The sequence below is a fragment of the Rousettus aegyptiacus genome, unplaced genomic scaffold, assembly GCF_014176215.1.
Source record: "Rousettus aegyptiacus isolate mRouAeg1 unplaced genomic scaffold, mRouAeg1.p scaffold_m13_p_4, whole genome shotgun sequence".
NCBI classification, from domain to species: Eukaryota; Metazoa; Chordata; class Mammalia; order Chiroptera; family Pteropodidae; genus Rousettus; species Rousettus aegyptiacus.
Window position 1 is genome coordinate 143,350,946 of NW_023416307.1, and position 129,163 is coordinate 143,480,108.

General features: G+C 40.0%; 1 protein-coding gene and 1 pseudogene across 1 annotated transcript; one reads left to right on the forward strand and one right to left on the reverse strand.

Moving 5' to 3' along the window:
* The first annotated feature begins 39,984 nt into the window (after positions 1-39,984).
* On the forward strand, positions 39,985-121,120 carry TGFBR2 (transforming growth factor beta receptor 2). Its single transcript, XM_016140790.2, has 7 exons — positions 39,985-40,411; positions 73,422-73,590; positions 78,325-78,515; positions 102,751-103,550; positions 105,161-105,302; positions 117,546-117,673; positions 120,471-121,120. The coding sequence occupies exons 1-7, from the start codon at positions 40,318-40,320 to the stop codon at positions 120,648-120,650; spliced, it is 1,704 nt and encodes a 567-aa protein (XP_015996276.1). The 5' UTR covers positions 39,985-40,317; the 3' UTR covers positions 120,651-121,120.
* LOC118602475 lies at positions 97,119-97,241 on the reverse strand (annotated as a pseudogene).
* Positions 121,121-129,163: the final 8,043 nt, after the last annotated feature.

Consider the following 129,163-nt stretch of genomic DNA (forward strand, 5'->3'; position numbering starts at 1 on the left):
GCAAAACAAAAGAAAACTCATGGATCCTATGACATTTTCCATTTACTTTAAGCATGTGATTAAAAGATTTCAGTATTAAAACTAAAATGCCGTGATATGAAAATACACTGAATATTAACCCAAATGATGTTCAGAATTTTGTGGAAAGAAATTTCTTTTGGAAAATATGAGAGATATGCCTTTTTAATACATTTAATTAAATTGAATAGAAATCAGCTATAGAATGTACTTTGAGAATAGGTGGACCAAGTTGACACCTCATAAAGAAATACCAAAAAGTGACTCGTGAAGTAAAAGGTAATAATAGCACATCGGCACTGCAAGGAGGCTTCAGCTGAGCTCAGGTAGTGATGGAAAAGGAAATGACTAATCTGGGGAAATCTGAATGTGTTGTATTCAATCCTTAGCATCCCTGAAGGGGTAGAGTTAACATCTCGTAAAATCTCAGGCCGTGGCCGAGGTCAAATTGGAAACAGTCGTAAATTAATTTTGATGCCTCTTTTAGTACTTATTTATACCTATGTGGTAGCCTCCTACCTACGCGGTGGCTCCTGAGCACTTAAAATGCAACTGAAGAACTGATTGTTTTGTTTTTTCAGTTTAACCTAATTTAAATTTGTATTTAAATACCACATATGGCTAACAGTTACCACATTGGATATCACAGATTCTAAACCAAGTAGGTTTCAGATTACATTTAGAACAAAGGAAAATGCTGGGGATTTTTTCCATAAATGACACTGATTGATTATTGCTTGAAGATGTCTCCTAACTATAAAGAAGACTCAGTCGATTTGAACCACTGCCCTCTGTACCTCTCACTACTTCTCATCCTTCAAAATGTACTTATCCTGTCTCCCATTTCTGAAATACTTTTCTTCTAATCATTTATCTGACGAGTTAACTCAGTAAAAGGTAATCAATGAAAGAGCAGAAAGTGTCAAAAGACAGTGCTTTCTCCGCAAAGACAATTTGATCCTAAGACAAATATTACAAGTTTTTAAGAAAAAAATAAATCATTCAGGTTAGGATTTTTTAAAAATCACTTAGAAATTGTAAGGAATCCCTACAATATCATAGTTGTAAGAAAAAATATACTTAGCCTAAAATCCCAAATTTGTTTTTGTATGTGTATAATCCTTAGATGTTTAAATATTGTTATGATTTTATCAATGCAGGTGAAAGCTGCAAAACAAAACTGACTCTTTAATATAAGAAATTCCTAGAAAATCTGTAAACTAGAAAATTTGCATCATCTAGATATATTAACTTTTCTTGGAGACTGGCCCATCTGTAGTAATGCATTCAAAAATTGTGTCAATTTTATCTATGACTAAAGTAGTATATAGTCCACAAACCTGCCACCAAAACATCTTCTTTTCGAGGATATTAATTATTTATTATTTTCTTTTGTTCTGAGTTTCAGTATCATCTCTTCATAGTTTCAGTTTCTCCACCACAAGTGGAGATCGAGGGCCCGAGTGACCTCCCTATGACTTAGAACTCAGGACACACACTGCCCACTGTCAGTGGGCAATTCTGAGAGGAGAAGGCAGTGTATCTTTGAAAGAGTTTTAAAGAGCAGAATGCGCTGTCCTCTACATAGTGTTGATTTTTATCCAGTTATGTTTCCGTTTTAGAGAAAGTGCCGTATTTCAACAAGTAATTGGAAAGAATCGACCTGCAGTCCTCAACTCATTTCCAGCTCCATGACCATTTCCTCTCCGGGTAGATCGTACACAGAGCAGTATCCGTCTGATAGTGGAAACTAACTTCTCCAGCCACCAAGCCCAGCCTTAGGAGAGAGAAAGCTGCCTGCGTTTAAAAAAGAATGAGGCCAAGTCCTTTAGATCCCATCTGGCTTCCACCGGACATGGCTTAATCCTCAAAGCCAGTGTCATCTGAGTTATTTTGCTGCTTTTCATTGGCTCTCATGTTATACGTTCGGTTGCCTAGAATCTAAATTCTTTTCAAATGTATGTACTTAAAAAAAGTAGGTAAGTTCTAGTGTTAATGGAAAATTAAATCAATATTTAATGTGCACATATGAAAGGGATATTTAAAATATTTTGGGTATCCTAGGGATACTAATAGTGATAATTAAAATAAAGGTAAATTTGGATATGCTCAATATTAACAAAAAAAGAGTTTGATAAAAGCCACTGCCTTAATTAGGTTGAAGTGACATAATAAAAGATAGAAGTGCAATTAAATATTGTTTAAATTGCCATCAAAAGAAAGATGAAAAGCGAAAAAGTTACATAGGCAGGCGGAAGTAAAAATTAATTATGCCAAAATACATAATACTGCAAATTCTATGCCAATTTTTTCAGTTTTTAAAATTGAAATTGTCTGTTCTCACTGGCACTTGACCCTGACATCCACCTTTCGGCTCCCCACCCCTTTCTGAGGAAACCCGGAAAACCTCCATTTTAGAGCCTGCAGTTCAGGAGGAGAGAAACCTTTCACCTCGGAGTTCAAAAGACTTTCCTCTTGTGTGAAGTGGGCCTTCAGTAAAACAGATGAAATTTTAAACCAGAAAAACGTTTGTCAGATGATGAACCACAAAGGGATTTGCCGCTAGTAAGAAGTGAAAAAGGCATCGTAATGGGCTGAAGCGTGCTCGCAACATCCAGATGTTGGACCTCCAGTACCTCAGAACGCGACCGTGTTTGGAGAGAGAGCCTTTAAAAAGATTTTCAAACTTAAACGGGGCCATGAAGCTGAGTTCCAGTCCAATATGACTGGTGTCCTTATAAAAGGAGAATAGGACACACGCAGAGGGAAGACCACATGAGGACACCCTAAGATGACAGCCATCCTACAAGCCAAGAAGAGAGGCCTTAGAAGAAACCAAATCTACCAACAGCTTCATCTTGGACTTCTAGCCTCCGGCACCGAGAAAATACTTTTCTGCTGTTGAGCCTCCCCAGTCTGTGCTTCTTTGTTGCAGCAGTCCTGGCAAAATAATATAGGAACCTTCTCAAAACTTCTAAATCCAGTTGGTTCTTAGATCAAATCACACATAGAAAAGTGTTTAATATGTCTCATTATTACGAAAAGAAGAAACATCATCAATGTATGCTCTGACTTCTACAGGTTTACCGGTGCCGTTCACAAGACTATTATATTTAAATACAAGAGGTTTCCCAAGCCAGATCTGAGGTGCTTGCTCAATTTTCTTACTTTAAAAATGTCTAGCAAATAGAATTACTGAATGGTTAATCGCAGGTGGTGAATAGGAGAAGTAGGATGAAAGAAAAAGCTACCTCCTTGTGGCATAGTGGCCAAGATCCTTTCCCCAGCTGGGTCCGCAGCAGAGGAACTACTCAGAAAAGAAGAAACTGAGGAGAACTTTAAAATGTGAGTTTTGTGGAACAATCGAGGTCACTTTCCGGCAGCACTTGTGTCTTTGTCAAGCAACAGGAACACCAGAATCACCCTAATAGAAGGGAACAATGTCCTATTTATTCTGATATCCTGTCTCCTATTGAGACTTATGCCAGGTTCTTTTGAGGAAGGGCTAAACACCGCATAAGCACCCTATTGTGTACTATTTGATCTAGTATGGAGTGGGGGCACTTTGGAGACTATGGGAAGGGTGGTCTTCTTCCTGAAGCTGTGGGATGTGTAAACAATATCCAGTCATTTGTCCCCTAGTTTGGATTTGTAGGGACCTTGGTTAGCAGGGTTTCTGAAATTCAAAAAAAATGCTGGGAGTGGTAACAAATATGCATACTACTGTGTATTTTATTATTTTCAATCACTTTTTGGTTTCTCCCTGCCTTGCCTTCTTTGCTCTCTACAATGATCACACTACTACCTTTTCCAAGCTTTTTATTTTGACCTTGGGTAAATGTTATGTATTCAATTTTCCACTCCTGAACTTGAAATATTAATAATTTTTAGTATTCCATATTGATTAGATTCATTAAAAATGTATGATCCCTAACTTCACCTGAGGCATCAAGACAATTATTCTATTTATTTGATATTCACTTTTTTTACACTGCTTTTTTTTAAAAAAAACAATTCACTCTGGAATGCTTTGAAAACCCCCAAATGCATGTGCTCTTATATTTGCTACAACCTGCATTATTTCATTAAAATCTAGTGTTTACTCAGTGAATTTTTTATTACATATTTTATATTTATTCATGAGGTTTCCAAATAGCACCAACAATTTTAACTTCTTAACCGAGGAGCTGTATATTCTTATAAAACGTTTAAGTCTCACAACACACTGAGTCCCTGGTTCTGTCCACTGTTCGTAGCCCTAGCAATGCGATGCCCTCGAACTATTTAACTTGAAATCTTTTATTATAAGGTAAGAGCCGCAAGATGAGGGATAAAACCTCACATGAAACATTATTACGAAGCAATGTTCTCCAAAAGGGTTGTGCTCACTGAATAGACGATAGGATTCATATGGAGAAACACTCCATAAAAAGCCCTAAAAATTACGGTATATTCAAAATGTTACTTGGAGTGGCCCGCAGGACTGGATGAAACATTAGGAGAGAATGAAGGGCCAACAGCCATGCAAATTGCATCGAGTCTTTTTCTTATTCTGACCCATCTATTGCCTGGTTCAATAAATTCGTAAAAAATATATATCTTATTTTTATTTTATGAGAGTAATTTTATTAACCTCAATGCACACACTGATTCAAAATGTATGAAATACAAAGCAGTCTGCCCATATAACCTGAAGTTCATAATGACTCAAGCCACTTGCGGAAATAATCCAGAAAATTACATCATATGACATGAACAAAAAAAAGTGAAAGACCAACAGACGAATTCTATTTGACTGAACCCTCCATGCTACACTCAGTCCTGGCCCCAAGGTATTTGGCAGAAATGATGGAGTAGAGTTTCTATTTGGTGATTGTAAGGAATGAAAAATCTTTTTCCCCCTACCTTCCTAGGTTCAATGGCTGAGGCCCACAAATCAAACTGATAAAAGAGTTTAGCAAGTGGAAAAACAAAAACAAAACAAAACAAAAAACACAGTTTTAATTATATACGTGTGCACTAGACTTTACAAACAAAAACGTAGCTCCAGAAGGCAGCCAGATGATTGAGGTTTGTAGACCATTTTAGGGTAGACAAAGGAAAATTGGTTTGGGGCTTCTGGGCAGGGGATGCAGTTAAGGAGATAGGATGGAAAGAAGGGTCTGATAAATAAGGTCTGTCTTGTTATGTAGATTAGAGCTTCTTCAGCGATAAGAGTTATCTCTCTTCCTGGTACAGAAACATTTCTACAAATGGAAATTTCCTTTAGAAATGTAAATTTCCTTTATAAAAGGAGAAATTTATATTTTATTTTTAGACAGTTAGGATGAGGTAAAGAGCTTTTCCCTGTTTTTCTGGCTTTCAGTTGCCTTTAGCTCAAAATACTCCTTATGCTAAAGTGGCATATTTTGGGATGGCATATTCTGGTACCCGTCAGTGACATATTACCATAAATTAATGACTGTTAAATTCATCACTTCTCACTATTTTTGTTCATTGGGTAATTAATGGACTTCATTTCATCCCAGGAGAACTGCTAAATAATTTAAGACAATAATCTGCTACAAAGGCTTTTGTTTTATAACAGGAGTTGGAAACACTTTTTACAGAGCGGCAGAGAGTAAAGAAGTACAGGGTCAGGACTAGGGTAAGATAAGTAAGGTACCTACCACACAAACTTTTAGACGGCTCCCTCCCTCTCACAGGGTCATTCAGGTGTCCCTGGGAAGAAGTGCGTACTTACATTTTACACCCCAAGCCTTACTCATCTCACTTTAGTCTGACTGTGAGCAAATCAGTCAGGCCTGCAGGCCAGATGGTCTCCTGCAACTACCCAACTTCCTGCACCACAAGGCTATGGACACAGTACAGTAAGTAAATTGGTGTGGCTGCGTTAGGGGTCATCACTTGAAAAATTCTTAATCTTTTTAGTAAACCTAGTTAAATCTTTTCTTGCCTCCTCTCTTTGGAGAAAGACCCTCTGTCTCAAACTTAGATAATTACCTTGAAACTGAAGACTCAGGTCCTCTGGCTATTGATAAAGATTGGAACTCAGCATTCTCTAGGCCCATTATAAGGCAAGAGTAGCTTTAGGCCAAAACAGAGCCCTTCGTCCAAGAAGGGAGGGGACCTTTAACTCAAATTTTTTTCTTTCTTTTACAAAATGTATTAAGCATGATTTCCTTTACCCACTTGACAGGCAAATCAGTAATAGAAATGTACGTAGGTATATGATTCGAGTAACACATTTGTATCATTTTCCTTGTCTAGGGACAGAGGCAACACTTTGGAATTAAACCCAAGACCCCGTCCTGTCTAAGGCAGAGAGGGAAAGAGCTCCATGAAACCTCAATAGGCAGAGACTACGACCTCCTCAGCAGGAGACAGATACAGAAGAGACCTCCTGTCCCTTAACATCCACACTAATAAGAAGGGGCTCTTTGAAAAGGGTTAAGTAAAAAAGTTAAACGGGGGTTTCAGGTCTGCCTGCAAAGACGCTGAGGTCATCCTATTCTAGAAAGCTTCTCCCTAGTCCGCCTACAATTAAGCAAGCCAGAAGGCATTTTGGGGCTAAAAGTAACTCACACAAGGAAACTAGTAAGCAGGAAATTGGGTACTGGTTCCAGCCAGTCGGTTGCACCTGCTCATTATACCATCATTATAATATGATGCCTATGCTCGGAAGTTCATTAATATCATTACAACAGACTGAATTCTGAGAACGAACATGCACAGAAAGCAAAGGATGAGTCACTGAGTCCTGTCCATCTTAACTGTCAATCAAGAAAGCCCACCCCAAAGACTTTGTTCCTGTGCCCTTGAGCCTTTTGAGCCTTTTGAGCCTTTTGAGCCACTCTTCTGCTCCTGCGCTTCCCAGTCTGGAAGTGTACTGTTGCTTTATTTTCCCTTCTAATAAAGCTTTTCTTTTTTGCTGCATTTTGGTGTCTTGCTCAATTCTTTGTTCGAGACATCAAGAACCTGAACAATGCACCGACAACACTCTCCGGTAACAGATGTGTTCCAGTTACACTTTATTTATAAAAACAGGCACTGGGCCAGACGTGGTCCAGGGGTTATAGTTTGCCAAATCCAGTTTTATGGGAATATTTAAAAAGAATATAAATATTACATTATTTGATTTGTCCATTATGTTTCATCAGTATGCAGAAAGTATTCCATTCCAACAAATGACATCTATTTAAAAGCAAGTTTCTAGAACATTCCTTGGACTTATATAATACGGGAAAGAAAGTTCCAGAATTGGGATTCAAATGTCATTGATTTCTGCATTAAGACATGTATATATTTTCACACCTTTTAAAATTCCTTTTTTCTTTTATTTTGGCTTTCACCTACCCACCTCCTCTTCCACTTGTCAAAATGCTACTGACTCTTTAAAAGCTAAATTTAAAAATTGCTTCCTCTATAAAACTGTATCTCTACCCTCATTCCCCCAAAATAAAATTACTCACACTTCTGGAATGATGCAGACTTTGATTTGGAATTTTATACTAAAAGTCTTCAAACTGCCTTGGGAAATAATTAGTTATACATGTGTCTAAACTCTAAAGGCTGGGCCCATCTTGAACTCACCTATTTTCCTAAATATTAAAGCATATTATATCTTTGTGGCCTTTAAGTATCTATTGAAATAAAGCGAGTTGATATTTTGCATCGATTTGTTCTTATGGTTTTGTAATGTGCCTCTCAAAAATCTTTCCCCGACCACTGCACTCCAGAAAGAAGTTCCCTGAAGCCATGTGGGAAGCATGTGCGGCAGTCTCTTGGCTCCAGACCATGGTAACAGCCCACACTTTGTATTTTAACAAGCTGATATACCACCCACCAGTTAATTATTATACTCTCATTTTCTGATGCTATGCAACTCAGGATGAGAATGCTCCAAGAGTCCAAACATGCCCTCCTTTATTAGAAAAAGATTAATTGCAAACAGTTTTTCAGAGTTATTCAGCCAAATGCTATGACATCTGGGGTTTTCTTCATAATAATGTTGTGGGGCAGGGAAACAGAGGACATAAGTGAAACAAGAGTGGTCATGAGTTAATGAGTACTTGTACACTTCTCTTTGTGTATGCTTAAAATTTACCAATACAAAAATAATAGTAATTTAGCTAAAAAGCAAAGATATTTTAAAGTCTACCTCTGCCTTTGATATATATTTTTTTTCTTTAGATGCAGATAGATGATAGATAGATAGATAGATAGATAGATAGATAGATAGATAGATAGTTGAGAGAGAGAGAGATAGATGATTGATCGATGACAGATGATAATGGATGGATGGATGGATAGATAGATAGATAGATAGATAGATAGAGCATTTCTCACTGGACTCATTTTTCTGGCTTTCATTTGTCTTACCCTAATTTCTTCCAGACCTTCATGGCTCTGGTGGTTTTCTTATTGTCTTAGCCAAAAGCAGAGCAGTGTAGCATTAGGGAGGAGGGGTGGAAACTGTCCTACATTAATACTAGCTAACTACTGAGTGCATAATTTAGACAAAACACTGTTTGAAGTGCTATATATTAAACATTTGGTCCTCCTTGTATACCAATTAATGAGCTAAATCCTGTTTATTGACTTATTTTAAAGAAAATTTTAGTTACTTGACCAAGGACACACAATTTGCAAATGGAAGAGTTGGAATGAGAATGTGTATATCTGGCTTCAGAGCCACGACTTGTAACCATTATGTCATGTAATAGGAAACAATTGGCAGAATGTAGAGAATTTACCAAATGAAGCCCAAGTTCCCATTCTTTAGTGTTGGACTGTATTTCCCAGCTTTTAATGACAATTTCCTTCTTAGATTATGGCTTTTGTACATTTGCAACTACCTCTATGGACCACTTTTTAATGTCTTTTTGTCAAAGACTTGTAGGTTCCTCGTAGTCCTAGTCAGTTTTTCTGCAATAAAAAAAAACTCTAGAATCTTAGTGTGGCTTATAATAACAAAGGTTTATTCCTTGTTTATGTTATGATTCAGCTGTGGATTGACTGCAGCAGGCTGTGGGCCTGTCCCATGTGTTTTCTTATTCAGTGACCTAGAAGGGAAGAAAAGCCGCTACGTGTGCTATGCCTGTGCTCAGCACACAGGAGAAAAGCAAGAGTTCTGAAGGAAATTTGTGATGCCTTTGAAAGGTTCTGGGTGAGCATGAGACACATCACATCCTCTCCCATTTCACTGGCGGAAGCATGTCATACGGCCGAGCCCGAAGTCAGTGAAACAAGACATTTACTCTTCTCCCAGGAAGTACAGCAAAATGCATGGAAACAGGCGAGAGTAAGTGATGATGAAAGGTGATTTAATCTGTCTCTTTCTTTTCAATGTTTATCTATTTTTCACAATAACTGATTCAGCATGTGCCTAGAGTCCATCATTACCCATTCTCTGCTTTAAGGTTTTCTTTAATCATTCAAGCAAGAGCCTTCTGTGTAATTAAGTCCAACCCTCCCAGCTTAGAGAAAACAAAATTTCTTGTCCAAAAACATACCCATAACTCACAGATAACTTGTTATAAGAACACGGCACTTCTAAAATGTCATCCAGAGCACTTGTTATGGTTCTCCTAAGGATGATAAAATAAAAGCCCATTGGCACCTAGCTCTTTGGTGATCAAGGTTACATTTGGAACAAAGGAGAGAGTATTATTTAGGATTACTACCCAGTCTTAAACATCAAAGTGGGTTATTTTACTCACATGATACAAAACCTCAAAGGTAGGCTGTCCTGGGCTCATGTAGTTGAAAACACAAGCTCTTTATAATTATTAACTTAACCTACTTATGCAAGAAAGTACTTTGTACTTGCAGGAAACCAGCTGGCCCCATATTTATGTTCCATGCAATAAGAAGGGTAAAAGAACAAAAAGTGAAAACATATGTAGCAGTCTGCCCCCTTTAAGAATGATAAAATAGCCTACTCAGGATCACCACCTGTGCAATTCTGCTTATATCTCATTGGTCAAAATTAGGTCACAAGGTCATCCTTATTTGCAAAGAAGTTTGGGCAAATACCTTTATTTATTTATTTTTTAATTTTTATCTGGAAAAATAAAAGAATAACGAGAAGTTGCAAAAATCATACCAAGGTCCCAAGTAGCCATTATACTTCTTCTTCCAATGATAATATCTTTCATAACTATAGTACATTATCAAGATTCTAAAATTTACATCGACAGATTGCAATTAACTAGACCAGACTATCAACCTTGTTAAGATTTCACCATTTTCTTTTTCATGAACTCAGTTTTCGTTTTTTATGTATCTGTGATATTTTATCAACTATCTACATTCACATAACTATGGCCACAGTCAAGATACAGAGCAGTTCCACAACACAAAGGAACTCCAGGAGACAGGTCTTTTTAACTACATACATTGCAGCCCTGAACGAAATCAGGAATCCTGCTAGGAAGGAAGGAGAAAAATGGATTTGGGGTAGGCAAAAGCTATACCTGCCACAAAGGGGCAGCTATTTTAAGGAGAGGGAGTTTTCCGTGATCTTGGAGGTATGAATAGATTCCATCCACCCCCATCCTTCCTCCCAACACATACACTCCTTTTGTTCTTTAGAAATCTCTCAAACAAATGCCATACAATTTAATTTATCTCATGCTGCCGGGCTGGAATGACCCCATTGAGATGTGGAATTCATGGTTTGAAGAAACAGCAAATATATGTCTAAGTTCAATACCACTAAAACCACCCAAGAGACCTATGAAAGAACAAAGAGTTTTTGTTGTTATTGTTCTAGTGAGAATAATTCCTTGACACAGGACCAAAAGACAACTAGTGTAGAGAAATGAAAAACCCAGAGAGTCTCAGATTGCACTATGTTTGACAAGGGAATAGAGTAAAGGTGACTTCTTAACTAGAGAATCAACCATTACATGCAGTTTAATTCCAGAACTTTCTGAATGATTTTTGGCAATTTTCTTACTATGGGACCTGAAGAACAACAGTCCTTCTTCTTAACTAATATAAAAGTTCTTAAAGTACCAATAATGAGAAGAAATGAATTTGAAGAAACATGCAGAGAATAGAGAATATGTGTATTCAGAGAGGGAGAAATATATCTTTTAGAAAGTATAAATCCATCTAATAAAATAGGATCCTTTATTAAAGTGTATGTTGTTTGAATTTGCTTTGTCAAAACAAGGGCAAGCTTGATCTGATGATGCATTTGATTGGTGACTAATAAAGGCAATCTCATGATGTTCTAATGACTTATATAAGATTTGCTCTCTCTATGGCTATTAGCTATTGAGGAGTCCATTGCAGTCACTGTAGTTAATAACTCACTGCTCAGGCCATGGAGGAAATGACACCAGCCCAAGTAATGAACTAGTTACAGGGAAAGCAATTGATCCTTCTGTGAACATTATTAAAAATGGTGACTTTCCCATAATTTTTGAGATACTCTTTGGCATAATGGTGGTTAGGATGGATGATATAGGAAAACAGAGTAATCAGGTTGAAACTAAGAATCAATCTACTCAATACTGGATTCGAACCTTAGTGGTCAAACTACGAGAGAGCCAGAAAAATAATCAGAAGGTGTTGCCATTACTATGTACCAGCTCCCCCAAGACTGCTGCAAACATTATTCTACTCTCCTATTATTCCAGCTCCCCTCAGTCTCAGTTCTAGGACTTGTTCTCAATAGCTAAGAGTAGATGATGCTTTTTTTATGTATTCATTTTACTTCATGTTATAGGTTAACTTTTAAACCAAAAAGATGTTAAAGACCAGAGAAGGCCACAGGAGTAACGAGGCCTTCTCAAGTTTCAGGCGCCAAACAAGTACCATACATAAGTGAAGCAGATCGGTGTGTATTACGATAGGAGTTAGTGAGGACTGTGCCTCAGAGTAGCATGAATACCCTACCCAAATATATTCAAATACACAGTAACATACAACAAGAAAACAAAATTAACACAATGGTGTGCTCACTGATTAGTGCAAGGAACAAATTTAATCTGGAATCCTCCACTATCAGATTTTGACCAAGTAAAAGACAAATATGAGACTTGCCGTGTTCATTCAAAATTCCCCACTTTTCCTTTACTGCCCAGCTGAAATCCAATTTTCTGCCTTTCTCATGGTTTTTTCCATTCATAGGCATTTTTACAATGAATTCGAGCTTCATATTTTATTACCAGTCTCTAACACAGGTGGTTCACTTTTAAACTGATCTACAAGTCCTGGAAATTGGCACACCAATTAGTCTTGCAGTTTGGGAACATCAAGTAGCATCACGTAGGTAACAGATGTCCAAGAACTTAATTGCCAGGTCCTAAGAACCTGAATTCTCTTGTGGTCCAAGTCACAGAGGAAAAAGTATAGACAGTCAGATCTTAAAATCAAGACATTCTACATATCTTTTGCGGTATAAAATAAGTTTTATTGATACTAAGAAAAAATTAAACGTTTATTAGCTCCATGATTTCTCCGGTCAAAAGTCCCCCAAATATAAATGTTTCCTCAAAGTGTTTAAACTATATTTCATTCAAAAACACTTGTGATACTGAAGAAGGAATATGTTCACATGCTGTGATCTAGTGGTACATGTCTCAGCTTGGACCAAAGGGATGTATTCTTGATGTGATAGGTTAAAGGTGACGGCAAAGTTTTTACCCTTTTCCCATTGGAATATGGAGTCTCATCCCTGTTCCCTTGAATCTATATTGACCTCTATGTTTGGTTAAACAATAGAATGTAGCAGAAGTTATATTCTGGAATGTCTAGGACCAAGTCTTAAGATGCCCTGCAGCTTCTACCTGGGCCTCTTGGAATACCCACTCCGGGAAAGTTGAGCCACCATGAGGGCTCTGTTGCAGAGAGGCTGCCAGGTTGGATAAGCCATGAATAGGCACTTTGTGTGCCAGTACCAGATTTCCAGTCATCCCTCCAAAAGTGCCAAACATGTGAATAAAGCTATCTTGGGCCCTCCAGATCAGCCTAGTCCAGCCACTAGCTGAGTCCCACTGAGTGACCCCAGCCAATGACTTGAGCATCAGAAAAATTGTCTTTCATGAACCCTACCAAATTCCTAACCTATATAATTGCCTACTTTTTAGAGTGACCAAGTTTGGAGCTAATTTTTTTTTATGAGAAATAGATAACAAGAACCCTGAGAGATATAGAGCATGGTTCAATATTGTAGTTTAGAAGGAACATATATTTGGTCATTCAGATATTTGCCTTCATCCATAGTTCCTAGCATAGAGCTCCCCAAACCCTTGACATATCCAGAGCAATAAGAACAATGAGAGAATCTTTTGTCATAATATTTGGTCTCTTGTCCTCAGCTCCTGTAAACCTTGACAGCTATAAAGTTAAAATGGGTGTTTTATTATACATAACAAGCCCCTTCCCACTGCAATTGGGTTTATGTTAATGCAATGACTTTTGAAAAGCACCTAAGTATGGGGGCTGGTTGCTAGGGGAGGCATCCACAAATGGAAGGTTGGAATTTTCAGTTCCACCCCTTGATTTTGGAGAAGAAGAGAGAGGACTGGAGGTTAAATCAATTACCAATGGCCAGTGATTTAATCAGCCATGAGTGCATACTGAAGTGTCCATGAAAACCCACAAAACAGGGTTCAGAGAGTTTTCAGGTGGGTAAACACATGGAGATTCTGGGAGAGTGACAGACTGGGAGAGGGTAGAGAAGCCCCTGAGCTCCTTCCCCATACCTTGCCCTGTGCATCCCTTCCATCTGGCTGTTGCTGCTTCTTTCTTTATATAAGAAACTGGTGATCTAGTAAGTAAAATGTTTCTCTGAGTTTTGTGAGCTGCTTTAACAAAATAATTGAAACCAAGGAGGGGATCATGGGAACCTCTGTTCAGTCGGTCTATCAGAAGTACAGGTGACAATTGGAGTTGGCATCTGAAGCAGAAAGCAGTCTTACAGGACTGAGCCCTTAACCTGTGGGATCAAAACTATCTTTGGGTAGTTAGTGAGTTGAATTGTAAGATGCCCAGCTGATGTCCAAAAATTGCTTGGTGTGAGAAACCCACCCTCACCCACATTGCAAGTGGGTAGAGAATATTTTACATGGTTAGATTTGAAGCCCTAAATATCATAATAATAATTGTTTATATATTATTTACTATATACCTGGAATGGTAACACATGCACATCTCACAAAACTTTATTAACTAGTACATAAGATTTTTGTGACTTGTCCGCAGTCAGTCAGCTAATAAGCAGAGAGGCTAGGATTCCTGGCTTCAGAGTCTGCTCTTAACACTTATACAAAAACCACAACACTCTTTACAGGAAATTAGATCCCATCTACTTATACAAAGCAAGGGTTATCCTAATGTATTCTACAAATCCCTCTTAGGTGATCTGTTTAGGTAGACTATGCTCTGCTTTGTCTTGGGCTGTGTTGATGAGCTTTACAAAGGACCACACACTTTGTGATGTCCCAGTCAAATGGTGAGGGATGTCATACCACAGAGCCTGGTTACATGACACAATCAATATTCCACTTAGGAGGATCCTCACGAACAAAAAAAAATCCTGACATTGGGATCAGGAATATTTCCAATTGTTCTGAACAAATGGTTGGCTTTGAATAACTGCTACTCAGTTTAAAAACAAATCTGTAGATGGTCTTGCTACAGAACATCTTAGGTTATCCATTTTTCTATCTTCCTCTCTCCAGGTTCTATTTTATTTCCTACTCCTTACTCTCTTTTAGAGGCTGTTCTAATTTCTTTTATTTGCTGTATCTATAATTTACAAATATTTACAAGTTTATTTCTAAACATATTTTAGAGTCAGACAGGGTAGATATCTATCGATTAATAAAATGATGGTTAAGAAGATAGTATTAAGTACTTGTCCAAGGTACAGAATTTAACTTTGGATAATATGATCTTAAATTTGAAGTGCATATGTATACCAATTATATATAGGTTACCCAGTTAGAAATTCTAGAATATTACCAAAAAAAAAAAAAAAAAAAAGTTCATTGGAAAATATTCCACTAATAAAAGAAGATGGCTCAGAGAAGAAGTTTGTTGTAGATAGCATCGGTTAGAATGCTCTCAAATGAAAAACAAAAATCCTAAGCTCAAGAAGACCTGATATCGAGGACATTCATTTTTATTTAATTGAACAAGAAGTCTGGCAGTTGCCCCGTCCAGAGTTAGCTCTCAGCTCTGCCATGACAGTGTAGAAAACTGGTGTCTGACATTTTCCTGGCTTCCGCCTTGGGGTGGTAAGGTGGCTGCGGCCACTTCTTGCGTCACTTTCTCACGTGACCGCTTCCAAAGGCAGAAAGCTCTCCCTTCTGCTTTCATCACAGAGGAAAAATCCTTCTTAGAAGGACTCCAGAAGACTCCCTCTTACACCTCCTTGCTCAAAACTATGTGACGTGTCATTCTCGGTTGCAAGGGAAGCTGGGAAAGGCAACATTGACTTTTTCGTCCTTTATAGTGGAAAACAGAAAAGGAAAAATGAGGCTGGGAACGGTTGTTAAGCAGCCCAATATTACTGTCTGCCTCAAGAATTTAATAAAAAAAACTCTGGATATATAAAGTATTTAATAATGGAGATGGCTGGGCAATAACTAATCAGAACATAGGGTGGCCTCAAATAGCTGGTTAGACTGTAGTGAGGGGTTCCACTCACATTTTGGTCTCAATTAGACGCAAGTCCTTCAAAATATTAGCAAAACTCTCACAAGAATGTTCATGGTAACTTTGTAGTTCTTCCCAGGCAGGAGAAAGAAGAGCTTTTGTTTAACCAAGCACTATGGAGAGAGGTATATTGGCTGACAGCAGTCCATGGGGAATAATTCCTGGTTTTCCTCTTAAGGTTGAAGGGCAGGTCAAGGTTGCAGGTCCTAGAATGACCAGCTACCTGCCTTTGTGAGAGTAGCTCTGAATTTGTTCTCCTCTTTGACCGAGTTTAAAAAGCATTTAGCTGCTAGCAAAATATCTGGTAAACATGGTAATTTGTTGCAGCTGTAGTGTAGGGTTTCCTAAAATGTGATCTGCATCAGAATCCCCAAGCCTCGCTTGTCTAAAATTCAGTCCCTAGATCCTATTCCAGACCCATAAACTGAATATTCTGACTCATTGATTTGGGGTAGATCCCAAGTTTCTGTACTTTAAGCCAGATCTAAAGTGGGAAACCCACCAAGATTCCCTATAACCAATCCTGCCCTAAAAAGACAGCTATTTTAATAATTAGAGATGTGAGTAAAAGTTGTTACAAGGATGATTATTTTTAATGGCTCTCTTTAATGGCGGTATTTTTTTTTTCTTCCTTAAACTCTTGTTTTTGACATTCACCTTTGAAATTCTCATACAGATTCTGAAATTACAGTCCTGGTTTCTCTTGGCTTGTGTCTAGGTATGCAAAGCGAAAAGTGAAATATTCATTGAAAGTGTTATATATAAATCACTTATTGGCCTTGCCAGGAATTCTTTGTTCCTTTCATCAATGAGGCAATATTTTAGAATAATTGTTTTAAATGACTGAAGCAGGCCTCCCTCCTGCCCCCAGGAGTTAAATAAAAACAGGCAAGCATAGAGAAATGCAAGAAGTAGTACTTTGTAAATGGTTGAAATTCAGGTACTCTTTTGTTAGATCACAGCAATGTGAGACAGATTGAATTTTAAGCATAGAGACTTTCAGCATTGTTCTTGTGATTGCAAAGCATCCAAAGGCCTTCCTTTACACTAATAATTACCCTCTCAGTTAATGTAATTGTTTGTAAAAATTAAACAGAAAGGTTCTGAGAAAATTACAGTTTCTTTTTGTTTATCACAACACTAGAGGATAAGCTGTAGATTAATTAAATGCTCTTGCTTCAGTTTCTATGTGATATTGATTTCCAATTCAGAGTAAAAGCTTATGCTCTCACACTAAGAAGCCTGTTTATATGATCATTTTTAATCCTCTTCTGAAAAGGTTTCATTTATAATTGAGTATGCTCTCTCCTCTGCTTTAATTGTTCACAACAAACAATGCGAATGAAAATGTCCTTTATGGCATGGAAAATTAGGGATGAGAGAATTCTCACACACTGACTTTCAATATGTTCTTATAATTCTCCAGAAATGGCATCATATTTAAGTAAGTGCCCTCTCCCATTACAGTGGAAGCATGGAACAAAAGAATGCCAGAACAGACTTCTGTCCCTGAGGCAAGCCCACCAGGACCCAACACAATAATAAAGAGCAATAGTTTTGATTAATGACTTAAATGAATAATAATTCTGTTCAGGCTTTATTTCCCCTGCCTTTGCCTCCTCCTGGTCCCCTGCTTCCCTTTCTTTCTTTTTAATTTCAATGACTTCCTATCTCTTGTTAAGCTTTAAAAGTCCTGTGTAGAGTTTAAGATAATATTTTGTGTATTTTAGAAAAATACCAAGGCAATAAGAGAAGAGGAACTGAAATGAGCAGTGAGTTGCAGTAAATCACAAGTTAAAAAAAAAAAAGTGTCCCTCCTAATTTACTGCTCATACCAATTAAGCTGATAATGTTGGTGTGCACACACACAACAGTAAAGATAGTTCTTACTTAATTTATCCTTTCAGAAAGGGTATGACCTTGTCTTTCACCATAAAAATCAAGTAGCATATTACCACGAAAAGATTTCTGTGCCTTCATTTTGTCTGGCCAGTTTGGGAGTTTCCATTTCCTTAATTTTCATTTCTATTTGTATTTGTATGTTAACAGAAAAAGTCACCCCGATTCCAAATGGACCTCGAAGCTATGATGTAGCATGGTGCCCACTGATAAAAGGTAATCCCCTTTTCTTGAAGCCTGGTGGATGGATTAAACAGATTTGGACCAAACCAACAATGCAGTCATTGATTTACGAAACTCCCAGCTGTGAGCTTGGCATCAGACCAGAAACCATTTTTTGGATGTCCCATGCAGGAACGACAGCCAAGCCTCTGCTTTTCCAGCAAGGTAGATTCACCAAGGAAACCCAAGGATCAGAAAATTCACAAACTCTTAAGACCAGAAACCTGCTGGCCGTTATGTATTGTTTGGCCCATATGGGTTTCAAATATTTTTAATTCACAATTAACATTTAAAAATATGAGGTTTAACATAGAAAAGCAAGATAACTGATCTTTTGGGAAAAATGAAACTATCTGGCAACACTGAGCACTTGCAGTGACTGGCAAGAATGAAGTGGATCTTTCCTTGTAGGACAGAATGGGGGCACTCTGGCCTTCACAGCCTCCACGCCTCCTTTTTTGTCCAAGTTCTGCCCTCTCCACTCACAATTCCTGCCTGCCTGGCCTCTGAATCATCTGAGTATGTGTCTCCCGAGGTAGTCCAATGTCTGCACTTTTCCAGAAGAGGAGACACGGTTGTAAGAATGGAAGGCCCTTTGTATCTCACAATGTGCTCTCACCACACTTAGAAATCATCTATCACTGCGCAAAGTTATCACACTATTACTAACTTTATTCCTCTTCATCTTTTTCACAAGCATCCTTGTATCATTCTCCTCCTCAGCAACTGTCAGTGTATTTGTTGTTTCTATGAGTCAGTTTTTGTTTGGTTTTGTTTTTCATTGGTTTTTATTTACTTTTTTGATTCCATTATGTTGTACACCTGAAACTAATATAATGTTGTATACAAACTATGCTTTAATAAAAGATAAAAATAAAATAAAACACCTAGTCACTTCTGCACAAATAGGAATGGAGCTTTGTTCTTTCTTCAATATCAGTAATCAGTGAATAAAGCCACTTTAACTAAATATATATATATATTTTTATATACATGCAGAAAATTAGTACATTTTGTTATTTCTACATGAAACTCAGAAACCTCAGTTAGACAGCTTGACCCAGAACACCCAGATCCAGCTATATGAATTAACTTTGAGCATAAGTTTGTAACAGTTTGAAGTCCTTTGAGCAGGTTTCAGGCTGAATTCCTGTTTCTAACTCTGCCTTACGTATTTCAGTGTTTAAACAATAGCTTGGAAATAAACAATGATAGCACAGTGATTACAAAGACAAGAAACAGAACTTGAGTGACTAACTGTCATTATATGGTGCTTTAATTTGTGTTTACAATTCTTCATCTGCAGAGACATTTATTTAAAGCCCCCAGAATCAATCTCGCTATCTTGAAGAAACAAATAAATGGGTAGTTGCATTTGGGGAGATTTGTTATAAAATGGAATTTTTTATGCTCTCTGCCAAATTTATCCTTATGTCTAAGATTTTTCATAACTGTTTCCGTATACATTGTTCCATGACAAGAAACGTTTCGAAATTAAATTTTTAAAAGGGTTTTCTTTGATCAACTGTGAGTGAAACAGATTGGAAATTTTAGCTATACTCTTTTTTTTTCCAGAAATGTCTGGAGAAGATTAATTTTGATGATTTTGATGAAGTCATTGACAAATTGGCAGAAATTAGACCTCAAAAACAAACTGTCATGTTATTATTTATTACAATGAGGGAACAATATGATGGTATACATTTTCCCCTTTGTTCAAAAATACATTAATGAAATTACAAAGTACTAATCCATTATTCTGTGTTTCTTTTCCATTAATTATTATTATGAATCCTTTTACTTCAGGATTATTACTAAAAATAATTCTATGTAATGAAGAAGGTGATGTTAAAATAGGATGAGCTCTGGGTGACAATTATGATAGATCTTTCACATTGAAAGTGACACATTCCACCTTTACTCCCAAGAAGATTCTCAGGATTTAGCAGATGTAAGTAGTAGGTTTTCACCTGGCCTGCAATTTGGATGAAATTTAGTGCCAGCTTATTATCTACAATAGAGTTCTCTGCACTGGAATTTTCCCAGAGGTCCCACCTCTGAAGAATTTGAGGGTAATTCACTCCTCAGTTGACCCTATAGCACTTTGTCCAGAAATAAATATGTCATGAATAAACATTTACATGACTGTCTCCCCTAGTAGACATGAGCTTCTATAACATGAGCTTATAGTAGATATGAGCTTCTATAACATAGGGAATGTGCATTAATTATATCATTTCTACTACATTTCAGGTAGCTAATAAACTCCATTGAATGGATAGATGTATAAATAAATGGATGGATGAATGGATGGATAAATGGACGAATGGATGGTTGGTTGGTTGGATGGATGGATGGATGAATGGATGGATGGATAGATGGATAGTGTTCCCATTTGAGAACAACTTTTTGTGAATACATGAGATTTATATTCCTATTTAATTAAACAGATACCTTTGAAAGGAGCGACATATTTTAAAGAACATACTCTACCTCTAATATTCTTGATATCTCCTAAAAAACACATCTCACTCATGTTCAATATTAAAAAATCTAAGCAAATTCTTTGGAAATCCTTAAATGGCCAATAGTCAATCAATGATATCATGGTAGCCTAGCATAGTGCTGAGTTTTCCAAATTTCAGCTTCATTACATACCACTTCATATTTTTGCCTAAACTATTTTATATGATTATTATTTATGTGATTAGCATCTATTTTTTAACTCCACCCACTTTTAAAACTTAAATAGATATCTTAACCCTATTGTAAGAAATAATATTCATAAATATTTGAGTTTTATGTGCCTACACATTATTTTGCTAGTGCACACTAAAATAAGCACATACATATAAAATCACATCCATCCTATAACTATCTAAGTATATACCATGGGAATATACCTTGTATATACTATGGAAACATTGCACAGTAGGATGAACATAGGCTTTGGGATGAGATGAATGAGCGTTCAAGCCAGAGCTATGCCATTTCCAGGACGACTTAACCTCTTAAAAAGTTAATACTTCATATAAATACAGAGATAAGAAAACTGACCTCAGGGAATTGTGAAGATTGAATGAGATAACATATGCAAATCACCTAATAGGAGCCTTCCGTCAATTATTTAGATGCTCAATCAAAGCTGCTAAAGGGTATTGATGTTTTACATTTCAAACTTGTACTCTTTCTCCACTTCTCACTCTCTCTAAAAATCTATTGACCACTCTTATTCTAATGTAGCCTCAAAGAACCAAAGTGGTCCAGTTTTATGCAACACAAACATAAGTCAGAGCAATTGCATTGAATAAAAAATAAATATGAACAATATAAAATTAAGTATAGACAACTCTTAGGGAAAGAGTATTGAATCAAGAATTCTACCTCAGGCATAGCTTCCATTGGTATTCTGCCATCTCAGGAACATCACTTAGGGTTTCTGGGCCTGGATGTCTTAAACTAATAAAATTAAGGGAGTAAATTCCTTTTCCATCTATAATATTAGTTGATGAAATGTTTGCTCTTTAATACAGCATCTTTTTGCTTTCTTCTTTTGCTTAACATTCTTATTCTTATGAATACGAATATATGAATATATTACATGAGTATATTGGAGTAGAGTTCACTGTGAAAGTGAAAAGACTTTCTACTGGGGTTTTGAGAAAGGATCTTTCAAGTTCGAACAAGTTTGGACCTAAGGTCTCTTGACCCTTCTCTTATTGAACCATCAACTTGAGCCCTTATCAAGGTATTCTAATCTCTCCTCCCTCTTTCGCCCAGGTGGTACCAACTTGCTTTTATTTATTCTTATCTTGTTGGGGGACTTGCATTCTCAGAGAGAAAGTAGGTTAAATGCAAGAGCAGAAATCAATAGCTGGAATCTGAACAGCGGACAAGAATTTTAGTTTACTTTTTTTTTTTTCCCAGAGAGAGAAAAGTGCTTAGAGTTTTGATTGTATGCTATAGGCCTCCAAAGCATTTAATTAAGATGTCTGAGGCAGATAATAACAAATGTGAGGGATTCAGCTCCTCAAGTGATCATCCTCCAGACAGCCTGGAAGAAAACAAACGCAGAAGGAAGATTATAGTCTCTCCTCCTGCCCCTTCTTCCTGTGGACTCAGCAGGCTGGCTACACATGTGCCCTCAGAGGTCAGCCTGATGTGGTTAGAAGAACTCAGCAGACCTGAATTCACAGGCTAGATCTACCATTTTCCATGGTATGACTAAAAGTTACTTAAGTTCTCTGACTCTCAGTTTCCAACTATAAAAATTGGGATTATGTTGGGTTTTGTGGAAACCATTTGAGAAACTGTTTCCATTTTTATTATTGCATAATACACGACTCCAGAATTTAATGGTATATCATAGACTATGTTATTTTGCTTATGAATTTTGTAGATCAAGAATTTGAAACAGGTATATAATCAGCGTGATTTGTCTTTGCTATACTGTCTGGAACCTCAGCTGGGAAGACCCAATAGCTGGGGTTGTCTTGTGTGGATAGGGGCTGAAATTATCTTCAGTTACATGTCTGGCGCCTGAGCCTAGATGACTCAAGTGGCTGAGGCTCATTGTCATCTCTCTCAATGTAGTCTCAGGGCCTTTCCATGTGATTTCTCCTCAAGGTCATACCATCATGGTGACCTCAAGGTGGTCAGATTTCTCATATGGTGGCTCAGAATTCCAACAGCAAGTAGGCCCAGAAATAAGGCAGAAGCTAAATGGACTTCGATGAGTTAGCCTTGGAAATTACTTAGCCTCATTTTCACTGTGATCTGTAGGTCAGGGCATGTTCCAGCTCTCTCGGATTCAAGGGGAGGCACATAGGTACTTAAAAGATGGTATATTTAAGAGCATCAAGCCCAACATGTGGAGTATTATTAGAGTTCCAGAAATATTATAGGTCAGAATACCCCAAATCAATTCTCTGTTGTAATAATACTATAATAAATAAATCACATAATATTCGTGAACATACCTTCATAAAGCACTTTTATATCCATTAATTCATTATGTTACATTATCTCTATCTAAGCCAAAGGTATATTTTTCCTTGTATTGGAAATAAAGAGTGAAATTCAGAGAAGTTGAAACAGTTGCCCAAGATTACACAGCTCGTAAATAGTGTAGCTGGGCATAAAACCCGAGATATCTAATTCATTATGCAATCTATTTCAATTTGTAGAGTGACTGAGAATAAATATACTTGGATATAGAAATATACAGTTTCTTATAATAAAGAGATCTTGTAATTGTTGGCAATTTCAGCTTATCAATTATAAAATTTGTTTATATGACATTAATTATATTATATGTTTTTCTTTTTATCTATGTTTCTTTTACTAGCTGTTAAAAAATAACGGTTTCTACTTGTATTATGTAACAATATGTTCTGTGAAAATATGTTCTGTGAATCCTCCCCTTTGTATGTCATATGAGAGAAAAGTCCCTGACAGAATACCTTCTTAGAACCTGTTAACAATTACTTTTTGACAGAAATTTGTTGCTCAGGTGAGTGGTGTACCTGGATGTTGGTGTCTCATTGTCTATTCTACTTCTCCTTCAGTGAGAAGAAAGTACTTAATATGTAGCTAGTTCAAATTGACATATATGGTCGATGTAAACTATGCAGTGAAAATCAAAGACAGTATAAAAAGTAAGAGAAAGTACCTCAATAATTTTTATATTAATGTGTTGAAATTATAATATTTTGTATCTAAAGAGTTAAAAATATATATTATTAAAATTAATCTTACCTGTTTCTTTTTACATTTTTTAATATGCTTATTAAAAATGTAAAAATACAAATGTGACGTACATCAAATGTCTTTTAGACAGGACTTATCCGAACAGTTTAAGGCATAGGGCTATGTCATTCTAGTAATACAAGGTCTAATCTTGGAGCAACACACCAAAAATTTCTAAAGAGAAGCAGCTTGAATTTATAGCTAATAGCAGTATAAAGACATGACTAACCAGACAACTAAAAACTAAACATTCGTGATATTCAGAGAAGTTTATGTCACAATATGCTCAATCCAGTATTTTACCAAATACCACTCAACAATTATAAATGTTTTATGTCATTCTTTCATAATAAAAAAGGCTTAAATAACATTAAGGTGCAATTGGCAACAAACTGAAAAGCTTTTGCCAGCAAACTTACAGGAAATGCATGGCAAACATTGATGAAGATGTGAAAGACACAAATATTAGAACAAATGATACAATGTGGGAAGGTGCTGTGTAGTTGAATAAGACAGATATTTTTATCTATCTCAGCTTATGTTGTTTACTAAATTTTGTGATACACAGATATGTAAAGGAATACATTTGGGGAAACTATTTTTAAAAGATATACAAGAGATGATATATTCTTTAAAATGTTTAAAGGAAGATCTATGGCTATTTTGCCTAGGGAAAAAAAAAAGGAAAATTTCAGGAATGGCATTTTTTTGTTCTATAATATTTGTTGGATGTGGTAGTGTACCCAGCTAAAGCACTGTATTCTCCAGCCTCCTTTACAGCTTTGTGTGGTCAAGTTGTTGGGTAGAACTTCTGGGAAGTCTCTTTAAAAGATAGAACAGAGAGCTAGAATACAACTTTTTGATCCTGTTCTTCCTTCTATTCCTTCTTGGGCCAACATATGATGGCTGGAGCCCCAGCAGCCATTTTGTCAGTTTGAGGATAGAAGCCACAGGAAGGATATGGAAGCAGAAAGACAGAAAGAGCTAATGATACTGTGGAGCTGACATACTAGCGCTAAAAGGTCAGTCTCAGGGTTTATTCTTTATGAGAGAATAATTAGTTTATTTTCACATTTTTCTTAAACATAAAGGTATGCATATAGGTATGCAAACTCAAAATTTTGGAGATTCCCTGGCCTATGAGAGAAGCCGGAGCATTCAGGATTGGTGGTGGAGAATGAGTGAAAAAAGGAAGATTTATAGAGAAAGAGGACTCTCTTTTAGAACTGCACCAACCTCGAATCTGACCATGGAAGGGCTCTTTTTGTTTAAGCTCCTTGGGGGCACCCTTGAGCTATCTTGATAAAGTTAAAATAAAAAATGCTATCAGATCTTCTTTTTCTTCAGTTCTTGCAGCTTTCTTCTTCCATGTTTGTTTATTTGTTTTTATCCTTAGACTAATTTCCCTCATGGTAGGAAGGTGGTTGCAGTAGTTTCCAGAGTTTCATACTTCCTTCTTCATTTCCATGTGGGGAGTATTACTTTTCCTCCCATCATCAATTAAAATGCCAAGCTTCACATCGATTGTACCGTCCATCAACATATTATCTCTAAACTATAAATGTCATATGATGGTTAGAATTATCTTGTTTGAATTGGACCAAGTGTGACCTCTAGAGCTGGGAGTGTGGTCAATCTCACATAAACCTCATGTACAGTATTCATCAGGGAAGGGGCGAAACATATCCCTGAGAGGTCACTAGGACATCCACTACCAAAGAAGATAAAGAAGTATTTCTAAAGTATACTACTTACTTTCCTAATACCACAATCAGTCATATAAAACCATGACAATATATAGTCCCACTTAAAGAACCCACAGATTAGATTGTATAAAACTTACCATAAGGAAAGTATAGTTTAGGGGAGGATATGGTTAAGTGACCAATAAATGCTCGATTATGTTATAAGTACTGTGACCAATAGAACTATGTAATTACTTGGGGTTCAGTTCCAAGTTCTGCTGCACTAGTTGTGGAGGCCCTTGACGCACTTCCTTAACAATAAATTGGGGATGATAACACTTTATCCTTCATGATAGCTTCTTAACAATAAGAACAATTATTTCACATTAGAGAGGACCAGATCTGATTAATTTAGTCACTGATGACATTATCAAAGACCAAACTTCCTTGCATTATATTGATGTTTTTGTTTAGTAATACCTCTTTATATTTGCTAGATGGCTATAGGGCTCTAACCATCTCCTCATATAGCTAGGTCCATAGGACCAGAAGTGGAAGTCATACATCTCTCTTTAAGAGCAACAAAACTGTTTTCTTGAAAGTCATTCCTCTCCCATCTACTCACCCGATCACCGGCAAACTTCTTGTTGGCTGAAATTGTATTACATGCCTATGTCTTAACCTCTGTTTAGTAAAGCTAGTGGAACCACATGATTAGACTAATCAAGATTTATCCTCTTGAAATGTGCAGGGAAAGGACTTTATTCCAGAATACGTGGATAGACAAAACAGAACCTTTCAAAAAAAAAGTCTGGAAGGAAGTCCAGGAAACAAAAATATGTGAAGTTGGGCCTAGAGATAGGCATAGGTCACTAAGTCAGCCTTACTAAATCAGTTTTCATGAAAAGAGCTTAACGGTATGCAGCATATACAAGAGCTAAATAAATGGTTATCCATGTGGTTGTTATCTAAAAAAGACTAGTGCAATCTGGAAAGCTTCCCACAGGATGCGTCATTCTGAGTTGTGAAGACAGAGGCAATTTGAAATTGTCTACATGAGAAATGACAAGGGAAGGAAAGAAGCCAGAGCTTCTGAGGGTGGATATGGTAGATGATTAAGGAAATGCTAAGGACATAGTTTCCAGTTGTATTGGGTATAAAAGAGGAGTCTAGAAAGACATTGAGCTTTCCGGCATAATGCGACTGATATCTGTGGCTAGTGGTGTCGTTTGCTAGGATAAGAATGCTAGAGAAGTGTCTTGTTTAATCGTGGGGACAAGTTCAGGAATAGAAATGATGAGCTTAAGGTGTCTGCAGAATATTCCAGTGCAGATTTAGTTGTGGTACAAACTGATACAACTTATTTAGTAGTGTGTCATTCATGCATTCAACAAATATTTTTGTGTACCTACTGCGTGCTTGTAAATAAGCTAAACCCTTTATAAGTATTCTTTTATGCAATCTTCCAAACCCTCTTACAAGATAGTTGCCCAATGATCCTCAATCATTGCTTTAGAAGCCAATTTTGGAATCCATTCATTGGTACATCATTGATAGTTAATGACATCTCGTCAGCAGCATCCTCAAACACAAAAGCCACATTGTGTATCTTAACTCAGGAGTTAGGATATGTATCTCTCATTATCATTAGATCAGATCTGCCAATCTTTAACTATTTCTCATTCCATATACACTCAAGAACCTGAAAGTTAAATGTTTGGAAATGTATTGAGTACAATAGACTGATGAAATACCAGATTGAAATATCTATAAAGAAAATCTTAACATTGGTGTTATTTTGATAACAAATTATATATATATATATATATATATATATATATATATATATATATATACCTAATACTTGTTAATACTGTATAAGTTACAGTTTTCATAGACAGTAAACATTTTAATCTCAAGGAAATATATAGACAGTTAGACATGATTTTTAAACTTTTAAGATAATCATCGATTCACATATAGATATAAAAAATAAGACAGAGAGATTCCATGTGCTCCAAAATCCCATTTTCTGTCAATGGTACTATCGCAAAGTTTATGGTGCAATATTTCAACCACGATATTGACATCGATATGGTCAAGATACAGACTATTTCTATCACCAGAAAGTTCTCTCATGTTGCCTCTTCATTAGCCACACCCACTCCCTATTGCCTTACAATCTCTTTAACACCTGGCAACCCCTAATCTGTTTGCCATTTTTACATTTTTATTATTTCAGGAATACTATATAAAAAGAAAAATATAACTTTTTGCAATCAGATTTACTCACTTAATATAATTCTCTGGATCTCCATTCTGGTTGTTGCATGTATCAATAGTTCATTCCTTTTTATTGGTGAATACTATTCTATGGTGTAGATGTATCACAATTTGTTTAAACATTCTCCTGTTAAATGACATCTGTGTTATTTGGGGCTATTAGAATAAATCTATTACAAACATTCTTGTCCATTTTTCAGTGTGAACATATAATTTTATTTTGGGGGGATAAATCCTCATGAGTGAAATGGCTTGATTATATCATAAATTCATGTTTAGTTATTGGAGAAACTGCCAAACTATTTTCAAAAGTGGTCATGCTATTTTACATTCCTACCAGTACTGCATGAGTGATCCAATTTTTCTACATCCTCAGCAGAATTTGGTATTGCCGTTATTTTTATTTTAGCCATATTCAGGGGTATATAGTAATATCTTATTGTAGATTTACTCTGCAATTTTCAAATGGCTGTTAAAGCTGAACAATTTTTATGTGTCTTCGTTGGTGAAAGGTTTTCTCATGTTGTTAGCCCATGTTCTAATTGCTTTGTACTGTTGAATTTTGAGGAGTCTTTATACATTTTAGATAGTAATTCTTTATTAGGTATATGGATTACATATATTGCGCTTCCCTGTAGCTTGTCTTTTCATCTTTTTAAACTGTCTTTCATATGCAAACGTTTTAATTTTGATGAAGTCTAATTTATCATTTTTTTCTTCTATGGGTGTGCTTTTTTTCTCAAGACTAAGAATTCTGGCCTAGAGCTAGATCCCAAAGTTTTCTCCTCCTATGTTTACTTTTCTGAAATTCTCATAGTTTTAATATCTGCATTAAAGTCTGTGACCCATTTCGAGTTAATTTTTGTATAGAATGTGAGACATTGAAAGTTTGTTTTGGTTTGGTTTGGTTTTTTGCATATGGAAGTCCAAATGCTCTAACACCATTTCTTGAAAGGCTATCTTCTCACCATTGAATTTCCCTTTTTTCTTTGTAAAACATCTCTTGGGCATGTTTTGTTTCACTGGTTTACATGTCTATTCCTCTGCCTCTACCATGCATGCAGCCTTGATTACTGTAGCTTGAAATCAAATTGACCAATTCCTCCCACTTTGTTATTCTTTTTCAAAATTATTTTTAAGTTCCTTTGCCTTTCCATGTAAATTTTAGAACACTTTTTTCTATTAATTTTTTTCTTCATTAACAAGAAATCTTGCTAATATTTTGATAGGAATTGCATTCAACTTGTATAAATTTAGAGAAGATTAACATCTTCACTATTTTGAATATTACAATCAGTAGACTTGATATTGCTCCATTTATTTAGGCCTTCCTTGATTTCTTTTATGTGTTGTATGGTTTTCAGTATACAAGTTATTTACATATTTTGTTAAATTTACACCTGTTTTATTTTTGAGCTATGTAGATAGTATTATACTTTTAATTTCAGTACCTACATGTTCTTTGCTAGTATGTAGAAATACAATTGATAATTATGTGTTTATTTTATATCTTGTGACCATGTTGAACTCATTTATTATTTCTAGGTCATTTTATAGATTTGTTGCGATTTTCCATGTGAAAAATCTTGTCATCTGAAAATAGGGACAGTAATTTCTATTGTCGTATCTTCTAATTCACTGATGCTTTCCTCTGTCTTCTCTTAATGTGCTGTCGAGCCCATCTAGCGAGGTTTTTTTTTCCCCCCAGTTATTATATTTTTAGTTCTATATTTTTATTTACTTCTTTTTTATGTTTTCTTATTCTTTGCTGAGGTTTTCTATTTCTTCTTTTATTCGAAGTATATATTTAATTGCTTGTTAAAGCATTTTTACCATGGCTGCTTTAAAATCTTTGGTAGATAATTTTAACATTTCTGTTACCTTGGTGCTGGCTTTTATTGATTAACTTTTTCATTCAGATTTAGTTCTTCCTGGTTCTTGATGTGATGACTCAAATCTTGAAACCCAGAAATTTTTGTATTATGTTCTAAGACTCTAGATCTTATATAACTCTTCTGTTTAAAGGTTTTTGTTTTGTTTTGTTTTGTTTTGTTTGTTTGTTTGTTTTGACACTGTTCCCAGTGGTTCAAGGGGCACCACCTTGCAACTGACAAGTGAAAGTCAAAGTTCAGGCTCCATACTTGACTTCCATTGACACCTGAGTTTAGGGTAGGGGGACTCTCATTATTTCTGGGTGCAGATGGAAGTTCTGAATCCCTGTGTGGTATCCACTGACACTGTAGTGGAGGTCACCTTATTACTCCTGGGCAGTAGTGAAAAATCTCAAATTTCTAATAGCTGTCTTCTGATAACACTCTAGTGGAGAGCAGTAGGGACACTTGGTACTGCAAGATGGGGACAGAAGTCCAGTCTCTCTGTATGGTCTCCACTGACATCACAGAAGCAGGAGGGAGTGCAATGGGTCTCTTATTACTGGTCAGTGGGAATGAAGATTCTGTCTCTCTACTCGACCCTCTTTACTCCACCATGGTGGGGTGTTGGGGTTCCTCATTATAACCTCGTGAGAGTGGAAGTCTATGCTGCCTAGCTGGTCTTCGCTAGAACGCATGGATGTGGAACCATGTGGTGTTCTGCTAGAGTACAGTAGTTATTGTCTAAAAATGTTTGGCTTGCTGGGTTCCCTCTTTCCTGTTCTTTTAGCTAAGAGAGGAGGCTTTGATTAGAGTTGTTTTCGTTTGTTGGTTTGTCCTACCTGTTGATATTTCCAAGTTCCAAGCTGCTGGTGTCTTCAGCTCCAAGTGTAGACAGTATTGGGGATGAGGAAATTGGGAACTCACCACCATGACATGCCTTGGGTCCAAAGTCCCTAGCTAATTTTCCTTCTTCTCTACACCTTTTCACAGTCCTCTTATAACTTCCTCTATTTTTAGTTGTATTTATCAGGAAGGATAGAAAGAAGTAGATCTATGTCATCTTCTAGGAAGTGAAGGCCTGACACAACACTATTATCATCTTGATTTCAAACTTAAATCAGGCTCACAAATGTTGTATAAATTGTTCAGGGTCACTTAGAAGGTGGAAGGTGAGAAAAAAAGGGTTAAAAATAAGGACTCTAGAGTAAGATGGACTGGATTTGATTCCCAGATCTATCACATACTCTAACTAAATAGTAAACGTTTCTTTAAATATGAGATCACTTTGAGAATCCGATGAAACTTATGATCCCCTCCTTTGAAAAACACACAACGTTTTGCACATGATGGTAAATTCCATGAGTTCCAAATTATGACCTCCTGTTTTTGAGAAGAGTATGTTGTAGGCTTGAACATAGGGCAGAGAGAGGCCATATTCATGAAGAAGAAGCAAAAATCCCATTCTAAAAGGTCATTTACTATTTTAAAAGTCAATCTTAGGATCAGGAGGCTCTGAAGCCACACGAGGAGGAGAGGGCTACTAGGGGGCATCATGGTAGTGCTAAGAGCTGTGCTTAAACTAGAAGGTATCACTCCTCTCCCCAGGACTTTATTGTCCTCTAGCCATCTCCTACAGGGATGACTATCCTGGACATATAGCTCCAAAGTGCTCCTCTATGTGTCGAAATACTATCTACTGTCAGTGCCCATGCTGCATCCACTGTAACAATACTTCCAACCCATTCTGGCTCCAGAACCAGGGGCTGTATGTGGACTTTAGAAATTACCTTAAGCATACCAGTATGCCCTGAGCTGAGTGCAGAAGTGATAGTCCAGTTTAGAGACATGTAAGCCCACAGAAAAGAGAAGTTAAGAAGGTCATGGAGAATATAAAGAAAGAAAAATAAAAAAAACAGGTAACTGACCTGTGTTCCAGCTTTTACTAGCAGTGCAGCCTCAGGCAAGTTACAAAAGTCTTGGAATCTAAATTTCATCATCTGTGAAATAGAGTTCACAATTCTTGTTCTGTTCACGTGGTTTTCATGAGAAACAAATAAGATTATGTACGTGAAGATTCTTTGAGAATTTGAAAATGCTACACCAATATTATTTTTAGATCTGACTAGAGATGGTATACTTTACCTAAAAGTAGAATTTTATGTACAGAATTGTTATTTTTCTGTTAAAGATATTTAGATAAGAGGCCGAATTTGAAAACGCATAAAAGTTCTACAGTAAAATCATGATCTAGGTTTTTCTACTTAGAGAAAAATGTCCTAGGTAACGTGGATGTTCCCCCATAAAAGAAGTAAATATGTTTTATTGGAGCAGATGGCTGAGCTGAAAAAAAGTAGAGCATAATAAAAGGTGTCTATAAAACCAGTCAAATAAAACATTAAGTGTTGTGAAAATCACCCAATGTTTTAATTGCCTTTCAGGAGTTTGTTTTGTGTGTGGAAGCAAAATGGTAACGGTAAATTTCAAAAACAGCCTCCCTTAACTACTTCCTCTGGAATTCTGAAAAACTGATAGCATTCTGATGGCCTTTAGGTGAAGAATGACTACACAGAGCAGATGGTTTAATGTTATTGCGACTTGGAGATAAGCATTTACCATGGCAGTTCTAAACAAGAACCAATGAGTCTATTGTCAAGTTCAGGAAAGAGACAACCCTTTGAAATGCCTGGAGGCACAAGTGGCACATGCTTTTCCAATGATTCAGTGGGTTAATAATTAATAACTTCTTGAGACTTTCATAAAGATTAAGCAAGAGCACACATTGCACTGTGAAATTCTTCACCCCTGACACATAAAGCATAAGTATTTTGTTACCAAATAGTCTTTGTAATTGTTCTTAGCAGTTGATCTAATCTTTCTTAGATTATAGAGCTGCTGCGAACTCACCATTTATTTTGCATTAACAAATATTTGGTTACGTTTGGTAGACGGGAGATTTTAGAAATGGGTGAGAACTCAAGGTCTCCCCGCGTCCTTGCTACCAGATAATATTTAAGAAGTAAATCACAGATTGAATTCTGCTATACATAGAAATATTAGCAAACCAACATTGACCTTCCCTGTAGGAAGGTGAAGAATTTGCTCTAGGTCCTTTCACATATTCTGAAAGTATTTTGCCGGAAATGCAGGAAAATGACAATTTCTAGCAGTAGGATTGAATTAATTTGACATCAAAATGGCTAAATACAGGATACTGGGTTAGGTCTAAGGCTATACTCTTATAAGCCAATAAACATATCTTGAGCACCAATCATTTCACTAATGAAAATTCATTTTTGACTTCTGTCAGTTAAACCTGGAATTGATATAAGATAAAGATTGCAGAAGTTGCCTAGGGATACATAAGAAGTTTCTAAACACTACTATTACTTTAGAAAATTTATCTTTGACTAGAGTACAAAACTTTTACTTGAAAATCTTACAATTTACTGAATCTATTTGCACACATCCATATTTGTCTAAGTTGTGTATTACCATGGATTTGAAGTACAAGTTAAGTGCAGCTCTTAAAATAGTTACTATCATTGTTTTCTTAAATCAACTTAATAAATCCACCTTAAGTTATATTTTTAAGTCAATAAACTTACACTGTTATGTAATTTTGTGCTTGTGAAATGGACAGTTTGTTACAATTAAAGCAATAACTTACATTTGATTAAGTTTCTAACTTTCAACTCTTGTGATATAATTTGGTTAATAACTACTCGTTAACCTAAATGATTCTGGAGCTTGAAAAATAATTTCGAAAATAAGAGTGAAGTTGTCTAGAATTTCTAAGGGAAGCAAGGATTAAATTAGACAGAAAGAAAGAAAGAAAGAAAGAAAGAAAGAAAGAAAGAAAGAAAGAAAGAAAGAAAGAGAGAAAGAGAGAAAGAGAGAGCGAGAGAGAAAGAAGAAAGAAATAAAAAGAAAGAAAGAAAGAAAGAAAGAGAAAGAAGAAAGAAAGAAGAAAAGAGAGAGAGAAAGAGAGAGAGAGAGAGAGAGAGAGAGAGAGAGAGGGAGAGGGAGAGAGAGAGAGAGAGATAAACGTCTTTCATCATCTTGAGTATGAAATATGAACTCTTCCTTCTGGCATGAAAACAGGGCCTTTCAGAGCTGGAGTTACCCTGGGCCACTCTTGGATTTTAAGAGTTTTTATTAATGTGTAAAAATGGATAACTGCTAAAAAAAAAATTATAAAATTTTGGTATATTTACATGATTGCAACATATAATCAAACATATAAAATACAAATGTATATGAATATGTATTTATTTGTGAATACAAGTACATAAAAATATATTCATGTGTTTTACAAGATAATTGGAGAAACCATACAGTTCTTAATTCAGAGTTGATATGGTTTTGTATTGGGTACACAGATTGACAGCCATATGGTGACTGGAACATATTCCCTCTTTCCATTTCTTCAGTGGACTTCTCTGTATTAGGACTGATTTTGACTGGAACTAATAATTTATATAATATCAGTTTACTATGTCTTATGATTCTGCGGTCTGAATTGGAATTTGCTAGGTATTTGCTAGGGCTAGAAAATCCAAGATGGTTTCCTCACTCATATGGGGGGCCTCTGCTAGGAGGTTTGGAACAGCTGGCAGCTGGCTGGGTATCTCTTTTTCCATGTAGTCTCTCATGTGGCTAGCTTGGGTTTCCTCACAGCACAATGGTCTAAGAGTATTCAAACTTCTTTCTTGGTAACTGGTTTCTAAGAGAGGAAGTCTGTCTTTGGACTAGTCTTAGAACTGGCACTGTGTTATCACTTCCATCATATTCTATTGGGAAAAACTAGCCCAAACTCAAGGAGTGGGAACACAGAAAATAGATTCCATCCCACCTCTTGATGCGAGGAGCAACACGTGAGCACAGTGAGTGAGGAAAGGAAGGAATCATTGCCATCTTTGCAGACTAATCACCACACTCAGATCACATCCGCAATACCATTTTTACTGGTATTGGTTCAGTGGATCTACTCTGCAATATTTCTGTCCTTCTTCTTATTGTCGAAAGGTGATTCTGTCACCTCTAACAGTTTTATCTCTCCACAACCCCCAAATCATGTTTAAAAGTACAAAACAGGAGGAGGGGCAGAGAGCCTCTCCTTGGGCACTTCTTTCTAGCCAGGTAGAAAAACATCTTTCTCAGAAGTCTGCATCAGATTTCTTCTTATGTTTCCTTGCCCAGAACTGGATTACATATCTATCCTTAAATAAGATGTAATTATATCCATGTTCTAAATGAAACTGACTTCAGACAGCAAAGTAGAAAGAGGAGAATAGATTTTGTTCAAGCAAGCAGTGATGTTGGCCATATTCTGTGACTTCACATAAAATAAAATTTGTAGATGACACCAAAAATTTAAAGTATAGTCCTACTGCCCTCCTCATCCCTAGTCCCTGTAACACACCTCATGAGAGTTTCTGCCCGTAAGAACCCTTTGCCTCAAGGAACTACACAGTCAAAAGGTAAAAGGCATGAATTCAGGGTGGAGTGCATTACTGGGGCCAAAAGTTAAATCTAAAAACACTTCAAATCTATATAGTAGGTATTCTGAAATATTTGTATTTCCTTACTCTAAGTTCACATATCTCCTTGTCTTTACACTGCTGATCTGTGTATCTGTAACATCCTTCCCATGGCTTTACCTGACTATTCTTAAGAATTCAGTTCAGAAGGCATATCTTCCCTCAGGCCTTCTCTTACTCTCAGATTGGATTAGTGAGTGGCCTCTAGTGCCTGCTCCTGTGGTACCCTGAGCTTATCACCATTGTGACAATCATACCATCATAGTTACTAATATTATTTGTTTACTTATCTATGTAACCCTAGCCTTTAATTGAGGCTAGGATTACAGCTTTTGAGTCCTATGTCTTCATCACTTAACACGGTAATTTGGTCATGCTGGTTGAATGAATAAATGGATGGTCAGTTGCAATTTGATCCTGAAGGCAATGGAAGCCATTGGATAATTTTGAACATGATAATTCTCATACTTTTGGAGGGGAACATTTTGGTAACAGTGGAGGATATAGTAGAATAGGATAGAGTAGAGAGACAAAAAGATATGGAAATTGAAATAATTTCACATGAAATAAGAAATAGAATTAAAATAATGTCAGTGATGAAATGAGGACAGAACTGATTCAGGAGATCTTTAGGAAGTATATAGATAGAACTCAATTACATTCTGGGGAGTAAAATAGAGGCAAACTTTTACCTGATTTTTACGTTTGTGGTTTAGGTCACCCATTGGATATAGAGCCTTTACTTGACATACGAACTGTGCGAAGGGGACATACATTTTAGAGTCCCATTTTGGAGTAATGAGTGTGTGATGCCAATGGGATAACTACAAAGAGAGTAGCATAGGCAATTAGAATAATTGTCACTTAGGTGAGAAATTAGAGCTTGACAGTTAGATTTGGAAATCATCACGTATCAGAGAAGCCATAGAAATAGCTGTGCTCCCCAGGAGGAGTGAGAGAAGAGCAGAGGATAGAATTTAAATAATGAAGGGAAGAAAACAAACCTGTAAAGACATTGAAAAGAAACAGCTGAACAAGCAGGCAGGGTATGGGGTGTATTAGTTTGCTAGAGCTGCCACAACAACTCTGGCACTAGACAGGCCTTAGTTCACACCTGAGTTCTGTCCCTTACTAGGTATGTGACCTCTACCGAATGCTTAAATATGTAATCTCTCTCTAATCTTCAATTTCTTCAGCTGTAAAGATTAGACTAGGACTGCAAGGACATGCTCCAAGATGTTGACAATGATTATCTTTGGGGATAAGGTTAGGGATTCTTATGCTTATCTGTATTTCAGATTTTTTTTTTCTACCTATAAGATTATATACATATAAATACACACATACACTTACATATATACATATATATGTGTATCTTTTGTAATTTAAAAGGAAGCTATCTTTTCCCCCCCCAAAAAAACCTATTCATCCTTTCTATAAACACGTAGCATAATTGCAGTTTCTATTAATATCTGTGAAGAATTGCAAACAAGGGAATGAATTAGGAAAATAAATATTCTCATTCTCTCCTTCTATTGAAGACAAGAAACATACATTGAGTATTTTAGGGTGCAGAGTAAGATCTGAAGTTGAAAAAGAAATAATCTGTTTTCAGGGACTTTTCAACTGGTGTGGTAAACAAAAATGCATAATGATAATGCACTTTATGTCAGCACGAGACTAAATAGATAAATAAAAGGTTAAATAAACTTAATGTTCCTTGGGTTCTCCCTGGGAGAGGAGATATCGTATTAGGCTGGAGGAATCAAAGGTTTTCCTGGAGACCTAGCATCATGGATGACCTTAAAAGGGTGGGTGACCCTCACAAATTCACATTGTCTCAGTGCTTATTGGTCTGCTTCACAATAGAAGGAAAATTGGGCAAGAGATAAGAGTTGAGGATATAGAATGACTGATTTACACGGAGAGGAATCTCCCCGTCAACTGCATTAGTCTCCAGTAACCTCAGCAGCTACATGTCAAAAAGTTCAGGGGAGCACAAAGTTCTTGCATCATCACAAGTGGGAAACACAGGGCTGAAATTAACCACGTTGTGATTCAGTCCAATTGTCTTTTGTGTGTTCAGAGTTGGTAAAACTGAAATAAAAGGGAAAATATTCAAGCTGTTTAACTTGGTTCGAGGTGCTTTTTATTGTTGCCTTGGTAAGGGCTTAAACATTACCTTCCCTGTTTTTTAAGTGCTGAGTTGAGTTTTTATTTTTTGTTTCTATTTGCAAATGGCCCAATTTTTGCATATGCATATTAACTGCCTATGTGAATACACAGAAAATTATATTTTATCAATATACAACTATGTGTGAAAACAATGTCTAAATTGAAGGTATCAAAGTTCTCTTTCAACAAGAATCCCGAAAGGAAGGAGTTATTGATCAATTTTTAAGATTGTCAAGTTACAATATATGTGAGTTTACATGTGATTTCGTTGTGATGGTTTCTAAAAGAAGAGTTTGCACTTGGCAATGATGAATTCAGCCTCATTTTCGCAGGAGATTGAGGATTAAATCAGAAATGTTGGAGGCAAACGAAATTTAAATCCACACTAGCGATACATGAGGACAAAAGTCATCAGTTAAATATTCCACCATGGACTCAAATACCTCAGACCTGGCCTCTAACAATGAAAAAACATCTGTCTTTGCAATAAATATGAAAGAGAAAGTCTTTAAAATCAATTGGGCATTTATTTGCCTCAATGTGTTTTGGGGAGAAAGGAAACATATGTATGCTGTCCAGAGGAACTTGGGCAAATTAAAAAAAAAAAAAAGGAAACACACACTTCTCCATTTTAAGAAAAGGAAGTAGTAATGACATCACCCTCACCTAAAATCTAGCTTGTTTATCTCAATTTATTAGGTAATACAGTGCCTTCTTCATGGTTATGAAGTAACTAGAATGATTAAGTACAATTTCCTTGTGAATATTACCTCATTCGCTCATTCATCCAAAAAATATTTATTAAACACCTATTATGTTGTAGGTGCTGGGGATACAATAGTGAGTAAAGGGGAAAATGTGATCCTTGTCTCCAAAGAATTTGGACTTGAGTGAGGGAGAGGAATAGAAGCTAAAGGATGATAAAAACTATAGCCGTAGTAAGTGTTAAAAAAGAAAAGCGTACGGTGCCAAGAGAATGTATAATAAAAGATCTTCTCAGGGAGGTTAGGGAAAGCTTGTCCATCATGGAAGTTCAGAGTCACCTAAAGATTAGGAGATGCCTGGGTGGAGAGAAAAAGAGGGTCAGAAGAAGGGACGAGTGCATTGGGGAGGACTCTGTGTGGGAAGAACACAGGGGAATGTTCTAGGAATTTAGAGCAGGACTTCAGGAGGAGAGGAGGGGGAGCTCAGTGGAAAGTGGGGGGGGGGTGCTTTGAAGGCAGGCTAAAAGTTCTGCTTTCTATCCTCTTTCTTAAGAGGAGTGAGAAGCCATTCAATAATTTTAATCAGGTGGTTGGTATCATCATGTTTGCATTTTGAAAAACTGACTTCAGCTCTGGTTTGAGAAACAGAGTAAAAGGGCTCACAAGGGCCCTGACTGAAGGTGGGTGGCTGGGAGACTCCTTCTCACTGCTGCCTGCTGAGGAAATGGGGAGGAGCAAATTGTGAACTCAATTTTTCTCCATCTTAAAGGGGCTGTAGCTTTGCCTAAGCTGTTGGTGGGCAAGAAGATGCCCGGCCCTCCTAATTTCACTGCCTTTCTTGGGTCCTAAACGTAAGAGCTGGGAAGTGGCATTTTTCTAAAAGACACATTCGGAGTCAGCGTCAGTGATGCCTGGAAAAACAGTAACAAGACTTACGGTGCCAGGATCAAGCAAACGGAATTCTAGATTGATAGTGAAGATTTCAGGAGCTGGGATTTATGGAAGGGCTATTTGCCTTCACGTATTTCCAGTAAGCCTGGCCACCTGCCTCCCTGCAAACAATCTTTGTCTCAGATAAAGGAGTTCCTTATTTAACCTGCCCGAAGATCCCCTGACCAGGGGGCTATACAGAATCTAAGTCTCAGAGCTGGAGGTAGGGTGAGCACATCATTATCCAAGCAAGACACATGGAAAAGAGAATGTGTCTTGGTTGGGTAATGATTAACATCAAAACAGATGTACATCAGGATCGTGTGGGGCAAATCTGGTCACTTTGGTAAGAAGGGAAAGTTGAGAGTTTATCCTGTCCAGCTCCCAATTTTCCCTTTTGCAAAACAGAGGTTATTCCTTCTTTCTCCTCACTGGCACTATTGGAATGCAAACCCTGGCATCCAGCTAACTTTCAGGCCACTTTTATTTTTACATTTTCTGCAATACATGATCCATTCTGAAGAGATCATTTCCCATCATCATCATTCTGTGATGGCTGATCATTTACAGTCCCTCACTGAATCAGCCCCCAGGAAGAGGCAGTTCAAAACAGGAGCCACAACTCAAGAGCTCAAGAGAAATGCCACATTCTCGAGGGACTGAATCAGAATCTGTATATTTTAGGAAGATTCTCAGGTGATCAATATGCACATTATGCGAGGAAAAAACTTCTGGACTTCCATCTATTGTAAGAAAAACATTTTACAATGTAACGGTGTATGTATACATAAGTGAAACAAAGTTTAATGAGGCAATAGTTACTTGCTTTTTTATTAGAAAAAAAGAAAAAAGAAAAAAGACATGCTCACAGCTCATTCGATTTTAGCATCCACTCCCTGGATTGAGAGTTGGAGTTTGAAAACACAGCTTTAAAGCACCTAGAACAAGCCAAAGAAGGTTGGGGGAAGGGGAAAGGTGCTTCGTCGAGGTGCTTTGGAAAGTATATACGCTTTCTCTGTTCAGTTACTTTATGAAACGTGTGCACTTACTCTGGAGTAAATACTGGGAGCAAGGAACGGAGGGCGGAGAGGGGCAGCTGAAAGTTTGCCAAAGTCCTCGGAGGGGCTGGTCTAGGAGACATGATTGGCAGCTACGCGAGAGAGCGAGGGCTGGAAGCGAGGAGAGGGAGAAGGCTCTCAGGCGGTGAGAGGTCCTGCCCAGCTGTTGGCGAGGAGTTTCCTGTTTCCCCCCGCAGCGCCGGGTGAAGTTGAGTGAGTCACTCGCGCGCCCGGACCGACGACAACCCCGCGCGCGCACACGCCCGGGGCAGGAGCCGGCCTCCTGCGCAGCTCCCCTCGGCCGCCGGGGGCCTCCCCGCGCCTCGCTGGCCTCCAGGCCCCCTCTTTGCTGCCGAGCCGGCGCCACATCTGGCCCGCACATCTGCCTGGCCGGCCGGGCACGGGGTCCCGAGAGGGCGCGGCGTGGAGGCGCAGCCAAGGGTCCGGGAAGGCGCCGGCTGCTGCGCTCTGGGCTCGGTCTATGACGAGCATCGGGGTCTGCCATGGGTCGGGGGCTGCTCAGGGGCCTGTGGCCGCTGCACATCGTCCTCTGGACGCGCATCGCCAGCACGATCCCGCCACACGTTCAGAAGTCGGGTGAGTGGCCCCCCAGCCGGGCTTGGCGAGGCGCCTGGGGTCCCCGGGGCTCCCCGCCCCTTCGCTGCGCTTGACAGGCGGCCCCAGGAACGCAGCGCCCCGGCGGAAACGGGAAAGTTTCCCCTCGGGCACCCACGCAGCGCTTCTCCCTTAGCCACGGGGATGTGCGAGTTTTTCTTCCAAAAGAGAAGGAAAGTTAAAGTGGCAAGGGGCGCAGGGCGCGTTTGGCCCGCTTTGTGCGGGCAGGAAAGGCGTTGTGTGTTGGCCGCGTTCGAGGCGCGCCCCCACCCCCGGAAAGGGAAGTTTGAGAAGTTGGTTATCTGAAGGAGGCAGGAGAACAGCGGCCCGGAGCGGCAGCCGCCGAGGCCGCCAAAGCAGCGGGCACACCTGGGGCCACCGCGGCCGGTGGCGATGCTGCGTGCTCATCCGGGACTTGCGGAGCCACCCGCTTAAGTGGCCAGTTACTCCAACCTTAGCACCTGATAAGGGTTACGCTTTCCCCCAGGCCGGTTCTTGACCCAGAGTTACTGTATAAAACTTTAAAGAAAAGAAGTGATTTCCAAAGGAAAGTTATCTGCCTGCACTGAAGTCTTGGGCTGGATGGACTAGGGAGCGGGGATTGTCAGGTGGTACGGAGTGCGGATTGTCAGGTGGAGGCGGAGGATTGTTTACTAAGTGTCTGCTGGGGCCTGGGGGCTGGTCTTGTTTCCTGGAGCAAGACAACCCTGCCTTTTGGGAGTTGATGGTCCTCTGCAGTGATCGTTTAGTGGAAATGGAAGGGTTAAAATCATAAATCTGCTGCCCACCTGATCTCTCTATCTCTAGAGGTGTTTGTGGGGGCGGGGGAAGGGGAATGCACGAATTGAGTTCTTAAAGATATGTTAATGGAAAGTACCAAACCCCTGAGACTTTAAAAGTTAGAATTTTTGCAGCTATGATCCGCTGAGTATCCGCAGCTGTACCGTGGGTAAGCGAGTATTTGGAGCTTTCTGAGACCTCGGTTTCCTCATCTGTAAAATGACATGGTTACATTTTGAATGAGTTTACATGCCCTTCATCTTTAATATGTTATGCGCCTTTGGTGACTTGGAGATGCCCTGTGTGTAGAGATCTGAGATGAAACGCATCACTGACGCGTTTGATTTACCAAGGGCCTCAGGCAGACTTACCCTTAAGTATGTCTAGAAGAAATATGCTCCAGGTTCTAAATTGGTACATTCCAGAGTATTTGAAGTGGTTGAGAACTTCTTAAAATTATGTTTCATATTGAAGGTCACATGGAGATGGAAGTTTTAAATGGAATGACGAGGAAGCACTATTGTAAAAAATAATAAAAAAAAAATCCTAACACAAATTTGAGTTCTATGGTTTAATAAAATCCCAGTGTTTTATTCTTGAATGTTTTGCTACATTGCAGTACCAGAATGTCCAACTGTCTCTGATTATACCCCAGACTCTTAAAAACTCAGTTATATTTTGCTAATAAATATTTTAAATGTACCCTTAATTTTCTGTGTACATTAAAAATCATTAAAACTTTTGTTTCACATTACGAAAGAAGGAAATTTGTGGGCTCTGATTTGTTAGGTTTTGTTTACAAGGATAAGATTTATGATTTGCAAATTCCAGACTCAATAGTTCATGAGTACATTTCATTTCATCTACATACACACTTTTACACAATTAAAAGCCTAGTGGGTTTTTATTTGGGCTTTTAAAGTTTTACAAAACCCACAGATTACATACTTTAATGGAATGAAAGTTTCAAAATGGTTGAAATAAGGAATCATTTTGAACATGTATGTATTCGAAATAAATTTTCAAAGATAGCTGAAGGTCGAAAGTAGCTTTAATGAAATGAAAACAAGAAGCCTAATTCCATGATTGTATTTTAATTTTCTATGTGATTAAATGGTTTCAGGATTTTTCTCACGTAATTGGTAGGCTGTCAAAACATATTTCAAAATATTTTAATGCAGGATAAGATATGAGGATATTATTCACAGCCTTCTGTTAGGTCACCAAAAACAAAACAAAACAAAACAAAAAAAACCCAAAATCTTCTGTTTAGTAGATTGACAAATGGGCAAAATATTTCAGCATAAGAACTTCACTAAGAAATATACTTTAAAAACTTTTCGTTTCTGAATTAGAATCATTGTTCCTAAATGCTGAGAATTAAGCAATTACTCTTAGGGGGAAAACTTTAAATGTCTGAAAACTCTTCAGAGCTGAAACATGTGATTTAACTTTTTGAATACCTAATAAGACATTCTTGTTGATGACTAAATGTTGGTAAAAGTGTTATAAGCTTCTTTCCTAAAATCACGTTAAGGATATGCTTACTTTGTCAGAGTCAGAGACTAGAAATCAGTAGGCCCAGAATTTGATCTTTGGTCTATTCGCTTTTGTTCCAAGAAAGCACATTTTCACCTCCAGGCCACTTCCTTTAATAAAATATTTTTGATGAGTTATGGTTTACACAAAACTCATCACATTTTGGATTCACCTTTTTTTCGAGATAGGGCCCCATGGTGATGAGTCCTCATTATCGTCTGTGTGGCTGACATAGTGCTACATGTTTTTCACCTCAGTTTACCAATCCTCAGTTATCAACACAGCTTTCAAATTTTTTCTTTATTTTTTAACCCGATTTTTCCAATTAGGAATGACACGTCCTTGGTGCCGTTATAAAAAGTGGCCATTACCCATTCTTCCTTCTCAACAGTATTTAGAGTGTCTCCTTGCTCCAGGCAGGAGGCTCAGACTAGAGACACCATCCCAGATGAATAAGACGATGTGGTCTTTGCCCTCACCGAGTTTAACATTTGGGAGTATATCAAAGGCAAGGAGAACATTCATATTTTAACCCACTGTACGTGGGAGCATCACCGTACATAATAGTTTATTTTCTAGACCCCTTTGTCAAAAGTCCATTTTACTGTTGAATGCACTCGGAGGGCGTGGGAGTAGAACGTTTCCTCTCAGTCCCTCTGAACGCGTGCTTTTCATTGACCTATTCTTTTCTATACCTGCCTTGTTACAGACCTGCAGTTGGGCCACCTCCATTCTCCATTCTGTAGCCAGTATCATGGACACAATGTATTCATCCAGTCTTTCTTTTGAGGATAGGCTTGGTGATAGAAGAGTACAGAGTATGAGTTTTGGAATCAGGCCATGCTGGGTGTCAGACCCACCTCCCATTTACTGGTCTTGTTGCCTCTTCCAGTGATTTTCCTTCTGTAGCCCTCAGTACCCTCATTTGTAATAATGTTCTGGTGAAGATTAAATAAAAAATGCTCTAAAGTGCTTAACGTAGTACCTGCCACATAGTAAATGCTCAGTAAATATCGGCTTCCATTTTTATTATTGCCTAAATCTGGCCTAACAAGGTCCTCAGTGATCTGGCTCCCATCTGATTCTGCACCTCCACATCCCTCCAAGAGTTACGGTTTCCCAGTCCACGCTCATCACCTTGTATACACGTGCTGTGAGCGGTTTAGGTACCTGTGCCTTTGTTCGCGGTGCTGTCTGGAACATCTGCTACCTGGATAATTTTCACTCATCTTTTAAGACTTAACTCAAGTGTTATCTTCTTAAGGAAACCTGCTCTGAATGCCTCAGATGGAGCTAATGTCCTCTTCTGAAGATAGGCCTCTCTTTTTACCTGTAATACTGGTTAACAATAGGAAACTCAACTTATATCTTTATGTGACCTCCTTGCGCATTAGGCCTTCAGTGCTCTCAAAGGCAAGTGGTGTGCCTTATTCATTTCTCTTATCTCCAGGTCTCCTGCAGTGCCTGGCACATCATTTAATATTCAGGAAATACTGAGCTCAGCCTCTAGTCTATCCTCCTGAAGATTGTACAACTGAGTCTAGCATTTTAACAACCAGGCAGGCACTATTTATTGGGAGTTTGGTCTGAATGGTAAAATCTTACTTTCAGTGAGGAGAGTTTCAGCTCTCAACTAAGTAGGCAGTTTGGCTGTTTTTATATTATGTAACTGGCACTTTTATTCTGATGAACTGGAGGAAAAGATGCTATGATTTCTGACAAAAATGATGGAAAGCTGCTAGAAGTTTCCATCCAACTCTTTTAGCTTTAGTGTAGGGTATTCAAAGCTATTGCAAACTTTTAAAACGTTTCACCACAGAAATTTTGCAGTAAATACTGAATTCTCAATTTCTCTCTCCCCCTGGCCCACCATCCCTTCAACCTAGAAGGTTGTCGAACGGAGACTTTCATTAACAACAAAGTGCTGAAATCTTAATTTAGTTTTTAAGTTTCTTTTCTCATCAGGGGTTTATGTTTTGGTTTACAAGCAGTGAAGCAGAGTTGGTCTAAGGGAAGCATGCTCCTGTAGCAGTTACTGTCTGCTCTAGAGCAGTGTGGGCATTATTTAGGTCTGATGCAAATCACCACAATGGTTTAAAATAAGGTGCACAGGAAACGTACTTCCTGGCTGCAGCACAGCATTATAGAGCCAGTTTCCACATGAAAGCATAACTGTATCGCCTTCTTAGCTTCAGCCCTCCAAGGGTTAATCCAGCAATTTTAACTCATGATTTTCAGTAGAAATGACTTAGCAGATATGTATTAGCAGCAAGAATACTCACCACTCATTTGGTAGTTCCCGTTTTTCTGTAATATTTTGCTCCCAGATACTTGTTGCTTCTGACCGAGGCAACATAATGATGATTGCCTTTTTTTGGCATGTTAGAAGGGTTTGTAATACTGAGCAGGCAAATTGGCTCATCTCAGGGAGAACTATCTTTTGAGCATCTGCTCTGACCTAGCCCCTCAACATTGCTTATCTAATTTAATCTTCAAAGGAAGCCTGTAAGATGTTTTATTATCTTTATTTTATAAATGGGGAAGATAGAGTCCACTCAAGGTCATGTGAGGTGTGCCTGGGCCTGTGTGCGTGTTCTAGGCTTGCCCTGCTTGCACTCTGCAAGCTCTTTTTCATGGAGTATCTCTGTGTATGTGTGTGTTGGAGTGAAAGTTAGGGAGGGGGTAAAAGAACATCACATTTAAGAAAAGGGAAACTTACTACCTAATATCATCAATTCAGTGATGATCTGCATTGCTTGCATCATCTGTCTCCTTCCTGATTGTCTTTGTTCTACAGAAAATCAAGATAAGATAAGAGTCTCTTTGCACAAGGAAATTCTACTGTTCCTAGTCTGATAACGGCATCTTGGTGATGGGACCCACCGTGGGCGACCTGGGTTGGACTATTTAGGGTAGTTGGACATGCACCATTTTCAAAGATGTGTAATGTGAAGCCCCCATTCCAGACACATAGGACCAACATCTGTGCAGAGGCCTCGAACGACTGCTGGTGAGGGCAGAAGGAGCAGAATTTATTCAATATAACAAAGGCCCAACTAATATGAAAATTTGCGGATTAAGATCTGGCCTTTTACTTGTCATGATCAGCATTTTAGGTGTTGGCACTCAATGTGGAGCAACTGCCTCCTGGGATGTAGTCTACTTAGAATCTCTTGCTTAGGCTCTTAAGGGTTCCCTAGCATCTGTGTTTTGTTTACAAGGCGGAGCTATAGGTCATTAGAATGGATTTAGCTTCAGGGCAAGTGCCTATGACTGGTGAGATTTTATTTGGGAAAGGCCTCTGCTTTTAAGACATGTGTTTCTTTTTCCTCCTTTTTTTTTTGTTTCTTTTTTTCTGATGAGATATATCTCTCAAATTTTTTCAGCTCATTTGAAATATATGGGCAAAAGGACCTCTGCCCTTGGCTTTAGAAGGTACTGCTTTTATTCTTCTCTGATCAGGCCCCTGTCCATGGGGGCAGTTGATTCTCTGCCTCTGAGTCCATACTTCCGCCTGCCTTTGAAGATCATGTTTCAAGTACTTGGGAACCCAATATTCAGTGTCTAGATGACCCTGGACCAGCTTTTACAGCCTACACGGACCCTTGGATCTGTCTTTTTGAGGACCTTCACAGCCACTAGTCTGTGCTCCTGAGGGGTGGTTAAGGGACAGCTATGTGTGTGTCGGGGGTGTGGGGGTGGTGTATAGTGTGTGTTAAACTTGGGTGTCCATACACATCTCACAGAATCCCTCTCGATGAGTGTCAGAATGGGCAATAGGAAGAGGAAGGCAGAAACTGGGACATTTCCCCACAGCACCCAGGCCCAGGAAGGGACTTTGAGTAGCTCAGGAGTTTTAAAGTTATACTGTCCTCCAAGACATTAGGAAGACATACTTTTCAGTTAAAATGGAAGGATAAAATTTGTTTTATTGAACAGTTTGTAGCTTGATTTTTAACTTTTAGTGTTTGGACCTGTGGTGTTTTATTCCCATATATCCTCTTGCCCTGGGCCTTCCGATGCCAGTGGTGGCTCTGGCATCAAAAATATTCCCTTACTGGGATGTTGGGGACAAACTTAGTTTTTATTGATTGTATCACGTTTTCCATGGAGTAGAGATTACTTATTAATGAAAAAGCTGAGTTTGTTATCACAGTGCTGTATTTCCTTTAGGAAATTCAGTTTTTTTGTAGTGTATATTTTCCTGAAAAAACAAAAACAAAAAAAACTTTAGCTCAATTCATTTGACTTGTTCTATTTCTATTTCGCATCTTTGTTTGTTTGTTTGTTTGTTTGTTTGTTTTTAAAGATTTCTTAGCCTTTGTTGCATTTCTTTTTTGTATTGGGAACACCAGGGCAAGGTGAAGCTTATCTGGATGTTTTCTTCTATTATTATAAACATTTTATTTGAGTATTCTATGTCCTTTTTTCCAAGCTTCTTTAAGGAAAATAAGAATATTAGGAAAGTGTAAAGAAGTAAAAAGCACTCTAAAAGTGTGCTTATAAGATTGTCCAAACTATGCATTTTAGAGAACCAGGTGTTTGGCAGAGCAAACAAGAGAGTCTTCGAAAAAATATGGGGCCAGGTGCCTATTTTCATCATACGTCAGAGAGAATTTTTATTAGTTTAAGTAGCTTTGGAGAGTCCATTGACTTTGGAGGAAACTCTCTCTGCTACTTTGTGGATGACTACAGGTCATCCTAAAACTCTGTAAAAACCCTTCTCCACAGGGAGATGGAATTGGCCTTATGCTCCCTGTGAGCGGTGTTCTATCTTTACTCATGAGCCTTCGTGGATGATTTCCCAATGATGTATGTAGCTACCACGTACTCAGATCTTACTGCTGCCCAGATCATGCCGAGAACTTCATCTGTAGTAGTTAACCTTCAAAACAACTCTGAAATAGATTTTATAATGCTCATTATACATTCTCTAGAGATTAGGAAACTTAATGAAGGCCACAAAATTAGCAAATGATTTTGCTGGGGCTGGAACCAAGATGGTCTGATTTGGGGACCTAGACCCTAATTGTTATGCTATACTGAGACTAGACCACCTCAAGTGACATAAACAACCTCTCCTTTATAGCATGGGTGATGGATGGGAGACTCTAGGGATTAAGAGAAATAATAATGTCCAATATTTTTCTAGTACTAATTTAGCATTTATCATACATTACACCATTCGATTCCTTTAGCTAAATAAAATACAATTTGGTTCATATACAAAGTAGCCAAATATGATGGTCTTTTGACCTCCTCGATGAAAAAATGAAATGTATATATCTGGTGATGTATAATCTTGGCTGAATCACGAAATAGTTATACCGTCAAGGAGTTTAGGTATTCTGAAAGAAACATGCGTTTTATTGGAACTAGGAGAATTCAAGGATGCATAAATATGTAGGGGATATATATGGAATGCCAAGGTGAATTTACCGTGAAGTGAATAGAACTTAACTCAAGCCTTCTCCCTGGTACAGGATTATCTCTTGGCTCTGGGAGGGGCCCTGGCAATGTGGTTAATGAGTGTCATCAAGTTAAAGAAATTGCTAGTTAAGAAATCTAGCAATGCCCTGAATCTTACAGTTCACATATAAAAAAAACTTGCTAGAGGTTTTCCCAAATTTAGAGGCAACCCAAAACATTTATATGATATTATTTATACTGAGTGATGAAACTGAAACTTTTCTAAGTTATTCAAGAATAAATTACAAATTCTGATCACTTCTAGAGGAAAGATTGAATTATTTTCTTTCTGTAGTGAATATTGCAAAATATCATTTGAAGAACTGATGAAAAGTATGCAACCAAAAAAGGTAGCACAAATATTTCAGAAGTACATCAGGTAGTTAATTAACACAAATATTTGTTTTCTTTTAAATTTATATTTGTGTTATTTACAACTTTTAAAAAATTTTATAATTTGCAAGGTACCATTTTAAATTCTGAATAATCACTTTCATATCTAAATTTCTATTCTTAATTTTTGTATTTTATTTCTTAAAGAGTGTCCCTGGAATATATAAACTTCAGCTTCCATAACACTTGACTCTAGGCCCAATGGTAGGATTTGTTTGCTGGCTTAGAAAATAAATAAAAAATACCTCTTCTCCTTTTCCCCAAATATGTTATTATCACAAACTTTGATCTTGAGTGAAAGGTAACACAGATCTAACCCTTAGTTTGAGATTAAAACTCTGCCTATGAGACAGCTGGTGAAGACCAAAGCATGTTATCCTGGCATTCGAGGGGCCTGGGTAACCTGGTTAAGTCCTTTGTTCCTCCTAATTCTCATTTTTCTTCTATGTACAGCGATAAGAATTGGACTAGGTGAGACTTTCAGCTTTTTCTGTTAAGATGTTTCATTTTGTATGTTAGTAGAGGAAACCATTGTTGACTTAGATAACATAATCATTAACTAATCAAAATAGAAAGCCAGCAAAAGTCAAAACAGGTCAGAACCAACAAATACCACAAACGTCCACTTGGACTTTGTTGAGGATGATGGCTGTTAAAAAAAGAAAAAGAAACCATAGTTATTTTGAAAGTTGCCTGCTACAGGTGCTTGAGCGTACGTGCTCACTAAATAGCATGTTTACTTCAGCTAACATTCACTCCTTGCTGAAGAAAAGGCTTCCTTGGTTTTGGTGGTTATCCCATTTCTCGCTGGTTAATTATGGTGTTTTCATTCTCCCCTTCCTCTGAGTTGGTTAAAGTGTCTGTGAAGGTTTTTCCTAAGGCAGAGAATTGTGAAATGCTTTGCTATGTCTAGGAAAAGAAAGCCCTAAAGGAGCTTCTATGTTTTTTGGGAAAGGAAAAGAAACTTGTCTGAATATAATTAGGCTTCTGTTGCCTTTCAAAGATTTCTTCGCCACTCTTCTTAAAATATTCTCAGAAAAGACAGAATTTGCCACAGATTGGCAGTTTGCAGACTGCTTTTTTAGGCAGAGGAATAGCTGTGAGTCCCATAATTTCATCTGTATGAAGTATTCTGTAGATACCAGTTAGCAGAGAGGAGGAATCTTCTAACTACTGCTTTGAATGAGTGTCTTTTGTTGCTACATATCATGTTTGTGTTTTATTCTCTAAAACTCATAGTATTGGGCAAAAAAAAAAATACGATAAATTTTTCTTCAAATATATGAAAAGGAAAAAAAACGGAAGTAACCTATTTTGCATTCACTATTCTGGAATCCCTTAGATTACATTGTTATAAAATAATTCCTAACAATCTAACCCCCTGGGACTCTTACTTTAATTCTTATAATTTCTGTTATAATCAATCACATAATTTTTCTTGACTCTCTTATTGCCTGTTTATTTATTCTAACGCTCAATGGGCCAGACAATCTCTTCCTTTGTTGCTCTCTTCTGTTCTCCGTCACCTCCAGTTTACAGACCTGTTTCTTCCTTCTCACTCCTTCAGGAGCCTCTTTCCTCTTTTAGCATTACCTTTCACGAGTTATAATATGCATCGAGGCCCAAATCTTGAGCTCAAGCATTTTGACTCCCCAAAACGATACCTTTGTTTCCTCCCTTGACGATAGCAACTAAGGATGTTCTCATTAATACCTTGCTACTCAGAGGGTGGTCCAGGGACCAGCATCATCCACATCACATCACTGAAACTTTGTTGGAAATCAGACTGTTGGGCCCTACCCTAGACCTACTGCATGGGAATCTGCATTTCAACAAGATCCTCACGTGATCCACGTGGGCATTGAATTTTGAGGAGCATTGCTCTAATAACATGGACGCACTTTTTCCTTTATTTTTTTTAGTCATGAAATGTATTTCCTTTTTTTTATTAATTTAAAATTTTCAATTATAATTGACATTTAATATTATTTTATATTAGTTTCAGGTGTACAGCATAGTGCTTAGACATTTATATAACTTATAAAGTGATCTACCAGCTTAGTCTAGTACCCACCTGGCACTATACGTAGTTATTACAATATTATTGACTGATATTTCCTATGCTATAATTAACGTCTCTTGGAAACACTCTTCACGGAGGAGTCAGATGATCTGCAGTGACTTCAGTGGATCAGATCAGGCTCTTTTGTGTCACTGAGGAAGGTGTCAAGGAAGAGTAGCTCCTGGTTTTATGAGGGTGTCTTGACTCCTCTGAAGCTACAAGGTTCGTTTTAAAGTGGTTGTGATTAATGCGCTGAGGCTAGCAGAAGAGGGAATGCACCAATGGAAGGTCAGTAAGTCACTTTTAACCAGTCTGTTTCCCCAGAGCCTCCTTCATGGCTCTTTTCTCCACTGAATGTCCCTTGACCGCCACCAACTGTGGGTCCCAGGGATCCGTGTCTCTGCTGAACTTGCAGTGTTCATCTTGTTTACTCATTAGGCATTTAATCACAGCTCTCCTTGACATTCGTAGGCCTTTAATTCAGAGCTGTTGTACCGTGGCGTGTCTTAAAATATGTAGCACTCTGCTGTGTACCAAGTATGTACCCAGTAAATTCATGAATTAATGTCAGGTTTTCCAGGCAGTAGTTCTACCTTTTAACATTAAACAACAAACAAAAACAACAACAACAACAAAATCTCTTCTTTTGTCTCAAGAAACTGATTTGGTTGTTGCTCAGTGCAGACTCATTAAATTTTTTTAAATCTCTCAACCTTTATTTTAGACTGTTCTGAGAACATTATTATTGGCTTTTCTGTTGATTGGCTTCTGTATTTTACTCACCATAAGGCAATTTTTTGCACCTCGATTACTTTTTTCTTTAAGAATTATAGGTCCTTGTCAGTTATAATAACCAGTTCTCACAACTGCTTTCTCATTTTTCCAAATAATTTTTTCTGACTTTTTTTTTTCATCTGAACTATTCTCGACAACAAACAAAAACAAAAAATTTCCATGACAACATATATCTCATATTGCTCCCTGTTGCATCAAATCTCAACTTATTCATCAGAATAGGTTTAAAATCTCGATACCTAGAACCTCTTAATCAAACATTTATTTACAACAGGAACTAGTTACACGAAACGCATAACCATTTAGTTTCATTTTTGCTCTTACATTATGCTACCACAATGCAACTCTGAACTCTTATTTTCTGTCATCTCTAAGAATCTCATTAGTATCTGCCTGCGGACTCCCCTGGTCCCTTATCTCTTTGACACACATGCATTGCCACCTGATGCACATCATTTTGAATAGGCGATCTCGGCTAGAAAAACTTCCGCGGGTCCTCTCCATGGACCCAGGCGATTGCATGGCCCCCACTTCCTCTTTGAGGTCAGGGCTTGCATCAGTATCCCTGGCTCCTAAGATATACAGATGGAACACAGGATGGTTTGATGACTACATGCATGAATGAGGCCCACCCTCCCCCCGACCTCTCATTCTACCGTGTGTGAGCCTCAGGCGCTGGTTCCACTCTAACCAGGCTCCCTCACGTCTTTTAGTTTTCAGATGTTCTAACTTGTGACTCTTCTGCTCCCTCAGATTTCCAGTTCTCTACTTGTACTCCACAACGCCACCACCTTCTGCAATAATGCCTGGCCAAATGTTGCTTCTTCTATTGGGTCTTCTATTATTACCTGGGTCAGATTTTCCTTCTCTTCACAGCCTCTGTAACTGCCTTGCTCCTCACTCATGTGAACTTGGCTGCTGAGATACCAGTGGCTGTCTGTGTATGTGTCCCAACTGTCTTACTAGAATGAAAACTCTTTGAGATAGGACTTCTGCTTCTCCGGCACTCAGCACATATTCATTAAAATGTTGTTGCTGTTTGAATCCATCATTTTTAAAGGCCAGGGGCAAACTGCTTATAAATCCAAGATGGGGTGATAGGACGTGCGTGCGCGCGCGTGCACACACACACACACACACACACACACACACACACACTTGCCCTACACTACTTACCTTTTCATTGCCAAGTGTCTCTTAATGGCTGTGCTATTTATAGCCACCTACAGTATTGTTGGAGAGAACATGGGCTTGTGGGAAGTTTCAAGTGATCTGGTGTGTGTAAGTTGCTCTTTACAGTGGAGGTTTCCTGGGGGAGCTGCAGTCTGTGGGTGTTAAGGGCTGTTGTTTTTCCATCCATCACAGGCTGCCTTTGATTCATTTATCTTCTTGTGCGTGAATCTTTTATAGAGGGATCAACGTGTTATGACTGGAGAGGCGAGAAAAAGTCATAAAGTAAATCATACCGTCTGACTCAGGACAGTTTTTTGCCACTCCTGCCTTTCATTTTTATGAATCATAGGTTATCTCCTGTTGTTGGAATGGTTGTGAAGGGGCAGTTGAATGAAGGGGTCTTGGAGCATAGAGAATGCCTGAAGACACCCTTCTATCTGCCTGAGGGCAAACATCCCATACTGCAAAGATTATTCCTGGTTGTACTTTTTGGAAAGTCCTGCTAAAAAGGCACATGCTAAGGAGCCTTAAATACAAAGGCTTTCTTAGATGGGTGCTTAGTAGGAATGGGTCTCCAAGGAAGATCTCAAAGGTCTTCAGCCCCTGCTTCCATCTCGACTCCATGAGCTCCCTCTAAAACCACCCTAAATGAACATGCAGGCTAGAAAACAGAGGTAGTGTGGTTCCTATGCCAGCACAGCTTCCAGACTAGCTTCTCTTCCAGCTGGATCATCACCCACAGAGCCTCCCTTCTATGGAAGTTCTGGAGCTACCATTGACTTCACAACATTACTTAGATGTGGACTATCAATGCCTTGCCTGCTCTATCTAGGGGAGAAAAGATGAAATAAGAATTTTATGTCTTAATATTTCCTGGGGCACTTATTGGATCGTTGAGATAGAATACTTTTAATTTGATGTACTACTGGTAAGCTTTCAATTGCTGAAAACAATTCTCTTCCAAGATTTTGATGATGATGTTGATGAGGATGTTTGTGGCAATTATATAACCACTTGTATTTCTTCAGCACTGTGCAAAACATTTTGTCAAACACAGAGTGTTTCCTGTTATCAGTTTATTAATGAGATGCTTATGATGTCTTCAGGGCACAGGAGGGAATCTGGTTTCTTAACAGTTCGATGTTTACTTCTTGAATAACTGTTGGAACTACAATAAATCCTACTCCAAGCTTATTGGCTTTGCTACTCCTCAAGGTATAACTTCTTTTATATAGAAGCAATTGACTAGATGGTAGACATTTTATTACTTATGTTCTGCCAGACAAGACAGTTTTGTTCTTCTGTATATCTATCTTTATGCAGGCATTCATCTTTAAGTTCTGGGAAAGGAAGCCCCAAACAATTCTGAACCTTTGATGCAATGTACTATTCTGATTATGATCCATACTTTAATAAAATTAATGTTAAAGAGAATCTTTAGAGTGAGCCCCTGAAAACCTTGGGAAAGTCTGACTGAATCAATGTCGGTCCTCTTGAATCATCATCCCGTGATACACGAGACAGTGATGGAGGCAGATCTGGCTCTTGTTCTCTAAACCGAGTGTCTCGAATTTATATGAAAAAGAAGGGACCAGACAGGGTAGTTGTCGACCGTGTTGGTTGATAGCAGCCCCTCGTGTGCCCTTTGTCAGCAGTGACCCAGGCTCTAGTAGTAGGTCTTGATTTTAATGAACAATTCTGCTCACAGCCCCTTTTGGTGCATTTCTCTTGGAGACATATAAAAATATCTTTTGTTGTTAAAATAGATGTCGAATGAAGAGTAAAAGCACAACAAACATTGTAAAAAATAGCCATTTGCCTACTTGTCCAAGCAGATAAAAACTAGTGCCAGGAAAACAGAAAAGAGAAGTGATTTGAATAACTTTACTATTCTTATTGAGGCTTATGGGGAAAGAGAACCATTGTGACAAAAGTCTAGTCAGGCGACTTTGAAGAAAACATATTGACCATGTCTGCTTATCACAATTTTTAATAATCCTGTATGTTAATAGAATACTTTATTATCCATAAAACGGTTTTGTTACATGTCATGTTTAATTTTAAAAACAACCCTCTGAAATGGATATAATTATCTTGTTTTATAGATAATATGGAAATGGAGACCCAGAAAGATGAAACCATCTGAGGCATTATAAAATACCACAAATTTGTTTTTTCATATTTTATCATTTTTAATTATTGTATTCCCTTGCTGCTTACTTTCTAAGTAAGCCTAAGATAAAAACTATGGTCGCATTGTATTTCTGAATTTTTGTAGCTAAGAGGGGAGGGAAGGGGCTGACATCGAAAGCCTTATCCTTTGTCTTAAAAATTAGTCACATTTAGGATGGGAGGATTTCATCTTTCAAGACACACTTCTTTAAGGGTTTTGTCCTTCAGTCTTACTGGAGTTCAAGCTATGTAATAAGTCATTTTTCTTTCTCTTTTTTCTTGTGGGGACAGTTTCTCTTTTTAAGCGCCATGCGGTCTGTCTTCTTGAGGGTTAAGTCACCGTTGTCAGTGCACAGATGTCACCCTTGATAAGAGACTATTGCAGTTGCTACAGTCCCGTCCATTTTGCTCTTCCTCAGAATTTCAACGTGCTTAACATAATCATATTAGCCTAGAGGTCAAGTAATACCTCCAGTTTCCTTTTGCAGAACTTCTTAAACACAAATGTCTGAATAATGATCTAGAGAAGAACAAAATTGTTTTGACCGACATGACGCAAGTAACAGATATCTATCTAATATTTAGTCAAACTGCTTATATATAAAAAGTTTTACCTTGAGGAGTAGCAAAGCCTACTTGTATGACTGTGACATTTTCAAAGGATCTGGTAAAGAATGATCTCGGTTAGTAAAAGTTGTATTCAGGTTGCCAGCTAGTGCACAAAGCTAATTTATACTCTTGCTTTCCTGTAACTTGCTTTGCATAAATGTTATTTGCCCACAATATGAAAAGAGAAATTGAGTCATGATGTTGTTTCAATTAATTTTGGTTAAGGAAGCACATCAAATCAGCTCACACACTGTAATATGGTCTTCTTTTTCTTCTTTTCCACCAGTTTTCATCAGAATGATTTTCCAGTGGACTTGGGACTGATGATCATTCTGATCCTTCCCTTTTCAATAAAAATTTCCTAGAAAAGATGAGCTTTATTAAATAATAACTGGGTTCGCGAATTTATACTTGGAGAGATTTTCTTGAAACTGTAATAGGTTTTACTGTTACCTTTTTATGTTCTTTCTTTTTAAGAGGATTCCACAGTAAATCTTCTGGAATAATACCTTTTATATATAATCCTTTAAAAATTATAATTTTTGCATACTGAATCCTGTTAAGGCAAATGTCATTGTACCAAGAAAAACAGTCAAATTTTGTGCATTTTAGATCTGGTATATAGGTGGTGCTCAATAGATATTTGTTTAATGGAATGAGGAAGAAAAATACCACAGAAACTAAGCAGAGAAATTAAATTATAGGAATATATTGACTTAGATGTTACCTTGTTTGTGTTATATCTATTTAGCTTTGTGATTTTCTGAAGGACAAGCTTATCCACCACTGTTAACTCTGATTTAAAGAACTGTTTATCTTTTTAACTTCTTTGCTAGATTATCTAAAGGGAAATACACTTTCTTATGTAGCTTCTTGAATTCACGATTCATTTTTCTTCATGGGGTCAAAACACTTTAGAATTCAGTTTTCTCAGGAAACCTGCTCCTCAAATCTTTCAAAAAGATCTTCCTTTAAGCTTATTGTCCCTATGATGGTTGGAAAAGGATTTCCACCCTCTAAAAAGATAGGAACTTGTAAAATCCGTACTTAAAAATTAATCTAAAAAATGATCTTGCAGGAAGAATTTGTTTAATAGCAACCAAATGCCTAAGGGCCAATTTTGTTTATGATCCCTGCCTCATCCTAAAACATTATTAGAGTTTGAGTCACATAACAAAATTATTTGGGTTGGGCTTGACTCTACCTGTACACAGGTGTTATGAGGTTCTGTTACAGTGCGATTTGTGATTTTCCTTAGCAGCTAGGCAAATTGAGACACATTGCTTTTGGGCCTGTCCAATTGTATTCAGTGCTGTGGTGCCTCCTACCTCTAACCCCCAAATTTGTTCCTGTTGGGTTCCTTACTCTATATAGAACATATCTTCTACTGGACTATTTTTTTCAACTCTAACTGCTCATTAGAATCCCCTAGAGAGCTTGTATAATAATTCTAATGCTTGAGCCTAACCCCTAAAAGTTCTGATTTATTAGCCCTTGGGTCAGGGGCTGGTATCAATATTGTTTCAAAAGACCCTCTGATAATTTTGATGTGGAACCCAGGTTGAGAAACACTGATCTAGCTTAATCCTAATAGGTTACAAATATGGAATTTGATCCGAAAGGTTAAAGTACTTCCTTGATATCCCCCAGAAAATAAGTATCATTTACTGAGTTCAAAATTTTTCATCTTCCCACTATTTTACTAAATCCAGTATAATAAATATGAAGCAGGTTTTGGAGTGAAGGCGTGGAAGAATCAAAATCCCTTTACTTCTGGAAATTTACCTCAGAGTGGGGTAAGCAGAGGCCCACCTAAAAGGCTACCTCACAAAGAAGGGGGTTAAAAATCAAGGCCAAAGTAGATAGAGCCTCGTGGGTTGGATTGGCGGTGAGTGGTAAGGATGATTTTCCAAAGGAGAAAACAGCTGACCTGGGTCTGAAACGCTGAGTATAACTCAATGGCAAAATTGTGTACTCGTTAGCCCCAGAGTCATGCTTCTCTACTTGCTTCAAGGAAACAGAGGGGAAGCTAGGAAGACGCTTGCCTGGAGTCATATCCACCGACCACACAGAGGATTTCTCCAGCTCTTCCTAGCCACATCCAAGGTGGTCGGTTGGCTTGCTAACTTACTTGGATCTCCCCTCATGGGCAGTGTTGGACACCAGGTATCCCTAGAGAAGCCATTCTGAGTCCCTTTTCTCAATCACAGCAAACCTCCCAGCTGCTAGCAGAGGAACTGACCTCTTTCTGGGGCTTAGGTCGGCCATCTTGGGGATCATCCCTTGGCCATGCACTGGTGGAAACGCTGGGTATGGAAAGGGCAGAAGGCGTTAATTGATCAAAGGGTTTTTGATAAGCCTGTTGTTCAGAAGAAAGCTAATCAGATTATGGAGGCCTTAAACGTCAGGCCATGTAGTTTAGGCTTAGGTCTCTGAGTCACTGCCAAATTGTAAGGAAAAGAATGACATAATTAAACCAGTGCAAGACCAAGGGTTTGTGAGGCTGTGAAGGTAGCAAATCCCTGTTTTCCTTTCCCATAGTGCCTCTGCAGTTAGCAGAAGGCAGGGGAGCTTCTTAAAACCTCAGTTCAGCAGGTGGCGCCTCCTGTTTCTGATCCCACCTTGGGGCCAAGATTCCATTGTCAGTACTTTGTACAATCCTTATTTGCACTTGAAAAGATATATGGGGAAGCTCTCAACAGCCCAAGAACTTTCAGTATTCCTACCTTATCCTGAGGTTCTCTCCAGACCTCACTCTACACAATGTAGCCTACTGAATCCTCTGGACTAAGGTGTTAAAAAAAAAAAAAATCGTGACTTCCTGAGAGTGGCTTATTTTGCCTGGGCCTCTCTCATAGACATTTTCCTGATATGCTTGCACCTTAAGTACCTTAAACATATGCTTCATATTTTTGAAATTCTGAAGAATTTAGAGTTTCAGTTGCTAGAGCCTTGATGGAATACTTTTATTTTATCTAATGCTATTTTAATGGGCTTGAGACTGGGAGATTGGGTTGATTAGATAACGTAGGAATTCACCAAAGTACAGAAAGTTGCCAGTAGCCCAGACACTTGATATTTAAGTTGTTTTTTTTTTACTTCGTAATCTCCATGATGATATTGGGACAAATTATGTAGCCATTTTAGAGAGCAGCACTGTTTGTCGAACTTTTCTGCAGTAGTGACAGTATCTTATATCTGCTGTGCAACATGGTAACCATTAGCCACATGTGGCTTGAAATGTGGCAGGTGCAACTAAGGAACTATATTTTAAATGTTTTATTTTAATTAACTCAAATGTCAATAGCCATATGTGGCCATTGGCTATCATAATGAACAGAACAGTTATAGATTAAATTCCCATTTTCTTCAAATCCTCTAAAGAGGCACATTCAGGTCATTTCTGAGCACTTATAATCATAGTGGGACAGATTAAATTATTGGTACCTTTTCATTCCCGTACTTTGGAATTACAGCCTGCTTCTGTCCTGGATACAAAATATTTTAATGTTTATGGAAGTACTCTTTAGTAACACACTCTAATTATAATACTTTGTTGTAGGAGGATCTAGCCAGGCCCTTTTTTTTTTTTTTTTAATCATTTGTGTTTTTAGTTTTAATCGTAAAGGGCTGTAAAAATAGTATTGTCTTGTGGGAGAAAAATCTGCTTAAAGACAATGCACATAGATTGCCAGGGATTATAAACCATTCAGACTCCTGGAAATACTAGGTAAAGAGAAGTTTAAGAAGCAGGTAAGTCTTCAAGGAGAAGTCACCCTAGAGGAATGCTTTTAATTAAATATAGCTTCCTGCACCGGACTCCGGTGGAAGTGGCTTCCCTGAGGCCATTGGGATTTTCCCTTGTGAATAAATGTTACCCCCGATTATCACTTGTGTGCTAGGCTCTTCTAGAAACTCCGCCTTATTTGGCATGCTCTGACTTAAACTCTACAAAAAACCTTGACAAAAAAAAGTCCAGCATTTTTTTATAAAATGTTAATTTCTTGCTGTAAGCTTATGTAGGCTTTGACTAGAAACGGAATCTCTGCTTCAGCTCTGTGTTATGTTTCAGTCATTGAAATGGGGCTTAATAAGAATTACTTAATACCTTAGGAGTCAGATGAGCCCTACTTTAAAAAAAAAAAACAAAACTGTCTTTTATCTCTGGCACAGGGATTTGCATTCTGAGAGGTCCTGCCAGCTGACTGGAGACCTCACAGGTTTCAGCTTGTTGCAAACAAGTCAGGTCCATTTTTCTCACTTCTGGAAACTCCTGCTTCTGCCATTCATGGCTTATAGGTTTACCATGGAACGCTAGCCCTTGTCCCTAATTGCCCCTACATAGCAGAATGACTACAGACAGCCAGTCATTTAATATAAAACATATTCCTTAAGAAATCAGGATGGAACTTTACTTACAAATGGCATCCAAGCCAGTAGGCAGGTCTCTTCCCGGTGGGACTCCTTTTCTAGCTCTGCCTTCCTTCTCCTTCCCTGTCCTTGTAGCCTTCAATTTTAGTCTCCCTGAAAGCTGAGAACACTGGTCTTTTCAGATTTCTTTCAGTGCTATCCAGTAGAACTGTCTGTGGTGATAAAAATCTATATCTATCCTAGTTACATGTGTCTGCTAAGCACTTGAAAATGGTGAGTGCAACTTGAAACTGAAACAGGATTTTATTAAACTAAAGTTATGTGTAAAAATCCATGTGTGCCCATGGCCACCATTTTGCACACCGACTATATATATCCTCCATGTTTGGGTTTAACGTTACTTTTTTTTCCCTAATGTTTTATTCCCTCTGTGAGCATATGTTTATTCCTTGTCTAGAAACTGCAAATATACATTATATATATGAGGAATTTATCATAAGGGTAGAAGAATTCTCTTGGAACTTAAGGGTGGGATATGAAACTTGGCTTTGGAGAATTTAGGGAAATGGAAAACTGAAACAAGTATTTACTGAGTATGAACTTCCAGGTGCCAGCAATGTCCAGGTTCTGGAGTACAGCAGTGAAGTCAACAAAGTCTGTATAAACGAGTGAGCAAACAAGATTCTACTAATATGTCAGGGATGATAAATGCAGGGCGAGGGGCAGAGAGTGAGGGTGAATGTTTGTTATTTCAGAAAGGGTTGACACATCCCTATCTGAAGAAGGCAGATATCTGGCATAAGAACATTCTAGTTGGAGGAAACAGCAAGTTCAAATGCCCTGAGAACAGAGTGTGCTCGTCATCTCTTCCTCTCTTCAGCACTCCTCCATGGTCTTTCATTTTTGCTTCTCTCTTTTTGCATTTATAGACAGACGTTTTTACGTTGGACTCCGCTAGAAATGGAGCCAGTCTGCAAGTGTTAGATTAAGATAGATGAGAGACTGAAATGTAGTCAGAATTACTTTCTCAGTCACCTCTAGGGCCATGAAGCATCTAACACATCTTATCTCTCACGCCTAGGTATGTTTAACAAATAAGATTGCATGAGGGACAAACTGAAGGGGCAAAAGTTAGCTGCATATCTGAGCTTGCATGAAAAAGCTTCTTGAGAGCTAGAAAGTATTATCCTTTGACTTCATAGTCAGAGGTAAATCCCTAGGAGTAAATGTTATTTCAGTCTGCAAATGTGGCCATTTTTCATAGATGTTAGGAGCCCATCGTATTCCAATACTATGTGAGAAGAATGCACTTCAAAGACTTTGAGTGTGGTTCTCATTTTCCATATTAAATTGGCTGCTGGAATCTATTGTAACTACCCAGCAGTCTGTTGACAATCAATGTTATCATGTAAATGCTGTCCTCTCTTCTCACCAACTCGACTAGGACTATTAGGGCTTGGAAGGAAAATGATTCTTCACTCATTGATCAGTAGTAACATCACACAATGGCAGCTGCTTACCTCATGAGAGACCTTTATGCTGTTTACCGCAAATAACATTAAGGTCGTGACAGCAATGAATAATGCCCAGGAAAGGCAAAAAGCAGCCTCACACTCTCTCACCCAACTGCACTGTGAGAAAACAAGCCAAATTGCCCAGTTTAGAGACAGATTCTCAGATTTTGTTTCACATTTCCTGCCCTTTGTTGTCCTTTCTTGAAGCCTTAACAATGCTCGAAACTTGTTTCTTTTTATTTTACTTCCTCTGCTTGAAAAACATGAAGAGTGTATGTGTGTGGGGGTGGGAAAGTGGTTCAAAGTGTTCGGTGTTATCTCGGAAACCAAAGTGAAGCTAGTCCTCTTATGCTAAGTAGCCAAGGGTAGTTTGGCTGCTCCTAGTCAAATAAAAGCCTCCCCAATTTCTTCTAGAAGTGGATCACTATTTTTATATATCAGTGAATTTACTGGTTTCCACATTCATTTCCTGAAAGTTGACTATATTCGTTTTCTTCAATTTGCATTTTGGGGAAAATCAGCCTTGACTAGATGGTACAGTAGAATGAGATTCATTTTGAATTGTGGCTTTTAGTTCAACCATGTGGCAGACTCCGGACTGAGATGATCATCCTGGAGCAAACCAAATGACAGTCGTTGCCCTCAGAAAGCTTACAGCCTGCTATCTGCCAGCCTGGCAAATTACTTAAATACTTTCCCCTTCTGTGAAATGGGAGCAATAATACTAATCTTCCATAACCATTTGTCAGACATAATCAAGGCTTCGATCAAGCAATAGGATGTTTTTACACAATCGTACCTATCATCATCATTATTATTATTATTATTATTATTATTCATTCATTCATTCATTCATTCAAGCTGAGCCCAGAGAATGAATTCAGAGTAAGCATGGACTGGAAACATTAGAAACATGCTCAACATTGTCGTTTTAAACTGTTCCAGTAAATGTCTCTGCTCTAAATCAGAATTTTCTCCACATCTCTCATAAATATAGAGGAAATGCCTACAGCGGCTGAATGGAAAGTGATCCCTTCCATAATTTTCCTTCCTTCTGACCTCGTGATGGGCAAATGACACTGTGTAGTTTTGTTCTTACAAGATTGATCAGCTGCCAGGTTCAGGTTTAAGTCTGTGAAGGAGTGTGAAGGGGGACGTGGTACTTACACAGTATACTAAGAAGTTCCAGAGGTGGTTTCGCATTAGCAGAGGGAACGAACCAGAATGTAAAGACCCTGCTTGATAGTCCTGAGCCGTTTTTCTTACACGCTGAAGCGCAGCGTCTCATTCTATTTAACTAGGAACGTCAGGTCTAAGCTGGGATATATTTCAATTATTCAACTTTTTTGACTTTGGGGGATTGAATCGTGAATATTTTCCAAAATGAAAGGGACCTTAAAAATCATCATGCTCAACCCGACTATCTGTTTCATCAGAGGACAGGCACGGAGAGTGATTTAGTAATTGCCCAGGATTATGAAGCCAGCTCACAGTTAGTCTAGACCCTTCTCTACCGTGACCTGCAGCACGGTGAATTCTCCTCCAGTAGAAATTGTATAGTAGTATCACATGATTGATGTTTACATGAGCAAATGGCCTCAAGGAGAAGAGATTAAGAAATGTTGTTTCCCATATATCTGAATGACAGAGAACACTTCTTAAGTGGATACTTAAAAAGCTAGTAAAACTGTTGCTCATATTCTTCTCCGATTTTCTCATCCGCCATGAATCAAAGTGTACTGGTTTCATTTCCTTGAGAAAGAAAGCCAAACCTAATTCTATCTCAACACTTTAGAATCCATAATCTTAAAAAACCTCATTGCCTCCCCATCTTTGGATGTCAGTCTCAATAATTTTATTAGCATGTTGCCAAATAACACATGAAAGTGTCTCAAAGCCAAAGGTGATCAGCTCTTGCCTGTTGAGTGTTGTGCAATCAGCAGAGAATTTGAAAATTGAACTTGAATCCTAAACTACGAACAATATATCGAGACTGCATCATTTGGTTCTAGAAGGGTTGTTTAAAGATCCTCAGCACTCTTGGAGACTTTATTGTAACAATGATTGATTCCATTGTATCACTTTGAAAGCTTTGGAGCACAGTGGCAATAAAAAGTTATTACATTTCAGTTTGTCTCTTCACTCAAATGTCCTGAAAGATTTTTTTTTTTTTAGAAGTCGTGAAACTGCTGCATTCTATTGATGAGTAGGAATAGACTGCCCAAACTCTTAATTAACTTGTCTTGCCTTGCCTGTAATTTTCTTCCCAGAGAGAGAGCATTGCATGTGGTATTACTTTTCTAACCAGAGAGTGCTTGTGTGGCACTTTTGATTGTCTAGACAATTTTCATATGTACTTCAAGCATGTTTTCTTTTCATCCTAACCCTAGAAAGTACCGTTTCATAGACCAGGAAATGGAGGTTCTGAGAAGTTACGGGGCTTCTCCTTGTCTCACAGCTAATATTTGGCAGAACCTGAATTCGCTCTCAAGTCTGTGACTTTAAAACTATCAGACTTCGCCAAGCTGCCTTATTATCTATATTTCCTAAAATAAGTGAAGGAATCACAAAGAACCAAAGGTCTTTCCTAAGAAATTTACCGCTTACTCCCCACAACTCTTGCAAGCCGCTAAAGCTCTGTTCATAAGCCTTTGCAATATGACTATTTTATTGTTAGCATCAGGAAGGATGAAGGGTTACATGTGACCTGTGGCTTTGTCTCTTACTAGCTGCCTTTTCATTGATCTTGGATATGTTATTTCACTTTTTTTGACTCTTAATTCCCCACCTACGAAATGTCGATAACAAAAATTACACAATTGTTGTGATTAGTGAGTGAAAAAATGATCACAGTGCTGGTCTAGGCTTTGGGTCTACGTTCAATAAACGATGATAATAGAAATTATTGTTATTATTATTATTATTATTATCTCACTCAGATCTGATTTTTAACATAGAAAATTGTCTTTTTTCCTTGACCTGAAATGTGAGTATTCACATTAAAGAATCAAATGAATATTTTAAAATACCATATTACAAAGTTAAATCATGAATTTTTACATTTTAGTTAAACCTCTAATATTGGAAGAGACAATTGAATGGACACGTTAAATAATCATTAATGGTAAAATTCAGAAGGCCACAGGGGTCAGGCTGGGGTTAGGGGATTCCAAGGAGTGGCTCCGATGCCTTAAGGCTTTTCCTGTAAAATATCCTACTATTAACACTTGATTTGCATTTTAAATAGAAAAGAGTTTGGGGCTGTACCTGTCTCTCACACTCCTGTGTAGCAATCTCTGCTTTATCATCTCAGCCTGGTCTACTCCTGGAGTTACTTGGTTGTCACAAAACAAGTGTTTTGAACCTCTCCCTTTAAAGGGGCCCTTCCCCTCGCCAGTGCAATCTTGTTTCCATCCCTTTTTTGAAGCTTGAATATGGGAATCATCTGCTCTGATATTTTCACATAGTAAAACCGTAATTGAAAAACCTTTCAGGCACTGGGCACGCACTGGGACCCTGGGGCGCGTTTGCAAGTCGGGGTGGGAGGGACTTCCACACACGAAAAGCCTGATCTCACAGGAAATTGATACTCAGACCAAATTCCTCGCTGAGTTGAAGCAAATGGCTCATCTCAGTTGCCTATTTGTATGATTCTCTAGGAGCTGCTATTTTTTTAAAAAAATTTCTTCTTACCAGATTTTGTCTTTGTTTTTGCATTTTGCAGTAAGTTGCCTCAGCACTCGAGATAAAACATCGTTTCAATCCTGAATGAATAACATGATTTTTAAAAAGTTGGCTTCACGTAGACCTTTTTCATTTTCAGTTCTTTTGATAAAAACCATTTTTGTACATGTTTTTTTCATTCCCTACAAGAAGTAAGCACTTTGAGAAAAAAAGACTGTGAATTACACGGTCCAACTCTTCCACAGGGGTTTAATATGAAGGTATTTAATGCATATTTATTTATGTTAGCTAATTTTTTTGCTCAGTCACAAATTAGTTTCATAGAATTATAATGTTATAAAACTCCATAAATTGTGTGTTCATTATCTTGTCTCTCTCCGACTGTGCTATTTACCAGTGTTGTTTTGACTGTCACCAAGAGAGTTAATCATCTTTTATTTTCAGTAATCTCTGGAATATTTTCCTTGTTGCTACAGCACATCATCCAACTTATATCAACCGAGGGAGAATCGTTTTCTCAGTTACTACTACTTTCGATAAAATACCAACTTGAAAGCACTTTCCAGCAGGAGAATAAAGTTATTATTTTGACAGTCCATGAAATAGTGTCACGTTCTGCTCCTTCACTTGATATACGATCTCATTTGCATCGATGCAGCTTAATTCTTTTCAGTTGGATTCCTCCTGTCCTCTGTCCCAGCCCCTGCATGCTTCTGATTTTTGGCTTATGGCCAGTTCCTACATTTGCGATATACCAGCTAAATGCACTGTTAAAATCAGCCTTATCGGTGGTAAACTAAAATTGCCAAATGTGGGTGATGGTACTGGCCGTCAACCGCTCACCTCTGTCCAGCTTTCAGAGGTGTGTTTGTTTTATCCACTAGATCCCTATTAAAGATGAAGGAAGGTGATCGAGAAGTCTAAAAGGTTTTCAGCTTTTCGAAGATGGCAGAAGTGCTGGGATTCTGAAATACTGCCATTGGCAACAACATAGATACTTCCATCTGCAAGAGTCATTTTAAATTTTTGGGTTTTGTGTCCTGCTATGTGACCTGATTCTGGGACATACATTAGAAAGAGAGGGAGGGAGGGAGAGAGAGAGAGAGGCAAACTCAGTAATTGTTGGGAGAACTCAAAATGCCTTTTATTCCTTAGTGATCCAAGAAATTCAGGGATAAGCAAGACATCAGTGTGCATATTTGGGAGTTATGTGGAGTTATTCGGGCTAGGAAGTTTTAAATAGAGAAGGATGCAATCGAAGCCCCAGCTCGGTTATTTTATGTTTGTTACTAGAAAAAGCCAATTGTTTGTTCATTCAGCTCTAGCTTGTTTTATTCTATAGATGGCTTCTTTAAAATTCCCTTGTAAGTCAAACTTTTGAAATCCTGAAGGCACAGTCGAGTTTTTAATTTAAAGTATTTTATTGGATAATCCCTTTGAAACATCCTTTAATCCCTTAATTTACTTGTGAATACAAGATTATGTTTATACAGTTATTTTTTTTTTTAAAGCAATCCAGAGTGAACTGTCAAACTCATGAGTCAAAAAGGCTGCTGAACCCAAACTTTCAAAGCTAAATCTCCTCAGTGGAACAAGTCAAACCTGGAGGGAAATCTCTCTCTCTCTCTCTCTCTCTCTCTCTCTCTCTCTCTCTCACACACACACACACACACACCTCCTCTCCATTTCATTCATAATTACCTAAATAATGGTCAATTTAGGCCAGATTTATTAAGAAGGTCTATAACTCTCCAGATTCAGTGGTTTATTTGCTAGTTCTTTAAGTTTTCATATGAGGCATTGAATTTTTTTCAATTCATTTATAGAATAGAATTTTTTTTTTTATTATGAGACTAAGTGGACAAAGTCTAGGACTTTTTCTGCGCCTCCTCAATGCTGCTTGCCTGTTCTGAATCTGGTTCTAGCCAAGCCAGTCCTGTGAACTGTGTATGTACCCCAGACATCCATCCGTGTGCCTCTCAGCCTTTCCATCTGTGAAATGGAGGGATGCACATTTGTTGACTAATTCTCCCCTGCTTTATATCATCTCCCGGTCTCAAGATACTTATAATTGCTTAGGGAATGAGGGTTCAAATACAGTCTTAAAAATGAAAAGGAAGTGTTGCATCGTGTTGGGTTCCAATTATGCAATAGATGTTTAGAGAAGGGAAACATTCTTAGAATATCTTAGACTTACTCACAAGGTACGTATTTGTTTATTTATAGTAATTGGCCAAAGCATTTGATTAGATTGGAGATCTTTCTTTGATGAGGAGTCACGAAGGGCCACCTCCGAGATTGCCTGACTTGCTCCTTTATTCTGGGCGAGAGGACACGTGTGACAGGCCAGTAGACTTATCCCGCCTGGTCTCAAAGGCCATGCTTGGGGCGTGTGTTGCCAGTATCACACAGACCATGGCGGCCGCCTGCCAGATGGTTGCCTCAGTGTCTGATTCTGAAATGCCAACTGCAATTAAAAACCTTCTTTCAGAGAACAAGTCTTTCTATTCTGGGCCCATATGGTGATCAGAGCCTCTGGACCTGTGACTGTGTAAGAGGCCAGGCTCAAGAGAGAAGCAGATGGAAAGAACTGTAAGATGAGACACGCTTGTAAAAAAAGGTGAGGAATTGTCTGGCAGGTCCTCAAATAACATTTTGTTCGAAGTCGTTTCATTCTAACGTCGATGAGATGCCGTAAGAACTTTACTCTCGCTTCTATCCATTAGCCTGTGGTAAAACTGGTTTCGTTATATGTTATTTCTCTTAAAGTCAAGAAACCTGTAGACAGATGACTTTAAGTAAGGGCTTAACTATATTCAATTTTGCTAGATCCAAAACGAATGAAGAAAGGGAAATAAAGGCCAGTCGACAACTGGGTTCTATGCAGCCTCTCTACTCGCTGTGGACCGGCAACATTGGCGTTACCTGGGAACGGTTCTCAGTTCCTGCCTGTGCTGCTCTGTGTCATGAGCACTTGGCTAGGCGCTAGTGCCCAGCCCTTGAATCAAACGCTCTTCTAGGTGTTGCTGTGAAGGCACTTTGTAATGTGATTAACAATTACCGTTGACCTCAAGAAAAGAGTTTACCTTAGATAATGTGATGGGGCGTCATCCAATCAGTAGGAAAGCCTTCCGAGCAAAAAACTGAGGTTTCTTGGAGGAGAATTTCTGCCTGAAAACTACACCGCCAGCTCTTGTCTGAGTTTCCAGCCCGCCAGCCTGCCCTATAAATTTCAAATTTTCCAGCTCCACAATTGCATGAACCCATGCACTAACTCACACTTGCAGGTTAAACATATTCCCAAGGGATTATGTGCTTATTAACAAGTAAGAAAAGCACTGCTCCCAGGCATAGTGAGTTCTGTTACTAGTTGCCATGGATGATTCTATGAGATGCTGTACTTGGTTGTATCATTTTTAGTGGTCCTGCTATGAAATGTATAGTACCAAGCAAGCTATCCACAGGTGTTTGTGATATAGAAGACTTCTTAAGTGCCCTCCCCCCAAACATACTACACAACAACAGTAGATGGATGGCATGAATTCAAAGATACACGGATGCATTTCTGGCACAGTGTTTAGAATTATTTGTGGAAACTTGAAATTTCACCTAATTGTTCAGCTAATAGTAGACACCATTCCAAAGATACAGGCTAAGAGTTCCTATCTCAGATTCCTCATATTTATCTGGAATAAGTCTAAACCTTATTAGGCTTCTCATCTCTGAGCTCCAAAGACAGCAAGACTATTCCAGAGACAGACACAGTTAAGCATTTATGTAATTCTTATTCTCAAGTCCTGGTACCTCTTTCTCTAGGCTGTGAGTTTGGGGAAAATATGCCCTAAAATGAGGAAGGCGTTAAGACCTAGACTGAAGGTTCGGATGTATTACTCATGGGTTTGTTTGAAGAGAAGTGAAATGTGATGGGCCATGTGATACCATCATATGCTGAGAACAGCTGCCCATGCTCACTTCCTATACTGAATGACTTCCTAGTGGGGAGATGTTATTGGAACCTTTTTTTTTTTTTTTTTGAGAACATTATGAATCGCTAATTTGCCTATTATGGGTAGAAAATTTCCTAAAGACAGTCAGGTGTTCATAGAGGGTCTACATACATTAAAACACACTGCCTTAATAGGACAATATCTTAGCTAAAGAGACTTAGAGTAATTTAACGAGCTGATTTAGAAGTAATTTGAAGTTGGTCAGGGTTTGCGTAGGATCAATTCGGTTGTTTTCGTTGTATTTTTTAGAGTAATAGCTCTGTCCCTGGCTATGCAAATGTGCAGTTGTCCTTGGTATCCTGGGAGGGGAGAGGGAGAATTGGTTCCAGGACTCCCTCCCTCTGATACCAAAATCCAAGATGCTAAAGTCTCGGATATAAAATGGCATAGTATTGGCATAAAACCTACACACATCCTTCTGTTCTGCAGTCCCCAACTTTCTCGGTGCCGGGAACTGGTGCCCCTAGGAGAACAGAATGCCTGATGAAATGAGGTGGAGCTAAGGCGAAGATGCTGGCCTAGCACTGGGGTGGGCCAGTCCCTGTCCACGGCCCGGAGATTAGGGACCCCTACTTTACATCATCTCTAAATTACTTATAATACCTAATACAATGTAGATGCTATGGAAATAGTCATTATACTGTACCGTTTAGGGAATAATGACAAGAAAAAAAGTCTATGTATGTTCAGCACAGATGCAGCCATTGTAGGCCTAACGACAGAGTACACGTCAGCAACAACATCACGTTTTTTTCCAAATATTTTCTATCTGAGGTTGGTTGAATCCACAGATATGGAATCCGTGGATGCAGAGGGCCAACTCTATGCATTTACCTTACATTCCTTTGACTTCACAAACATTAGGTATTAAACGTAAGGCGTTTGATAGGTGAGGTCAGGACAGCAACTCTCTTCCCTGTGGGTTGGAATGCACAGCTGTAGTCGTGCATACAGTGGGTGACCATCACCATCCCCTGCCCCCACTAGCCCTCCACCCCACTCTGATTAGCAATGTGCTGCTTAGCATGTTATCAGTGACTCACCCTCTAGGACTCTAAGGGAGGCCCAGGAGTCCTCAGCTGGGGCCTATGGACCTCTAGGAAATCTGTGAACCACCCAAAGTTTGTGTGGATATCTCTCTACCCTTCACCCCAGAGTGAGTTCATAAAGCTTTTATCAAAATTAGTGACCTCCAACAGAGGTTAGGAGTAGCTTTGCCTTCTACACTGAACTCTATCCCACCAACACACTTATTCCCAAAGGAGAATACTGGCTTAAAGCGAAGGCTCGACATTTATCGATGGGCTGGAAGTGTCAGGGTGGGAGCCTCCTGACAACAACTAGTAGTGAGTGACTAGCCGGGGAGGGGGCAGAAATTGTAGTGCATATGCCCTGCATAAGGGCTTTCAAATTTAAAAAACAAAACAAAACAAAACAAAACAAAGCTGATCAAGGTACAAAGTCTGCTCACCTTAGCAGGGGTAGCTTTTACTGTAAGAAAGACAAAAACGAGATCTCCTTGCCGAGTATCTACCAGGTGATGTTTGATAACTTACACACCTTAACTAGCACATGCAGCGGCTTAATATGTACAAGTTCCCATTGTTCATTGTACCCTGACCGCATATGCCTGTGTCTTCAAGTATGGAGTAAAGTTGGCCGTTTGTATTTTTCCAAAAATATTCAATGGAGAGATCTTCTCTATCTGGGCCTTACCATAAGGCACCATGAATTGCACACCTGCATATCTCCAGGGTCCCTGTTTGCACAGATTGCAATCTGAGTGGCGTCCCCTGAGCTATACGACTTGGTGGCTCTTCTTTATTCTCTCTTTCTCTCTCTCTCTCTCTCTCTCTCTCTCTCTCTCTCTCTCTCTCTCTCTCTCTCACACACACACACACACATACTTTTACGGCCTGTAATTTTTTTTTCTTTTTTGTCTCTTTACTATTGATTGTGTTTTGCAGGCATCAAATCCAAATCCCTTATACTTGTCAACACGTCTGTGGCTGCCAGTGCTACTTCCAGCACCAGTCACATCTGTTTTTATTTCTTCTGTCATCCCTGGCTCCTGTCACTTTTCACACTTTTCTTAGCTTTTGTTAGAAAAAGATTGGCCAGACCAGAAAGGGACTCCTTTTCGTCCGAGGTGTGAAAGTGCTAATCTTATAGCTTCAGGTGCCTGTTTTTCACAAGGAAACTTCTTCTGGCTTTAATGGGGAGCTCCTCCTTCACTGTCATGGTTTGTGTATATATGTGTGTGGTAAGCGAGGGGTTTGTTGTTGTTGTTGTTTGCTGCTTCGTGCCCATCATGTTATTTTTCAGCTAATTCTAGGTCAGGGGTCTCAGCCTTGGTTGCTCATCAGAATCATCTGGGCAGCTTCTAAAATTCCTGATGCCGAGGGGACCCTCCAGAATAATTAAATCAGCATATCTGGGGTGGGACTGCTTTTTTATTTTTTAAAGTTCCCTAGGTAATTGGATTCTAACGTGCCCCAAAGTTGATAGCCACTAATCTAGGCTAAAATCCCAACATGCTAGAAGGCTGAATTCCAAGTTATGAAGGCTCGATTTTATATTTAAAAACAATAAAGCTTTCTAACAAGCAAATAGATGTCTGTCTGAAACATAATCTAAAAAAATATGATCAAATAAACAAACCGTGGCCTAGCTTTTTTTCTTTGTCCATGTCTTATAGAGAAACCTAAGGATTAAATTAGTTGTTTCTCCAATGGATCCAGATCTAACCATTGTAGAAAAAATATACATTCATTGTTGCGTCAGTCCCAAATTTAACACAAAGTTCAGATCGGCCTGTATTTTTAGCTAAGCATAGGGCTCTAGCTCTGAGAGACATTTTGAATTTCAAAATAGCTTGTTACCTAAAAATACACTTCCTGAAATGAACTTGAGGCCTGAGAGGGATGAATGGGTTTATCTTTTTCTTCTATTTTAATGTTACCACAAGAAAGCAAATCTTGAATTTATATATGTTTATATTTTTAGAGACCCAGGAAACAGGTGCTCTGCCTAAGCAACAAAGAGGGTTTTACATGGCATGGTATCAAGGGCAGAAATCTGAAATTCACAGACAAGGAGAAGTGACTGTGGGAGGGCGTCGAAACTGTTCCTCTGGCTTCAGGCAGGAGCGTACTTAGCCAGAGAGGACGTGAGGAGGCTGCGCTCAGGCCTGCCCAAGCACCATCCCTGGGGTACACACACCTCCCAGCTTCCTAATGGCCAAGGACGACTCTAGTGCCACATGTGGTCTGGCTGCTTAATCTTTCTTAGCCTAGCATTAACCAAAATGCCCTATAGCCTTGTCTCACTTGACTCTCTAAATGCATGCCTATTGCCAATTATGGATCTCTTTGAAGAAAAAGATGGGGGGGGGGTTATCCTTTTTTTTATTGCCTCTCAGCATGCAGTGTGTGCATTGCAAAGAACAGTCTGTCTTCAATATTGATGGATGCGAATGGAGATTGCATTTATAATCACAGTTCCCCACTAACACGGGGGAAGAAGTTCTATATCTTTTCCCACTTGGTATAAAGGGCCAAATGTGAAATTCGTATGTGTATTCCTTTTTTGTACTCACCTCTTTACTCATTTATTCCACTAATATTTTGGATATCCATTCCTCTATGTGGCAGGCCCTGCTGTTGGCACTGGAGATACAGCATATAAACATGGCAAATAAGTCTCACGGAGCTCATGTTTTGGTAGATAGATTATAAGCAAGTTAAGTGATCAAGTTGGTTTGTGCAGAAGAGTCCTGTCATAGTTACCTCTGGGCTGCTTTGGGATGAAGGCCTGGCATTTAATTAAAGACCAGAAAGGTGACAAGAAGCCAGACAAAGGGAATAGTTAGGGAAAGGCCGGAGGAACGAAGGAACTTAGCTTCTTCCAGGAAAAGCCCATGCGTAAAGAGTAAATCAGAGAGGTAGCAGGTGACAGACCTTTGAGGTAGAACTGGGCCTTTTCTCACCTGCAAGACTCCAGTGCCTCGTTCTGTGCTGCCAAATCAGCTGATTTCCCTCAAGGCAACAGAAGTCAGAGCCAGTCCCTTGTAAAGAAGGCCCTGCAGCTCCTTGGGGTCTAGGTCAGGAAGAAGATGGCCAAGTCCTGCCTTACCTGTAGTGTCTCCTCCCAGCGGGCCAACTCCCTTTTGCACTTCACAACTCTGTTCCCTTGTGACCTCTCCGTCCACCTGAAATCACTGACAAAAGCGAGAAGTTTCGCAGACTCCCCACCCCACCAGCAATGGCTTTCATTACAAATCGCATGTCATCTGATGTGAAGGCATTATTTTGCCTTTCTCCGGTACTCATTCTTAGGACATCAAGTTCATTTGAAATTCAGGAATTCATCGGCAGGCTGCCTAGCAGTTAGATAATCATTTAATGTTTCTTTTCTCTCCGCAGTTAATAATGACATGACGGTCACTGACAGCAATGGTGCAGTCAGGTTTTCACAGTTGTGTAAATTTTGTGATGTAAGATCTACCACCTGTGACAACCAGAAATCCTGCATGAGCAACTGCAGTATCACGTCCATCTGTGAGAAGCCACACGAAGTCTGTGTGGCCGTCTGGTAAGGTTGCCTTTAAAAAAAATCTTTCTCACCCCCTTCTATGACTAATGCATGCTTGTGTCACAAAGAATCCATGTGTCTCCACGCCCTAGACCTAAACACCATCCCATTTGTCTTTCTCTTAGACCATCTTCTTTTTAATTATCGAATGTAGTTTCCCAGAGATATTTTGTGCATTTTCAAATACGTACACACGCGTGTATCTATATGTGTGAACTTATATGTGTGAGACTGTATATAAAATAATAACCTCTAATGTTTGTAATAAGTCTGAGACTGTTCCTTATATGAAGGAGAGGAACATGACACTAGTCATTTAGTGACATCCCCTCAGTCCCCCATAGTGACACTGGAGCTTTGTTCTTCTGAGGCAATCTCGGTCTCATTTTGTGGAAGGAGAGGGGATGATGAAAGTTGGGTTGTTGGAAGAGAAAAGGGCTGTCAAAAAAAAAAAAAAAGAAAAAAAAGAAAAGAAACGATTCACAGAACAGAAAACAGCCCCTTCCTTACGAGCTCTGGCCATATCACTCACACTGGCACTGGGCGACGTATCACACTTTCTCTTGGATCTGAGCTACATATTTCTCTTAGATCATATGCCCTCCATCCCTTCTCTCTCTCTCTCTCTCTCTCACACTCGCTCACTCTCTTTTCCCACTCCTCCACACATAGTAGGTGCTCATAAATCATTTGATTAATTATAGTTACAAATTGGGAGTATGAACAAGAAATAAAAAGAAAAAAAGAGATTAAAAGACTTCTCATTTTACAAAATGTATATTCATTATTTAAATAAAACAATTTGTAGACTCATTCTGATGTTTTCCATTTATCAGCTACTTTTTAAAAAAAAAAAAAATAACTTACGTGTCTCCTAGCCAGTTACAAATGAGACTATAAACCCTCAAATCCTCTCCCTGTTCTTGGGAATGAGTCTTTTGGACTTTCTCCAGACCACTTATCGTTAGCCTTGATGATAGATCTGAAAACCTTGCAAATGTCTGTGCATACCAGGGGATGAACTAGTTTCTTAAGAACTGAAGGAATGTTAACAGCAAAGACCTGCCATGACAGCTTGCCATGTACCTGCCAACTTCATTCAAGTCCAATTCTGAGCAAATGCCTTTGAAAAAGGGATTTTGACAAAGATCATGTTCAGAAGAAAGGGACCGGTGTGATTAGAGGTTTAGAAAGTGCGCTGTCTAAGGGATGACTGAGGCAATTAACATGGTTTCAGTAAAGGGAGGACATGAGTCCTCCTGAGAGATATTGAAGGTTCTCTCAGGTGGAAAATGTAATAAACTTTTTCTGTGTGACTCCGAAATGCAGAAGGACGGTCCATAACAAGGGGATAGAGTTGTGCTCTGGATAAGTTTAAGTATTTTCACAATCGTGGTTACCTAACAGCAGAACAGACTTCCTTGTCTGGAAGTCAAAGGTCAGAAGAGGCTGAATGACTGGCAAGTCTAGTGCAGGAAAGATTGAGACACTGGCCAGACGCCCTCGAGCTTCCGTCTTTACTCCTCTTCTCCACTGACCATCTTTACTTAAATATCCACCGTGGTGCCAGCTTACTTCTGCTAATGAAAAAAGCTTCCTTTAATGAAGATATTTTTCCCTGACTCACGGCACAAATCCAAATGATTGATTGTGAATCAAGTCTCTGGAATAGAGGCTTCTCTTGTCTCAGAAAATGTGAACTCGTGGCAGAGAGGAAGCCTCCCTCTCTCCCCCGTCCCAGCTAGAAAGAGTAAATACAGTGAACGTTATTTTTACCTGTCTTGGCAAAGATGAAGACTCCTGTGGAGTGGGAGTAATAAGGAGAAAGGGACATGGGGTGGATGCTCTGCTACACCTCCCCGATCCCCTAAGGCACTGAGGTGCTCACCCTTTGTCCCTGGAACACTGGCTGCTGAGGGATCACCCCCAGTCTCTCCCTCCAGGGAGGTCCCCTCCACTGAGAAGAACTGCTTCATCCTGGGTGGCCAGCGTCCTATGACTGATCAATGCAGGAGTCCAAAAGCCTGGCCACTTTGCCTTAGTTCGAGACAGTTCTGGCAGCCCACCTGGATTTACAGCTCCTGAGGGATCAGCTGAGCCCTTTCTTGCAAGCTGCTCAGCAGTTCAACTCCTCCTCTGCGCTGTACTGTTCCTTTCCATCCCTTACAGATGACTCTCTAGAAACCTCCTGCACAGAAATCCCGCAGGCTCAATATCTGTTTCCAGGGAACCCAGACTGAGGAACAAGGCTGTTTGGGAAACATCCAGATGTGGAAACTGAAAGACTCTGCCATGGTAGTGCATTCCAGTGCCTTTATCATTTTTAGTTGTTCTTTTCATTCATTCATTCATTCATTCATTCATTCATTTAAATAATGTCAGTTGTATACCCATTCCATGTAAAATGGTCAGGTTCTTTCCAAGAATAGAAATATTTTGGAGTCGAAATTAATTTCATGGCCGTAGTTCTTTTTTTTCCATGGCTGTTGACAAATTCTTCATCCTCCCTGGCTCAGAGCAAATGTTGCAGGACAAAGGAGTCTGTATGGCTTCATTGTGTTTCTCTCCCCACGCTCAGCTGTATCTAAAGATATTTTGCAAAGTGAGCTGTGCTGTCAGGGAGAACATTCTTACAGGAGTGAGTGGAGAAAATGTTAAGGACTTTACCCAGACTCAAGTATTATAATTGAGTTTCCTCTCTGCAGTTTCAGTTCTCGAAGCAGCCAGGAGGTGGAAAGAGCTGCCCAGTCCTTACAGATCATCTGTACTTCATGGCTCATAATTCCTTCCTTGTCCTGTTCCTCGATCCCTCAAAGCTTCACAAGAAAGGGATACCCTGCTTTGCCTTGGGAACATAGTGGGTTCAGCATGCCTTCCTTTTGTTATCAAAACGAAAAACAACTCTACACACACACACACACACACACACACACACACACACCTGTTGTAGGGGAGGAGGGAGATGCACTTGTTTTATGGCCACCATTTTTGCCAAGACTTCTAATAGCTTTGGGGTTAGGGATGGGTAGATTTTTATATATAGAATTTGTCATGTGGTCATGCCAAGTTCCATTTAGTTCCCTACTAGTCACCCTGGAGTAAGGATTCCAACCGTCACTCCTCCTTTAACCGTAGAGACCTCCTTAGCAACACCTGGTTCCTCTTGTTCCTGCTGGAGCTTAACGTTTTTCACGTTTTTCACGAAGTGACTCAAGTGTTTTCTCCATTAGACACTCTGGCTGCATGGATGCCATAAACATGACTCTGTTCCTGGTTGAGCTGTTCCGACCTCACCCTCTTTCTTACTCTTCTCTTCCCCTTGCTGAGATACCGTCCTTTAGTGTCCTTGAGCTCAGCACTGAGGGGTGGGATTGGTCAAGCTGGTCTTTCCCTGTGGGCCTGGGCCCACCTTTTTTCCAGTGAAAACTGGATCTTAGCTGCTTCTTACTTCCAGCCTGCCTCCCATTCTCCTTACTGTGAGCAGTGTGTGTGTGTGTGTGTGTGTGTGTGTGTGTGTAGGGATTGGTCAGTGTGCACTAGCACGTGTTAGCACACATGTGCACTCATATGCATGCGCTTAAAATCCTTCCCAGGGAAAATTATATGCACAAAAATGGCTGGACCTATCAAGGCATTTGAGGCCTGGTTAGCCCCTCCCCAGACCCTCCAGCCTGATACAGAGGCTACCACACAAGACAACAGACATTTTGCATCTGAAAAGGGCAGAGTTGGGAGGAAGGATGTGAGACTAACCTTGACGTTGGACACAGTCGCCCAAGATGGCAGGTTAACAAGGGGAGCACAGGGAAGCAGGCAGAGAAGTAATGAGCTTCCCAAGGATGCCAGAGTTTTATTTGGCTTTTGGAATTATAATAGCAGGAATTAATCATTGTCATTTTTAGATGTAATGTACACATACAGCCAACTGAGCATGTCCTAGGACCTGAGTAAAATGCCACGTGAATGATTCGCTGAGCCCGTAGTTGAGTTAGGCTCTAAATTACTCCAAGAAGAAATTAGTTTGTGACAGCTTAAAATATTTCACTGACCTGTAAATGAAGAACACCTTGCAGTGCTGACCCATGTGTTTTAATGTTTTTTTTTTTTCTTGGTTTGGTTTCTTTCTGTAATTCTGGAAACAGCAATATTTTATCCAGGAAGTATCTTCTGTTTTCTCAGAATGGCCAGATGCTAACATGGAACATGCCCTCACACACAGTGCCCGAGGGCCCAGCAGACAAAAAAAGAGGAACTGCAAGTGCTTTCCCAGGCGTGCTCTCTGAGAACGAGTTAGCTAGACATGACCCCGGCCCTGCCAAACGAACGAAAGATTCAGTGTGAACCTTGCAGTGCATTGAGGATAGAAGGTTTAAAATCATCCTGGGGACTCAGGACTCTTCTGTTTTCCCGTGCCTTCCCCTTTAATGATTGAATTACGACTTCATGTGTAAATTTCTCCTATGGACTAGCCCCCACGGAAAGCCCTCATGTTTATAATCATAAATGGGATCCGAGAATAAGTTAAGGAGAGACTGAAATGTGTAGATAAAGTGTAGGAGACCGTGGGACAACCTGCTAATGCTGGAAAACAGGAACCAGCTGATGTTGGTAGAAACAACTGTATGAAGGAAATACGGTCCAGATCGCTCTTCTGTCCAGAGACCTTATTCGTCCTTTCTCTTTGTCTTCCCTCCCCGCCCCCCACCTCCACCACCACGACCCTCTGCACCCAAGGAGAAAGAATGATGAGAACATAACACTAGAGACCGTTTGCCATGACCCCAAGCTCGTCTACCACGGATTTGTTCTTGAGGATGCTGCTTCTCCAAAGTGTATTATGAAAGAAAAAAAAATGGATGGCGAGACTTTCTTTATGTGTTCCTGTAACACTGAGGAGTGCAATGACTACATCATCTTCTCAGAAGGTAAGTTTTCTTCTCTCGATGGGCTGGAGCCTTACTTCCTCTGTGTTGACTTCTTGTGTCCCTGGTCTGCAGTCCCAAGGGCAGCCTATCCTTCTGTGGCTGACACTGCTAAGTGATCATATGCTCTGGGGATTAAGAGCCCAGTGACCTGGTGGAAAGTGCCGACTGAGTAACTGTTGCTTCTGGTTCTGATCAAAACTAGCTCATGTGCCCACATTATTTGTCTGACAAACAGTTCCTTTGACCTAGAGCAGTGGTCCTCAAAGTGTAGTCCCTGGACTAGCAGCAGCATCGTCGCCTGGGGACTTGTTAGAAATGCAGATTCTTGGGCCTCACCCCCCCCCCAACCCACTGAATCAGAAACTCTGGGTTCTGGGCCCAGTAACCTGTGTTTTAACATACCTTCCAGATGATTCTGATGCAGCTAAAAAGTGAAAACCGCTGGTCAAGAGATTGGAGGAGGCTGTTTGATATAAGAGGAAGACTTGCTTTGAATTAACTCAAGTGGGTTTTGTACATATTCCTAGGATTTGTTGAAAGCATACTTATCATTAGTCTCATTTGAGAGGAGAACCGAAATGCGGAGGAAAATCGTGAGCCAAGGTTTACCCACAGACAGGAGAAGATTAGATTAGATACTAACCTTTATCTTTAAAGTTCAGCATTCACTCAGCTTGAAAGAAGGGCATGCAGTCCCTCAATTTAAAAAACTATTCAGCGGTTTCAAATTACAGAAGCAGTATATGTTCTTTATCACAATTTTGAACAATCCAACAATATGTAAAATTACTAAAAAATCAAAGTACATTAGCTTTATCCCCTCACTCCCAACCCAACAGATAATCAATATTAAGAGTATGTTGGATACATACCTGTGTCTCATTCATTCATTCATTCATTCATGCAATCCCTCTTTCTCTCCTCTTTCCCTCTCCCTTGCTCTCTCCCTCCTTTCTGCCCTGCCTTCCTCCATCCATACCTCTGTGCATCTGTCCTTCCGTCTGCTCATCCATCTTTCAGTGCAGATAGTTGATCTGACTATAAGTATTATTTGGAAGCATTTTTTTTTTTATCCAACCACATTTACTTTTCCTTCTAAATAAGACAATACATATTGATATACTACGCACCTGTTAGTTGTCTAGAATTCCATAGTATGGATTATGTTCTATTAAACCGTTCCTCTGTTTGGTGGATTATTTAGGTGTCTCCAGGTTTTCGCTTAATGCCACATTGAATATCTTTGTAAAAAGCACTTGCGCTGTTAATATTTCTGCAAGGCTGATAGTGAAAATAATATTCGCTTGGTTTCAGGAATGTAAATTCGGAGTGCAAAAAGGTTATTTTAGCCCCAAATAGGTCTGATTCAATAAACAGTCCTTTTGGAACACAAGTGCTAGGTCTAACGTTATCCCTGAGTATGTCCCAACTCTGGAAAATGATGTGTCCCCGGCTTTGGTAGGCTCTCACCAGCACTGCAGACCTATCTCATTGTCTGTGTGTCCTTTCCCATTGCCAGTTTCCCTCTCTTCCTGTCCAACGTCCCCCTTTGCCAACTTCTGAGTATGTAAAGCCGGGCATGTACATCTTATCAAGGCAATGCTTTCCAAAACCACTCCTTTCTCCTATTTTCTTATGCTGTAAACACCCCATTTTTCTCATTCTACCTACGTAATTTGGGTTAGAGGGGAAGATAAAACTAGATTAAATCACACGTAAGCATGAGCATACCTGATATCCAGGCTTAACATGTCAACTTTCCCCAAGTAGTTCACTTTTTTAAAAAGGCTCAGGCTAAGCCAAAGGAATCAATCTTTACTAGTAGAATATCCAGACATGTTTATTATTATCTACGAACCTTTTCCCCCTATTTGAATACTGACTCGTCCACAGTGGAAGAGTTTATTTCATCCAAAAGAGACAACATTTGATAAATGACCTGCAGGTAGGAGGTATATATTATGATCATCTTTTAAGATATCGATGACTTCAGTTTTCAGTGTATTTCAACTCAGGTGAGAATCATGGGCCCGTATTCATATATTTTCCCTCTTACTCATTATCAGACTCTTTCTTTTGAGGTGAGATAATCACCCTAAAGGCAATTTCTTTTTGTACAACTCAAGAAATCCAACACAGCTGATGACTCAGCTGTCTGCGTGATTTCAGAGTCTTTTAAAATGTTCCAGGGTTGTTTGCATTTCGTCTTCTAAAATGTCCTAGGGAATGTCTGCTTTTTAAGCATCTCTCTTCTCTGCGCGGGGATATTTTCTCACATTAAACAGCAGACACGAAGAGCAACATTTTAGGTTCCATTTCTCCACTTACTGCCATCATCTCTTCTTCAAAATAAGGAATAAAAATTCTTGAAATAATTTCTCTACTCCAAGTCAAACAAGGCGGTGAATGCAAAAGTTCTGGAGTGTTTTGACACTGTATTTTTATTAGTACAGTACTCAGCTCTCGTAGCCAGATTTCTGATCTGCAAACACAATGGATGATAATTACTTACACCTTCTTTTTTTAAAAAATGCATAAAGGAAAGAAGATGAGCCACAGATCTTTTTAAATGTAGATCTTCACTGTCAGTGCTGTTATGAATGATAACTCACACATGTGGAGAGAAAGTACCGTTGCTATGTACCATACCGTTGCTATGTACCGTGCTCAGACCTTTCCATGGCATGGCCTTGTTTCACCTCAGAGCCACCTTGAAAGTAGGGACTGAAATACCCATCTAATGGGTGAGAAAACCAAGCTCGGAGATGTATCACATTTTGTCCAGAGTCAGATGACTTGTGGGTGGCATAGTTAGGATTTATAATGGGCTATGTATGAACGAAAAAGAAATCTGAGGACCTGCCTTCCTTCTTCTTTCCTTCCTTCCTTTCTTCCTTCTCTTTCGATTTCCTTCTCTTTCTCTCACTATCTCTGTCTAAGCAGATACTATACACGCACATTTTAAAAATTCAAATGCTACAAAACAGGTCCAGTGAAAAGAAAGTCTTTTCAGTTTGTCCCCTAATCTATCTGGCCCTTGTTAACGATTAGTCATCCATTCTTCCAGAGAGATTCTTCTGCACGGAATTCTGCATGGAAATCCCGAATTTGGTAAAGCATATATATCATTGAGATTTTTTTAAAAGTCAGATTCATAGATGTGTAACTTATATAAGATATAAAATTTACCCTTTTAAGCTGTGTGGTTTGCTGAATGTGGCAGATGTACACAGCTGTATAACTGTTACCCCAGTTAAGATACAGAACATGGTCGCGACTCCCAATGTTTCCTCATGCCCTTTTGCAGTCATATCGGGATTTTTAGTCACATTTTAAAAACTCGGTTGCTTTCTTTCTTTGTGATTTTCATGTTATTTAACTGATTCCATGACCTGAAGAGTGGGCATATGGGGTGCCCCCGGCCTCGGACAACAAGATAATGCTTTTTTCCCCCCTTTGCTTCTAGAGGCACAAAGCCCAGTCTTTAAAAAAAAAAAAAAAAAAAAAAAAAAAAAAAAAAAAAAAAAAAAAAAGCCAGCTCTGCATCATTTATTTACCTCATATTTTCTCTCACTCCATGTTGCTTGTCTATATGCCATGCAGTGAGTGATCCTAAAATCTGGCAGGTGGGTTAAGGGGAGGATGGACCTCCACATAAGCCCCTAGTCTTCCCATTTCAGGCTCCTGGAGGCCTGTGTTTATAATGGCTCTTATGCCTATTGTCCTGTTCATCTGATTTTCTGTACATGGGAAATATACAGCAGATACATTGAAGATACATTGAGATAATCCTCTTAAGGCCCAGCAAGGTAATTAGATCACTATTTCCAGGTAATAATGGAGAAAAAAACAGCAGCACAGAAGTTAAGCGACTTGCTTAGAGTTATTCAGCTCGTTAGTGGCCGAGCTGGGGCTATACTTAGGTCTCCAGACTTTCACCGAGGTCTTATTTCCCTAGTTCTGTATTCCAAGGGGCATCAGGGCTGGCTTTGAGGAACTGGGGGAGAAATGATGGAGTGGACCCTCCTTCACATACTCTGTATAGTACGTAAACTGTAGTAGAAGATAAGGTCCACAGGAAGGTATTGCCCGCTTTCATGAGTTTGAAAAGTGTTCTAGAATGAAGGAGCTAAAGAGACCTTGCTATCTTTCTCAGTGAACCAGGTACTGGCCCTTACCCATGAAACCTCACGGTGGGACCTTGTGCTGTGCCACCTGGTGGCTCTGCTGCTTGCTTGAAGTGGCCCGGGGCAGGTGGGAGTAAGAACCAACCAGAATGAGGCCGGAGTCTGCTCTTCACAACTGTGCTCCAGCAGTCATGTCGTTTTGTCCTGTCTCTGAAGACTCTCTCTGTCAAAAGTTACTGTGTAGACTTATGAGGCAGTCAGAGTCTACCTACCCCTGAACTCACCAAGACCTGAGACTCCCGGTAGGAGAGAGGGTGTTTGCATTGGTTGTTCTTGATGGCTCGGTGACAGCTGTGATAAGACCTCTCAGGTTCCAGGACTGAGGCGAGCACAGGACGTGGGAAGAGAAAATTCTGAGCTAATAGGTGCCCTGTTTACTCGCCAATGACACATCCACTTTGCAAAGACCTCATGTCGTTATTGATCTCCTGCTGCCTTTAAGAATCAGACACAACCAAACAGTTTTATTGATTCCATAAATGGTTTCCAAATGAAGTAAAGACACTGCATTTACAGAGCGCTGGCCAAGGAGATGATTTCTGCTGTTTTAGTTAAGAGAGAAACAGTCTCTCTCTACTGACTAAGAGTGGGAGCCAGAGGTGGGCTTCCTGGATTTAAAGCTTAGTCTACCACTTATTAGCATTACCACCTTGGACCAGTTACCTGACACCTTCTTGCTTCAGTCTCCTCATCTATAAAATGTAATAAAGCAGAGCGAGTTCCTGGTAATGTGAGAATCAACTGGAGTTAGAATGCACAACTAGAGTTATCATACAATGATGCACGGTTCAGCACAAGGAGTCACTATCTGTTAGCTGCCAGTATTATTTGGGCTTTTTCTGTAGGATTTGGAACTTTTTCTTATCTTTAGACAGGAAGCCAGGACAGCTCAGCCTGCAGGTGTGTTCCAGCTCACGTTTTGTAGTTGAGTTTTGACCTCAGCATGCCAGCAGGGCAGACACCTCCAGGTGTCACACCACGGGAGTTTTGAAGGGGCTCCTTTTGCTTTAATCCATACCTCATCCAATTTCTCTTTCTCTCCACAAGCCTTCTCAAAGGAAGGGGAACATGCTGAGTCTAAGATTTCTAATCAAAGCTAACCACATCCCTTGACATCCTTGGATAATATTACAAATTAGGCACGTTGTTCCTGTTTTGATACAGAACCGTAGCAGGAGGCAACTAAATAAAAAGGGAATGACTCACTGGGGCCTTTCAGATCAGTGATCAGGGTAATCACAGTTCTGTATTTGCCAAAGGGATTCATTCCCTCTTTTTATTTTTTTTCCAGCTGAAAGCTTGCTTTGGGCCACATGGCCTCCTCATTGAATGTCTGTGCCACTGATGACCCACTAGGCTAGTAATGGTGCTGTCACCTGGGGTTGTTGCAGGCATTAGAGAGGAGGATGCTGGGAGTGCCCAGCACAGCAACTGGCACGTAGTGGTGCCTCCTTTCTTACTCTTCCTCCTCTCAGGAAGGGGAACACTCTAAGCCAAGGAGCACACCTCTTCCGGATGATGAATACCCTTGCTACTCGGAGTGTTAACAGACCAGCAGCAGCATCACCAGGGAGCTCCTTAGATGCGCAGAACCTTGGGGCCCTCCTGGACCTACTACATCAGCCTCTGCATTCTAACAGTGTCCTTGGTGACTGGTTTGCACACTGAAATGTGAAAAGCACCAGTGTGAACTCCCTCAACTAGGGACGGAAGCAGAGATGAGTCTTGTTAACTTTATGCTAGCAACTTGTGGAGCTAATTAACTCATGAGGAATAAATCAGATCTTAGACCTGGTCATTTGGAAATGGACCAAATGGACTTTACTCAGTCTTTTCAGAACAGAAATCCCCAGTGAAATGTGGGTGTTTTTCAACAGCGATAGTAAGGTTCATTTTTTTACATACTTCCCAAACTGTGTGCTCACCTGGGTCTGGGTGTAGAGAAGATCAGGCACCTTTTCAGTAACATTTCTTTAGTTTTCATGATAACGTTAATTTTAGTTCACGTGTGAGATTGTCCCCTAATATTTCCCAAAGCAAAAAGACATTTAGAAATGCCTTCAAGATGCATTTTGGAAGATGTTTTTCTGAATTGGACCTACAAGAGAGTTGTTTGGTTCTGGGCAGGTAATAGAGTGGCATTAGAAAGGGGTTGCCTGAATCACTTTGTTGCTCAGACATCTGCTGGAGTTGGGTACAAGGAAAACAAGAAGGTGACAGGTGCAGGGTTAAAGGAGGCATGCTCTGGACCACCCCCAGCTCCCAGATGACTGGAACCCTGGCCATCTCATCTTTCCTCCTAGCTTAGAGCTGGACTGTTTATTCTGGAGATTGAGAGGCACTGTGGCCATGTAGGAGAGGGAATTAGCACTAAAACAAACCCTGGACTTTGAAAAGTTTGGTTTCCAGACCAGAGGCCCGCCCCCTGAAGGGAGCAGTCAAGCTAGTACCACACCTGAGGCCCAGATAAGGGGATTCACAGGACGGTAGCAATGATCATGCCCTGGGGTGAAAGCCTCTGTGGATTGATTCACCTACGTTAACCGCTTTCAGGTGTATCGTCTTGTTTCCTGGAATCATAACTTTTTTTTTCCCCCCAGAGGGGTAGACATTATGTTTTTGTGTTTTTCAGCATTATTGAAGGAATAATTGACAAAATTATAAGGTATTTAAAGTGCATATCATGATGTTTGACATACATATGTATTGTAAATGGAGTCCTGCCATTTAGGTGATTAACACATCCATCACCCCATAGATTTTTCTTCTGTTTGTGTGTATGGGAGAGAACATTTAAGTTCTACTAACAAATTTCAGTGGTACAATAGAGTGTTGTAAACTCCAGCCCTCATGTTTTTCATTAGCTCCTCAGAGCTTATTCATCTTATAGCTGAAAGTTTGTACCCTGTCCCCAACCTCTCCCTATTTCAATTCCCACCTCCCAGCGCACAGCCGCCACCATTCTACTCTCCGTCTCTATGACCTTGTCTTATTTTTTGAGTCAACATATAAATCATCCCATGCAGTATTTGTCTTTATCTGGCCTATTTCACATAGCATAGTGCCCTCAAGCTCTATCCATGTTGTTGGAAATGGCAGGATGTCCTTTCTCATAACAGAATAACATTTGTGTGTGTGTGTGTGTGTGTGTGTGTGAGAGAGAGAGAGAGAGAGAGAGAGAGAGAGAGAGAGAGAGAGAGAGAGAGAGAGAGATATCTTCTTATCTGTTCATCCATTGATGGGCACTTAGGTTGTTCCCATATCTTGGCTATTGTGGATAATTCTACAGTGAACATGGGAATGCAGATACCTCTTCAAGATCTTGTTTTCATTTCCTTTCAATATGTACCCAGAAGTGGAATTGCTGGATCATATGGGAGTTCTATTTTTAATATTTTTAAGAAAACTACATATTGTCTTTCATTGTAGTGGAACCAATTTGCATTCAAAGGATTTCCTTTTCTCCATATTCCCTTGACTTTTTGGAGTCATAACCTTTTTTATGTTGAAATGAAACCCATGAAATTAGCTCATCCAGACTTTTCTTTTTACTGACAAAGAAATGGGTCTCCAGAGAGTGGCCTGAATTTCTCAAAATCTCACAGCCGGTTCTTTACTTTTTTTGTCCACAGCAGAGTTGGAAAATCTTGTCTCCTTTTCAGGGGCTGTCCTTCTTACTCTTTTCTATTCAGACTGGGGTGGGGGTTGTGTACGCTTTATCAGTCTTACACCAATGGACGGCTGCACAGCTTACACTTACACAAGAGGCCACCTGTTCTGTGGGCACAAGAGTGGTCTCTGAACAACTCACCATTCAGCAAGTTCTTGGCAAGCAGTATATCCCCAGGCTAACACTGTTCACGTGTTTGTAAGGATGCTGTTTATAAATGATAGCCAGCCAGATGCTCATCTCTTGAGAAGATCGTGGTCTCTCCAGGGAGATTATCTGGGTTCAAATCCCAACTAAGCTATTTATAACCTATTTGTCCTTGGGTGAACTAAATCACCTTAGTTTTCCCCTCTGAAAAATGGGGATGGAAATAGTGCTCACTTTGAATAGTATTTTTGTGAGGATAAATGAGTTTATTCACATAGGGAACTTAGAATAGTACTTGGCACGGAGCAAGTATTCAATAAATTTTGGCTGTAAATAGTTGCTATTGTTCCCCTAGATTCAAATGTCTTATCTTTGGATTTAGCCAGATGAGTGAGAAGCTTTATGTCAATGTCATATTGTATTCTCCCCCTTCCTGAAAATTCCTTCAACTGAATTGTGTTTAGGTTTCATCCATCGTAAGCAACATTCCTGCGAACCCAAGTGATATATTCGCTGTAAAGAATGCTGTTGGGGAAACTATGCTACATTGTACTATTGTCTTCCCGAGGAAGCCTGTAGAAATTTCTCTCAGCTCTTTGCTTGTTCCCTAATAGAGAATAAGCAGAAAAAAATTCCCTATTTGCTTTTGGTCTTAAGTACACTTTGAAGCATAAAGAGCCAGCAAACTCCTTTCCTAAAGGACCGGTTAATAAACATTTTTGGCTTTGCAGGCCATAGAGTCTCTGTTGCAGCTACTCAGTCAGCTCTGCCGTAGAAGCAGCCATAGACAGTATGTAAACAATGGGATGTGATTGTGTTCTGATAAATTTTTATTTACAACAATAGCTTTAGGTCAGCTCCTGATGTAGATGATCATGTGTGTGCTCACGTGTATTTTTCCCTTCAATACTAACTACCAGAGAAGCTTAGAGTCATTGTAGGCTGATATCACCCTTGCTTGACTGTTTTCCTTTATTTTTCCTGCATTTATCTTCCATTTGTCTTGATTCCAACTCTCGCTTTTACTTTTCTTTTGTTTTCTCCTTCACTACAATGTCTGTCTGCAGGTTGCATGAGATTTTCTTTTCTTTCTCTCTCTCTCTCTCTCTCTCTTTTTTTTTTTTTTTTTTTACAGAATGCAACTATTAGTAAGTACATCAATCATATAGTTAACTCAGAAACCAGGACTCTGGGAACCACTCTGACTCAAAGTTCAACCAATGTGGTTAAATAGAGAAGTAGACCATGAGATGTAGGCTGTCACCCAGTGTGCGTTCATTGCCGACCTGCCTGCTGTGTGCAGGCTCTCACAGTTAGCATGCTCTCTAACTGGAGAAGTTGAAGGAAGGGAGTCGAGGACTCTTAGTAGCTACAGTTTCATTCCTTTCCCTCTCATTGTTGTAGAATTTCTTTTAAATGAAAACAGCCTCTTTGGTTTGCAAGCCTAACTCTGGCAGGAAGACAAATGATTTTTTTACAGTATCAGACACACGGTTTCCTGTCTGTGTTTAACTTGCTAGCAGAACATCTCAGCCAGCTGGTTCCCCCTGGACCTACTGTGACCTGAATAGCTTTGCCGCCTGCCATCCAGCAAGCCCACTCTGTGTATTGATCACAGGCCTGGCACACTTGATTGACGCATATTGGTTTCTGAGTCAGGGAAGACTTGGAAGTGCTGCTCCCTTTTTCTCAAATCTCATTTTGTGTTTATTTTGCTTCAGCATCAGGGAACTAGCTGGCTTCTTGTGGAGAAACTCCTGGTTCTTACATGTAAGAAGGAAGAAGAAGAAATGGTGCTTTGGCAGGTCCGGGGCTCTGTGTGTGCCGCCTTTGAGTCGTGCACTCGCTCGCTACTCAAAATAGCTGTCTCGCCAGCTGTGCATTTTTTTTTTTTTTTTTAGGAGAGGCAAACCAGATTTACTTTCTGGTCTAAATGCAGAAGAGAAAAATAAGTGTGGAAATATGGTTGAAAAAAAGTTGTTAGAAGAGGAAGAAAATTATGGATTAAAGTCCGAAGTCTCATTCCTGGGAAGAGAAATCAGTTATTTGAGGTGATGACTCACGCTGCAGGAGCCTTTGGTTGTGAATGAGTTAGGTTACAAAGCATCCTTTGAATCAGTGAATATGGCCCAATGTCTCACCAAGGAAATAATAAAGATTGTACATGCCAGAGGGCATTGTGACGCAGTCAAGCGAAGCTTAGAATGTGCTTGTAGTGACTTCAGGCCAAGCAACTGGCTTCTGTCGATTTTTATTTTTCTGAGCAGCAAAGTAAACATCGCTGCTCTGAGGCCAGATGTGGTTGCTGGTCGTGAATATTTCTACTCTGGAACCTCATTCTGCTGTGAATCATGGCAGGGTGGAATCCACTAAGGACACAGCCTGTCTGGAATCTCATCCACTGGTTGTGAGTGACACAGCTGGACTGATAAGGCAGGCGTTCCCGCGAGGCTGTGGTGATGCGTGCTCAGTCTCTGCTGTCTCCCACAGCCACCCCTTTGTGTTCTGTGAACGAGGCACGGATGGGTGGTGGTGAAAGGGACGAGGTAGACTTTTTGGTACTTTACAAGCATTGCAGTGTCCCACCAGTGGAAAAACACCGGGGAGCTAGCTAACCACTGTGAAACTGACTTTCATTTCCGCCCGTAGTAAACTTCAGAGGCTGTGTTTACCACCAGTTGGACATCTGGCTGACTTGCTTTTGGAAACTTTTTCTGATCTTCAAATCACTCCTGCATGTTACTAATTAAGTAAAATATCAATTTTACCAGCAATAATTATGCTAATTAAAAAAACTAATGTTAACTTTTAAAGGAACAATTAATATATGCTTTTCTACTTTTGAAAAAACTGTACCTCATGTTGCCTCTTAAACATACAGTTTATTTCAATGTGAAGAACAATTGATCCTAAATTTAATCATTAAAATTCTTTCTATTCCTTTTATTTCCAGGTGTCCATCATATTTAAAATACCTATTTCTCCTGTCAGGCTGAAGTAGTTGGCCCTACATTGACCCCACATTGGAAATACCGGATAAACTTTAAAAACTACTTATTAACTGTGCCTTATCCATGCAGTTTTAGACTTAATTGGTCAGAACTGTATCACGATTAAAAACAAACAAACGAAACGAACAAAAACAACAATAACAACTCCCAAGATATTTTAATATGCAGCCAATGTGGGGAGCTGCTGGACTCAAGACAGTTTTATCTGCCAAATCTTTTTATATTTTTCATCATGCTCCTCATATAACCTGGAAAAGGATGGTAACAATTAGAGAATGGCAACCACCACAGGAAGTAGCTAAAATTCGCCTTCTAGGTTAAAGGAGAAAACAAGCAAAACAAAACACCTATAGTACCACACCCTTGAGGAATAATAAGATTTTTTTAATGTGGGACATTACTGAGCTTTCCACAATTTGCAAACTATTATTTCAGAACTGAGGCCGAGGGCCTCATTGAGAATAGATAGGTATCTGAGATTTTAGAACTGATGAAATTGTGCATTAAGGGCAGGCACATTTTAAACCTGAAGGTGTGACTGAAAGATCGGATGGCAAGGTTTGGGTGCCACTGCCTTGGCCTTGGCAAAGACAAGGCAGGGGTTGGGGAGGCAGCGTGCACAGTTGCAGGGGGTGAAGACATTCGAGTGGGAGAGAACCGCGGCGAGCTGAGGTTCACTCGGAAAGCCAGAAGTGATGGTGTGTCTTGGTGACCTGACAGGTATTGGTGACCTGACAGGTATTGGCAGTGTGAGTAATCGATGTGCTTTTCTAAAGCTATCTAGTCTCCCTCTTGGAAAAGATACTGAAATAACTTAAGAACCATGAAGAACCCCTAACTAGAGTAGAAGATATAATCCAGACAGGCTGCTAAGTAAAGAATAGAAGAATTAGGGCGGCTTTTGAAGAAACAAAACACAAGCTTAGTGGTCCTCTGAGACTATGATGTGGAGAAGAAAACAGAAAAAATTTCAGCTCCTGAGAATGTATAACAGGCTGAGGTGCTGTTCATGGAGGAACAGACATTCGTAAGACATGCCATAGTTTCTTGGGCCAAGTCTGGCCTGTTGTAGGCTCCCTGGTCATATTGGTTTGCCCTCTTTCTAAAGCTACAGCTGTGCACAAGTAGCAAGACTCTACATCCCAAGGACGAACATGAAGGATGATGAGCATAGTGGAAGGAATGCCTCACATAGCAGAGGTAGAATCGGGGTTTTAATTGCCTGGAATGACCAGTAATATGAAATGACAGATGAATGTCAAGTCAAGTGTACAGGTTCAAATGATCAATTGCAATGGGTCAGCTCATCAAAAAGCTAGCTGAGTACCTTCACATGATAAAGACCCAGAAGTTTACTGGTGAGCTGTGGTCATTTTAAAATCGAAGCGATCTGGCTAAGAGAATCAAAATGAAACAACAGAACAAACAAGCAAACCAGCAGTTGTCTTAAACTGCATTCATTAGAAAGGGCGGTGAGAGTCTCACTGTAATCTTTGCTGCAGATGGTCCAGGTATTGTAGTTGGATCTGGTGAAGTATGTTATGGAGAATCTTCATAGGAAAAAAGATTTCAGAAAACAGTTTGCTTTATACTTAGAAAAGAACCTGGCATTTATTGGGCAGCTGCTATATTCCAGGCTGGCGGATTTTAGAGTCCCACAAATATGTCCAACTTCAGAATCTGATATACATATATCTTTTGAAGAGCAATCGAAGGAAACAGGAATATTCAACCTGAAAAAGAAAGGATTTAGAGAAATGGGTTAAATGCCCACCAGGAATTTAAGAACTCTCATCTCATCAAGAAGGGGTTGTTCTGTTGTCTTCTTCTCTAGAAAGCAATTTGAAAGCCAGTAGGTAGACATACAGGAAGGGCTCATATGACTTAATTTAAAGAGTAAATTAAAAAATATCCCAATGTTTAGAGTTTATCCTAATAGATCTACAGCTAAATCTATTTGGATTAGATTATGAGATGATTTATGGAAAATTAGGGTCCTTCTATTTTAACATTTCAACCAGAATTTTTATCTCTGTCTCAGGAATATTCCAGAAGTGGTTGTCATGCCAGATTAGACTACTTGTAAGGTCCTTTTGTTGGAGAGAGAGATGGGAAGGATATAATGTAAGGGAAATTGTATGATAGGGTGTAAAAGGTGGGGAATAGCTTAGTTTTGAAATATGTATAATTGGAATAAAACAAATAGATGACAGAAGGGAAGGCATCTTCCATCATTTGGGAAAAAAATAATCTCAAAGTCTGTCCAGAATGACAAACAGAACTGTCAATATCCTGGAAGTTAAATTAGATCCCACATGCCTAGTGAGCTCACTGTCCTTCTGTTGTTTAATTAAAATGATTTCTTTTTATTGTTTGCCTGAATTTAACTGTTTGCTTTTTATTGAGATGATGGATGGGGAATCATATCTCATTCTACACTCCTCCAGCAGTTAATTTGACTAGGAAATTCTCATGGACCATTTTCTCATTAGCTAGCACTAAATACAATCGTGAGAAGGCCTTACAAACAAGTCCATGAGGAATTTTCATTGTAAGAGGGAAACATCTCTGTGCCAGAGTACCAAGGGATTTGTTCCGTGTGTGCTGAAACTGTGTTTCTGAAACTTTACTGTGTAAATGAATCACCTAGAGAACTTTGTAAAATGAAGATTCTGATTCAGCAACTTAGGACAAGGTTGAGATTCTGCATTACTAATGAGTTCCTAGGTAACGCCTGCTGACACTGCTGGTCTAGGGAACACACTTTGAATAGCAGGGTGCCAAGAGATTCTTTCTCTACAGTACCACCAAAATTTATAAAGATGCAGAAGACTGGTAAGATATTGGAAGTCCCGAGTTAGAAAGTGTGTGTGTGTGCGTGTGTGTGTGTGTGTGTGTGTGTGTGTCTACCATATGGTGGCTTACAGTATGTGCGTGTGTGTTTGTGTGTCGGTGATGCAGCAAGAACAGAGAAAAGCTGAGAAGACGTAACAGAAGAAAGAGGCAGTCGTTTGCTCCTTAAGGCACCCTCTGTCTTTCTCTGTAGGCATCCCAGCATGTTCGCACCTGGCAAGCGCCTTGACTTAGGAATGCTTCCTTTGCATGATCGGTGAACATATTCAGAACATATCCAATAAATATGTAGGAGACGTCACAGCCATTTGTTCATTATCATCATTTCCTTTTTTATAACTGGGTCCAACTTTACTACAGATGGGGTTCAACTGAGTTACGTCTCTGTGAAGACAACAGCATCCAGACCAAATGAAGGGCATTGTGCATGCCTCTCTTTTCTGAGAGCAGCCAGACCGACCACCTCCATGGTCTTCTGCCTTATTTTTGTTTTGTTCACTTCAACTCTTCAGTACATTTTCTCTGAAATGTATTTCTGACATGGTTGTGTTATTTTGCTCTTCCCAGAAAGAATTCTGAATCTCAAATGGTCGTGGGGAAAATGGTTTCTCCAAAAACACATTGCCACAGGTTGTGTTACAAAAGAGAAAGCAGACAAAAAGAGGCAAAGCAGACTGCAATCAGGCCACATCCCTAGTGACATTTTAATGCTTCTATATGAGATCAGGATGTTTTTGTTGTTGTTGGAAATCTGTGAAATATGATATTAGTGAAAACTATTTTCTGCTAAGGTCTATCACAAAATAATACAGAAATATTTATTGAACACTTTCCATCTTAAAGGTATAATACTTTTAAGAGCTTGACAAACATTATCTCTTGTAAGCCTTACAACAACCCAGTGGAATTGCTTCTGGGGTGTCTTCATTATGCAGATGATGTTGAGACCCAAAATCACACAGGAACCAGCAAAGGGGATCTAAAATCAATCAGAATCCCATGTTCTTAAAATCTAAGTTCTGCTGCCTCTAAATATATAGAATGGTTTCTGTAAATTGTTAAATCTCAGGATCTACTTTGGTTATTTTTTGAGCTTTTATATTTATTGCCTGATGAAATGTTACTAGTTGGAGTCTAAACCAATTTTTTTTCCCCTTCAAATTGTCAAAAAAGGCGATTTCTCTGTGTGCACTGAGAAAATCATGAAATTAGATCTCAGCTCAGTGTCGTGTCTGGAAATATCATGGCTTGGAAGTGAAGTAACATGAAAGATACGAGCACATCACTCAGATCGTAGTCCTAGAACATGTGAGAAGTCCCTTCCAAGAGTAGCAGAGACTTTAGGATTTTAAATGTGGTCACTGTTGCAGAATATCCTGCTGAATTGTTAAAGCGAAATAAAGCGACCTTAAATGCCAAGCAGCAAACACAGCATGGCAAAGAAGCATGAGTCCTGGATATTTCCCAGGTCTCCTGACTTGGGCTAAAAATCCTCAAATAATATGTTTTAACAAAATGTACTTTGTGTTAGTATGCTTGGAAATAATCAATTTTTTTTTTTTTTTTTACTGAAATTAAGAGTACTTTAATGTTGTGAACCTCTTGCTCTTCCTGATTCTCAGATTATTCCATAAATATAAATTATTTTGTCAGAAAAGAAGCCACCTGTCAGAGACTCTGTTTATATGGTAGATGAACTAGCATTGTGACTACTGGAGACCAAGAATCACTGAGATCAGGTATATAGGACCAGGCTAGATGAGGCTGTAGATTTATAAAAATTCTTTCTCTGGCAAGGCCGATGCCTCCACTTTTTTATTGTGTTGGTTAGGGTCTCCAATTCATGTTCAGTAGAAATAGCTGAGTAGGTGTTAGTGTACTTTTCCTGTTTTTTAAGAGGAATGCATCTGACTTTTATTCATTAAAATAAGGTTTGCTGAAGATTGTTGGTATACATTACTTATCAGAACGTTTAACTTTATCATATACTTTCTCTGTGTCTAATAAATTAATCATGTAGATTTTCTCATTTATATTATTAAATGTGGTCAATGACAGTAGTTGTTTTCTTTGTTCTTTAAGGCCATAACATACTTTCTCGGCAACTTGGCCTTGCTGTCTTATTTTTGTTTTAAGTCCTCTACTAGATTCGGCTTGCTACAATTTTATTTAGAATTATGTTTTTGAATCATTGTGCATGAGTGAGATTGTTCGGTAGTTTTCCTGTCATACTCTTCATGTCTACTTTTGGTCGTTCTACTTCCATAGACTGAATTGCCTTGGTACACTTTTCCTAGTGTCTTAAAGAGTTCGTGTGAAATTGAAATGACCTGTTTCTTGAAAGTCTGGCAGCGCTCAACTTCTGGGAGTGGTATGTGTTTGGGGTTAATTTTCTCTCACTTTTTATTTCAAAAAATTTAAACTTTCAAAAGAGTTGAAAGAATGGTACAGCAAACCCCTATGCGCCCTTTCTCCTTCTCAGTATTTACCCCATGTTAACATTTTACCACATCCTCGTCTCTCTCGGCATGAGCGTGCACACATGCAGGTGTGCCTTACACGGTCCATACGCACATTTCCCCAAAGCAATGGGGCTGTTGCTGTTGCTTAAATTCAGGATCCAGTCAAGGACTACACATTGCATTTGGCTGTTTTGCCTCTTCACGTTTCTTGTTCTTTATGGCGTTGGCTTTGAACAGGCCAGGCTGTTTATTTTATAGAGGCACATTCTGGATTCATCTGATGGCTCCTGCTTTATCAGGTTCTTTTTATTAAATTGAGATGTAATTGACATATAACGTTATATTAGTTTCAGGTGTACAACATGATGATTCAATATGTGTATTTATTGTGAAATGATCACCACAGTAAGTCTAGTTAAAATCCATCACTGCGCACAGTTACGAATGTTTTTTCTTGTGATGGGTGCTTTAAAATTACTCTCTTAGCAACGTTCAAATATGCAATACAGTATTATTAATTATAGTCACCATGTTGTACATTATATCCTCTGGACTTATTTTATAACTGGAAGTTTGTACCTTTTGACCCCTTTTACCTATTTTTCCCACTTTCTACCCCCCACTTCTGGCAAGCACCAATCTGTTCTCTGTATTCTGTATTCATGAGTTTGGTTATTGGTTGGTTTGTTTGTTTAGGTTCCACATGTAAGTGATATCATGAGGTTTTAGTCTTTCTCTAACTTATTTCACTTAGCTCAGTGCCCTCAAGGTCCATCCATGTTGTCACAAATGGTAGGAATTCCATCCTTTTTTATGGCTGAATAGTATTCTTTGTGTATGTGTGTGTGTGTGTGTGTGTGTGTGTGTGTGTGTGTGTGTACACATAATGTATCTATTCATTCATTGATGACCACCGATGTGTCCATGTCTTGGCTATTGTAAATAATACTTCAATGAACATAGGGGTGCATATAACTCTTTGCAATAATAATTTTTGTTACCTTCACATTGATTAGATTCTGACTAAACATTTCATAATGAGTCTACTGGTATTTTTATTGTAGGATGATTTCGGGGGCGCAGTTCTGCAAAAACCAAATTTCGAAATGTATATTCGATCATTAATATCAAGAAAACTAATTTCACAGTAAAAAGCTACAAAAAAAGATTTAAAAATTAAGAAGGTCATCCTGTGGGGAGATTTTTAATTACTCATTCATTTTCTTTAATATTTGTAAGACTATTCAGGTTTCATAGTTTTTCCTGTGTCAGTTTTGGTAAGTTACATGTATATATTTTTAGGACTTGGAGCATTCTTGTCTGTTTTCAAATGTATTAGCAATATACTTTTCATGGAGTTTTCTTGTTCTTTGAGTTTTTGCAGTGTCTAAAAGTATGTCCCCTCTGCACCTTTGTTTCAGTATCAGTGTCCCCGAGGTTTTTATGTTGCATTAGTCATTATATGCTACCAACGTGGGGTGTTGTTCATTCTTTCTCTTATGTCTTTGTTTTCTATTTCAGCAGTTTCAACTTTTATCTTTCCTGTCTTTTTTCTTCTAATTTTTTTTTCGACGCTGTAATTGTGTCTTTCATCTGAATTTTAATTTTGAACCCTTCGATGGCTTAATATCCTGATAGCTGCCAGAAACATCTTTCTTCAGTGAAACTCTCCCCCTCCAAATGTACCGCTAACTGCTTTGCAAGGCTCCTCTGCTTTGACCTCAGGCCACTTGTACTTTTTCCTGTTTCCGTTTCTGTAAAATGAGAATAATAACGCATAGCCAGTATGGTTACAAGGATTCGAAAAAAACATATAAAACATAGCATATGGCACCTAGTAGATGCTCAATAAATGAATGCTTCACTTTTTAATATTTTAATTAACATAATGACTTGAGACAGGAAATACTCCCTTCCCCCTAGCTGTCTCTCTCTTTACCGCAGTTTCTTTGGATCCCAGCCAGTTGCACGTATATATATATATCCTGTCGCTTTAGATGAACATGTTAGTGTGTGAAAATCTTTGTGGTTAGAGGGTCACTGCAAACTTCACAAGAATCTCTGTAGTCATGTGATATTCATTAGTATAGCAGTGCACCAAGGTGTGCAGAAAACAATCATCTGTATCTCTTTCTGTCATTCGTATAAATTAGTACTTTGGTAAATTTTTGCCCCAAACACCTTCATTGGGTGGAGTATCAAGTCTCTCAAATTCATCTATGTTAATTTGGTTTCATTGAGACATGACCTGCACAGACTTTTTTTTTTTTTAAAGCCTACAGCACCCAGTATTCCTAGGTGGTAAGTCTCCCATCCAAGTACTAACCAGGCCCGAACCTGCTTAGCTTCCAAGATCAGATGAGATTGGGCATGTTCAGGGTGGCATGGCTGTAGACTAGGCTTTTTTTATTATGGTGATCTTAATTTAGTATCTTTTATTCTGTATGATATTTTTAAATCATGAATTATCGAGGTTCGGTTTCATGTTCCTTTTAGCAATCATTGGACTCAAGCATAACAAAGGATTCGAAAGAGGTTGGGCACGGCCTGTCTTCATTGTCGCTAGCGCGCATGCGCATGGTTGTGTGCGTGCGTGTGTGCGTGTGTGTTATATTAGGGAACTTGTTTAATTTTAAATCACTCCAGAAAATGTATACCATGGAATTTCCTCTTGAGATTTCTGCCAGTTTGTACTTTTTTTTATAACATACTAACATTTATCTTTGACATTTGTCTTTAAAAAATATTTATCAAGACTGACATTTGCAAATGGCTGCTTATTTGCAACTAAGTCTGGCTTCCCTATGTGGGGCATATTTGGTAGAAATTTTTGAAATTAATAAATGGACCTCTGGGTTTATTGCTGAGGAGACAGCTAGGTGGCGTGGAAAGGAGTCACTCAGACCTGGGAGAAACAGGCTCTCCTGCTTGTCCTTGCAGAAGTCATCATAACTCAGTTTCCTCTCTTTGTTTCTTTCTTTGTTTCTTTGTTTCTTTCTCTCTCTCTCTCTCTTTCTTCTTTCCTTCCCTCCTTCCCTCTCTCCTTCCCTCTCTCTTTCTTTCTTCTTTTCACTTTCCTCTTCCTCTCCCCCACTCTCTCCCTCATCTTCTCCCTCTTTCTAAAGTGAGGTAACGCTTATAAAGTGAATTGATCAGTGCCTACCTTAATAAAGCACATTATTTGGTAGTTGTCTTAATTATTGTTAAGAGAGATCAGAGAAAGGCTTCCCGTCATTTTCCACTGAGAGCTCCCTTCGCATGTGACAAAAGCTGTGACAGAATCCGCCATTACTCATGGGGAACACAGCACATCATGCCAGGAGGATTTATCACTGGCACCAGTTTCCTCCCTTACTAACTTCCTCAAGAAACAGACGAATCTCAAAATCACTGCTCTAGGAAATCCTGGCAAAGCGACAAGAGCTGGAGAGCTGGAGAGCTTCGCTCTGCCAAGGGCTGCTCGCTTTTTTTGTGTGTGCGCCATGGACTTCTTGGAAGTCTGGTCAAGCCTGCAGACCCCTAGTCGGAGTGATGTTTTTAATAAAACGTATAAAATATAATACACAAGATTTTGAAAAGTGAATGACATTGAACTGCAATTACCACAGATTTTTAAAAATATATTCATGCTATATAATATCTGCTTCTATAGTATTGTCTTAAATAATAAAATCTAGCATCAGATCTAAAAAATTGAAATGTCTAAGCGATGAGTATGAATGATATGCCAGGCCATCTACAACAAATGTAATATGGCATGAAAATAACTGTGCTTTTTATTGGTGACAAAGTCATAGATATGGCTAATACTATGGCTAAAGATTAGAGAAAAGACAAAGATATAAATGTTGCCCATTTAAATTCACAGAGCCACTGAATTCTATACATGGAGTCTAGACTAAGAGCTTCATTTTGTATGAACCTTGGAGAAATTCCCCTTATTTATAATGCCTGCCAGAACTACATCTAGCTCAATGTTACATAACAAAAGCATGTAATGTGAATGTCACGTCATGAGCACTATTACCTATACATTCAAGAAACAACTGATGCAAGGTTCCAGTCATTCAACAATTATATCTTGGTCCACCTATGTTCTAGGCCCTGGGATAGGCATTGAGAAATGAAAGAGAAATATTTTAGAGTCCTTCCTTATGTAAGACATTTTTGTTCCCAGGCAGAGAAAAGATGCATATTTGCAAGGAATCACTCAGCTGTGGTTTTGAGCTAAGATCAAGGGGAACAGTCTGCACACCCAGAAATATGCCCTTCTAGACACATTATCCAAGAATTGCCAATGTCACTTAATGGATGGCTGTACAATCACTCAGTCCAGTTCTCAATGAAGAACTCCACTTTATCAAATCGAGAGGTTGTATAAAATCGTTATGAATTGGCTCTCACCAATGTGAAGTTTCGAGACAGCATGGGTTGAGATCTGGGGTCAAGAGTGGGGGTCTCACTAATCAAACAGAGCTCTTTTCAAAGGTCGGCTTCGCTGTTGCTGATGTTCATGATCTTAAGACATTATTTAAACCATCTGACCCTTAGGTTCCCCATCTGTAAAATGGGGTTCATAATAATAGCAGTTTCTGCCTCCCAGGGATTTTCTGTCAATTAAATATGAATATCATAAAAAATTCTTAGGACACAGCCAGGTTCATACCAAGAATTCTATTTATGAGTTTCTGTGTAATTGGGGGCTGGCAAAAAAAAAAAAAAAATTCTTCCTGCAGGTCTCTGAGTAAAGAAGATGATAGCTTTTACCTACACCGACAGCTGTTGGTTTTTCTAGTAGCAGCCTGAGGGTTAATACTGTGAGAGGGTGTGGGCGGTTCCTGTTTAGATAAAGCCACATCCCAAAGCTTCCTTTCAGCCTTTGCTATTGTTAGGGTTTTTCACCACCTCTTTGAAGTTTCGAGATTGACAGATGTTATTCAATAATTCCCTCCCCACCAGATTTTTTACATGTAGATTTTCAAAAAGAAAACACAGGAAATTTGAGGGGAAAGTAAAACTTTGGTTTCTGAGCATGAAGAGGGAAGGGAGATAATTCTAGAGACTTCTTCAGTCAATGCTTACATAAATTTCAGGGGATTTCTGTTTTTGTGTTTCTCTTAGCCTGAAAAAGAACAAAATTTAGCAAGGAAGACCCTTTTCATATACAGCCAAGAATTATAAAATAAACTTATGAGTGATAAACGAACAGTTCTTTTGGATGTTTGGCTCTCTTTAATAAATTGGAAACATAGCTAAGTATTCAGTTAATATTTAAAATGTTCTAATTGTGTTGTTTCCTCATATGTAAAAGAAAATATTCACAGTGAATCAAAATGAAGTCTTCGAATTCTGCCAACGTCTTACAGGTTGTTAAAATAATACCTATAGAAAAGGGATCAGCAAACTTCGCAAAGGAGAAAGTAGTAAATATTTTAGGCTTTCTGGGCCAGACATGATCTCTGTTGCATGAATGTGTTGGTTTCTTCTTCTTTTTAAAAAAATTTATTTTTTCATTGAGATGACAATTAATAATAATGTTAATGTTTTGTAAATTTCAGGCTACAACATGATAATTTGATATCTGTATTGCGAGCTGACCACCAAAAGTCTAGTTTCCACCCATAACCGTATATTTGACCCCCTTTACCCATTTTGCCCTTCCCCTTCACCTCTGGTAACCACTATTGTTTGTCTATCTATGTGTTTGTTTTGATTTTGTTTTGTTTGTTTCTATTTGTTTTATATTCCACACAGGAGGGAAATCATACTTTTTTTGTCCCTTTCAATCTGATTTATTTCTATTACCATAATACCCTCCAGGTGCATCTATGTTGTCACGAAAGGCGATATTTCATCTTTTTATGGCTGAGCAGTATTACATTGTGGGGTGTGTGTGTGTTTGGTTCTGGCTATACTATGATGATCAAAATAGGCCTGGCCTTTACCCGTGTAAACATATGTTCTCATGAGAGAGACAAGTAGTCAGAGAATCAAACCAACTTATGATTGTGAGACATCTCATACAGTTACAGACAAGTAGGTACTTGAAGCAAACACATGCATTGGACACTTCAGGTAATAGGGAGAGAGTAACAGGGAGGGAACGTTGTTTTCAGCTGTTGGACCCGAATATTATTGCATCTGCCCCCTTAGTTTTGCTGTCCAGGCTCACGCTTCGCCAGACAACAGGGACCGTCCCTGCATCTCCGCAGAGCTTTCTTTTCTTTGCGGTTCCGATTCTTTCTGCTCGAGCCACATCCACCCCTGTCCTTTGTCCCAGTCAAGCCTCCCAGTGTGAGTAAGAATTCAGCTTTTCAAGAGTTAAATTACATCCCTTTTCCTATTCATTTTAATGCATTGATGTATCTTTTCTCAAAATGCTGATTTTTAAAAAATTTTTGGTTTTAGGCTTACTTTTCCAGGTTTTAGCGGCATCGTATTGACATAAGACCTAAAGTTTTCATCTAGAATATATAGTTATTGGAAATTAGCGTTTCCACCCAGAATTTACTGTAAAAATAGGTCATGAATCATATGAACCTAAAAACTTCAATTTGACATGGTACCAGCTTCATTTCTCACTGTGCTTCATTACGTGATGGAATCAAATACAATTTAGGTAATGGGTTCCCTTCGAAAGATTATAGTTATCCCCTAGAGCAGGGGTCCCCAACCCCTGGGCCATGGACCGCTTCCGGTCCATGCCCTGTTAGGAATGGGGCCGCACAGCAGGAGATGAGCAGCAGAGAAATGACCGAAGCTTCATCTGCATCCGCAACCACTCCTCAGCACTAGCATCACCGCCTCAGCTCCACCTCAGATCCTCAGGCATTAGATTCTCATGGGAGCACCCTTCCCTGGTACCAGAAAGGTTGGGGACTGCTGGTTATCCAGCTCCAAACAAGGCCAGCACATGAAATGAAATTTGGTATATATGACATTATCTTTAAATGGTTGACACTAAGGCCTCCTCCATCAACCCGCAGGGCCTGATTCAGTGGCCCAGGTTTCCTTTTTTAACTACTCTCACCTCTGTGGTAGTATTTCCATGGTTGGCTATTAAGTATTTCTGTTCTGTGAAACTACAAATTGCATGCGTGCTGAAAAGAGGAATACTGGGAGAATATAAAGAAACCGATTTCCAGACACCCTTTCCACAGCTTCCTTTTCCCACCACCGATAGGCCCAGAGCCAATGCTTAAGAGTAGCCTGGATGTTGATCAGAAGAGACAAGCTGGAATTTAGAAAAGAATAAAGACTATGGCAGCGCCGTGACAATCTCTTTGTTTTTACCAGATCATACACACCAGATTTGGGAGGCAGGAGTTGTCATTTTTTCTATATTCCCAAAACCTCCTACAGGACCTTGACTAAAGTGTAGTCAACACTCAATAAATGCTTTGTGCATTTGTCCAACACTTATTGAGGACCTGATGTGTGCCAGGTGCTGTTTACAGTAGTGAAGAAGAATGACATGGTCCCTGCCAGCATGGAGTTGGTTGGCTAAGGGTGAAGAAGTAGGGAAAGACAGGTATAAAACCACTAAGTAGAGTCACAGTTATTTAATTTAAATTGTACTAAATTGTTACATAGAAAAAATGGAAGGTGCTGTGAGAGTCTATAAAATAAAATATTTTCCAAGTTTCCCTAGATTTCTTTAAGGGGGTGACATCAAAGCTGAAGTTTGAGCAAAGAATTGGAGACATCGAATGGATGGCCAGATGCAGGGAAAAGTGGAAGGGTGTATGCTAACATCCATCCCTAGAACAAAAATTCACAACATACTATTTACAAAAACTATACTGATGTGAAAACCTCTAGACATTTGAGGTATGCTCCCACTTTCTCGCAGTGCACACCAACTCAACCCAACTCTTTCTCTCCCTTGTTTTGTTTCCATATCAGAATATTCCACCAATAACCCTGACTTGTGGTTAGTCATATTCCAAGTGACAGGCGTCAGCCTCCTCCCACCACTGGGCATCGCCATAGCCGTCATCATCACCTTCTACTGCTACCGTGTTCACCGGAAGCAGAAGCTGACCTCGTCCTGGGAGACCAACAAGCCACGGAAGCTCATGGAGTTCAGCGAACATCTTGCCATCATTATGGAAGATGACCGCTCTGACATCAGCTCCACGTGTGCCAACAACATCAACCACAACACAGAGCTGCTGCCCATTGAGCTGGACACCCTGGTGGGCAAAGGTCGCTTCGCCGAGGTCTACAAGGCCAAGCTGAAGCAGAACACTTCGGAGCAGTTCGAGACTGTGGCGGTCAAGATCTTCCCTTATGAGGAGTATGCCTCCTGGAAGATGGAGAAGGACATTTTCTCAGATATCAACCTGAAGCATGAGAACATCCTCCAGTTCCTGACGGCTGAAGAACGGAAAACGGAGTTGGGGAAGCAATATTGGCTGATCACGGCTTTCCATGCCAAGGGCAACCTACAGGAGTATCTCACACGGCATGTCATCAGCTGGGAGGACCTGCGCAAGCTGGGCAGCTCCCTGGCCCGGGGCATTGCTCACCTGCACAGCGACCACACCCTGTGTGGGAGACCCAAGATGCCCATCGTGCACAGGGACCTCAAGAGCTCCAATATCCTTGTGAAGAACGACCTGACCTGCTGCCTATGTGACTTCGGGCTTTCCCTGCGTCTGGACCCCACTCTGTCTGTGGATGACTTGGCCAACAGTGGGCAGGTAAGTTAGCCTGGATCCCCCTTACCCTGTCCCTGACCCCACCCTTCCTCTTTATCCCTGTCTCTTGCTTCTAGTCTCAGTCTTACTCCCTGGACACTTGTCTGTGACCCACTCTCTTTTGCCGGGGTGCCTTTGCTGATAAGTGCAATTTCTTATCCTATTTCTTCACATCCTCCTCAGTTTAGGACATTTTCTCCTTGAGTTGATCCATATTTCTTTTCCATTTGCAAATTATTTTTCTTTGCTTCAAACACTGTTAGTATTTTTCGTCTATCATTCTCTTCTCCCTATGGTTGTACTCAGCCCATTCTACTCTGTACTCTTGGTAGGTATATTGGTTATTTGTTTATTTTAATTTTCCTACCATTCTAGAAGTCAGTCTCCTTGAAGCCCAAATCTGTGTCCACTTGGTCACAGCTAGCACAACACCTTGAACAATCAAAGTGACCAATGAGTATTTGTTGTGAATGATGGATTGAGTGAATTACTTGATTGCACTTTTGAAGCACTTCACAGATTAAAAGAGAAACCTTTTTAGCTGAGGAGATACTGGAAAGTGACTAGAAATACCAAGATATCCTTTACGAATGACAGAGCCCCATGTTTTCACACGCCAGAGGCTGTGGATTCGAGTGGAATCTCAACACCACCGTTTTCTCTAACCAGGAGCAGGGACGTGCTTCCGAAGCATTTAGTTACTACTCAGTCAGCTCTCTGGGTCTGTGGCTACACACAGCCAGTCTTGAGGTAAACATGCTGAAACACGGACGGATGAATTTGCCAGGATAATGAGTGATGCCATGACCTATTAAAAATAAAAATTTCTTCTAATGCATGCCAACAAGAAAAATTCCTTGGGATAACATCAACTCACATGGCCTTCCTTAGACACTTGGGAAGGTAGACTTCATTGTTATTTAGTCAAGCTATCTATATGTACTGCATTATGAAATATTTCAAGTGATTCCTTCTCTAGAAATATTTTTTCCTTTTTTCCTTTATATCCCAATGTTTTCAAAATATCAGTTATCATCTAGATAAAACTACATAAAGATCCAGATTTGGTCTTTCACTATTTTCATACAAAATTAAGAAGAGATTTTGTGAAAATATACTATTTCCTTGGCACACTAGAATGTTCTGTGGGCTAAACCAAGAAGGTTAAGACAGTCCTTAAGTGATAAAAAAAACCAATGGCATTATTATTATTTTCACCATAGATCTCGGAATTTGGGGAATGAAAAGATATTTAATTGGTAAAGCAAAAATAAACATCTAAAGTCTCACAGATGTTGTCTCCCAGGTTATCTGCAAGGATGTTATTGTATAATATGGTGACATATATCATGGGTTAGACAAGGCAGTTCTGGGGTTTGGCATTTCCTTATTTTGGCATGCTTTGTCTTTAAAGGGTTTTTCAGGAAGTGAACACCTATTTTTAAAAATAATTACATACGTTATACCTTTCTATGCAGCTGTCATTATTTTTAAAAAGCATTGTGCTTTTGAAAGGCTCTCTACCCAGGTAGGGGATAAATACCAGCTACATTTTGAAAATAAAAACGCAGTTGGTATTAAATAATGGGCCTCGATGTCTGTTTTTGCTTTAGGTGGGAACTGCCAGATACATGGCCCCAGAAGTCCTCGAGTCCAGGATGAACTTGGAGAATGTTGAGTCCTTCAAGCAGACAGATGTCTACTCAATGGCGCTGGTGCTCTGGGAGATGACGTCTCGCTGCAATGCTGTGGGAGGTGCGTATGGACCCCCCATCTTGGTGCTGCGGTGGGCATGCCTTCAAAACGATCGAAAAACAATTCCAGGATTGCAAAAGAGTTTACCCTGCAATGAAGGCTAGCTAGCTGAGGTCTGGTAGTATACAGCCTTTCCAGAAACATTTGGAATTGTGCTAAAAAGTATAGGTTTTGAAGCCAAAAGCCACATTTGGAGTATAAAGTTTTTTTTTTTTTTTTAAATCTCCTTTCTTAAAGTATAATTAGTTTTCTCTCTTGACATAGCTCTGCACAGATACTTACATATCTGGTAAGAAATGAACACTAATAATGTAAGGCTTATGTTTACTTACCAAATAGAAGCTATTATCTAGATTAGATAGATAGATAGATAGATAGATAGATAGATAGATAGATAGATAGACAGACAGACAGATACATTTGTATTTTAAGGATTTTCAGAATTATAAGGTCCAAGAAATGGATTTGACTCAATGTACTTTTATGGACATGGCTTGCCCTTGTTAGGCAAACAAGCAGAATGGTTTGATGTTTTGTTTAGGTTTTGAAAAATCTAGTGAAGAGAAGTTATTGAGAAATGCAGGATTCTTCAGGGGCGCAGGGGGGATATTATTGTTTTAGAAAGTATTGTCCCCTGAACCTACCCATACATGGGAATGGCTGAGATCTATGTTACTTTATGCTTTCCTGACTCTCCTCTCAGCAGTCTTCTTCAATTTGGGACAGGTCTCAGTCTATCTGTGTCCTTCATGACCTTGACACTTACAAAGAATTTAGACCAGTTATTTTATAGATGATCTCTCGCTTTGAGTTTCTCTGATGTTTTCTTATGGTTAGATTGAGATTGTATATTTTGGGCAAGAATACCCCAGAAATAACATGCGCTTCTCAGTGTCTCATCTTGGGGACACAAGATGTCAGTGTGACTGTTCAGTTGGAACACTTGGGCAAGGTGGTGCCTGCCAGGTTTCTCCCCTGTAATTATTTTTTCCCATTTGTAATTAATACATATTGTGGGAAGGTGATTTGACCTATTTCTAAAGATACTAAACATCTGTACAGTAAGGATACTAGACCCATTTCTTATCATAATTTTACCTACTAATTTTAGGATCCATCACTAGTTCTTAACCTGTAATAATTATTACTGTAATGTTTTCCTAGCAGTGATTTTCTATTTTTTTTTTATTCCTTCTACATTGATTATAGATATGTATTGTAAGGAAGATCATCTTTTTGCTATCCCCTGTTATTCATTTAATCATATATTTATATTAGTATGGAGTTATAGATATTTTATTATGTGAGTGTTCAATATTATGAATAATTATTTTGCTGCTCAGATTGCCACAGCTTTGGGTATTGGGACAAACTACTCAACATTTTATCTAAAGTGGATTTGGTTGACATTGTTGCTGGCTTTGATTCTTCATCCTGTTTAGAACATGCTTAGCCGACTTTGCAGGATGGGTCCAGGCCACCCCCTCCCATGGGGTACCTTGCTGTGCCATTACCTAGTCCCTGCATGGGGACAGCAATTCCTATCTGGCTGACAACGTTATTTTCTGGTTTCTTACCTGAGATTTCTTCCCCCACAGCATTTTTAAAAGTAACTCGGTTTTTCCTTGCACAGTGAAATTGTTTAACCAAGTTTCAGCCACTGGGAATAATTTTCTGTTTGAAAGCTTTGACAGTTCCAAAATGAATCCTTAGACTGGTATGAGTTGTGTTAAGAGATGATGCTGTTGTCACTGTCAGAATAAATTTACCTAAATTTTGGTATCTTTCCTATCCTTTCAAACCAGTTATTCTATAAACATGAGCTGAAGATTGTGTCTCTGTCTTCTGCTCTGTCAGGGCAGCCAGCTTATTAGGGCCCTGCGTGAGCACCCTGCCTTCACTGTTGTTGATGATGGAAGCCCTTTCCTGTTGATATTTGCTGAGTGTGGAAGAATCCAGGCTAATGGGGAAGAACAGAGCTCACTGACTTTTATGAGGTCTAAAAACAGTCTGGTATAAACAAGTTTTCCCAAGGAAGGAACAGGATCTCATTTGTTCAGCTTGTCTCAGAAAACCTTTCATAACCTTTAGGGTAAGAACAGACAGCATTCGGGGAACAGGAAAGAGGCCATCCTGGTTCTCATTTTGTTTGATCTTCAGCCCACAGTCCTGTTTCTCTCATCTCCACTCAGACTGAAAAAAACAGAGTTATTTATCTATCTTCATTTTGGTCCAACAAAAAACCCTTTACTCGATTAAATGTGTGAACTCATGTATTCAACCTTTTCTTTTAACTCCTTTTAAGAGCGTTTTTCCTTTTCATTTTGTCTTAAAAATCTTAAAGACAGATTTCTTAGCCTTGTCTTAATTTTAGACCTTTCTTTTACATTTAAAGAGTCCTTTGGAAGGTGTGTAAAGGCTGAAGGTGGATGTGTTCTCTCCTAGCTGTCATAGAAACACACAAGGAAAGACAGGTCTTGCTCTCAAGAGGCATGTAGTCTGCTGATGAAACACTTTTATATTTTTTTCCATATTTTTTAAAAATTTACACATGCAGGCACATTTATCACTTTACAAAGGCAATCAATAATAATTCCCTCTAGCTGATGTTGAGCTTTAATGTATAAGGTGTTAGGAAGAAGGCAGGATGGGAAAGGGCTTTCCTTAAAGCTTGAACTTCTTTTCTGTGACTTGAAACACAACATATGCGATTCCTGTTTTTCACTGGCAGTCTCGTTTCAAAAAGGGAAAAGTGGAATATGCTTTCCTTCATATGAGGAATTGTAGATCGGTATTTTAGTTCACAGCATAGCTCAAGTAGTGATATTCCATCCAGTTTATTCTAAGTGGGAGAACAACCGACTGAATGAGTAGGACCAGACATCAGGGGACAGTCTTGCAGGAGAAAGTGAAATTCCATCTTTCCTGCTTTCAAGTGATGCCATTCTGTTCTTAGGGTTGATCCCAAACCCCCCTGCCAAGCCTGGCCCTTTCCAGCCTTTCTAGGCTCCTCTCCACAGAGCACTCGCGTTTTGCATTCATCTTTATGGACTTCTTTTTGGTCCTACCTCCAGGCTCTGTCTCATGCTGTTTGCTGGGACAGGAACACAGAAATCAACTTGTAAACAGACAGTGCCGTTTGGTTATGGTTTATGCTGCAGGAAGGTAAAGCAGAGGGCACAGGAGACCGAACGTCCACATCAACAGGGTCAGGCCGTGAAGGACAGGTCGGCTCTCGAAGGATGAGTGAGACTCAGGAGTGTCCTCTTAAGTTGCTTCTCTATCTGCCAGCCTCTCCTCTGTGCAGAGCGGCACAGGGGAAATGGGAGAAAGTGGTGGCATTGCACCCAGAAACCCTCATTCCTACCACACGAGAAAATGCGAACATGGCAATAGCAGCCTTCTGAAGCCAAGTGGTGCAACTTCCTCAGCACAGACTTCCACCTTGGCCCTCAAGAGATGGGTTGTCGTAACTGAAGGGGAGGACTTTCTTGGTAGCAGTAGGTCTGGTCACAAAATCAAACGCAAAGGAATGATAGCTACCATGACGTGAGCACTTGCTTCAGGGATCAGCTCACTTAATCTAGCAAGGACTCTTTGAAGTATATACTATTATTAGCCCCTTTCTACAGATGAGGAAACTGAGGCTTCAGGAGGTGGGAAAACTGTGGAGCCAGGAATCAAAGCTCTGTGTGCGACTCTAGCCCACAGCCCCTAACCCTTCCTGGTACGTGCTGGCCTGACCTACATAAAATATGTTTAATAAATGGTGGGCACAGTTACCATCATTATTGTGGATGAGTTAGTCAGTACTGATTTGTGCATCCTGGCCTTGGACTTGAAGCCTTTCCGGAAGCGATCTAACAAGACGGTCACACGTTGGGGAACATTCAGTGATGGCCTCACTTCTGACGTTGTCCAGTGATTGGCTTCCCTGTCTCCAGGTGATTCTCTGTTCCTGGAACCCCAAAGCTACTAAATGTGTAGCATGTTGCAGGCTCAGTGCCTTGAAGTCTGGAATAGTGTCCTTATTCTTAAATATCTCTGAAGATGTGTTCATTCATTGGTTCACTCAACAAATATTTATTGAGTACCTACTCCATGGCAGGAATTATTAAGAAAGAAAGAGAGAAAGAGAGAAAGAAAGAAAGAAAGAAAGAAAGAAAGAAAGAAAGAAAGAAAGAAGAGAAAAGAAAGGAAGGAAGGAAGGAAGGAAGGAAGGAAGGAAGGAAGGAAGGAAGGAAGGAAGGAAAGAAAGAAAGAAAGAGAAGAGAAGAACACAGTCTCTCTTCTTAAGGGACAAAGGGTCTAATGAAGAGGTAATATTCTAGAAAGGCGGGTGATGAATAAGGAGGTATATAATAGAACATCAGGGTGGGTATGGTAACTTTAGAAAGAGAAAATAAAGCAGAGATTATTATTTCAGATACTTTGACCATCTGAAAGAGTAGCAAAGAAACACCAAGAAGACTGGGCTTCATAGTTGTTTGAAGAGGGAACAAGACCGAAGGAGGTGATTGGTGTGTTACTGTTTTATGAAGGAGAAAAGTCTTGAAATCTCCATTCAGCAGCGACAAACCAAAACCAGTTCTCTTTTACAAAGAAATCGCTGTCAGCGGCTTTGGGGTGTTTGGTGTTCATGCAAGTGTTTGTGGGGTATGTGGGAGGCAGATGAAGGCAGGGTGCCTCTCTGGACCCCCGTTGCCATCACAGCAGGCACAGTGTTCATGTCATCCCCAGCCAAAACCGGCCACAGGCGGACCAACTTCCAGATCCCTTAGCCATTTGGGCCTTTGAATAGAAGCTGACACACAGCAGCCGGCTGAGCAAGCATTTAACAAAGAGGAAAAACACAACCCCGAGAACGGCTCCAAGGGCTCCAGAGCGTATTGCCAGCTTGCTGCAGTCTTGTGAGACAATCGAAAAGTGCAAATGAATCAAAAAGAAAGAAATGGGAGACACTTAAAAAATAGGGGTGGGAGAGAGGGACTGAAGACTCAAAGGACTAGGCAGGGAACACTTCGTTTTCCTGGATTTCAGGGGAGTATGATTTGGAGGGCAGATGAAACTCAGGGGTATGGCTTCGGGGAAAGCTGCCAACAACTTTGCTGCACCGTTAAGTTGGAACTGCAATCAAAGCAACAGCTGTGTACCAGATGTTGACTCAGAGGAGTATCTGTGCTGTCCGGGAGACTTGCCCTGTGAGTGCTGCAGAAACCGGGTGGGGGCGGGGGCGGGGTGGGTGGGGGGGGCTACGCATGTGTAGTTTCTCGTAAGAGCCTTCTCAGAGAAATGAAGGGATGTTGCAAGGGCCTGGGCATTGGGGGTGGCTTCCTTCAGTGAAAAGGTAGCAGGAAAAGGCAAGGAGAGGGATGCAGGAGAGAAGAGCAGGTTGTTCTCGAGCAGAGGAATGAAGAAGTTTCTTAGGAGCCATGCTCGAGGCCCTCGGGAGGATCCTGAGGTGTTCGACCTCAGTTCACCTAGCTTGGGAAGCCGGCGAGACGAGGACTTGGGTTGAGTATATAACTCTGCCGTGCAGGCATCTGCCTTGGTTGGTTGTTTATTTGGGAAGAGCACTCAGGAAATGCCAAGAAGGGAGGGGGGCAGTGAGTCACAGAAGGGAAGGAAGCCAGTAAGTGGTGCGTTGTCCAGTGGTTCTGCACTGTGGACAACTGGAGCCTAATTCTGCTGGGGACCCCGGTCCGGCATCAAACACACACCTCTGTGTCACGCCACCCAACCGAAGAGGAAGCTGGGTGATTATCTTCGAACTCCCATCCACCTTTAGTTGACAGCTGCTCCTGGGGCAATTTGGGAGGCACACGGCCAGCACTGCCAGCCTGCCCCACATGGAGCCGGGCCAGCGTGCGTGGAAAGGGTAAATGTGGAGGGTTGTGTGGCCAGCAGTCCAATAGAGGTATACAGTCGTCCCTCCTTATCCGCGGTTTCACTTCCTGCTGTTTCAGTTACCCACAGTCAGCCATGGTTCGAAAATATTTGATGGAAAGTTCCAGAAATAATTCATAACTTTTAAATTCCACCGTGTTCTAAGTAGCATGACAAAATCTTGTGTCATCCGACTGGGCACGTGAATCATCCCTTCGTTAGCAAGTCCGTACTGTATATATTCCCCCCAACTGTTGGTCCCTTTGTAGCCTCCTCAATGATCAGATTGACTATTTTGGTGTATCAATCAGTGCTTGTGTTCAGGTCATCCTTATTTTACTTAATAATGGCCCCAAAGCATAAGAGCAGTGATGCTGGCAGTTCGGATATGTTATCAATCGAAGCTGTAAATTGCTTCCTTTAAGTGAAAAGGTGAAAGTTCTTGACTTAATAAGGACCGAACAAAAATTATATGCTGAAGTTGCTAAGATCTAAGGGCTTGGTTTCAAGCATCCATTGGGGTCTTAGAGCATATTCCTTGTGGATGAGCAGGGAAAATGGACTGCGTAATGATGGAGCCCATCGCTTTGTAGATATGAGAACTGAGGCACAAAATGTGAGCTTCTCTTTTCTAAGTCCTCATATCTCACTTATGATGGAGCCAGGGCAAACACAACTAGTAATACCCCTACTTATAACACGTATTGTTTGCACTATGTTTTTACGTGCTAAACTTAGTTTTACTCTCTAAGCTCTTTGCTTTCTTTTCCTTATAGACATTTCCAGTTTTTTTTTTTTAAGAGTGGTACTCAATATAGGTTAGGCAGGTTTAGCACTCTCTGAACTAACCCCGCTCACCCTATAAATTCCTTCCTCTGCAGTTCTTCACAGAAGGGAGGCCTGAGCCTGTGTATCATTCGATCAAATGCACAAAAAGGAACTCTAGAAAATACTAATTCTGCTGCCAGCCATGCCCCGATTCTGTGCCTGTGGCAAAGTGTGGCAGTCTTTTGTACCCCATCTTCACCACCAGCCGCCCCGCCAACTTCCCTAAACCCAGAATGGTTTAATGTCAGTAAATAGTAGTGATAAGGAGAGGGGTGGGTGCGCTTTGTCATCGGATTTCTTTTTTTTTTTTTTGCATAGCTTGTTTAGAAATTACAAGCCATAACATCTAACGGGTCTCAGAAGTTTCCCGTTCTCGGGGTCATATGACGGGGAGGGCCTAGCTAAGGCCGCGGGGGACACATTTGTCACACTTGTTCCCAGCTGCGCTTGTTCTGTCTGGGGGAGAAAGAACTCACGGAAATGCTTGGTAGAGAGGAGGAATCGTGAAAGCTTCTTAAAAAGGCAAAGCTTTTTCATCAGAGTAACAGTAACACAGCCGGCTGTTCTGAGTGCTCTTCCCAGAATCCAGCGCATTCCCTGGCCTCAGTTTTCTCAACTGTAAAATGAGGTGTCGGATCACATCTCTCAGCTCTTTTTTACCATTCTCTGTCTGACTCATTTGAAACCCTCAAAATATGTTAAATAACTCTCATTCATTTCCTCTGTCAAGATGCAGCTCATATTCCTTGCAAAACATTTAGAGCAGCGCTGCTCCGAGCATGGTCTGCAGAAGGTGCTGGTCCTCGAACTTGTTCGTTTAGACTTGCGATGTGATAAGGACAGAAACTGAGAGAAGCTGTTTAGCAACTTTAATAGCAACCTGGTGTTGCCATGACACTCAGGTGGATCCACTGAGGCCTCAGTCCCCAGTGAATTGGGGGCAAAACACCTGGCCTTTTATAAAAAAACAGAAGTGCTCATCTATAAACAACAAAGGAAAAATTTAAATCACTTTTCATTCCACTATTCAACCTTAAGTCACTTTTGTGAAATGGCTGGTTAGGAGTGGAGAGGGATTTCTTTCTGTCTATATCCATCTGTTTAGTACTTTTTGTAGTTTTAATTACATGCATTTAAAAAATATATGTTTTAAGAACCAATATGAAAAATAAATAGATAGGGATAAAAGATATGTAATTTGGCCCCAGCGATTTCGCCAAAGTGGATAAGGTCATCTCAGCCATGGATAACTGGAACCTTGTGGAGAAAGTTGGAGTTGAAAACCAACTTTCTGCCACTCTCCCGCTCTGCTCGATTCCCCAGGGCTGCCCAGGTTTCAATGGGTGAGGTTCTGTCCTAAGAGGGGCCATCAGTGCCCACCTGGCTGACAGAGGCTTCTCGACCTCTCTCGGGGTTCAGGCTTCCATCCAGGTGTCTGTGGCCACCTCCTTCTGCTGAGTCAAAGTAAATGTCCTTGGTATTCTGAGAGACTCTGAGGACAACTGACAAACAGTTGGGAAATGGCCTCCAGAAAGGAACGGCCTCAGCATAATGTCTGTGGATGGCCATCCTCTATCCATAGAGGATGTCCTAAGAATGGCATTGCCTTAATTAAGAGCCCCATCCCCCTGCCCCAAAGACAATGCTGCCTGAGGGTGGTTTTCGTGACCGCCACAATAGTAAAGCTGCTGACTGAGAGACAAATGGCCACACACTGCCCAGCATTAGGTCATCTTTATACCCATTATAGGGCATGATAAAAGAAAAAAAATGGGTGGAAGTAGGATGTCCAAAATGAGGGAGAAGAACAAAGAAAGAGGAACTGCAAGAATTCACAAAAGGATAAAAGGCAAACTTCACTGTTTTGGAAGATATATAAGTATGACATTTCCCAGAAGTTTAAGAAAGGTCAGCTTAAAACATGCATATACTTTAAGTCCCCATCCTCATTCCTAACCTGAAAGATGACTTCAATACCAAGGGCTTGGAGTTTGCCAGTTTGGGTCAAATGATGATTGCCCCAGACTCATCCATTTTAAACTTAGAAGTTGGCAAGAGATTCATAGATTCGCACTCTCCCAGTATGGCTTGGGGAGACTGTTTAGCCAGCCCCTTTCAGGTTATACTTGACCTTCCTTCCCTAGGTAATCTCCCACAATTCAAAGATGGGAAGCAGGCCTCATACCCCTTGGGAATACTAGGCAATCTTACAAATTCCCAAGGGTTTAAAAAAAGTAGGAAGTAATCGAGTTAGGGGAAGGACTATTGCCTTTATGTGCTTTTCCACAGAAGCATTCATTACTTTTTCTTTAAGCAGAAAGCATTCCCATACCTGATGGCCAGTGCCATCATCTCCCAACTCTCGCCCATTCCCCATGGACCACACAGAACTAATTATTAAAGTAACAGGTGTGGTTTATATGACTTTGAAGATTAGGACTTCAAATGAACTAAATTGGCCTGGGTTAGTTCTATCTCAACTAAGGAGATTTTTCCCTTTGTTCTCAAGGAATCTCAGCCATGAGATCAACAACTGGCATTGATCCTGATCCCAGCATTTTCCTCCCCTAGTTATGGTCATCCTCCTCCTCCTTCTAAGCATTGTGCTATGGGGATTGTTAATGGGCCAGCACCTTAGTTTCTCGAGAAGAGGGCACATCAAGGCTTCCTCAGGGTGGCCTTGCAACCAAGCTCGATGGTGCAATTTAGCAGAGAGATTGACCTGGGGAGAAAGGAGAAAGCTCTGGCAGCTCTGTCAGGCCAGTTTTACTAGAAGTTGAGTCTGATACAAAGATTTTTGTGCAATGACTTATGGAGGCTGAGGTCTCAACAGGAGGAGTGAGAGGAGCAGGAAGGGGAAGGAACTCACAAACCTGTAGTTTCAGGAAAAGGGCAGCCTCAGCCTTCTCTACTGGGAGCTCTGGAGTACGGATTGCACTGAGTTATCCCCACTCCCAGAGGCAAGATGGTTGGACTGTTAAAACTCCCACAGTAGTTTGTCATTGGCTACAGGCTGCCCCTGGGGATGAGGCTGTTGTGTTCCAGAAATCACCAGGCCAGGCAGCTTCCATCAGCCAAGGAAGGACAGTCTTCAGAGAAGGGTGAAGGTGTGAGCCCTTAGGACTCAACACCTGCAGCGGCTGGGGCCTGGTGCTCTCAGCTTGATGAAGGGATCTAGGCAAGGTGCCAGCCATACCAGCGATGGCAGCCAAAAGAGTTGGAAATGGAGAGTCAGTGAGCTGATACATCGTCTAAGGAGAAACTTATATACAAACCCTTTCTAGTGTAGTCTAGTCTAGTCTGGTACACATACTTTAAGGCATGGCACTAACAGGATATTATATTATTCAATTAGATTGGATTACAAGATGACTTAGAGGGGGGCATGGAAGTCATTCAATTCATCTTATAGAAGAGAAGAATTAGGTCAGAGTAAACCCTTATTGGGAACCGGCTCTGATTTTCAATCTTCTGCTTTTCTTGACTTCAAGCCAACACATATTTATCAAATGCCTACTATGTGTAAGGCATAGTTTTAGGCACTGAGCGGAGAATTTCAAGACACAAAACTCAGCCTCTGCTTGGGCCTTAGAACTTTACAGTCTGGTAGAAGATACGGGAATGGAAGAAAAAAATGAGAATAGTATACAAATCAAAATTTAGATCTCATTCCAAAAGCAGTATGGATTAAGCGCTATGGGAACTTGAAGGCGAAAGTAGACACATGGAAGAATGGTTCGTGCTTGTCTCAATGTGATGGGAGGCCTTCATTCCAAATGTCCCTGTTTTTCAAACTGTAAAAATAAAATATCCTGCCAGCTCTTCTATTTGGGCTGAAGAAGATAAGTATGCAAGGGGGAAAACAACAAACGAAAACAAGCCACCCCTTTTCAAAATGCCATTTTGCCTCAAAAGCTTCTTCAATTCTTAGCCAGGAAGAGCAAAATGGTGAAAGTATTACTCATTAAACATAATTATTTTGAAGCTATGAGCCAAAGGTCCTACTTCCTTTGGAGAAAAATGTTGAATCGAGCCCACCGTCCCCTTTCAGCTCAGAATGCTTTACTGCTGGAGTGTCTTATCTTTTAAATTTTCCTGTGCCTCACTGACATGTGTATTAGTCCGCCCACTTAAATTAGTGTGTTGTTTATGCATTAGCACTTTGGTCAGGACTGAAGATTCACTCATTTATTCATTCATTCATTCAGAAAGCATTTCCTGAGAGCCTACTGTATGGGGGGCCCTCTCATGGGTGCTGGGAATACAAAAATGAGAAAGGGACTCTGAATCTACTCTGGACACCCACAGTCTAGTTAAGTGAGACAAATAAGCAGGTGATTGTATTACAATATGACATGTGCTAAACTAGAGCTTTGCCCAGGACATCCAGCTAAGAATGGCGTGGGGGATATTCGAGGAAGTTTCTCTAAAGAAATTGACCTTAGTTGAAACCTGGAGCCCTAGAAGGGGGTTACATCATCATCTATTATTTTCTTTATACCATATATTATTGAAGGTAAATTATCTTTTAAAATTTTGCTTTTTGATGTTATTAACCTCTCTCATTTCTCAAATGTTGTTTGAGAAACAACATTTCTCAAACTTTTTTCATCATTGCTCTCCTAAGAGCCTCCTCGGTAGACATTTTTTTCCTTAATCGCTAACCCCCTCCACTATGATGTTTCTCTCCCCGCCACCCCCGCCCCCGTGGCAAAGTATACATAACACAGATTCACCATTTTAACCATTTTTAAGTGTACAATTCGCTAGCATTATGGACTCACACTGTTGTGCAGCCATCACCATTATCCATTTCCAGAACTTCTTTCTAATCTTCCCCATCTGAAACTCTGCACCCACTAAATAGTACCCATTTATCTCTTCTCCCTACAGTCCCAGGCAACCACTATACTACTTTTGATCTCTATGAATTAGACTAATCTAGGTACCTCGTATAAGTGGGGTTGTACCATATTTATTCTTTTTTTTTTGGTCTGGCTTGTTTCACGTAGCATAAAGTCTTCGAGGTTCATCTGTGCTCTAGCATGTATCAGAATTTCATTCCTTTTTAATCTGAATATCTCTATGAAATCTAACACGACATATTAAGGCTGTATGTGTGCTGTGCACATTTACAGGGCTACCAACCACTGTCATATATAAAACTTTTTCTACCTCCCAGGAACTAATTTTGCTCCCTTAGGGCAACATCACCCTGTTGGGAACACCTGTATTAAAATGTCAGCTTCTTTGTGACCATGTTAGTCTTGCTGAACACTCTCTCCCCAGATATTAGCCCAATACCTGGCACGTAGCTCCCATTTGTGGAATACTTCTCAAACTCCTTCCACATTCACGCCTTCCATCTTGTTTTAATCCATTATTGTTAAAAATTGCTCTCGGAGTTATCACAGGTATATTTTGACACTTGGTGTCTTATTCTGTCCAGCCAGACCTCCCAACATACTCATGTCCCCAGGCTGCATACACCCTTCTCAATGTCCCTGTGTTTGCCCGCTTTCTTAACAGAGGTGAAAGATTATGAGCCGCCATTTGGTTCCAAGGTGCGGGAGCATCCCTGTGTTGAAAGCATGAAGGACAATGTGTTGCGAGATCGGGGACGACCAGAAATTCCCAGCTCCTGGCTCAACCACCAGGTAAGGAGTGACTATTTTGAGGGGAGAAAGAGTCATCTGAGGCAGCCTCTTAGGTAAGAGAGAATTCTGGGCTGTTTGTTGGGTTTCTATCTGAGAGCAGGTCCTTTTGTGTTCTGTGATCCTCTGAGGTTTTGTGTGTAAAGAAAATTTCAATAAAGTGGGATGACCCTGTGATTTCAAGTTCCAGCTGGCAGGTAGAGACAACATTCAAAGAGGGCTCTCAAATAATCATCTGAAGGATATTTGTCACATTGTCCAAGTCCCCATGGTTCCGGTTAAAATATTTTGTTTGTGGCCTCTACCACTCACCTCCAGCCTTTACACAGGGAATTTTTGTTTTGTTCCCTTTTGGGTTCCAAATGTTTTCTTCTGGGAATTTTCAGCTCTGGAAGGAAATACTTAGCAGAGAGAAACAAGCAGAGTTTGTCAGCCAGCTGGACCGAGAGGTGACTGCCGTGCGCTCAGGGCCACGTGCAGGCTGTACACACGGAGCTGGGAAAGGGGAGGCCAGCGCCTCACTCTGGAATAAAAGAGCAGAGAGGAAAATGCAAACGGACAAACAGGAAATCTGTCCATTGGAACATTTTAATGGCTTTTTTCTTTTTTTCCTTTCAAGAAATGGTGAGTAAGGCCATCCATCATAGGGCCATAGTTCTGGACTTATAAGGAGGCCTACCTAAACCTTTGGCCTGGGGGCATTTTGATGAAGGCAGTGGGTCAGAGGGAAAGAACAAAATGATAAGATGCGAGAGCAAGAGGCCTGTCTGACACAACCGGGTAAGAGCCCTGAATGAAACGAGAGAGTGAGCAGGGTGCCCCTGGCTCACTGACCACTGTTCTTCCTACTGCAGATAACCTTCTATTGCCTTCTTTGGATGAATCCCCTCATCCCACGAAGGCTGGGGCTCAGTCACAGGTTTTCCTAAGGGCAAGGCAAATTCGGATAAGAAACAGAGACAGCAAATCAGGAGCAGTCGTGAAGACAGATGGAGCAGGAAGCCTGGCTTGTGCCAGTCCTGGCCTAGAGCCACTTCCAAGGACAGAACCTAATAAAGCTAGGGAGAGCGTGAACCCAACCGTGGTAGCCCAGGGCCTTCAGGGGTTCGGGCAAAGCCTCTGTGACTGTGACAGTATGAGACTGTTTTATGTTAGCTCTGAAATCAGAAGGCACGAGTGTTGTTTCTTTCAAACTCAGTTGCCTCCTAAGCTGTACGTTTCTCGTAATGAAACCATTATTCATGATGATAAAATTCTGGAAAGAATTTACATAATACATTTTTTTCTCTTAATGAGATTTGTTGCCCTATTGATTTCAAGTTAATGCTTAATATTTAATTTAATTTACTGCCTGTAATTACAGTGTCAGAATAAAATAAATGTTACTTGTGTACCAACAATAACACTCCACTCTTAACAGGGCCATCAATCAATACCGTCAATTAGGTGAATTATACAATTAATTCAACATCATGAACTCACTCGCAGCGCGGGAAGGGAGGGAGAGGCTCCTAGGTGAGCTAGGAGAGGTACCAGTTATGGGGACAGTGCCAGCTCTCAGGGCAGTGTCGGGATTCATCCATTCCACCCGGGCAACAGTGCGAGGGACCATCAGTGATAATGTGGAACCTCTAAAGGGCAGGAGCACAGTCTGTTTGTGCATCTAAGCCTATCTGTTTAACTCTTGCCTGCTTTATTTTAAAAAAAGAAAAGAAAAGAAAAAAAGACTTGAAATGATAAAAATATTTGCAATGCAAAATACAAATGAAGGCTGCGAGGGAAGACCCTTGCCATTGTGCTAGCAGCGAATGGGGCCATTATGAGGTTTAGCTTGAATCCTCCGAAATGGCCTAGAGCCAAGCTGGTCTGGCTGGCAGCATGTTTCATGGGGTCCAGCCTAATGCTGGGGAGGGGTGGGGCATAGCAGCGCATCCTTAGCAGCTGCCGCTGACGGACTCGACAGAACATGTGGGCTTCACAAATTAAAACCAGACTGATGCCTGGACTTCACTCTGATGCGGATAGTCAGCCCGCATTAAAATAGAAACGTGTCTGTGATTCCAACTGTAATGCACTCTGGCAAAGGCAGAACCACAGAGATGGCTAAAGATCAGTGGTTGCAAGGGGTTCAGGGAAGGAGCAAGGACGGGTGACCAGGGGGAGCACAGACGACCTGTGGGATACTGTCATGGTGGGCACGTCATTCTACCTTTGTCGGAACCCATCGCCTGTACCCTAACGTCAACTGCAGACTTCAGATGATAGCGATGTGTCACTGTCGGTCCATTGACACAGTTGCGAGGTGTTGGTGTGAGGGAGGCTGGGGAGTGGGAGGGGCGTGTGGAAGCCCTTTGTGCTTTCCACTCAGTTTTTCTGAGAACCTAAAACTACCCCAAACAATAAAGGCTAAAACTGCTCCGAAATAGTATAAAGGTATGAAATGGTATTGGGAGCCACTTTGTGAGGACTCTCAGGTATTGGGGATGCTGCTTTACCCCAGAAGCCGACTGGAGGGCCCTCGTACTGTCTCCCCGTCTCACGACTTACTGTGATCGAATGACACCAGGGCAAATAGGTACGGCAGGTGTCCAGGTTAGTGCGCAGCCCCCCGCACAGCCCCTTTGGTCCGCATGCAACTGGCCGGCCTCATCCACTGAGTGCTCAGTCAGAATGTGCTAGAGGCACAGGCTCATTCCCACCTGGCCGGCACTGTAGGAACACGGCCAGGCGGCCACCTAGACCTCCGTGGAGCCCCCTAAGCCAGCGACTCACGTTGCCTGTGACTTCTCTTCCCCTGCAGGGCATCCAGATGGTGTGTGAGACTCTGACCGAGTGCTGGGACCACGACCCTGAGGCCCGCCTCACGGCCCAGTGTGTGGCCGAGCGCTTCGACGAGCTGGAGCACCTGGACCGACTCTCGGGGAGGAGCTGCTCCGAGGAGAAGATTCCGGAAGACGGCTCGCTGAGCACTACCAAATAGCGCTCCCAGGCCAGACTGGGCCAAGTCCAAAGAGGCCATCCCTGTCGCCAAAGAAGAGAGGCAGCAGGAAGCTGCCCCTAAACCGATGCTTCCTGGAAAACCAGGGGTCACGGCCCTCCCTGTAAACTGTGGGATCGAGCGGAAACAGCAGTGGCAGGGAGCGGGTGACATGAAGCATTCTATGCCTTTGACGTCGTCATAGGATAAGCTGTGTTAGCAGTTCCTCAGGAAATGAGATTGATTTTTATAATAGTCAGTAACATTTGCACTTTATTAATGCCTGTATATAAATATGGAATAGCTATGTTTTATATCTATATCTATATATGTCTATATCTATATATACAGCCATACTCTGGAAAGAGACAAGGAAAAAGATCAAATATTCCCAGGAAATTGGTTTGACTGGAGAGCTCCAGAGCCGAGCTCAGACGAAGGGATCCATTAAAAACATTAGCACTTGACAATCACACGTGAGATGGTTCTCTGACTACACACAGTGGGGGACTTTGCATTAGGAGAGAGCCTCCATGTCTCAGAGACTGCTACGGCCATGTTGCATTCACTTTCGCAAAACAATAATTCCTTGCGCGTGGGTCTTCTTCCGGCCACGGAGCTATTTATAGTCACACTGTTTGGGGACCAGACCCTGCAGTTCCTGTGTGCCATTGTTTCTCCCGGACTGTTCACCTGAGCTTCAAGCCCCACATCTGGTCTGTGAACACACTTTCCTCCACTCGCTCAGAAACTTTGCTCCATGTCTTATAGTTTCTATGTTTTGAGCCCCGTTTTTACCTTAACAGGCCGCAGAATGTTTCATCCATGAAATGGCCATACTTTCTACTAATATATGTATTATGTAATAAATATATATATATATATATCTATTCCCCCCATACACCTGTGTTACTATTGTCCACTCCCAGCCCTTCTCCACTTCCTTAAAGGGGACAAATTGCCCCTCTGGGGTTCATTGCATTTAACTTCTCATCACGCATATTTTGAGTTTCTAGCTTTCTACGCATCCTTGGGGCTCCCGAACGCTCAAGTATATTTTGAGCTAGTGGAAAGAATTTGAGCTGCACTCCACTGCCAGTCAGGAGTTTCCTCAGGCACACTGAACATGTGTTTTGCTTGGCCAGCGCAACATGTAATGAAATTGAGCCACTTTTAAAATATTTGGAGATTTTACCAAAAAAAAAAAAAAAATCTGAATCCTCAAGTGAGAATAGATAGCAGATGGTTTCCAGTTCTCTCTCCGTCTATGTCATTCACAAAATGAAGGTGTGGACACACTTCTAAAGCTGCTTCACTTCTTGATGTAAACATTTGTGTTTTCTGCTCACTCCCATCCCAGTCTGGGAATTAAGCCTGCCCCTAACTGATGTCCTTTGTAAGAAATGTGCATTCAGAAACAATCATTCTCTGGCTGTGTTATTATGACTTTGATTCCCTCTCTCTACCAGATCATGTGTTAAGATTTGAAGTTGGCCTGTTTTTTTTGCGGGGAGGGGGAGACTAAAGAGGACCTCCTCTAAGATGCCCCAGTTAACCCAAGTCTCTTTTGTCTGTATATGAAGAGCTTTCCCCTCTGCATTAGGGACGGGAGCCCTTTATTCCAAGAGGCTTTCGTCATGGTTACCCGTCTCTCCATCATACCAGCCTTCCCAACCCTCGCAGAACTTGCTGGTGAGGATTTGAGTGTGGGACACAAGAGTCCCATGTGCAGTTAGGAAATCTTTGTTCACGTAGACAAGAACAAAGAATGAGCTTTAATACTCCATAGGAAACTTGTTAATTCACAAACAAGTGTTAATGCTGCAAATAATCTCTTTTTTTAAAAAAAAAAAAAAAATGTTTTGAAGCTACTTAATTTCGGCCAAATAGGAATACAAGAGTGGGACTAGCAGTGAGCAAATCAGCTCTCTTTGGATTTTGGAATGTCTCCTCTCATTGGGGTTTTAGTAGACAGGCTGAAGTTTGGGATTAGGTGGAACTTCTAGGGATCCTGCTCTGTCAGGGTGGGCTGAGAGAGTTAAGGACAGTTTGGCTGCAGTACCATGCGAGTGCCCAGAAATTCCACGCACTTTAAGGCTTGGTGATGACGTCCCAATAGCTGTTGCTTACTGACCTCTAGTGGTGAATTCCTAGAATACCGGTCCATTAGTGGGATCTTCCAAGGTCCAAAAGAGCTTTATCACTCTGTTACCATCAGCATAAACTGGAATGTAGTATCAGATGATATGATACTGTGGCTTGTATTGTTTATGTATTTTTTTCTTATTCAAGAAAAAGACCAAGGAATAACATTCTGTAGTTCCTAAAAATACTGACTTTTTAAAACTACTATACATAAAGGGAAAGTTTTATTTTATGGAACACTTCAGCCGTACTCATGTATTAAAATAGGAATGTGAATGCTATATACTCTTTTTATATCAAATGTCTCAAGCACTTATTTTCATACTGTACATCGTTCATCTTTTATATACATAAAATGTTTATTAGATTAAATAAAGCAAAAATACTCAGGTCAGCTTCTTGCCTCCTGTTCCTATTCATAACAGCTAAGACCGTGAGCCTCACTTGGTTATGTTGCGGTTTTTGTAAAAAAAAAAAAAAAAAAAAAAAAAAAACAAGACAAATCCTCTCCAACTTTTCCATATTTATCGTTCTTCTTCAACTGGCAGGCTCGGGTTCCTTTTTTATAAAGCATTCACGGAAGTTCAGTAATATGAGATGCAGCAGATGCTATTGGTGGCCCGACCCTCATCCCAGGCCCTCGGCATGGTCCCTTACATCTCCTGGTTGCCATCTTAGTCTCTTCCCCTCGCCCCAACACCCAGGGAGCTGCCTCCCTCAACGTAACTGCTTCCAGGGCTCGGCGTAGCTGAGGCTGCCGCTAAGAACGCACGCCCATTTCTTATATTTTCTCTTTTCCTTACATAGCAGCTGGCCGTTGACTGTCTTTTTGACTCCTGCCAGGTGTCATGCTTCCACCCTCTTTCTTTCTGCTTAGCCACAGCATCCCACTTGGGACTTTTAATCAGTGTATCTGTATCACCAGATAAATGTGCCGTGAGTAGTTGGCAGCAGGTCATTGTTTAACAGGCTTTCTTGTGACAAAACATATGTGGTTTTCTACCCCAACTCTGAGCTACCTGTTTTGAAATCTGAGAAACTGTGGCTTCTTCTGAATTGAATTATCAGCTGGGTTCTAAATTATAATATAGTAGTAGCTCTATCAGGGTATCTAAATCTCAACACTGATGTTTTGCGCTAGACAATTCTTTGAGCAGGGGCCTGTCCTCTGCATTGTAGGCTGTATAGTGGCATCCCTGACTTCTGTCCACTAGATACCAGTAGCACTCACCCGCAGTGTGACAACCAGACGTTGCCAAATGTCTTCTAGGGGGGCAAAAATTGCCTTCAGTTGAGAATCACTGAGCTAGATGATGTGGTCCTACACTACTTTGGGCATTAGTTATAATCCTATCCTAAATAACGACTTGGCAACTTCAGTGGTTACTAATTTTAGTAATTATCTCCTCCATGTGTGACCTGAGCAAGTCACTAAACCTCTTCATGTCTCGGTTTAATTATGTATACAATGGAATTTTACAGCCCTCATCCTAATCAAGGTACCGTTGTGACAAGGAATATATGCGAGGCTCTTGGAGTTACATCCTGAACTTGGGAAGCCTTCCGTACATATTGGTCAATATTAAGTCAGTTTAGTATACCAAGAGCTGCTTTCCCAAAGAGGCAGATTTTGAGGTAAAGCCTAGAGAGTATTAACAACTCAGAGGAGAACTGGGTACATACACAGGCCTGTTTCTATCCTCAGCATTATCTCAGGTGAACTCTCACTCAGTACCTGCTGTGGCAGCAGATTTAATCCTCTGTTAGCTCTGTGAGCTAAGTAGCATGCCCATTTTACAGATGAGAAATCATGCTCAGAGAACTTAAGGAAGAAGCCAAAAGTCTCACAGACATAGAATCTGGGTACATAGCCAAGTTGTCCCAGAATAATAATTTGGAATAATGCTTGGTTCTTCTCTCTACTTCATGCTGTCTCTCGCCGGAACTGGCCTGTCCGGCTGGATGAGAGCCGTCCCCCCGCCCCATAATGAAAGGCCCTGCTACTCACCTACAGGGCTGTGTCATTGTTTCTCATCTCTTCCCTGTGTGTCTGTCTGCTCGATGAGGGAAAGGAAGATGCTTTTTTTATGTCTATTGCCCAACTTTCTGCTCACATAATAAATATGGTCTAAATTCTTGCTAAGAGAACCACTGAAAGATGAATGAATATGTGTGGATAGTCTGCCTAATGTGTGAAACGTACATTTCCGGTGATTTCTGATTGTGCCAACCTTTAAACACTTTACTGTGGTGGATCCGTTTTTATTTTAACGTGTATTAGAAAAAATAAACACATTAAGCCTGGGCCTTCACGAATATTATCACCTAAAATATAGCTGAGTTTAAAAACTAGAATTGATTTTTTAAATGCATTAAGTATATAATGGCACTTATTTGTGGCAACTACAGGAGATGTGAATATGAATGATTGAAGTTAGCTCCACACAAGGAAGCAAATCCATATAAATTACTAACATATATTGAGCACTCAGTAAGTGCCAAACGCTATTCTCTGTTTCACATTTTTTATCTGCTTTAATCTTCACCACACACCTATGAGATACCTCTGTATTAGAGATGAGGAAATTGAGGCAGAGAGCAAGGACTTCCTCAGTTAGCAATCTCTAGGCTGGGATTTGAACGGAGACAGTCAGACACCAGAGCTTACACTCACATTTGAACAGGAGATGGAGCTGGAGTTAGAGGGCAAAGTACAATGCTTGAGGTTCTGACCCCTTAGCCTAAAATACAAAGGAGGAAGATGCAGTTTTCACTGGCGGAGAAGGGCAGTCCATCAGGGAGCCCAGGGAGAGAAAGTCCTTCCTCAAAGGCACATGGACTCTGGGCTCCTGCCCAAGAGCTTCAGCCAAAACAGGAGCCAAGGTCGCCTGACCCCCTGCCAGCCCCATTTTGCCAGGGTTATTTCAGTTCTTGCCCTCAAGGTCAGGAGCATTCCACTTGGCAATGTCTCCAAGTGCTCTCTACAGGGACACAGTCCCCTGCACCAGTCAGCAGTTTTTGAATGTAGGCTCTTTGTGCCCAGGAGTTTCTATTTTGTGGTGGTAGTTTTTGCTTTAAACTCTTTATGCAAATGACATACTAATAGTGCAGTCAGAGGGAAATTCCTTCCCTAGGTGACAGACAGGAAACCTTTTATTTAAATAAGTGTGTCCATCCTTTTTCTTAAAAGTCACTCCAGTTGGTTGGCATCTGCTTATTTTGTTCATTTTCTCCTAAAATAAGCTTCCTAATCATTGCTTATCATATTTCCACTTAGGATTTTTTTTTTTTTTAACTTGAATAATTATAGCTCCAGACTATGGGTTTGAGGACATGGCTTTCAGGCCTACTTTGCAAACTGTGCTGATAAAGACCAGACTGTGAACTTTTCCACATTACATGGCCTGCCAATCAGCCTCATACGGTGTAATTTAATTCTAATACAGCTCCTGATCCTCGGTGCATTTAAAAATAACTTGTTAATAGTCTTCCTATTCTAATTAAGCTAAAATTACATACACTGTGAAATGCTTGCTCTCTCTGCATACACACATGCATGCACCCACACGCGCGCGCACACACACACAGACACACACACACACGTACAAACGATTCTTAAAAATTGCTTCTGCGTGAAGCCCGTGTGGCACAGGGCTTCTGTAATCGTCCTCAGTCTTTCTCCACCCATGCCTGCAATGGTAGACAACAAGATAACCATAGCCATGGTACCTTAGCATCATCGAAAAAGATAAAATGCTTTCGAAATCCACGTTTGTCTGAATTGTCATAACAAATTCTTAAAATCAGGACATCTATAGCCAGATCCCCTTGGTTCAAATCCCAGCTCTGCCAGCGACTAGCTATATGACTTTGTGTCATAGCAAGCCTCTCGTTTTATTCCTTTGGTCTCTTAATGTGTAAAATGGGTGTAATGAAAGGACTGACCTGGGGAATTACTAAAGATTGCTATTAAGAATAGAGTTACTAGAGAAAGAGAAATACCACATGATTTCACTTATATCTGAAATCTAAAAAATATATATATATACAAAAATAAATGAACAAACAAAACAGAAATAAACTCACAGATATAAAGAGCAAATTGATGGTTGACAGATGGAAGGGGGGTCAGGAGATGAGTGAGAAGGTAAAGGGATTAAGATGTACAAATTGCTGGTTATAAAGTCAATCATGGGGATATAATTACAGCATCGGGAATATAGTCAATAATATTGTAATAACCATGTATGGCATGACATGAGTACTAGATTTATCCAAGTGATCATTTTGTAAGTTATATAAATGTCTAATCACCATGTTGTATTCCTAAAACTAATATAATATTGTATGCCAACTGTAACTGAAAATTTTTTAAATTAAAAATAAAACATTGCTAAAAAAAATAATGTGGAAGGGGATAGATGAACCAAGAATGGCACAATGTTGATCATTATTAACACTGAGTGATGAGTTAAAAAAAAAACAAAACATAATTAGAATAGAGACTGGTGCACATAAACATTAGTTATTATTATTTTACCATTATTAACTTTTTACATGTTACTCTAAAATGAGGCTGTGTTGTTGTAATATTTTAATGACATTGTTCCCAAAATCTGGGGTAAAACGGAGTCTCGAGGAAACGGAGCGATGTTTACCTGTAACTGTGAATGGATTGTCAGCTGTCCTGGAGGGGGCCATGTGGCGTGGCCGTGGTCATGCAGGCAGGGCCCTGTGAGACGGGAACCTCGGGTGTCAGTCTAGCTCCGCCATCCACCACCCTGCTCCTCCATGACTTTGATTTCTTGTGCTTTTGCCCCCTCTGAGACTCTTCCCCCTCCTGCCTACATTAGAAAACTGAAGAAAATCCAAATATTTCATTTGTAAAAACACAGGGAAAACTACATTTACATTATTAATGCAAGATAAAATTTATTAGCTTTTCTATTGCTTATATATACACTGATCATCCTAACAACCCTGTAGGTAGGTATTATTTTCTCCATCTTGCGTTTATGAAATGGAGTGGACCATCTTATGCAAGTTTATGCAGTTCGAACCCAGGTCTCTGTATAAAACTGCTCCTCCAAGCTGTTTGTCCATATTTGATTCCTTCATCCATTACATTCCATTAGCTGAATGCAAAGTGGTGTGCCACCCGAGAACTGCTTGCATTTTGAAAACAAGAACTATGTGTTACTCAACGTATTATCCACGCATCTAGCACAGAAAGGAGCACGTGGCATTTGGTCGAGAAATTTTTGTTGAAGAAATGAAAGCGCTTGGCCTTTAGAAGTCCATGATCTATCTGAGGAAACAGACACATACAAATAAACAGTACATGATCAGCATGTTCTAATCGGTAACGCCCATTGGAGTGAAACAGCCGAAGCCAAAAGATGCCTGGATTTTGCAGAGAAATTCTTAGTGAGAGCCTGACTGTGGTCCCTCAACTGCCCACGTGGATGTGGTGCTCCAGCCATGACCACTACCCCTGACAGAATGGCCCTGCTCCTCTAATTCTCTTACGAATGTCTCTCAAGGTGCTGGTATTGGTTTCCTTGGGTTATTGTAACAACTTACCATTGTGTTGGTGCCTTAAATCAACAGAAATTTGTTCTCTCGTAGCTCTGGCATCTAGACGTCCAAAGTCAAGGTCTCGGCATCAAGGCCCGGCCTTGTTCTCTCTGAAGGCTCTTGGGAATAATCAGGACTAGGCAGAGCTTGATGTGTCCAGCTGCTCATGGGTCCAGATGTTCCTTGGTGTTTCTTAACTCGTAGCCACACCACGTCACGCTCTGCCTCTATCTTCACATCGCCTTCTTCTCTTCTACTCCGTGTGTCTCTTTTAAGGACATGTGTCGTTGGATTTAGGGCTCACCTGGAAAATCCAGGATGATCTCGTCTTGAGATCCTTAACTCAATTACATCTGCAAAGACCTTTTCTCCAAATGAGGTCACAATGACAGGTTCTGGAGATTAGGACTTGGACATATATTTTAGGGACCATCATTCAACCCACCACAGAACTTTAGCTAATTCCTCTGGTATGATTTCTTCTAAGATGAAAAGATACTGAGTCCAACAGCCTCCCTTGTGCACTTGAGACATTCCCAGAAATGACTCTGACAGGTTCACAAATTTTATTTAGCTTCGTTTTCTATCTTAACAACAACAACACCAACAACAACTTAGTGATGTTTACAGTGTGCAATAATTAAAACATCACGTAAGGATCACTGTTTATCTCGATGACTCCACATACTTTTTACACATCTATCGCTTCTCCATCAGTTCCAATTGTTTCCCTCCAGGAATATGAGAATGAGATGAAGTTAAAAACTCTTCCCCCACCCACTGTATCTTCCTTT

Coding starts and splice junctions, on each gene's coding strand:
- TGFBR2 (XM_016140790.2), top strand. CDS start 40,318: ATGGGTCGGGGGCTGCTCAGGGGCCTGTGGCCGCTGCACATCGTCCTC. Junction 78,516..102,750: donor CTACATCATCTTCTCAGAAG/GTAAGTTTTCTT, acceptor TTTCCATATCAG/AATATTCCACCAATAACCCT. Junction 103,551..105,160: donor ACTTGGCCAACAGTGGGCAG/GTAAGTTAGCCT, acceptor TTTTTGCTTTAG/GTGGGAACTGCCAGATACAT.